Raw genomic sequence first — 144,179 nt, forward strand, 5'->3', positions numbered from 1 at the left:
CACAGGATCAAAGTAGACATACCCGACACAGAAGCATAACCACAGGATCAAACTAGCCATACCTGGCACTGAAGCATAATCCCTTAATTCTGCATTGCTCTTCTCGTTAAGTAATTTTGGAAATGTGTGGTGACCGTGACGTCGACATGACATACTTTGTCAGTGGTTCAGTAGAATCTGCATGAAGTTGCATCGATGTTAAGTGTTTTTAAAAGACAAAACCGTTGTTTACAGAGACTTCTCTGGATCATCAACCAGGCGTCGGCGGAGAAACCAAAAGAAGGAGCATATTATAGAAACAACATAAACAACTGCAGGGATAGTAGTGAATTTAAATGTTTTATAGCTTTATTTTTCCATTTGTTAAAACCATTCTCCCCAACCCCCGCAGTCTGAAGTCCAGTTATATATATTGCATCATTGCAAAGAACAGATACGAAGGCAAACATTTCCCACTTTTTCCCTTCGAGAAAACAAACAAACAGCATTGATAAAAACACGTTAAAAATGGCTGACAGAGCAAAGCACCGACAGAGAGCATGATGGGATAATAGAGGCTATGCTGCCAATGTCAAATAGTAGAACGATCTACACACATTTTCGGGGCCCCCCCCTCCACGAGATCACATAGGCACGTGCCTATGCATTAACACGGCCCTGGTACCTACAGTACGTGTGTGTATGCAGTATGTGTGTGTGTGCAGTACCTACAGTACGTGCGTGTGTGTATGTGTGTATGCAGTACCTACAGTACGTGTGTGTATGCAGTACCTACAGTACGTGCGTGTGTGTGTATGCAGTACCTACAGTACGTGTGTGTATGCAGTACCTACAGTACGTGTGTGTATGCAGTACCTACACCAGTGTGTTTGCACTGGTGTAAAGAAAATAACCTTTTTCGTTGGTAAATCTATTCCATCATTTCCGACCTACAATTTATAGTCCTATATTTTGTGTAGACTTACTTGTGTGTAGATTATTAAAGCACCTACGGGAGGCCGCAATTCGAAACTGGCCCAGGTAAATGTCCAACCCGTGTACCTGTGTCGTGTATGTCATAAATGTTATGAATTGAAAATGGGGGACCCTGATGTAAACAAGACAAACGTCTTTCTCTGGTCTGCATCCCCTTAACAATTGTGTGTGTATTGAGCCGTACTGTATTGTACCCATTCTGCAATCTGTTCAATCAATCAATCAATCAATCAATCAATCAATCAATCAATCAATCAATCAATCAATCAGTTCCTTGGTGGGGTTAGTCACCCGCTAGTGGCAAGTTACCAGCTGAGCCATGCCTCAAATCTAACAGATTTTGAATTGGTGGCAGGTGGTAATTAACAGCTTCACACGTCGTGTTTACAATGAGTGGTTGATTTGGCTTAAAGATGTCCATGACGTTTTAAATCATAAACATATTAAAAAAAAATAGCCAATGTTCATAGCCATCTGGCTAAAGTGGGTAATCATGCTTCCCAAGATCCCCCCCCCACCCTGTTTGACCTCTGACCCCTGTAAATAAAAACACCATCACCGCTACCCTATTCATAAATATATACATAATATCCAGGGTAAAAAGTAACAGGAGTTGGGTTGGTCGGTTCTTTTATTTAACCGATAAATGCATTCAAGTCATCGGCTAAACTGTTTACTGCAAATCAAGAGACTCTCCTCACCCTGTGTTTTTTTTATTCTGATATAGGACTCTGCTTTATGTACAAATGTAAACACAAACAAGGGTTCAGATATAGATGATCTCCCAATCAAACCAGATATACAAAACCATGAAGACACTTCCTCTTCGGTTCCTCCTCTCGCCACTAGGGGTCCCCATAACAGAACGATGATGCCGTCACAAGACCCTGGTGATGCCTACTGGCTTTTACTGCACTAGTATAATATATAGTGGGCATTTACAGTGTACTAGCTCAGATCATTTTGTAGTTCAATGACAGATAAGTTCACCGGGCCCAATACAATGTCCATGTGTCCGTGGACAAACGGTATTGTGGAGATATTGTGTGTTCATGGAGATATTGTGTTCATAGTTTTCGAGTTCATGGACATACGTATTGAGATATGTTGTGTGTTCATAGTTATCAAGTTCATGTGTTCGTGGACAAGCGGTGTTGTGGAGATACCGGTCTCAGAACATGAACCCTGGCAAAGCGTCAGACGCCGTTTTTAACTCTGATCCCAATGCTTTCCAAAACAAAAAAAGGTGATGAATCAAGGTAGATGATCGGTAACCACCCAGAGGAGAGGGAGAACTCTTTATGGGCTAAAGTGCTGATTTTAAAAAGGGGAGGAGGAGGGATAAAATGTTGGGACAAAGCACGAGGAGGAGACGATGACATCGCAGCAGAGCCAGAGTCGGGGAGGTTTCCGAACTGGGCGGTGCGACACATGCGCAGTGCTAGTCTGCGACACGGACCCACGCGGGACAATGGACTGTGCATCTGTCGCTTGCCCGGTTCTGACTGAGAGGCCGCGATGAGAAAGCCTCCTCCGCCTAGCGTTCCCCCCCCCCGGCGGGAGGGAGGGAGGGAGGAAAGGAGAGGAGTGTGGCTGAACGGAGTTGTGGAACAGGCAGGGGCATCATTCCTCATTCCTTGTCGTTAAATCAGTACTTAGCAACCAGGTTGCTCTTTGAATCCCCAAACAACAATTAAATGTACATGCGCTTATGGCAAGAGCAAGGCACACACACGCACACACACACACACACACAATGATTAAGCCCTCATAGGCAAGCTCACAGACATCACTACCCACCCCCCCTCCCCCCAACAGTCAGCAGGCCTAGGCCGCCGCCTCCTCCTCAGGGTCTCTGTTTCTCTTGTAGATTGGCATGTTGATGCTGTGGAAGGCCGGCACCCAGCGGTTGTCGTGGAGACCCACGTTGCAGCCGACCGTGTCCCTGCGCGCGCCGTGGCAGCACATCCAGAAGCCGGGGCCGTACGGCATGGCCTGGCAGTAGGGCTTGTGGTGCCAGCGGCAGAGGGACACGTCGCCGCGGCCGTAGCGCCGCTTGCACTGCTTGCACGGGTCGTCGCGGTAGCGCGAGTCGCACACCCAGAGGGAGTCGGCGGGCCGCACGCCGTAGTGCTCGATGACAAACTTGAAGTAGAGGCAGGTGCACTTGAGGGCCACCAGGCTCTGCGTGGGCAGCAGGGAGAAGATCTGGACCACGATGTGGTCGGGGAGGTAGGCCAGGTACTGCTGCGGCTCCAGGAGGAGCTGGATCTTGAAGCGCATCTCCAGGAACTCGTGAGACACCATGCGGCGCAGCGGGAAAGGCACGATGGAGGACTCCCGGCTGGCACCGCCTTCCTCCTCCTCCTCCTCTAGCTCCACGTCCTCCCCGCCGTGGTCTTTTATACTCGTTTCCTCCCTTTTGTTTTCAGAGTTCTCGACGCGTGAGGGAGACTGTGGAAGCAGGAGGATGGGAGGAGAGATGATGACAGCTTCCAGGTTAAAGGTTAAACAGAGTTCAGAGTCTGTGGCTGCGTGTGGGTGGGAGGAGGGCTGGGCAGGGTGGGACAGCGTGTGCGACTCGGACCCGGGGGGCTGGGAGAGCGGAGAGAAGAACAGCATGCCCGGAAGAGGCTCCTTGGACTCAGCCTGACTAGGAGAGTCTGTGCTTGGCTGGCGGGGTTGGAGCCGGAGCGTGGCTTCAGATGGGCTCTGGAGCTTTAAGTGTACACAGGACTGGGAGTGATACTGGGTATGTGGCTCCCCCACGGTGCTCCCCAGGCTCAGGCACCTTCCTCCGGCCTCGACGCTGCTCTCCATGGCCTCTCCGCCCAGGACCGGAGCTTCACAGCTCGCGGCGACATCAGGGGAGACCGGCGCACGGGAGGAGGGTGAAGCGAGGGCTGAATCGTGGGAAACGCACTTGTTTCTGGGTTCGACCACGGGGCTGGCTGGCCTCACACCGGAGCTGAAGGAGGGGGCCAGGCTCTGCACGTCCAGTGGTGATGGAGAGGGTGGCCGAGCGGACACTGAGCAGGCGTCCGCTCCGGCCAGTAGCACGCGGCCCACCGTCCTCCTCAGGCTGTTGTTCCGGGAGAGATCCCCTCCCACCACACACCGTCTCTTCAGGCACTCAGACTCCAGCTTGGCCACCATGTCGGACACCCTCACACACTCCTCCTCCTCCTCCTCCTCCTCGCCCCCTGCTGGGTCTGTGACTGGAGGAGCAGGAGCCTTGGATAAAGTGATGCTAGTGGAGCTCCGCTGGACAGAAACCACCACCGGCTTGGAGTCCAGCTGCTGCTGTTGCTCGTTGGCCCTCTGCTCCAGGAACGCTACCATCTCCACCACAGAGACGGTCTTCCCTCCCTCCTCTCCCTCTCCTCCCTCCTCCACCACCACCACCACCACCTCCTCCTCCTCCTCCTCCTCCCCCACCGCTGGACTCTCGCCTTCGGTCACCCCGCCCTCGGGCACGCGAGGTGGCTGGCCGAGGGCCACCTTGGCTGGGGTGACCTCTGCGGGTGCGTGGCCCTGTTGCGGGGGCTCCTTGGTTCTCTGGTCTTGGAGGAGGAGGAGGTGGTGATGGTGGTGGTGGTGATTGTGGTGATGGTGTCCGCCGCCCGACCTCCTCCGCCGCTTGGCCGTGGTGCCCTCCCCTTCCCAGCTGCCCTTCACCTTCATGGTCACCGAGCGCGACGGCGCCGACACAGGGGGCGGGGGGCCTGAACCCTCAGTGTCCGGCGCAGGGTCCCCGCCGCTGGAGCCGCAGCGGACGTTCAGATTCCCGCTCAAACTCCCGTCACTGCAGTCGGTCTCGCTGCCGCCGCCGTCGGTTCTCCCCGAGGCCGAGGCGAAGATGGCGATCTTCTCCTTGGTGTTCCCCGGTTTGATGACGGCCCAGATGTCCAGCGGGCCCCCCTCTCCGTCCTCCCCGCCGGACTGGTACAGACTCAGGGGGCCGTCGTTCTCGGAGCCCATGGGGGCGGAGGAGGAGAGGAAGAGCAGCGAGGTGGTGAAGGTAGATGTGGTGGTGGTGGTGGTGGAGGAGGAGGAGATCCTGGCCTTGCGCGCCCAGGTGGTGTAGAACTCCCCCTGGTGGCTGAGCCGGTGCGAGCCTGCGTTGTTGTTAAGGTTGTGTACATTACTGTTGTTGTTTACGGGGTTACTTCGCCTGAGCGTATTGGTCGAGATCACGCTGAAAGGGTACCGCCCGCCACTTCCGACCCCGCCCACGTTCCCCTGGTTATTGTTGCTGGGCGATCCGTTGACGGCGCGGGTGATGCATGCCTGCCGGACGCCCCGGTCCGCCCTGAGCAGAGCTCCCTGTTGCCCCACATGGTGACTCCCTCTCTGGGCAGGACCCTGGACACCCCCTGGCTCCAGCCGGAGCTCGCTCTTCACCAGCTTGGGGTATGGCTTGAGGTGCATGGTCGACCTAGAGGTAGAGAGAGAGAGAGAGAGAGAGAGACATTAAGATTAAGTCTGGCTGAATCTTAAATGTATATTTGATTTGCGATTGAGTTGCATCGAGATGATCAACAGAGACACCAATGGAGGCGAACAGACGTCCACTTGAAAATATTAGCTCTCCCTCTTCCTCAATCGCTTTCACTCTTTTTGCATTTGACAGAATAGCTATGGTTAACTCAAAACCAAATGCCAACGAAAACGCACAACATGGCCTCCTGGACTCCCTCCGTTGTGTTGTGGCGTCTCAGGTGACGCCAGCGAGTAGAGTAACTCCTTCCTCTACTCACGGTAACAATCCTCCTCCTAATCAATATAAACTAAGATGTGGCAGTAAAATAGAGTTTTACTGAGAGAGAGAGAGAGAGAGAGAGAGAGAGAGAGAGAGAGAGAGAGAGAGAGAGAGAGAGAGAGAGAGAGAGAGAGATGGTAATGAGTATGAGAGAGAGAGACGGGGAAGAAAGATATATTCAGAGAGAGACAAAGAAATAAGAATAATAAGCATTATGCTTCAGCCTGTATCATTTCAGTCACTGCAAAAATGAAAGACTGTTGACGGTCTGGAATGATTGTGCATTATTGTATTGTGTGTGATGACTGAATAAAATATTACCACTACTACCACCACCACCACCACAACCACTATTACTACCACCACCACTACCACCACCACTACATTTACATTTTAATTTAGTCATTTAGCTGACGCTTTTATCCGACAAGTCATCAGGTCAGGAAGGGCACAACTCTATCAGCTGAGTAACAATGTTCATCAAAGTGCTGAGTGCTACAATAAATACTTACTTACTTACAATGTACCGGTAGGTTAGTAAATTAGTGCATGACAGTAAGGTTAGTTAGGGTTAGTTCGTTTTTTTTTCATTTGGGGTATTGATAGAAGTGCCACTACTACTACTATTACTACCACCACCACCACCAACTACTATTACTACTACTGCTATTACTACCACCACCACCATTACTACCACCACCACCATTACTACCACCACCACCATTACTACCACCACCACCATTACTACTACTACCACCACTAACTACTATTACTACTACTGCTATTACTACCACCACCACTACCACTATTACCACCACCACCACTATTACTACTACTACCACCACCACCACTATTACTACCACCACCACTACCACTATTACTACTAGTACTACCACCACCACTATTACTACTACTGCTATTACTACTATTACTACCACCACCACTACCACTATTACTACTACTACCACCACCACCAACTATTACTACTACTACCACCACCACCACTATTACTACTACTGCTATTACTACCACCACCACCACCACCACTATTACTACTACTACCACCACCACCACTATTACTACTACTGCTATTACTACCACCACCACGATTACTACTACTACCACCACCACTACCACTATTACTACTACTACCACCACCAACTCTATTACTACTACTACCACCACCACCACCATTACTACTACCACCACCACTATTACTACTACCACCACCATTACTACTACTATTACTACTACCACCACTACTATTACTACTACCACCACTACTGCTATTACTACTACCACCACCACTACTATTACTACTACCACCACCACTACCACCACCACCACTATTACTACTACTACTACAAAAACAAAGCAAGAAGAGAGCAAAGAGGACAAGAGGAGAAAGAGGTTGTCATGTCAACATCTCCCGCAGGCCTGACCCTCCATGTTGAGGAGGATCTCATTTTGAATTTCCCTTCTGAGGCGTCTTCCCTTTTGTCCTATTAAGGTTTTGAGGGAGTCGTTTTTCACCCTTATCTTTATTAAGGGTTAAGGCTTGTGAAGCCTGTTGAGACATGTATTGTGATAGTTTTAAGTTTCAGGTTTTTTATGTTTATTTTGTCACACGATACATCCCTATCCTTTTAGAGTGCGATTATTTGGTTTCTTGGCTCCTCGCCCCTGGCAACAGCATCAACACAAAGCAGTGCAAACATCAATCAATAGGAACAGTGTTTAAGAGTTAAAACATTGCAGGCGCAGCGTATATAAAAAATGTGCCACAAACAACTAAAACCGAGACAGCAGCTCTCTGGCAGCTCTCCTACACAATGGAGGCCGGCTAATGGTTCATCTTTAAATACTTAACCTGCAAACACAAGATCATTCTGACAGCACAGTGTTGATGTAACTACGACCGTTCACTGTGACAATACACAGAGGGTTAACCCTTTCACCGCCACACGGCAGCCGGTGACCATCGGTTGTGTGATAGTAAAGGGTTAACCTTCTGTCGTGTGGCAGTGAAAGGGTTAAACAGATGCCAGACAGCTGGAGGACAGGAGATGAGCAGTTGGGGGGACCAGTGACCTAGCTGGGGGGCGTGGTCAAGGCATGCCGGCTGTCACTTTTACACATGTCGATTCGGCAATGTGACGACCTCTGCTGCTGGCTTAGTCAAGAGAGAGTCTGGCTTAATGCCAGAACAACGCCCCCCCCCCCCCCCACTCCGTTCTCCACCGGCGAGGCAGAATAACGGTGCAATGTTAAGTGGACTGCATTTATAATATAAAAGCTTTTATCCAAAGCACTTTACAATTTTGTTCCTCACATTTGACCCATTCACTCACACGTTCACACACCGACGGCGGCGGCGGCCGTGCGAGGTGCCGACCCTGTTCATCGGGAGCAGTTAGGGGGTTAAGTGTCTTGCTCGAGGACACTTCGACACGCTGCCGGGAGTAGCGGGAATAGAACAGGGAACCTTCCGATTACCGGATGACCGCTCTACCTCCTGAGTTGGAGATAATCCCATCTGCAACAGGCGGCTGTGTAAAAGTGTTTGTCGTGAAGCTAAAGAGCAGCTACTCAGTCCTGAGTCCTCACTGGTGTTTCTGGATAATTATATGTTATACTGGAGGATAATCTGGATACACCATGTTATACTGGAGGATAATCTGGATACACCATGTTATACTGGAGGATAATCTGGATACACCATCATGTTATACTGGAGGATAATCTGGATACACCATGTTATACTGGAGGATAATCTGGATACATCATGTTATACTGGAGGATAATCTGGATACACCATGTTATACTGGAGGATAATCTGGATACACCATCATGTTATACTGGAGGATAATCTGGATACACCATGTTATACTGGAGGATAATCTGGATACACCATGTTATACTGGAGGATAATCTGGATACACCATCATGTTATACTGGAGGATAATCTGGATACACCATGTTATACTGGAGGATAATCTGGATACATCATGTTATACTGGAGGATAATCTGGATACACCATCATGTTATACTGGAGGATAATCTGGATACACCATGTTATACTGGAGGATAATCTGGATACACCATGTTATACTGGAGGATAATCTGGATACACCATGTTATACTAGAGGATAATCTGGATACACCATGTTATACTGGAGGATAATCTGGATACACCATGTTATACTAGAGGATAATCTGGATACACCATGTTATACTAGAGGATAATCTGGATACACCATGTTATACTGGGGGATAATCTGGATACACCATGTTATACTGGAGGATAATCTGGATACATCATGTTATACTGGAGGATAATCTGGATACACCATCATGTTATACTGGAGGATAATCTGGATACACCATGTTATACTGGAGGATAATCTGGATACACCATGTTATACTGGAGGATAATCTGGATACACCATGTTATACTGGAGGATAATCTGGATACACCATGTTATACTAGAGGATAATCTGGATACACCATGTTATACTGGAGGATAATCTGGATACACCATGTTATACTAGAGGATAATCTGGATACACCATGTTATACTGGAGGATAATCTGGATACACCATGTTATACTAGAGGATAATCTGGATACACCATGTTATACTAGAGGATAATCTGGATACACCATGTTATACTGGAGGATAATCTGGATACACCACGTTATACTGGAGGATAACCTGGATACACCATGTTATACTGGAGGATAATCTGGATACACCACCACGTTATACTGGAGGATAATCTGGATACACCATGTTATACTGGAGGATAATCTGGATACACCACGTTATACTGGAGGATAATCTGGATACACCATCATGTTATACTGGAGGATAATCTGGATACACCACGTTATACTGGAGGATAATCTGGATACACCACGTTATACTGGAGGATAATCTGGATACACCATGTTATACTGGAGGATAATCTGGATACATCATGTTATACTGGAGGATAATCTGGATACACCATCATGTTATACTGGAGGATAATCTGGATACACCATCATGTTATACTGGAGGATAATCTGGATACACCATCATGTTATACTGGAGGATAATCTGGATACATCATGTTATACTGGAGGATAATCTGGATACACCATGTTATACTGGAGGATAATCTGGATACACCACGTTATACTGGAGGATAATCTGGATACACCACCATGTTATACTGGAGGATAATCTGGATACACCACGTTATACTGGAGGATAATCTGGATACATCATGTTATACTGGAGGATAATCTGGATACACCATGTTATACTGGAGGATAATCTGGATACACCATGTTATACTGGAGGATAATCTGGATACACCATGTTATACTTAAATATGCGTACCTACTGTACTATTCCCCTAAACCACTACAAAGCTGGGTAGTAAGTGCCATGGACAAGTGTACCAGTGCAAGTGGACCAGTGTACTCACTCACTCTTGGCTGAATCTTGTGGTGATGTAAAAACATCTGCATCATAGCAGGCTCAGGACGGGCAAAGTAGTCTATAGCCTGTTCATCCCTGTCTCTCTCCTCCACAACCTGGCTTGACTATAAGGAGAGAGAGATGATTACAATTAACTGGTACATTCAGGTCCAGAATTGTTGGAATTCCCTGACAAAGATGTGCAAAAAGCTGTACAATTTAAACAATACCATACTGGTAATGAGCAAATAGTTGTTTATTCAATGAATGCATGGAGCCGTTCCATCTTATTTCATTTGATACTAACTACTCAGTTCATACATATTTCAAGTATTCAAATATCAATGATGAATATTGCATAAGGTTTACACAGTTAATAGATCACCTTCTTGTTTTATATTCATGTTCAGAGAGGAGTAATAGTTAGATCTTTGTATGTGATTTATATGGCAATTAAATCAATGGTGTGCTTGTTTGTTTGGAGAGTTTGACCTAGTTAAGTGAAGGTGCATGATCAATAGACAGCACAAAAACAATTTGTGTAGGTGGAGACTAGAGCTACCACAGATAGTAATAAGTTATAAGAGTAAGTAATCCATACCATATAGCATATATATCCTAATAGTTACCGTATTACTAGGGCTGTCTTAAATACTTCGAAGCTTTGTTCGATGGGCATGGGATTCGAATATGAAAATAAAATGAGATTATAAAAAAAAAATATATATATATATATATATATGATTTTTTATTTATTTTTGCTAAATCAACTCTGCCTCCCTTTGTTAACTACAACAAGCAATGCTGTTTGTTATTTAAGATGAGGTCGGACTCGGCACTGACAGATTTGTGTTCATTGTGCTGCTTTTATAAAGCCTCAAATGACTGCTTACAAACTTTACAGCACTGACAAAGTTAAACAAAGTGCTGTACAAGTCCCACAACATTAAAAAAAAAATAATAAAAAAGAAATAACATTTATTTTATTTTTTATCTCGAAGCTTCGAATTAAAATCGAATCTCGGCCCTGAAGCTTCGAATTCCATTTTTTTTTTATTGAAGGTCAGCCCTACTTATTATCCATACTTTGCTGCCTGTTGTGAATGTGTTTTTCCCTGTAGGCTAATACATAAGTAGGCATACATTTTTGCAGTTGAGCAAAAATTTGCAGTAGAGAGTAGGCTATATGTGCTGTGTTTTTATGTCTTCCATCGAGGACCACCTTGGAAATAAGTGTTTTAGGATGCTCGATATTGGCTTTTTTACCGATACCGATATACCGATATTGTCCAACTCTTAATTTCCGATACCGATATCAACCGATATATGCAGGGTCCCCCCCCCCCCCAAAAAACTGAATAATTTCAGGTAATTAACATTACATATCTCTTGTCGTGTAATTAACACAACATTATGCATACTTTGACAATAAATAAAAAAAATTAAACATACCGATATTTTCCGATATCACATTTTTATGCCAATATCGGCCGATAATATCGGTAGGCCGATAATATCGGACATCCCTAGTTTTAATTAATGCTTTTAGGTGATATCCTCAGGAATACAAATTGGTCAAGATAATTTATGATGTGTTTTTAATTTCCAAATACAAATCTAATCAAATAAAAAAAGCAGTTTTTTTTGAGCTACAGGTGTTGTATACAGCCTTTTCATGCATCTTTATCAAGGGAACCCTTATCCTAATGATTTTTTAAATAATATTATGATGATACGATATGGACCTAGTAGTTGGGTCATCTGTGGCACTTCGTTTCTCAATGGATTTGTCATCTAGGAGGGTTAATAAACTAATTTAGCCGGGGTGTATTTTTTAAAAAGGCGGGGGAAATTTGTGAGAGACCAAAATCCAAAATGGCTGCCATGGAAATTAACTTTTTAATGGTTTGACCTACAATGATGCACAATACATGGTACCAGCCCCGTCTCAGTCATGTACCAGCCCCCTCTCAGTCATGTACCAGCCAGCCCCCTCTCAGTCATGTACCAGCCCCCTCTCAGTCATGTACCAGCCCCCTCTCAGTCATGTACCAGCCAGCCTCCTCTCAGTCATGTATACCAGCCTCCTCTCAGTCATGTATACCAGCCCCCTCTCAGTCCTGTATACCAGCCTCCTCTCAGTCATGTATACCAGCCCCCTCTCAGTCCTGTATACCAGCCCCCTCTCAGTCCTGTATACCAGCCCCCTCTCAGTCCTGTATACCAGCCTCCTCTCAGTCCTGTATACCAGCCCCCTCTCAGTCCTGTATACCAGCCCCCTCTCAGTCCTGTATACCAGCCCCCTCTCAGTCATGTATACCAGCCCCCTCTCAGTCAACTACCAGCCCCCTCTCAGTCATGTACCACAGCCCCATCTCAGCCATGTACCACAGCCCCCTCTCAGTCATGTACCACAGCCCCCTCTCAGTCATGTACCACAGCCCCATCTCAGTCATGTACCACAGCCCCATCTCAGTCATGTACCACAGCCCCATCTCAGTCATGTACCACAGCCCCATCTCAGTCATGTACCACAGCCCCATCTCAGTCATGTACCAGCCCCCCTCTCAGTCATGTACCACAGCCCCATCTTAGTCATGTACCAGCCCCCCTCTGTCATGTACCAGCCCCCTCTCAGTCCTGTACAGGGCTCTATGCTAACCTTTTCCCCAAGGAGCACATGTGCTCCAAAATGAAAAAATTTAGGAGCACACAAAGAAACAGAGCACAGTGAAAATATTTCAAGTAACAGTTTTTTTTTTTTGTTAAAAAATAAATGTATATTTGTACTGTGCGTGCATGTGCAAACGGGAACGGGAAACACATCTGTGCAATAGCACATACCACCAAAGTCACTGGCCCACTGTGTGCATGTATCTGCGTGTGCAAACGGGAATGGGACACAGACATGTGAACTATTAAGTGATTAATGCCTACTGTGGCAAAGTTGTAGCGAACAACTAGGCCTAATAAAAAAGGCAGCGACATTGAACTACTGCTACAAAAGTAACAGTCACTTAACTTTAATGATACATATCTACTGTCTCCTCCTACCGTCTCCTCCTACTGTCTCCTCCTACAGTCCTCTCCTACTGTCTCCTCCTACTGTCTCCTCCTACCGTCTCCTCCTACTGTCTCCTCCTACAGTCCTCTCCTACTGTCTCCTCCTACTGTCTCCTCCTAGAGCACCATCCCTGGGAACGGCCAGAGAAGCCGCGGACTCGACTTCATGAGAGGGACTTCAGGGGAGATGTTCCTCGTGGTCGATTCCCGTCCTAAATGGATGAATGTATATCCAGTAAGTACAGCGATCGGTCATGGAACCAGTGAGACACATCCCCAGATGTTGCAGAGTGATAATGCCACTCGCCGGTTTGAAGATTATGAGTAAAAAAAATGGAATTAAATGTGTGACTTCGGCCTCTTTTCATCATCCCATCAGACGGATCCTCTGAACCGACGGCTCAGACCTTCAAAGAGGGGATGAAGAGGAGGAGGACGAGATGAAGAGGAGGAGGAGGGGATGAAGATGAGGACGGGAGAGCTTGGGAACTAAAGTGAAGTGTGCAGATTCCCGTTTTGGTTATAATCACCCCACCCTCTACCATTATACAATATAATTTTATTATAATTTATAATTATATTTATATTATATATATTATATAAACCATTATATTAAACAGGAGGGAAGACTGTCGAGTTTTAAACTGTGGATACCAAACAGAGAAGGTAAAGACGACTTTGAACTGTTGAACAGTAATCCAGAACAATTTTATTGCACTGTAAAATATATATATTTTTTAATCTATTCTACAATTGTATTGCACTGCACTATTTTACTCTGTCTATTTTATTATTGTCTATTTAAAACTGAATCAAACGATAAACAAGGTGGCCTGTTGGGATGTTGGATCCTAATGTGAAAAACTGTGATTTTATGTCTGCACTTAATGTGCTCATTTTATGTCTTATTTTCTGTCGTGAAGCACTTTGAGCTGCAGTTTCTGTATGAAAGGTGCTATACAAATAAAGTTTATTATTATTATTATTATTATTATTATTATTATTATTATTATTATTATTATTATTATTATTATTATTATTATTATTTTTTTATCCACTTTTTCTCCCATTTTTCTATATTTTCTCCCATCCCAATTTCGTATCATCCAATTCAACCCTCCCCTGTCACGAACGCTGTTTCTTGCCTCCCACAAGCCGGCTGCAATGTGGACTAAGTCATACATAGCACAAGTCCCCTCCGGTACTTGAGGTAACAGCAGTCGCATCTTTTCACCTGCGCAGCTCGATCTCTCAGTGTCGAGGAGTAACGCGTGGGAGGCTCACGCTGCCCCCGACACTTCCTGATTCTACTGCGCAGGCGCACCAACCGACTTGTAGGAGTCGCTTGTTCACAACGCCCGATCCCCACCCTTCAGTTTCCCTCCCCGTAATACGGCCAATGTGTATTACTGCGGACGACCAGCTAAACTGAAAACAATGTGGAGAGCTGGATTCGAACACGCGAATCCTAGCGTCTCCACACTGGTGGCGAGTGCCTTGCCCACTACACCACCTAGCCGCCCCTTATTATTATTATTATTATTATTATTAATTATTACCACAGGCCTGTGTCCCCCCCCCCCCCCCCCCCCAGCAAGAGAGGCTGATGTCCTGGAGGCCTAGGTCCGTCTTTGACCCCTGTTACTCCCGGATTTGAAATCCAAGATGGGAAAGAAAACCGTAGACAAAAAGCTGAATCATGATGACACAAATATCAAACTCAGATGTTTTGCACCTGGTGATCAAGTTCTTACAAAAAAAAAAAAAAGATTATGGCTATAATGATCCCAAATGGATCCCCACAATCAGTGAGATACGCACAGGTCCACAGTCTGAGGTCATACACAGTTCTCACTGGAAATGGACATTTCTGAAATAGATCCCAGTACACCCAAGTTTTTTTTCTTCTTCTTTCAGTTAACCCTTTCACTGCCGCACTACCAAACGGTTAACCCTTTTCACTGAGACAATACACAGAAGGCGACCGTCGGCTGTGTGATAGTAAAGGGTTAACCTTCTGTCATGTGGCAGTGAAAGGGTTAAGTGTTGGCTGCAGATCTAAGAAGGGGGGGGGGGGGGGGGTTACCACCCTGAGACTAGGCTCCGTCTATGTGAAGAAGACCCATTGTCACGTATGTGATCTCTTGTCGTCTGTGGAAAGCTGATAAAGAGTCAGTAAAGCTGAATAAAAGCTACTTATGGAGTCCTGCGTCCTCGCTGATGTCTTTGGATAGATAGATACACTCCAACGTAGGGCTGGGCGATATGCCTAAATATTACATCACGATATTTTCTGACCTTTCGGCGATACATGATACACATCACAATGTTTTTCCTTTTTTCCCCCAAACAATTCATTATGAGGCTTACCAAGACAGTATTTGAGTTTGCAAGCTAACATTAAAGACAAGACCCATGCATTTAGCATTTTTATATTATATATTGCATATATTTATCATTTTAATGAAACTTTACCTTTACTACCAACGTTAAGTCGAGTTAATTGATTCATACTACACTAGTACACGTATGATCATCAATCCAATAATGAACACATATATATAGGCCTATCTTGTCATTTTAAACAAGTTACCATTCATTCATTATGCAATACCCACAGCAAAATTAACACGCTGTGTTGAGAGAGCGAGAGCGAGCGAGAGCGAGCGAGAGCGAGCGAGAGCGAGCGAGAGCGAGCGAGAGCGAGCGAGAGCGAGCGAGAGCGAGCGAGAGAGAGAGAGAGAGAGCGAGACAGAGAGACAGAGAGAGACCGCATTAACTCATTAACTCACTGTTTAGTTGAAACGTGGTCCAGCCGGAGGGCTTGATAAAGTGTATAATGTCCACTGTCCCACAGTCCCAGACTGTTGTTGTCGATGTATATCCACTGTCCAGAGTGACTGCATCACAACACAACAGCATCGAGTAACTAACTAACTAACTTCCTAACCAGAAACTGGCGTCGGCCAATCAGAGAGAGCGTCTCCGAGAAATGCGGTTACGGAAAATACTGGCGTCGGCCAATCAGAGAGCGTCTCCGAGAAATGCGGCTACGGAAAGTATCGCCGCTGCTTGCTTAGATGATAATAGATCGCTTGGAAAAGCGCCCGGCTTCCATCATAATACATCATATTTCAACGCACAGCGCGTTACGCACTGATTGGCTGCGACGGATACAGTGATGAAACCAGTGGACGCCCACTGTAAGCCCTATTGCGTCTAGCCCGAGAGAAATGCGGCTATGGAAAGAATAGAGGCCTATTGCGTCCAGCCCGAGAGAAATGCAGCTACGGAAAGAATAGAGGCCTATTGCGTCCAGCCCGAGAGAAATGCGGCTACGGAAAGGAGTCACTTCCTGTTAATGAAAACAATTATTTATATTTGATATATTAACGTTATATTGTGCATTGGAAACACAAACACTTAAAATGAGTAAATATTATTCATTTTAAACATATTTATTTTATTTATAGGCTACAAGCATAGATGCATAGCTGGCAGTTGGCTACAAGCATAGATGCATAGCTGGCAGTTGGCTACAAGCATAGATGGGGCGGGCGTTATTATGCAGATGTAAACCTCTGACGTCACAGATACGCAACATTTCAGATGACTCACTTGAGTGAGGGACAATATTGTGAGATGAGAATTGGAAGAAGTGCCAAATTGAGAATTAGAGACATAGATCCTATTAATATAAGTCCACATAGCTAGAAAATAATGCTAAACACTGGAAAAGGCCATTTATAAGATAGTTCCCCTTTAAGGTTTTGTGGTTTCCCCCCCCTTATCTTTATTGAGGGTTAAGGCTTGTGAAACCCGTTGAGACAAGTATTGTTTGTGATAATTTCAAGTTTCGAGAAAGAGATGTGAGGAGGAGGAGACTAATGTGTTTAGAAAGAATGGAACCTCCTTGTTGATTTTGAAGTGCTGTTATTTCTGCACGAGTGAGGAAACCTCAGGCTTCCTTTGTTTCCTACGGCGTTGGAATGGATTTAAAGGCTGCATGAGGTCTAAATAGATGTTTATGTTATTTTATGTCACTTATACGCCAGTATCTGTCCCAATAATGACAAACAATTTGTTTTGTAGGTATTCTTTAAATGGCATTTTAGAGTTTGTAATTTCCTGGAAAACAATAAAAAAAAAAATTGATGAGTCATCCAGCACACTGTGGCGTATACTAATTTAGCATCCAATGAAATGCTTTCTAGAATGACATTTACAGCATATATATTTATTAGTCTTATTGACAGGACATCAGGTGAAGAGATGGGGGAGGACAACACATGACCGGATTCCGACCCAGGACGTTGCGATTACACAGTATGTGTCTTAACGTGATGCTAACATTAGCTTGCTAGCTAAAGTTACTAATGTTGCATAACGTGACCTGAACAGCTGATGCTAAGACAGCTGGGCTCTTACACAAGCTCTGACCCAGCACTCTCTCACACACACAGTAAACACACAACCCAGTCAAGACACATGCTCCCCTCACTCTCTCCTTCATGTACACACAGTAAACACACAACCCAGTCAAGACACATGCTCCCCTCACTCTCTCTCCTTCATGTACACACAGTAAACACACAACCCAGTCAAGACACATGCTCCTCTCACTCTCTCTCCTTCATGTACACACAGTAAACACACAACCCAGTCAAGACACATGCTCCCCTCACTCTCTCTCCTTCATGTACACACAGTAAACACACAACCCAGTCAAGACACATGCTCCACTCACTCTCTCCTTCATGTACACACAGTAAACACACAACCCAGTCAAGACACATGCTCCCCTCACTCTCTCTCCTTCATGTACACACAGTAAACACACAACCCAGTCAAGACACATGCTCCCCTCCCCTCACTCTCTCTCCTTCATGTACACACAGTAAACACACAACCCAGTCAAGACACATGTTCCTCTCAGGCCATGTCCAGACAAAAAATCGTTTTAGGCAAAGTATTTGATCGTTTGCATCGTTCTGCCACACGGAACTGCGTTCTGGCAGCCTGAAGACAGTACTTTCTGATACCAGCTCCCAGAGTGCACAATTCTGAAGACGCCCCCCACTGCGTCACCATCTTTACAAGCGATACGCGTCTTCTCCTGAACCGATGACGCATATAGCCCACCTCTCCCTTACCCGCATGTGCAAACTCAGCCAAACATCACCAACCACCGTCGACAACAGATTGACATCTCCCTTAACACTTTCCGTGCCGGCCGTGCCAGTCCTATATACCCTGTTGAGTGCCAAAGCTCTATTCAATGACAGAGCGCTCACATTTGTGAATGCATAAACTATATCTTAAATTATGGCTATGTGTCTAATACGACCGTCGCTTATCAATGACTTGTTTGCGGTCAACATTGTCTAAACAGATTTTTTATTTTATTTTTTTAATTGGTTCATTTCAGTTTTATACCATTTTGAAAAACGCTCGTTTTTTTTAAACATGCAGAAAAAAAAGATTCTGCAGGAATCGTGCTTTACTGTAATACACAAAACACGTCGTCATTTTTCGGCCTATTTATGAATCGTTTTCAAATAAACGCTAGATTATCGATAGTATATGTGTACTTATGCACGTTATAGAAGCGGGCTGAAAATCGATTATCTTATTTCCTGATCAGCTACACACTCACAGCCACACACGCATATGGGACACGTTGATATATGAAAACAGCTCTGATTATCCCAATACTGGTAAAATAGATTCCTTACCTCAGATCAGATGTTCTCCAAAAAGATTATTCCAATTCCTGATCGCCATTCCAAATATCGATCGCGTTTATTGATCCAACTCTGGGTGGTCGAAAGACATATTCCACGCTGTTCTGATGGTGGGCGATGACTGGGATTGTCTCCGGTGACTTGCCTGACAAGTAAAATGTGGATCCAGACTCTTTTTTTCCCCATGCGTTTCATTCAGTGCAATCCAATGGGGTGCAGTACCATCCGGAGAGACGATAGGGGGCGGTATTTTCCCTGTTCGAGCTCAGGCAGATCGCCACTGGTAACGTGAGGCTAGATTGATGAAACATGAATGGAAATCGATAAAAAAAAACGATTAAAAACTAGATTTCTCGTCGGCTGGCATGAACTAACGAGAAATCTCGTCGCTGTGTTACAGAGCTTGATCGGGCTTTTACAGCTAAATGTAATTTTTCTGAGAACCCAAGTAGTAGCCAAGCATACTGTTCCATAGCATACCCCCTTCAGTTGATCATGAAAAATCCTCTCTTACCTTGACGATTAAAAAGCCTCCATCATTTAGTAAATAAAAGCTGTAGCCAGCCAGCTAGCATTGATGCTATTCAAAATGCTATCCACATTAGCTAAATAGCTAACCAACTAAATACAATAGACAGTGGTATTCTGAGGTAACGTTATAACAACGTTTGCTAGTCGAAATTACTGGACACACACAGGGACAAGTTAAACATCAATCAATTAATTTATTCCAACAGGTAGTTTGAGCTGCATGTGAGCCGCGGTCTTTCTCTCCTCTCCTTTGAAAACTAATGACGTTACGTTAGCTCGAAAAGCACAGAACCGGCCGACACAAGTTGCTAGCAACAGACACTATAACACTTCCGGTCGGGGGTTTTCAAAATAAAAAAAAACAGGAAAGACATTTATTCTGTAAATTTGTGGCATGCACTTATTATCTTGAGACGTTTTCGTTTTTACGGAAACCAACCTTCAAACAAAACGAAAACGAAACAGATCAAAATCGTTCAAAGTCTGGACAAGGCCTCACTCTCTCTCCTTCATGTACACAGTAAACACACAACCCAGTCAAGACACACACACACACACACACACACACACACACACACACACACACACACACACACACACACACACACACACACACACACACACACACACACACACACACACACACACACACACACACACACACACACACACACACACACACCAAGAAACATGCTCCCCTCACTCTCTCTCCTTCATGTACACAGTAAACACACACAACCCAGTCTCTCACACAAACAAACACACATCCCAGTCAGACAAAAGCTCCAATTTCTTCCCACACAACTCTCACAAATAAAATCGGTCTCAAAATCAATGCCTCTCTCTCCCTCACACATACACACACACACAGTACACACAAACACGTGGTTGTCTGCCTAACCATAATTCTAACTCCCAACTCTAAACTCAACCACTAAACAGTTCAAAACGTCTCCTATGCAGAACTCAAACGGATCCTCTCTCTCCCTCCAGCTGCTCCAGGCCTCTGTGTTCAGACACCGCAGAGCTGTCCATTCTTTTTTTTTTTTTATCCTCTCTTTCTCCGATTTTTCTCTGTTTTCTCCCCGTCCCAATTTAGTTGTTGTGCCAATACCCCCCCTCCCCTACCTGTTTGTTGTGCGCATGTTCTCCTACTGGTCGGTACAAGGGAATCCTGAAGTAATCCGCACGCTTGCGGTGACAGCCAGTGACTCTTCTTTCACCTGGCAGCGAGGACTCTCATTGGTGAAGTGTAACGCGTGGGAGGTCACGCTGCCTTCAAGTCCTGCCTCCGCTGAGCAAGCGCCCAGACCTGACCTGTGACCCGTCCACAATGCCAGATTCCCACCCGTGACTTCCCTCCCCCTAACCCAGCCAAACGGGTTAGTGTATAGCGATCAGCCCAAGTCAAGGCAATGCTGACTCCGGGAGTCGAGACCGCAGTCTCTTGCATTGGTGACGAGCGCAATCTCCGCTACGCCACCTGACCGCCCTAGATCTGTCCATTCTGAGGTCAGGGTTATACAAGACACACAGAAGGGTGAACTCCAGCTGTGAGATGTTTATTGGAGGGTGGCTGGTATTACTTCTGGTGCCCACCATCATTGCCTAAGGCAGTGCTTATCAAACTTTTTCTGTCAGGCCCCCCTTTGGCGGACCAAAATATCTTGGGCCCCCCCCCTCGCCCCAACAAAATAGTCATGAAATGGGCCATGTTTAAATTTATTGAAATAACACCAATATCGTGACCTTTCAAATTGACAACACCTTCCCTCGCGAGAGCCACCTTGCCTCACTGTGAAACAGCACTGCAGAATGGTCAGCTCCTATCTCCTCACACAGCGCAGAGAACAGGCACGCTTTCAGGGGTCAGGTTTTGATGAAATTGACCACGTTTATAACTTCTGTCAAAACCTCATTCAGCTCAGGGCTAAGCTGTCTTGACGCTGGCGCCTCTCTGTGCATTTACAGTGCGTCCATTGCGCGTTTGGCGAGACCCCCTTGATGAGCGCCTGTGTAGCCCCCTCCTTTTCCCTGCCATGGCCTGTGCACCGTCAGAGCAAAAGCCCACACAGTTCTCCCATTTCAGTCCATGTTCCGTCAGGTAACGGTCAATAATTTTGAAGAGCTCATCAGCTGTCGCTCTGTTTTTGACATATTTGCAAAACAGCAGATCTTCACTCAGTGACTGGGAATTTACAAAGCGAACATAGGAAATAAGCAAACAGTCTTTATTGCTGTCAGTCTTTGACAAGGCAACACGCATGTCATCCTCAAGGCTCAACTTGGCCCTATATTTTGTTTTCAGAGCTGTCATGTATGAAAAGCCAGCTTCACACAGATATGTGGTGCTGAATGGTATCAACACCAGGGTTTCCGTTAGAATTTTTTTTTGCAGGTCTGAGTGTCCGGTAGATTTCAATCTACCGGACAAATGGGATAAATTCCGGTCAGAGTTTATTGAGCTTAAAAACAATTGATAGGCCTATATAAAGAATGACATCATCAAGGCATTTATAATATTTTAACTTAAAACTAGGCTACTTTTGCGTATTCATTTTGCGTAGTCATTAATATATTCCAAATAAAATAAGTCCCTCGAGACTTCGTGCTGCTGCCGACTTGAGGTGTCGGTGGGCAGTCTGCCCGACATTAATAAACAGCAGTCTGTTATAATCACATTTTTATGAGCTAACGAATTCCGTTATATTGGACATTTGTATTAATTATATCAAGCGAAGAACTGAGAAATTTGGCAGAGAGAGACGGCAACATTATCGTGGGTTTGCGTGATGTATATCATCTCCACCTCCCAACGACTTGGTGCTGGTCATAATGTCCGGTGAAAATAATTCCCTCTAAGCACAATTTGATTATTTGAATTGTATTAAAATAGGCTAAAATTAAATAGCCTATGCGATGAACGAAACAATCATTACATTTGTTTCATCGTTGCTTCACCAAGCAGCCGGTCTAATAATGACATCGCTGTTGTCAGCGCGAGCTGGCTGCAGACCCGCAGAGCAGCAGTGTTTTTCAGGTCCGGTCTGGGGACCGCTCAACAGTGCCCCCCACCCAACAGCTGAATTGCCAATGGCTGAATTGGAGTACTGCACTATGCCTGCAAAACTGGCGGGTTCTGTGTGTCTGCAGCTGGATGCTTGTCGCAAATCTAGCAGCAGCCAGCTCGCGCTGACAACAGCGATGTCATTATTAGACCGGCTGCTTGGTGAAGCAACGATGAAACAAATGTAATGATTGTTTCGTTCATCGCATAGGCTATTTAATTTTAGCCTATTTTAATACAATTCAAATAATCAAATTGTGCTTAGAGGGAATTATTTTCACCGGACATTATGACCGGAGAGATTAAATATGTCGGACTTCAACAGATTTTGCCGGTCAAATACCGGTAATTACCGGCTAACGGAAACGCTGATCAACACCTTAACTGCTGCATCATGAGATACTTGGTACTCAGCACCACACTCTGAAATTAGCTCTCCAGGTGGTATCAGATGAGATTTCAATGAGTTCTTCCAAGAGTTTGGATGGAGATGTTTTTTTTTATCCAGAGTAATTTGGTGATCCTTTTCTGTGTTTTATTAAATAATGATTTTCAGATTGAGAAATGGTCAAACTTATCCAAATATGGTATTTTCATGGAGAACAGTGCAGCTGCAACAGATAGCACTTTAGTGATAATTTTCTGTAATAATAATAAAAATCTTTTTTTTTTTTTTTTAATCTCAAGGTCCCCCCTGTCATGCCTCTGCGCCCCCCCCCCCCCTGGGGGGCGCGCCCCCCACTTTGAGAAACACTGGCCTAAGGGCCCTTGAGCAAGGCACCAACCCCCCCCAAGCTGCTGCTCCAGCCAGGGGCGCTGCACAGCATGCCACCCTGCGTTCTCGCCTCCCTTGATTAAATAAACATGCAGCGCCGGACTGTGTGTGTATGTGTCACTAGGAGATATGTCCTTGTGTTTGTACACAGTAGGGCTGCAACTAATGACTTTTTTGGTAGTCGACTAATCTGTCGATTATTTTTTCGATTAGTCGACTTAATCGAAAAACAATTATATAAATAAAAAATATAAAATATATATAATTTTTTTTTTTTTTTTTTTGCACTACCTATCTTTGTGAAAGTGGCTTCTCAGCTCTGGTCCAGCTGAAGACAGAGCAGAGGAACAGATTGGACATTGAGCATGACCTCAGAGTTGCTTTGAGACTCTTGTCAGGACCAAACAACATCCCCAGTTATCCCATTAGTTCCCCCAAACTTACTGTCGGTCTGTTATGTTAAGCTAAGAAGTCTTCAGCTGGACCAGAGCTGAGAAGCCACTTTCACAAAGATAGGTAGTGCAAAAAAAAAAATATTAGAATTTTTTATTTTTTTAATGACTAATCGACGCAACAATTCCTCGTCGACGATTTTTTATAATCGACGTCGTCGATTATGTCGACTAATCGTTGCAGCCCTAGTACACAGAGTATAAAGTAGTAATCATCTCTCTCTCTCTCTCCTTCTGTCTGTCTGTCTGTCTGTCTGTCTGTCTGTCTGTCTGTCTGTCTGTCTGTCTGTCTGTCTGTCTGTCTGTCTGTCTGTCTGTCTGTCTGTCTGTCCTCTCTCTCTCTGTCTGTCCTCTTCTTTCCATCTCTCTCTGTATTATGTCCTCTTTCCATCTGTCTCTCACTTTCTCTACTGTCCCCTTTTTAATCTGGGCTGCCATGAAGAATACATTATATGCACTTGTGCCTGCCAGAGGTGTGTGTGTGTGTGTGTGTGTGTGTGTGTGTGTGTGTGTGTGTGTGTGTGTGTGTGTGTGTGTGTGTGTGTGTGTGTGTGTGTGTGTGTGTGTGTCCAGGTTGTGTGACGGGGCACCGTGAACGCTACAGTATCCAACAATCCTTAACCCTTTCATCCTCCGGCCACAGTAGCCGAGGACCTCATAACTTCATCATACTGTAGATGAGAACTATTTGACTTTTTCATGCTGATTTATGTATTTTTATTGCACTGCTCTTATTCTGTCTATTTAGGGACAGGCACTCGTGCACACTGTCACACAGAAAGGGAGAATGGCTTATTGCAGACTTAATGATTTTGAGAGAGAGAGAGAGAAGAGGACAGACAGAGAGAGAGAGAGAGAGGAGAGAGAGAGAGAGAGAGAAGAGGACAGACAGAGAGAGAAGAGGACAGACCGAGAGAGAGAGAGAGAGAGAGAGAGAGAGAGAGAGAGAGAGAGAGAGAGAGAGAGAGAGAGAGAGAGAGAGAGAGAGAGAGAGAGAAGGACAGACGCAGAGAGAAGAGAGAAGAGGACAGACAGAGAGAGAGAAGAGGACAGACAGACAGAGAGAAGAGGACAGACAGAGAGAGAGAAGAGGACAGACAGAGAGAGAGAAGAGGACAGACAGAGAGAGAAAGAAGAGGATAGACAGAGAGAGAAAGAAGAGGATAGACAGAGAGAGAAAGAAGAGGACATACAGAGAGAGAAAGAAGAGGACAGACAGATGGAAAGAAGAGGACAGGGAGAGAGGACAGAGACAGAACAAGGAGGACAGACATAGAGAGAGGACAGACGGAAAGAAGACAGAGAGAAAGAGGACAAAGAGAGAGAGAGAAGACAGACAGAGACGGAAAGAGGACAAAGAGAAAAGACAGACAGATGGAAAGAGGACAGAGAGAGAGAGAGAGAGGACAGAGAGAGATGGAAAGAGGACAGAGATGGAAAGAGGACAGAGATAGAGAGGACAGACAGAGACGGGAAGAGGACAGAGAGGACAGATAGTGAATTAGAGATGGAAAGAGGACAGAGAGAGAGAGGACAGATAGAGATGGAAAGAGGACAGAGAGAGAGAGGACAGATAGAGATGGAAAGAGGACAGAGAGAGAGAGAGGACAGAGAGATGGAAAGAGGACAGAGAGAGAGGACAGAGAGAGATGGAAAGAGGACAGAGAAAGAGAGAGGACAGAGAGAGATGGAAAGAGGACAGAGAGAGAGTGCCGTGTAGGTGAGAAATGGATACAATGTGAGAGACATTGTGTGTATCTATGTGCATGCGTGGTGCATGCGTGGTGCATGTGTGCATGGGTGTGGTGGTGGAATGGACAGTTGTATTCACTGGATGCCCGGCTTAGAGGGAGCTGCAGCCGATTTGCCCTTGAAAGGCCTGCAGCGTCTGTCTCTCGAGTGCTACTGCTACAGAACTACAACTCATCATATTACAGCATCAGTTCTACTGCTACAGAACTACAACTCATCATCATATTACAGCATCGGTTCTACTGCTACAGAACTACAACTCATCATCTTATTACAGCATCGGTTCTACTGCTACAGAACTACAACTCACCATCTTATTACAGCATCAGTTCTAGTGCTACAGAACTACAACTCACCATCATATTACAGCATCGGTTCTACTGCTACAGAACTACAACTCATCATCTTATTACAGCATCGGTTCTACTGCTACAGAACTACAACTCACCATCTTATTACAGCATCGGTTCTACTGCTACAGAACTACAACTCATCATCTTATTAACAGCATCAGTTCTACTGCAACAGAACTACAACTCATCATCATATTACAGCATCGGTTCTACTGCTACAGAACTACAACTCATCATCATATTACAGCATCGGTTCTACTGCTACAGAACTACAACTCATCATCATATTACAGCATTGGTTCTACTGCTACAGAACTACAACTCATCATATTACAGCATCAGTTCTACTGCTACAGAACTACAACTCATCATCATATTACAGCATCGGTTCTACTGCTACAGAACTACAACTCATCATCTTATTACAGCATCGGTTCTACTGCTACAGAACTACAACTCACCATCTTATTACAGCATCAGTTCTAGTGCTACAGAACTACAACTCACCATCATATTACAGCATCGGTTCTACTGCTACAGAACTACAACTCATCATCTTATTACAGCATCGGTTCTACTGCTACAGAACTACAACTCACCATCTTATTACAGCATCGGTTCTACTGCTACAGAACTACAACTCATCATCTTATTAACAGCATCAGTTCTACTGCAACAGAACTACAACTCATCATCATATTACAGCATCGGTTCTACTGCTACAGAACTACAACTCATCATCATATTACAGCATTGGTTCTACTGCTACAGAACTACAACTCATCATCATATTACAGCATCGGTTCTACTGCTACAGAACTACAACTCATCATCATATTACAGCATCGGTTCTACTGCTACAGAACTACAACTCATCATCATATTACAGCATCGGTTCTACTGCTACAGAACTACAACTCATCATCATATTACAGCATCGGTTCTACTGCTACAGAACTACAACTCATCATCTTATTACAGCATCGGTTCTACTGCTACAGAACTACAACTCATCATCTTATTACAGCATCGGTTCTACTGCTACAGAACTACAACTCATCATCTTATTACAGCAGGGCTATTCAACTGGCGGATTCAACTGGATGATTCTGACCGGCCCGCCAAAGATTACATGATAAAAAAAAAAAAAAAAAAAATTACCTTTTTCTTTTCATGTCAACGTTAACACGCACAATTGAGCCAAAAGTCACTCAATTAATGACAGATTTCATTGATAAATTGAGGGAAAACTTTGCAAGTCGATTTGATGAACTGCACCGGGACCAGCAGTCTAGACCAGGACCAGCAGTCTAGACCAGGACCAGCAGTCTGCACCGGGACCAGCAGTCTGCACCGGGACCAGCGGTCTGCACCGGGACCAGCAGTCTAGACCAGGACCAGCAGTCTGCACCGGGACCAGCAGTCTGCACCGGGACCAGCAGTCTGCACCGGGACCAGCAGTCTAGACCAGGACCAGCAGTCTGCACCGGGACCAGCAGTCTGCACCGGGACCAGCAGTCTAGACCAGGACCAGCAGTCTGCACCGGGACCAGCAGTCTAGACCAGGACCAGCAGTCTGCACCGGGACCAGCAGTCTAGACCGGGACCAGCAGTCTGCACCGGGACCAGCAGTCTAGACCAGGACCAGCAGTCTGCACCGGGACCAGCAGTCTAGACCAGGACCAGCAGTCTGCACCGGGACCAGCAGTCTGCACCGGGACCAGCATTCTGCACCGGGACCAGCATTCTGCACCGGGACCAGCATTCTGCACCGGGACCAGCAGTCTGCACCGGGACCAGCAGTCTGCACCAGGACCAGCAGTCTAGACCGGGACCAGCAGTCTGCACCGGGACCAGCAGTCTGCACCGGGACCAGCAGTCTAGACCAGGACCAGCAGTCTGCACCGGGACCAGCAGTCTGCACCGGGACCAGCAGTCTAGACCAGGACCAGCAGTCTGCACCGGGACCAGCAGTCTAGACCAGGACCAGCAGTCTGCACCGGGACCAGCAGTCTAGACCAGGACCAGCAGTCTGCACCGGGACCAGCAGTCTAGACCAGGACCAGCAGTCTGCACCGGGACCAGCAGTCTAGACCAGGACCAGCAGTCTGCACCGGGACCAGCAGTCTGCACCGGGACCAGCATTCTGCACCGGGACCAGCATTCTGCACCGGGACCAGCATTCTGCACCGGGACCAGCAGTCTGCACCGGGACCAGCAGTCTGCACCGGGACCAGCAGTCTGCACCGGGACCAGCACTCTAGACCAGGACCAGCAGTCTGCACCGGGACCAGCAGTCTGCACCAGGACCAGCAGTCTGCACCAGGACCAGCAGTCTAGACCAGGACCAGCAGTCTAGACCAGGACCAGCAGTCTGCACCGGGACCAGCAGTCTAGACCAGGACCAGCAGTCTAGACCAGGACCAGCAGTCTGCACCGGGACCAGCAGTCTGCACCGGGACCAGCAGTCTGCACCAGGACCAGCAGTCTGCACCGGGACCAGCAGTCTGCACCAGGACCAGCAGTCTAGACCGGGACCAGCAGTCTGCACCGGGACCAGCAGTCTAGACCAGGACCAGCAGTCTGCACCGGGACCAGCAGTCTGCACCGGGACCAGCAGTCTGCACCGGGACCAGCAGTCTAGACCAGGACCAGCAGTCTGCACCGGGACCAGCAGTCTGCACCAGGACCAGCAGTCTAGACCGGGACCAGCAGTCTGCACCGGGACCAGCAGTCTAGACCAGGACCAGCAGTCTGCACCAGGACCAGCAGTCTAGACCGGGACCAGCAGTCTGCACCGGGACCAGCAGTCTGCACCGGGACCAGCAGTCTGCACCGGGACCAGCAGTCTAGACCAGGACCAGCAGTCTGCACCAGGACCAGCAGTCTGCACCAGGACCAGCAGTCTAGACCAGGACCAGCAGTCTGCACCAGGACCAGCAGTCTAGACCAGGACCAGCAGTCTGCACCGGGACCAGCAGTATAGACCGGGACCAGCAGTCTGCACCGGGACCAGCAGTCTAGACCAGGACCAGCAGTCTAGACCAGGACCAGCAGTCTAGACCAGGACCAGCAGTCTGCACCGGGACCAGCAGTCTGCACCAGGTCCAGCAGTCTAGACCAGGACCAGCAGTCTAGACCAGGACCAGCAGTCTGCACCGGGACCAGCAGTCTGCACCGGGACCAGCAGTCTGCACCGGGACCAGCAGTCTGCACCGGGACCAGCAGTCTAGACCAGGACCAGCAGTCTGCACCGGGACCAGCAGTCTAGACCAGGACCAGCAGTCTGCACCGGGACCAGCAGTCTGCACCAGGACCAGCAGTCTGCACCGGGACCAGCAGTCTGCACCGGGACCAGCAGTCTGCACCAGGACCAGCAGTCTAGACCGGGACCAGCAGTCTGCACCGGGACCAGCAGTCTGCACCAGGACCAGCAGTCTGCACCGGGACCAGCAGTCTGCACCAGGACCAGCAGTCTGCACCGGGACCAGCAGTCTGCACCAGGACCAGCAGTCTAGACCAGGACCAGCAGTCTGCACCAGGACCAGCAGTCTGCACCGGGACCAGCAGTCTGCACCAGGACCAGCAGTCTAGACCGGGACCAGCAGTCTGCACCGGGACCAGCAGTCTGCACCGGGACCAGCAGTCTGCACCAGGACCAGCAGTCTAGACCGGGACCAGCAGTCTGCACCGGGACCAGCAGTCTGCACCAGGACCAGCAGTCTGCACCAGGACCAGCAGTCTAGACGAGGACCAGCAGTCTGCACCGGGACCAGCAGTCTAGACCAGGACCAGCAGTCTGCACCGGGACCAGCAGTCTGCACCAGGACCAGCAGTCTAGACCAGGACCAGCAGTCTGCACCAGGACCAGCAGTCTAGACCAGGACCAGCAGTCTGCACCGGGACCAGCAGTCTAGACCAGGACCAGCAGTCTAGACCAGGACCAGCAGTCTAGACCGGGACCAGCAGTCTGCACCGGGACCAGCAGTCTAGACCAGGACCAGCAGTCTAGACCGGGACCAGCAGTCTGCACCAGGACCAGCAGTCTAGACCGGGACCAGCAGTCTGCACCGGGACCAGCAGTCTAGACCAGGACCAGCAGTCTAGACCGGGACCAGCAGTCTAGACCAGGACCAGCAGTCTAGACCGGGACCAGCAGTGCCGATCGTGTGGTTGCCAAACTTCCATGCCGTTGTCAAGGAAACAAAGAGCGTTGCCATCGTTGTTCAGACCTGCTGATCCAGGACCTGTTGGCACAGAGCTCTGCTGATCCAGGACCTGTTGGCACAGAGCTCTGCTGATCCAGGACCTGTTGGCACAGAGCTCTACTGATCCAGGACCTGTTGGCACAGAGCTCTGCTGATCCAGGACCTGTTGGCACAGAGCTCTGCTGATCCAGGACCTGTTGGCACAGAGCTCTACTGATCCAGGACCTGTTGGCACAGAGCTCTACTGATCCCACTGTAGCGGCTGAAGATCCCGAGCACAAGATCCTGTCAATCAGATGAAAGCATTCCAGAGAAGATGACACAGGTTGTTATGGGCCAGTTACAAGTGAGTGTGTGTGTGTGTGTGTGTGTGCGTGCGTGCGTGCGTGTGTGTGTGCGTGCGTGTGTGTGTGTGTGTGTGACTGTGTGTGTACTGTACACACACAGTCACACACACCCTACCATAAACCTTTTCAAGAAGCTATCGGGAAACCGCAGCATTAGAAGGGCTTTAACTGTAACTGTTAGTCATTCATTATCTAAACCAAACGTCAACGGAGTCCGCTGTAGATGGTTTCACTGGAGTTCTGTTGCTAAGGGGAAACGGTCTGGAGTGGACTCGAGTGTATTTCCCGTCAACTAACTGCGTTAGCAAACATTGCGACGGGAAATAAACGTGTGTCCTTGTAGAATGTTATCGTTGTTGTTGTCACTTTGAAACGGTCTATAAAGCTGAGGTGGACTTGAGTTTTTTAAGTGGCGTCCGTGTTGGCGCCACACTCCGGCTCCAACGGTCACCGAGATAACCAGCTAGTGATTCTACGGCAACTAGGGGGGGGGGGGTAACGATCGCAGTACACAACTCAATGGAAATAAATGTAAGGGCTGGGACGATGCATAGCAGGATAAACCTCAACGCTTTTTTTCAGAGAATAAATATAGATTTTTTTTTAAGGATTTTTTATTTTATTTTTTTATAAATAATCAATTCTTTTTTTTTATGTATTTATTGATGGACGGCAGCATGACGACATCAGAATCATCCTGATACTTGGGTGATTGATGCCATTCTCCCCTACCCCTACACAATACAGTGATTGGAAATTATGTAAAAACTGCATCAACAATTCTCTAGGTCCGTTTTCTCTCAGGCTCATTTTCGTTAATCATAATTTTTACGAGTCAAATCAAGTTGTGTATAATCGAATTATTATAATATAATATATAATTAGAGCTCTGTAGTATGAATACATTTTAACGCATAAGGAATCGAAACCCCAGAAAAGAACATCTGAAAACGTGTGCATCGTTCCACTAATGGCAAGGCTTCTTTGTTTTTAGTTTATACTTTTTGTTTTTTTGAAAGTACATGTTTGGTAATGCTGGGAGTGCGTGAGCACAGTAAAGCACAGCACAGAGCTGACGTAACGCCATAGCCTTCAGTTTTACAGACGTTCACACCTGTTAAACACACAATAGGCTCGATTCCTCCATTACATAAACGTGTCTCTGTAACCCTGCACCCCCTCTCCTGCCCACAGCCTCTCCAGCTCTCCAGGTTTGTCTGTTACTCATTATGATTACACAATCTGGTAAAGTCCCCCCATACCCCCCCTCTCCCCGAACAGGCTCTCCAGTGCTGCGGTTTTTTAAAAAGTGGAAAAATACGAGTGAGAACATACAGCATACATGTGATATGTTTGGCAGCAGTGTTCGACTGTTGGTCTGTTGCTCATCATTACATAATGTTGCGGAGGACTAATCCTCTTCTAGCCTTCTGGACGCTTGTTGTGGTTTGACTGGAGATTTTACATCATGGCAGCTCTGCAGAGGAGTGGTGCGGCACGACAACGGTGGTTTGAGGCAACAAAGCTACTGCTACAGAAATACACTAATAGGCAACATACTGTTTACTGTACAGAAAAACATTTTATAACACTGACTGGACTAAACTACTGGACAACAGACCGTTTACTGCACTGACTGGACTAAACTACTGGATAACAGACTGTTTTCTGCACTGACTGGACTAAACTACTAGATAACAGACTGTTTAGTGCACGGACTGGACTTAACTACTGGACAACAGACAGACTGTAGGGTATTGTATCAGGCAGATACCAGGCTAAATAGTGTATTGGTATCAGGCATTTAGCTCCAAGTCCAATACCAAAGGTTGACCCTTTCTAAAACACATAATGCCAACACCCTGCTTCAGTGCTTCACACACAGTTCACTTCACACACATTCACACACCCAGTACAACCACGGCCGTCTACTGTGTCGACCAATGGGACAGTTGGGGGTCAAAATGGTAAATGGTGCAGTTATATAGCAGCTGGTTATTATGGATAACCAGAGGACCGCTCTACCTCCTGAGCCACTGTCGGGAAAGCGTTACTCGTTCACTCCGCCCGCCGTGATTTAGCTGCGGGGGTCTGGGAATGGAACCGGAGACCTTCCAGTCATAAAGCCAAGCTTCTCTAATCTTCAGGTGCTGTTTGACCGTTACTACTATTACACTCCGAGGGGGGAAAAATGGATTCCCTCCATCCACCCGTCTCCCCCCGTCGGTACGCTCTCCTACCCCGGCAGAGTCGAGTTTCCTGAAAGCCAGCGAAGGACGCCTGCCAAAACACACATCTCTCAGCTAATATAGCTAATTTGCCGGAAAAGTAGTGTTGTGTAAAGAGCAAACGGAGAACAGGAGGTCTAGGAGTTGAAGGCCCCGCAGAGGAGAGAGCAGCGTGAGTCATACAAATACATCACTCTCTCTCAGACAGAGGAGAGCAGCGTGAGTCATACAAATACATCACTCTCTCTCTCTCTCACTCAGATACAGACAGAGGAGAGAGCAGCGTGAGTCATACAAATTAGGGATGCACGATAATTATCGGGTCGATAATTATCGGGCCGATACCAGCAATTATGACGTCATCCAGATAAAATTATTGATAGCTCCGATAAAAAAAAGTTATATTTTTTATTTATTTTTACACTTTTTTTTTAAACTTTTTTTCTTTTCATGTCAACGTTCACACGCACAATATATGCTTACTTAGGATTTGACTTGATTCAACAACAAAGCAGTCAGGGCAATGGCAAGCCGACAACGGTCGATTTGAAGTTTGGATTTTATTAAAAAAATTTACGACTGAGGTAGGTAGATTACATTTTTAGAGACTAAAGTACAGAAAAAAGGTACCGTTGGGTACCGGTATCGATTCACAGGTACCGGTACCGTATCGGTTCAAATGTGAACGGTACCCATCCCTACTGACAAAGCACAATACCTGTTGGTTTTTAGTTCACTCATTGTTCAGGGAAACACATTGTTAATCACATTGACGGATTGTGAATTTTGTGATTGACTCAAATTATATTTATTTGGAAAAATAAATATAGTCACTTTATTTGAAGAGTCAAAACTGTTCCCTTGGCTTTGTTTTGTTCATAGTAGTAACGCTCATGTCATGATAAATCTGGTTAGGTCAACACTACAGGAATATACATAAAAAATAAAAAATTATAATACAATAAATATATATATATCGGTTATCGGTATCGGTATCGACCTTCAGGAGCAGAAAGTTATCGGTATCGATATCGGGGTCAAAAAATCAATATCGTGCACCCCTAATACAAATACATCACTCTCTCACACAGAGGAGAGCAGCGTGAGTCATACAAATACATCACTCACTCACTCTCACACAGGCCTGGGTGAGGTGAGCTCATACCCTACACACAGTGCTGCACACTACAGAGGGACTCGTCCCCCCGACCCCCCCCCCCCCCCCTCTACCCTTGAAGACCTTGGCCGAGTCTCAATAGATAGAAAATTAACTCACTTTCCTTGATTCCTCTCCACTCTCCTCGTCAGCACTTCAAAGTGAATCTCATCTTGAGAGCTGGCATTACATCCCCATTTCTAGATCCATCAAGGCCCTTAGCCTGTAGTCCCGTACCCTTACATTAATTAGCTTTAGACCTATCTTTGCAGTTATTTGATTCATGGTAATCTCATCCAATACTCGGGATGGATACGGATGGCGGGGGTAGACTAGACTACATACATTAGTGTTGATGAGATGAAGCTATTTAAGATATTGAGATCGATGCATATCGATGGCTGAAACACAAAACATCCCATCTAAAAATGTAACTTTGAGAAAACAAAAAGAAACGCGTTGTTTTCTTGCAGAATGTCATTTTCTGTTAACCAGTTTTGGCTTTTGGAAAATATCTTGCAGACAGACTGAATAGGTGCAGATAGGAGGTTTCTCATCATCCAAAGTGAATTATTACAAATCCTCCCCACTGACATGACCTTTCCATCACAGTTGAGAATGCAGCTGTGACCGCGTCCCCGACCGCCAAGAACCTTGGTGTTGTCCTCAACGACCAGTTGAACTTCTCCACTAACATCGCAGCGACAACCAGAACCTGCAGATTTCTCCTGAGCAACATCAGATGGATCCGCCCCTTCCTGACAAAATAAGCCACCCAACTCCTCGTCCAATCAACAGTCATCTCTCACCTCGACTACTGCAACGCACTGCTCGCTGGCCTCCCGGCCACTGCCACCAAGCCTCTTCAACTCATTCAGAACGCAGCGGCCCGCCTGATTTCAAACCTACCGAAGTGGGCCCATGTCACCCCACTTCTTGCACTGCACTGGCTCCCCATTGCTGCACGAATCCGCTTCAGCCGAAACCTGTCCAATCTTTCGCCGTCGACTAAAGACACAATTCTTCAACCATTATCTGAAATAAAAATGTTTATAAAAAAAGAATCTAACCCTAACTAACCTTACTGTCATGCACTTGTCCTAATAAACTAACCTACACTGTAGCACTCAATACTTTGATGAACATTGTTACTCAGCTGATAGAGTTGTGCCCTTCCTGATGACTTGTCGTACAGAACTTATAAGTCGCTTTGGATAAAATAATGTAAATTAAGAAAATCAGATGAGGTTTTTCATTTCAGCCATCAATATGCAATGTTTGTGGCGTGGACGTCGTGGCATTTAATAATAATATATTTGATTTGTAGAGGCGCTTTATAATTGTGGAACAAATGTCAAAGCGCTGTAGTGTAATAGAACATAAAATGAACAAGACTAAAACTAGTAAGGGAGTAAAAAGAGCATGGAATGTGAAGGGCTAAAACTAGTAAAAAGTGGAGCTAAAACTAGATAAAAATCAACAAAAGGCTCCATTAAAAAGGGCCTCTTTTTAAAAGCATCCACAGTCTGTGGTGCTCTCAGGTGGTCAGGGAGAGCATTCCACACACTGGGAGCGGTTGAGCAGAAAGCCCGATCTCCCGTGGTGCAGAGTTTGGTCCTCGGGCGCTGGAGGATGTTTGCCTGGCCGGAGCGGAGATGTCGTGAGGGGGATTTGCATTGTGCATTTACAGAACCCCCCGCAGAGGTTGAGGAAGGTTCCACACTCAACATACAGACCCACTGTGACACGGCGGTGCCACCAATGCCCAAAGAACCGGAATTTGGCTTCAATTCCCTTTACATTCAGTCATTTAGCGACCACCTTTATCCAAAAACACTTACAAGTTCTGTACAACAAGTCAGCAGGAAGGGTACAACTCTGGCAGTTAAGGGAAAGTGGCATTGTTAGTCAGTGTTGAACTTGAGTGCTACACTCTCGAGTGTATTGTAGTATAGACATATTAGCATAGCAGGTAGTAATATAGGCACAGTAGATTACTACTAGTAGTAGTAGTAGTAGTAGCAAAGTGCATAATGGTAAGAGACCGTACTTCAGTTATTGATTGAAAAAGTGTGTTTTTAGTTGACGGCATAAAATTGCAGGTGGGTTTCAGCTGTGACGACTGTGGTGGGATAATTCCACTATCGAGAGGAGCGAGGACAGAGAATAGCCCCCCCCCCTCCATTTGATAACCCCCAGGAGCTCAAATCTATATTTGTATGAATTCCCCCAGGGGAGATGGTGTGTGCAGCATGAAGGTAAAAAGGCAGCATGAAGGTAAAAAGGCAGCATGAAGGTAAAAAGACAGCATTGAGGTAAAAAGGCAGCATTGAGGTAAAAAGGCAGCATGAAGGTAAAAAGGCAGCATTGAGGTAAAAAGGCAGCATTGAGGTAAAAAGGCAGCATTGAGGTAAAAAGACAGCATTGAGGTAAAAAGTCAACATTGAGGTAAAAAGGCAGCACTGAGGTAAAAAGGCAGCATTGATGTAAAAAGGCAGCATTGAGGTAAAAAGTCAGCATTGAGGTAAAAAGTCAGCATTGAGGTAAAAAGACCGCATTGAGGTAAAAAGACCGCATTGATGTAAAAAGACAGCATTGAGGTAAAAAGGCCGCATTGAGGTAAAAAGACCGCATTGAGGTAAAAAGACTGCATTGATGTAAAAAGACAGCATTGAGGTAAAAAGGCCGAATTGAGGTAAAAAGGCTGCATTGATGTAAAAAAGGCAGCAGAGGTAAAAAGGCAGCATTGATGTAAAAAGGCAGCATTGACGTAAAAAGACAGCATTGAGGTAAAAAGACAGCATTGAGGTAAAAAGACAGCATTGAGGTAAAAAGACAGCATTGAGGTAAAAAGTCAGCATTGAGGTAAAAAGACAGCATTGAGGTAAAAAGACAGCATTGATGTAAAAAGTCAGCATTGAGGTAAAAAGACAGCATTGAGGTAAAAAGACAGCATTGATGTAAAAAGTCAGCATTGATGTAAAAAGTCAGCAAGTCAGCATTGATGTAAAAAGACAGCATTGAGGTAAAAAGTCAGCATTGATGTAAAAAGGCAGCATTGAGGTAAAAAGACAGCATTGATGTAAAAAGTCAGCATTAAGGTAAAAAGTCAGCATTGAGGTAAAAAGTCAGCATTGATGTAAAAAGGCAGCATTGAGGTAAAAAGTCAGCATTGAAGTAAAAAGGCAGCATTGGGGTAAAAAGGCAGCATTGATGTAAAAAGGCAGCATTGAGTCTCTCCCCATGGACTGCAGGGCTTGTAATTAACACCAGCTGAAGCTGTAGTACTAAATACTTTATCAACTCTCATTAGCCGCTTTGGAAGGTAGCTCATCCAAACAACCGTTCGGGCAGCTAAGTCCAGCCAACGCGGAGGCTGGTTGCAGAGAAGTTAGCTCCATGCCCTGGTGACGGGCCTTCTCCATAGGGGGTCTGAGTCTGGGAACGCTTCCAGCCTCTGAGCTAAGCCACGGTGAAGTCACACCGCACTGCAATCACTGTTCAAACCACTCACCCATGAGCTAACAGCTTGTTCCTCCTGAGCTAATAATGTACTCCTTGTGTGTGCGTGTACGTGCGTGTACATGCATGTGTGTGTGTGTGTGTGTGTGTGTGTGTGGTGGAGGGCTGGGTTCACACCGGCCTGCACATGTGGTTTTACATCTTGGCATAAACACATGGGTCGTCATGTCAAAGACATGAGGATAAAACGCAGAAGGAGGGAGAGGGAGAGAGAAAGAGAGGGAGGGAGGGAGAGAGATGTTCTGGCCACATATTTAGGCTAAATATGCCTAGTTTTATAAATGTGTATTGATAACAGTGCTGTAATAAAATGTTCTAATAAATATGCATGATCAAGTTCAACAATGTGTGCTTTTATTTTGATATTCCTTAATTCCACAGTGAAATTACGTGATACATTAAGTGTGGGGTCGCCAAAAGAAATCAGAAATAAAATGTAGGCGTGGTATAAAAAGGTTTGAAAACCCCTGCAGTAGAGGGTTGGACAAGTGGATGCAAGGATATGGACACTCAGAGTCAGTGTGCAGTGCGGCGTCTGGGTCTAGGGGCTGGGCGATAAAACGATAATTATCGCGATATATTTTAATAATCGATATCAATCGATAATAAAAATAAATCTATTTTATTTTTATTAATTCTTTAAAAAAGAATTATTGTGACCTGCAACAGGGCAGCTTTAAAAGACAGTGGACAGACTTGTCTTTCTTGTCTGCAACTTAAAGTAATGGCTTTGCTTGTCCAAATGACAATACTGACTAAAATTGAGATTTCTTTTTCTCTTTATTTTGTTTGCTTTCTAATTTAAAATACAGTTTTAAACCGTCTGTGCTAGCAGAGCTAGACTCCAGTCACGAGTCACGGTGCACATGTGCGGTGGTTTGTCCACCAAAAAAGCGCCAAAAGATAGAAAAGAAGACTTTGAGGGACTGTAACACTAAAGATGTCGGCAACGACAAAGAATTGCTGCAAAATAAACATACATTTGTTTAAAAAAAATTATTATAATTATGGATATCGAGTGATATGATAACATTATCATATCGTTATCATGATAAAATGTTTGGCCATATCGCCCAGCCCTACAGTCCTGAACCAGACAGAGCAGCATCTGGGTCTACAGTCCTGAACCAGATTAGGGCTGAGCCCAAACGTTCGAACCTTCGTTCGTTACGTTGGCATTCGAATTCTAAAATCAACATTCGAATTTTTTATAAATATTTTTTTTTTCTATTAATTCTGTTTAAACCAATGGGGTTTTTCTTCACAGTTGCAGATAAAGATTAGGCTACACTAATATTATAGTATTAAAAGAAACTGATGAGTTATATTCATTAAAGAAAGTTAATTTAATTGATTTAGTTGGGCTGGGGCTTCTCCCTGGGCTGGGTCTGAGTCTGGAAAGTTGATTTAATAAAAAAATAAATACTCATTTCAATCAGATTAATCACTTTATTCAAATTGAGGATTTAGTTTGAGGATATTTATAAAAAAAAGAAATATATATATATGAAAATAATTGTAATCTTTTTTGAATATTTTTTTTTTAATTAAAAACGCAGGTACGAATGTCCGTTCGAAAAACCCTGACGAAGTTCGAATCCCAAAAAGAGGCTTCGGGGACAGCCTTAAACCAGACAGAGCAGCGTCTGGGTCTACAGTCCTGAACCAGACAGTGTTTGCTGCAGTCAGTCAGCCACAGTGCAGCTGCAGAGGTAAATAAAAACACTCTACTGCTCACACATGCTGAGCTTCGGTGGCCAGTGTCCTTTCAGCCGAACAGGATAATGAAACAATGATCCCACTAAATGGCCAGACGCGTCTTATGGCGACATCTACAATTACCTCATTGAGTCTCCAGGTAGACTAATGTTTATATTTAAGTGCAGTGGTCTGTAGCCACTCACACTACCACCGAAGCTCCGCCCTCTGATGGAACAGTCCACATTCATTCATGTGCGTCGTCCAGACTCCATGGGCACTCTGCGCATGTGCATGCGGAATAGGTGCTTTAAAATGGGCTTTTTCTCTGCCGATTTAGTTCTGATCGATTAGGAATGGGTCGCGCCATGTTCAGGAGATTCAGGCGCATACAAGTCTATTCGATCATGTCTCCAGCACCCCCACAGCCGTAGCTGCAATCACTTACATCACGGCTCTCATCCACATTCATTCATTTGCTCCCCCCGCTATCTCCTTCCCGATTTCAGAATCCCGGAAGACTATTGTTGATGAGTTGTTATGAAGAACTGGCTACAATCCAGGAACAAAGAGATACAATGGTAAACCACTATCCATATCTTCCTCATTTCTGGTTGTGTCTGTGTGAAATCACTCCCCAAACAGGTTCAAATGTTCTCGAGGTCATGTCCTACAAAGTATCCTCTATACAGTCTGCCCCATTGTTCTGACCAGGATTATTACGTTCCTTTTGGTACGTAATGCAACACTGAACGGCACAGGAAGTCCTTAATTCCAACAACCATCAGAGTATACAACTCATCACTGTGCCACAATACAGAGTGACAGTACAAACTCTGGTAATCTTCCTGGACTTTTGACTTCTTATTTTTACATATACACTTAAACATTTTTATTTAAAAAATTCTACATTTATTACTGTACATTTTACTGTATATTTTTGGCTGTATATTTTAGAATGTATATATTTTAGAATGTATATCCCGGACTGTATTTGTATTGTTATTTGTGATGTTTGACTACCTAAACGTTACGCAACATATGGGAGGAGCAAACATAGCTTGCATAGCAGCCTTCTAAACTCTAATTTGAAAATTACCTTGAAGAAAAAGTTTTCTGCCAGTGAAGTTGTCACAGATATTTGACGGTGAAAGTGACATAGGAGAGAATGTGTCTGAGACCCTGATTATGAGGCGTCCTCCTCTGATGAGAATGAGACCCTTGGTGCAGATGCTCCTGTTGTCTCTCAACCACAAGCAGACCCGTTACTTTCCAAAAATGGAAAGTTATCATGGGCCCACTCCCCACTTGAACAACATAATATATATTATGTATGTATAATTGGGTGGGTGGGGGGGAGTAGGGGTAATGTTTTATTTAAATGGTTATTTAGGTAATCAACAAAGTAACATGAAGCACCTGAAACATATATTTGGGTAACACTTTTGATTATGATCATTTTCTGGAGGTTTAAACTGCTGGGGTCAAAATGTCCCCAAGGATAAAGAGTGTAAAGTCAATTTGAGGATAACAGGATGGTTAACAAAACCATTTCAAATAAGTTTAGCCCTGCTAGATAGAGGTAGCAAATAACTCTAAGGATGGCAATAATAATAATAATAAACGTTATTTGTACAAATTCCATACAAGAATTGCAGCCCAAAGTGCTTCACAGCAGAAAATACACTAGAATACATCAAATGAGAATAAAATAGACAGAATAAATGCAATGCAGAAAATAAAAATACAAGATGATAGAAGTAGATGATCGTAGTGTTCTTGGGGGCATGTAGTTGACAAGAAAATTGCCAATATAGCTTGGTCTGGTTCCATTTAGGGCTTTGTACATAAGGAGGAGGACCTTCAAATCAATTCTAAATGTTATAGCCTAGCTGAGAGTTAAATAAGCTGAAGTATTTTCTTCAGTCGGCTTGGAATAAAGGCATGGATCCGTTTTTCAGCATCCTTTTGATTTATAAATGGTTGTACTTTAGCTTTGTTTCTAAGGTGGAAGAATTATGTTTTTGTCACCTTGTTAATGTGGGAATTAAAGCTTACAGTAGACCTGAGTCTATGATAACCAAGACTTGTAAGCAAGGAGTACGTTTCCCCATAATATTATTCAGCAGAATTTCTCTTGAAATTGAAATTTGGTAAATTCCAGTAAATATTGCAATTCCGAAACTCTTGAGTATCATAAATGGATTCAGCATCCCGAATAACCCCCAAAACCGCTCCAACATTGTTGAAATTGATCAAGTAGTTTCCGAGATTTGCCCATTTAGGTGATTATGCAAATGTACTAATTATGCAAATAAAAAAAGTTGCCCAACATGTACAACTTAGCATCCGGCAGTTTCTAAGTGCTGGTGACCCTTACTATCCATATCTATCATAAAAGTTTGGTGGTTCCAAAATTTCCGGGTTCATTGTGTTGGCAAATAGACTACTGTGCTGACGCAACCCTGTAACCAGTGATGTAATGCCAGGTCCAGTCAACAGGTCCTGGCAGTTGAGTAGGTTTTTTTATTAGTTTTTTTTGCTCCATGCAGTTCACTTGTATGAGCGTGACAGAAATACACTGTAGGCAGGGACCGAAACTAAAGCCCGCCGCCCGCCAGGGGCGGTCTGTTTTTACCTTTGGCGCATGACACTTAGAGGGCTGCCCGCCGTGTGGCGTGTAGACGTGTAGTTCATAAGCAGGCCCCTAAAAATATGTGTATGCGAACGGTAAAAATCAATTACGCGCACGCTGTGCGAATACAGATTATAGCCTCTCGTCTTTTTTTTCCTCCGCTGCGAGATCGTTAAAAAACTACAAGTCCCACATTGCACTCAAGCCAACGGTCCAATCACAGTAGAGTGAAGTGACTGGTTTCATGGGAAATAAAGCAAATGACCAATCGGAAGCTCTCATTTTTCTTGTTTACTTCCTGAAACTCCGCGATCAGGGCTCTCGTTTTCCGAGACACCAACTTATTATAGTCTCTCTTACCAATAGCAATAGATTTTAGAACACCTAGATTTATCGATAGCAATAGTAATATAACGTTAATGCAACTAAACGAATGCCTTGCTTTGTTAATCATAACGTTGATGCAGTAGCGTATGTCGGTGTGTTGGCTGTAACGGACATGACAATAACATAACGTGTACACATTAAAATTGCGATAATCTATTCTAACATTTTCAAATCGATGCAGTTGAATTTCCCCCTTAGGATCGATGCATTGTTACACCCCTACACCAAAGTCACTGGCCCACTGTGTATCTGTGTGTATAATAACTTGGCTAGCGTTATCAACAGCAGAGGTGGGCAATGGGTCCAGCTGCAGCACCGGAGTGCAAGCGATGTGATGTAATTGGCAGACTCGACTGTCAATCAATGGTCTACCTGACACGCAAACTCAAACAATGTTTCTGTACTGGAGGTGTGATTGATTGATTGATTGAAAACTTTATTAACAAATTGCAGAATGGGTACAATACAGTACAGCTCAATACACACAATTGTTAAGGGGATGCAGACCAGAGAAAGACTTTCGTCTTGTTTACATCAGGGTCCCCCATTTCAATTAATCAGGAAAGTGTACAGTAGGAAAGTGTACAGTATTTCAATAGGCAACCCTGAAAGGATTATTTTTCTAGAAGAGCAACACAGCCAAAACAGACAGTGGAGCTGTTTGCAGATAGCAAGCATTTTGACTTATTGCGTGGTGGCGATGTCTCGCAGATAATACAACTACAAATGATTATATAATATATATTTTATTTAAAAAAAAATTGTATATATAAAATATATATTGGCAGGTAAGAAATATGCTTGGCGGGTAGACTCTTCCCATCTACCCGCCACTGGCCGGTGAGTCAAAAAGTTAATTTCGCTCCCTGACTGTAGGCATCGTTAAGTGATACACAAACCCTGTGATACACAACCCTACTCAAGAATATACCGCAGGGACAAACTTTGCCGGAGGGGCCTATTCCACCTCTATTAATAAAAGTATGATTTTATTGCTTGTGACTTTCATAAGTTTCATTTATGTGGGGGATGTGATTTTGACATGACGATCCAAAACGACTTTCTATTTTTTGTGTGATACATGTTTGGGAATCACAGTATGTCAACAACACATTTCTGACGATGTTTCATGATACTCCACATACAAAAGAAAGCACCGTTTACCATATCCACCACCACCACCATCACAAAAAACTGTTTTTTCCTGCATAGAGAACCTCAAGGCGGATGCCTCCTGTCAAAATCAGTATATATATTTTGCAATTCAAGTTCTAAAGAGGGGAGGCATTTCTTTATAGATATTGTTAACGTTTACAATTCAGTCTTCTAACTTGCGTAACACGTAAAAATAAAGACCTAAATGCAAGTTCATTGATGTGAAGTTACCCCAGAAAACGTCCCTATTCTGCAAAATGCAAGTATTTTTTCTATTTCAGCTGTCATGCTTTGAGATATTTCTGCTTACTAACTTGTTAAGATTATATTGACTGGAAAGACCTTCTTCCTCAGAACGAAACCTAAATGTGGCCAAATTGAAATTGCCTTCCTTTAAATGCCAGATTGAAGAGAAATCAACAAACACAAGCATAAACTACCAACCGTCGTTATTGGCAGATATTTTTCTTAAATATAGATATATAACACATACTGTGTATATATAGCATAAACAATCTGTTCAGGACTACAGCAACTGGGTTGAGCACGGGCCAGAAGAAGGTAGACGCACAAATGGTTTTAAAACCATTTAGAACTAGCCTGAGAAGTTCACCACTTTTTTATTATTATTATTATTATTATTATTATTATTATTATTATTATTATTATTATTATTATTATTATTATTATTATTATTATTATTATTATTATTATTATTATTATTATTATTATTATTATTATACTCCCGGCCCTTTTTTGAGTTTGAACTTTATTATTTAGGGATGCTCGATATTGGCTTTTTTACCGATACCGATATTGTCCAACTCTTAATTTCCGATACCGATATCAACCGATACTGATATATGCAGGGTTTCCCCCCCCCAAAAAACTGAATAATTTCAGGTAATTAACATTACATATGTCTTGTCGTGGAATTAACACAACATTATGCATACTTTTGACAATAAATAAAATCAGAATTTGTTCTTACTTGCTATATATCGGTAGGCCGATAATATCGGACATCCCTAATTTTAACTATTTACCATGCAAACTTTATTAAAAGTGTAGTAAAATAAGAAAAATAGTGACATTTCATTGCCCTCTCGGAGGGGGGGGGGGGACTCAGACTAGACATCGACAAACAAATGACAACTAAGGACAATGAAGGACAACAACGAATACACATGACAAGGGAAATAGGGGGGGGGGGGGGGGCAGAGAGGAGAGTATGTAAAGTAGGGGTGAGGAGGGGTATTTAGAGATGGGTATTTATCGTTATAAATACCCCTTGTATTTATAACAACTGTTGTTAAATCCATCGCCAGTCGTCCGGGTGCACCTTCCCTGGTGGTTAAACTGGGAAATCTACACGTTTACAACTTGATGAGGACCGTCTGAACACACCGCCTGCCGATTGGTTGATAATTGGGCCAAGCTTACCTCCAGACTGCCTGCTGGTTGGGCGGCGCTGTGATCCGGAGTGGAGTGGCGGCTCTTGTGTAACTCCCTGGTTCACATTTCTCAGGCATCCACTCCCCTCCTCCCTACTGTGCAAAGTGGTGCCTCGTCGGCCGGTCTCCCTCTCTCTCTCTCTCTCTGCTTCTCTCTCTTCTTGCTCTCGTCCCGTCCGTCCCTCTCCTCCAGGACAGGTTGGGCGGTGGTCAGATGACCTCAGCGCTCAGGGTCCCGGGACACAGCCAGACACTGTAGGGGAACACAGAACAGGCACATTATACACACCGTCTCTCTCTCTCTCTCACACACACACTGATTCATTGGAGATCATCTGTACACAGAATCAGGAGGGAAATATGCACCGTGATGCAAGACACCCCGGCGTCTCACCGGTGACGGTGACCTGCGCAAACTTAGCGTCTCGTAAAAGTAAACTCTTCAAACTGATTGATGTTCCCCCGTCGTCGACTCCCGTGACATTTCTGACATGAATCCGAAGAGATCGTCACCCTCTAAACCACGAACGACGTTCACAGCATGTCCACCGTGTATATTTGGAGACTGACTAAAACACGCATGAGCTTGTTCACATGCATGTTCAGAGTTTTTTTTACCTACCCCCGCCAACCGGCGTTCCAATGCCAGCGTGCAGGATTCACACAGTTGCACAAAACCACATACTGACTGAGACAGCCACCTTTCACAACCTGGCCAAACCTGACTGAGACAAGAAGACACCTTTCACAATCTGGCGGGACCCTGACTAAGGCAAGACACCTTTTACAACCTGGCCAAACCTGACTGAGACAAGAAGACACCTTTCACAACCTGGCCAAACCTGACTGAGACAAGAAGACACCTTTTACAACCTGGCCAAAGCCGGGCTGGAACTGTTGTATCATAATTAGGGCTGGGCGATATGACGATATTATATAAATATCGGGTACAGTTCATTAACAATACACTTTTTCAACGTATCGTGGATATCGTGATGTTTTGCCCAATAGGATTGTGTCGCGTCAATCTGGTCCACACGTTACTCGTTCATATCTCAGCCTGTGTTGAGATATGCCCATTCCGCGGTCTGTTAATAAAGTTTTCAATCAGACAGATGTATGGAAAGGCATTTATTATAACATTCGTTGAGGTAAAATCATTATGGCTCATTTAGTCATCCTGTGGTGCACTGGTCTCCTACTAGTCGGTTGCGGGGAGCTAATGTAAGTAGCTTTGTTGATGTCAGCACACCGGACATTCAGGAAGTCAAAAACTAATGGCGCTTGCCGATTGGTGCTAAGAACAGCAGGGCGGGTGCAAGCGGTGTGACGTAATTGGCAGACTCGACTGTCAATCAAAATTATTCTGTTGTCCGTCAGAATGAATGAATGAAAACTTTATTAACATATTGCAGAATGGGTACAATACAGTACAGGAGGATGAAGACCAGAAAAAGACTTTCGGCTTTTTTACATAAGGGTCCTCCATTTTCAATTCATCAAAACATTTAGAGACATACAAATATACAGTAGTTTCATAAAAATACTAAAATGCTATTGATTGATTGATTGATTGATTGATTGATTTAAAACTTTATTAACATATTGCAGAATGGGTACAGTACAGCTCAATACATACAATTGTTAAGGGGATGCAGACCAGAGAAAGACTGTTGTCTTGTTTACATCAGGGTCCCCCATTTTCAATTCATCATATTTCATATCTAAATCATATAATATCTCATTGCTAAATATATGCAATATATTATAATCTAATAATCCAATAATCTAAATCTAATATATAATATAAAAATGCTAAATGCATGGGTATTTTATTTTGTCTTTAATGTTAGCTTGCAAACTCAAATACTGTCTTGGTAAGCCTCATAATGAATCGTTTGGGGTAAAAAAGAAAAACATCGTGATGTGTATCGTGTATCGCCGAAAGGTCAGAAAATATCGTGATATCATATTTAGGCCATATCGCCCAGCCCTAATCATAATATGGTTTAGTAGTTTGTGTACCACAGTCTGTGGTGTGAATTTTGAAAGGTTGCCTAGCAACCAGAGAATTTGCAAAAAAAAACGTAATGGAGACACAAACGCAGCCGTACCGTGCTAGACCGTGGCTATCCCCCAGCCAGGCTGAACACAGCTCATGGAGATGAGGCACAATTGTATTGTGATGATATTTAAATCAGGAGCTCTGTGGTGATTCACACTCATCGTATATATAGTAGCCAAAAAAGAGGGGTTGGCAGGAAGGCCTAGAGGTAGAAAAGCTGACTGATGACAGAAAGGTTGCTGGTTAGATTCTTATTTCATCCAATATAGCTACCCTATAGGAGCTACAGGACTTCTAATCCAGAAACATTGGTTTAATCTAAACCACCCACAGGAGTAAGGTTAATCTGATCAGTTTTAGTTAGTTGGATTTTGTGTGAGCTTGCCTTGAATATGTACATTTGTGATATATATATATATATATATTTTTTTTTAAGTCCACACAGGTGTGTTTGATTCGTCTGTAAACAAGACCGAAAAATAAACTTCATTCATTCATTCATTCAGTTCAATCATAATAAAAGGTGATTCAGCAGGGACCAAATGCCCTCACAGGAAGCCAAAACAACCACAGCTAATCAACCGCTTGGTTCTGCAGCGAGATCCTATATAGGCTATAGATCACTTCTCCCCACATCTTTCTTCCTTTAGCGTTTCTCCAAATCTCAGAAGGGCAACGGGTCATTGTTGTTCTGCCGCCTGTTCGATCGTGGTGTCAATTACAGTATCGGTTACAATTACATTGTTGAAATGTAAAAGTTGCCCCCAAGGGGGATCAATAATGGAATATCTTATCTTAATCATTTGGATTCTTTATAAACATAATAAAAAACATTTGGATAAAAAATTATAAAAAAATGCATGTTCAGATTTGTTTTCCTACCCCGCCAACCGGCGTTCCAATGCCAGCGTGCAGGATTAACATAATACAAAATGTTAATAATTTTTTTAATGAAAAAGTACTAGAAATCTTTACATAGGTCCCATTGATCATGAAGAGAGAACATTCTCCTTTGACATTTTTGTTTTCCTCACAAAGTGATTCACTTTATTTTTCATGCCGTTGAGTTCAGTATGTCCAGTCCAGGCAATGTAGGCTAAACACCATGAATAGACAGTGAACCACAGAAAGCTTATGTAAGCTCAACCTAGTTCTCTCTCTCTCTCTCCCTCTCTCACAAACCTGGTACTTTCTCCCTTCACACACAGGAAACCTGGCTGTTTCGTGTCCACAAAAGCCCAGGCAGACGGAGCAGCCAGGGAACACTCTCCTCCATGTGGTTTGTGGATCTGTACTCCCTTCCCCCCCATTGGTTTGTTTGTTTGTTGGTTTGGTTGTTTGTGGTTCGCTGCCTTTCAGATTCAACCCGCTTCTTTCAATACTATGGTAACAAAGCCACATGCAACAGAACAGAACATCCACAAACCACAGGGTCCAGCTACTGTCCATGTATCTGGTATAGGCAAGCAAAACAACTGAAACACACACACACATACACCCCCCCCCCCCCACACACACACACACACACACACACACACACACGGAAGAGTACCACCACTAAGATGACACACCTTTCACAGAATATCGTTGTCCTCCATTTTGGAAGAAACAAGGGTTGCCGTGTGTTGATAATATATGAGGACTATATCAACAAAAGTTGAACAACTTAGTGTTTTATTACTGGATCTTGTAAACAGTCAGTCAAACAGAAAAGGTCACACATTTACACCGTTTTTACTGATGTTACCGGCGCTGCACAGAAATGAGGCAGGAAGTGGTTACAGGCAGCCATACTAGAAGATAAAGACCTCCATTATCATTAGCCTACAGATGGGAGGTATACCAGTTACAGAGGTATACCCTCATCATGGATCCATGCAAAGATATGGATTTTTAGTACAATACCGTCACCCACGATATATACATCTTGTAATATAAACTGTGTATATTTTACGTTTAGTCAAAAGAATAGAATGGTGAAAGAATAGACCATTTTGTATCATCTTTTCCCCCCTCCTTTTTCCGTTTTTCTCCCATCCCAATGTTAGTTATGCCAATTCCCAATCCCCTTCCTGGTCGTTGCGCACTCTACCGCGTGATTACCAAAGGTAGCCGCATTTCTGGCAGACGCTCACTGATTGGCCGACGGCAGTTTCTACACTGGTTAAGCTTAGGCAATCTTCGAAGTTGGTTAAGGTTAGGCAAGTTCTTTCGACGGTTAAGCTTAGGCACTCTTTCGAAGTTGGTTAAGGTTAGAGTTTGTCTTAGAGCATGGCGATAGAACGGCAGGTAGTTTGCAGGCTGTTTGACGTGGAAATGGGCAAAGACACAGCTCGTCACGCTATTGGGCGCACATGTCACATGACCAGAAACCTCTGCCAGAAATGCGGCTACCTTTGGTAGGAACGCCACTCTACCCCCTACCGTCGGTCTGGGAGGGCGGAGACTATCACATGCTTCCTCCGACACATGTGTAGTAGTGTTGTCAAAAATATCGAAAAATCCATACATATCGATTCTGAATATTTAAAACGGTTTCGATACTCATTTCCCGCAATATCGATACTTTCTGCAGTATCGATACCAGCTGGCTTGCTCGCAGTCTTCTACCGCAAGTTGTTGACAGACACACGCTGCTGCAGAGCACGCTTGCCCCTCCTCCTCCCCCTCAGACCCGTCTTCAGTGTCTTCTTGTCAACAAAGCATTAAACATTAAACCATTAACTTTAGTTTAATACATGAGACGTTGTCTACTGATGGCTCATAATATCAACAGCTGATTCGTTGTTAGTAACGTTATAGCTATTCGTTCTTCCGTTAGCTTATGCTAGCTAGCCACCTTATAATTCACAATATAATTACTTCATGGAAACGGTGTAACGTTAACGTTATGTCGAGTTCATACTACACTACACGTATTATGAACTCGACATAACGTTAACCCGTTTCCATGAAGTGTTTACTTACTGTACAATCCATTCAACCTACTGTACAATCCATTCAACCCCATACACAACAAAAAACCCATCCCTAACTTCGCCACCCTATCCAAACCTAATCTATGAGTCACTCATTGCCTCCTGTGGGCTGACTCTGGCCTTCTTGATCACTCACCACCCCCTTCCCTAACTCTCTTACTTGATCACTCACAACAACCCCCTTCTCTAACTCCCTTACTACTTCCCCCAATGTTAACCCCTTCATACCCATGTGTTGTACTGCTGCTTTAACTATTAACTTTATCCTATCTGTTCTACTGCTAACCATCATTGTTGTATTCACTACTCCTGCCACAAAGGCCACTATATTCAACTTCTCCCCCCACACCCTCTCTTTCTCCTCCTGTACAGTGTTAAAAAAACTGCATGACAAATAAAGACTTCTAGTCTAACAATTATATATACTTCCTCTACTGACAAATGCCCTTTTCTAAAACCCTGTTCCCTATCTTGCTTTCCCTGATCCTCCTGCACTACCCTTACTGCCAAATGCCCTTCTCTTCTAAATTGTTGTAGTCATATTGTAGTCTTTTAGTCTTATTAACTAAAAGATTTTAATCAAATAAAAAGCAGCAGCACTATTGCATAACTGAGTCTGTTTGCTATGTATTTCTTTTAGGGGAGTAGGACATTTGTTTCACAGTTTTAGCATGATGTTTTATAGATGGCTAGGTTAAACACAGGTTTTTGTTTTTAAGGGGGGGGGGGGGTTGATTTGATTTAGATTAGATAATTTAGTTATTTTTAAATGTCTGATCTAAAGAGAAACAAGGGTTTTAAAAGTGTTATATTTATCTTCTCTTATAGTACCAGAGAGAAGCTGAGGAGAATCAACCAGCAACAAAAGCAAAATTTGTTAAAAAAATAAATAAAAAAAAAATAAAAAAAAAAATTGCATTTCCGTAGTATCGAAAATGGTATCGAATATCGATACTTTTCAAGGTATCGTATCGAAGTCGAAATTCCAGTATCGTGACAACACTAATGTGTAGCCAGCCCACCTTCTTTTCACCTGGCAGCGCGGACTCTCACTGGGGGAGTGTAACGTGTGGAAGGGTCACACTACCTCCCCCAGATCCTTCCCTTGCTGTGCAGGCGCCCCGACCGAACTGTAGGAGTCGCTGTTTACAACGACCAGGACCCACCCCACCGGCTTTCCCACCCGCTGACACTGCCAATTGTGTCAGTATGGACGGCGGACCAAGCCGGAGGTACCGCAGCTGGATTCGATCCCACTGTCTCTGCGGTGGTAGACAGATGCTTAGTCCGCTGCGCTACCCGGCCAGCTGAATAGACCATTTTTTATGAAAACGGCGCCAAAACAATTACATTACATTAAGAGCCTACATCAAGAACCTACATTAGAGCCTACATCAAGAGCCTACAATACATCAAGAGCCTACGTTAGAGCCTACATTAAGAGCCTATGTTAAGAGCCTACATTAATAGCCTATGTTAGAGCCTACATTAGAGCCTACATTAAGAGCCTATGTTAAGAGCCTACATTAATAGCCTATGTTAGAGCCTACATTAGAGCCTACATTAAGAGCCTATGTTAAAAGCCTACATTAAGAGCCTACATTAGAGCCTATGTTAAGAGCCTACATTAATAGCCTACATTAGAGCCTACATTAAGAGCCTACATTAGAGCCTATGTTAAGAGCCTACATTAAGAGCCTATGTTAGAGCCTACATTAGAGCCTACATTAAGAGCCTATGTTAAGAGCCTACATTGGAGCCTACATTAGAGCCTACATTAGAGCCTACATTAAGAGCCTACATTAGAGCCTACATTAGAGCCTACATTGAGAGCCTACATTAGAGCCTACATTGAGAGCCTACATTAGAGCCTACATTAAGAGCCTACATTGAGAGCCTACATTGAGAGCCTACATTAATAGCCTATGTTAAAAGCCTACATTAAGAGCCTACATTAGAGCCTATGTTAAGAGCCTACATTAATAGCCTACATTAGAGCCTACATTAAGAGCCTACATTAAGAGCCTATGTTAGAGCCTACATTAGAGCCTACATTAAGAGCCTATGTTAAGAGCCTACATTGGAGCCTACATTAGAGCCTACATTAGAGCCTACATTAAGAGCCTACATTAGAGCCTACATTAGAGCCTACATTGAGAGCCTACATTAGAGCCTACATTAAGAGCCTACATTAGAGCCTACATTAGAGCCTACACTAGAGCCTACATTAAGAGCCTACATTAAGAGCCTACATTAAGAGCCCACATTAGAGCCTACATTAGAGCCTACATTAGAGCCTACACTAGAGCCTACATTAAGAGCCTACATTGAGAGCCTACATTAGAGCCTACATTAAGAGCCTACATTAAGAGCCTACATTAAGAGCCTACATTGAGAGCCTACATTAGAGCCTACATTGAGAGCCTACATTAATAGCCTATGTTAAAAGCCTACATTAAGAGCCTACATTAGAGCCTATGTTAAGAGCCTACATTAATAGCCTACATTAGAGCCTACATTAAGAGCCTACATTAGAGCCTATGTTAAGAGCCTACATTAAGAGCCTATGTTAGAGCCTACATTAGAGCCTACATTAAGAGCCTATGTTAAGAGCCTACATTGGAGCCTACATTAGAGCCTACATTAGAGCCTACATTGAGAGCCTACATTAGAGCCTACATTAAGAGCCTACATTAAGAGCCTACATTAGAGCCTACATTAGAGCCTACATTAGAGCCTACACTAGAGCCTACATTAAGAGCCTACATTAAGAGCCCACATTAGAGCCTACATTAGAGCCTACATTAGAGCCTACACTAGAGCCTACATTAAGAGCCTACATTGAGAGCCTACATTAAGAGCCTACATTAAGAGCCTACGTTAAGAGCCTACATTAGAGCCTACATTGAGAGCCTACACTAAGAGCCTACATTAGAGCCTACACTAAGAGCCTACATTGAGAGCCTACACTAAGAGCCTACATTAGAGCCTACATTGAGAGCCTACATCAAATAAGGCTCCTCCTTGAGGTCCAACGAACCTCAGAACAGTGAGCTCCACAGATGAGGATAATAATGCCAGCTCTAAATATAGCTTGGCCTTCATGTAAACTCGCTTGTCGCTTCATCCAATCAGAGAGAGAGGGGGGGGGGGGGGACAGGCCAGTGAACAAAACCAGGCCCGTGTCTAAAAAGGCCCTTTTCACCGCCGGCCTAAATGATTGAATGTCGTCCAAGTGCCCCCTCTCTCTTCTGTATGGAAGCATGGTGAGAGGGGCAGCAGACAGGGGTGCAGAGCAGAGGGGCAGCAGACAGGGGTGCAGAGCAGAGGGGCAGCAGACAGGGGGGCAGACAGGGCACGAAATTAATTTTGACTCACCGGCCAGTGGCGGGTAGATGGGAAGAATCTACCCGCCAAGCATATTTCTTACCTGCCAACTTTTTTTTAATTATTTTAAATACATTTTTTTTTAAATAAAATATATATATTATATAATCATACTTGTAGTTGTATTATCTGCAAGACATCGCCACCTCGCTGTCTGCAAACAGCTCCACTGTTTGTGTGTATACTCGAGTGGCCTCCAGCTCCAGCAAGGATTCTCCGACGCTGCAGCTGGTCCCTAAACTCTACATTCAGCATGAAAGGATTCTCCTGCGCTGCAGCTGGACCCTATTCAGCAGCCCTCATGCGATGTAAGCCAGGGGCTCGAATATGCATGTTGTAGGACATTGATGTCAGGAGCTATCTGTAGCTACTGCTGGATGGCGTTGGGACAACGCCTCTGAACTATTTAGTTTACTGGGACATTTCGTAGTGACTAGTGAGCTAACGTGGGCTAACATGAGCTACCTAGCCAACGGAGGTATTATGCACTGGACACTTGCTGGAGCAGTTGTTGATGTCGGGAGCTATCAGTAGCTAGCCGGCTGGATAACGTTACACAATGCCTCATGTATAAAAACTAAAAGTGAATAGTTGACTGGGTCATTTTGTAACAGTAGCAAAAATTTGCTCACGGAGGTCCCTCTGACTAAACTAACGTCAGTCACGGTGACTGTCCGAGGCAATAGCCTCCGTTTACATGCAGCAGCATACAGAAACAGGTGCGGGAGGGGTAGGAGCAGCAATGCGCTGCATGTCTGTGCTGAGACAGCGAGTGAGAACTCCGCTCAGAATTGGATCATGATTTTCGGTTTTCACATGATTATTTGATTGCCCGCCACACGGCACACGACACACACGGCACACGACAGGGGGTGCAGAGCAGAGGGGCAGCAGGTCCGGGGGTGCAGAGCAGAGGGGCAGCAGACAGGGGGGCAGAGCAGAGGGGCAGCAGACGGGAGTGCAGAGCAGAGGGGCAGCAGACGGGGGTGCAGAGCAGAGGGGCAGCAGACAGGGGGGCAGAGCAGAGGGGCAGCAGACGGGGGTGCAGAGCAGAGGGGCAGCAGACGGGGGTGCAGAGCAGAGGGGCAGCAGACGGGGGTGCAGAGCAGAGGGGCAGCAGACGGGGGTGCAGAGCAGAGGGGCAGCAGACAGGGGTGCAGAGCAGAGGGGCAGCAGACAGAGGGGTGCAGAGCAGGGGTGCAGGGCAGAGGGGCAGCAGACAGGGGTGCAGAGCAGAGGGGCAGCAGACAGGGGTGCAGAGCAGAGGGGCAGCAGACAGGGGTGCAGAGCAGAGGGGCAGCAGACAGGGGGGCAGAGCAGAGGGGCCTGTGCCTCTGTGGGATTCTGCCAATTCAGCAGCAGAGGAAGGAAACTCGGGCTGGAAACCAACTGAGATTTTTTTTTTTTTTATGTTTAAAGAAAAAAATAATCCCTGCCAAACAAAACAAAGTTTAAATAAATGTTGACGGAACAGCTTCTGTTATGATGATCAGGGTAGGAAACAGAACGCCGGGTTCAGTCCGTCCACCGCAGAGGGCGTTTCACAGGCACCACATCCCAGGCGCCACACACACCAGAGCGCTGGAAACCACCCGCTACCGTGGGTCTCTCCCCTTTTCCACACTAGGACGGAGCACCGTTTATCTCGTCGCTTGTTGATAAGCTAGATACGATTAGGTCCAGAGCTGTAGGCTAGATAAGATAACAGTGGAGGGGATGAAACTGGTTCAGAACACTATTATTCTTCTTCTTCTTCCGTCATTGGGAAAACGATTAAACTATTATCCCCTGGAATCCCTGAAAGGACCCCGATATTGTTCAGTGTTCAGGTATGATATCTGTTCAGTCACGTATAGGGATGGGTACCGATGTTCAGGTATGATACCTGTTCAGTCACGTATAGGGATGGGTACCGATGTTCAGGTATGATACCTGTTCAGTCACGTATAGGGATGGGTACCGATGTTCAGGTATGATACCTGTTCAGTCACGTATAGGGATGGGTACCGATGTTCAGGTATGATACCTGTTCAGTCACGTATAGGGACGGGTACCGAGTCGGTACTTTTAAGGGTACCGACCGAATCACGTCGGTACTAAGTCTGATGACGTCAACGTTTACTTTACCGCGAAACGAAACCTATGAAGTGTGCCGCACGTTCACACGCACAATACAGTCTTACCTATGATTTGACTTGATTCAATTACATTTTTAGAGAGTAGGGTGGACGGTATGGTCTAAAATTTATATCACGGTATAATTTGAAGCATAGACGGTAACGGTATATATCACGGTATCAGTGTTTCCGTTAGAATAATTTTTTTTGCCTGATAGGCAGGCTATATAAAGAATGACATCCTCAAGGCATGTAGATTTATAATATTTTAACTTAAAACTAGGCTACTTTTGCGTATAAAGTCATTATATTCCAAATAAAATAAGTCCCGAGTCGAGACTCCGTGCTGCTCCCATTGCAAACAGCGGGGCTGGATTTTGCTAGAAGCATATCGCTGCTGTCGGCCGGGACAAAACCTCATAACTCAATTTTTTTATTTATTTTTTTATTATATAAATCAACTCCGTAGATCATCCTCCATATGTTGTGTGGGTTTTACAAAGTTTAAACAATGGGAAAGCATTAAACCGATCATCTGTCTAAACCTCCTAACTCTATTCACCCTCAAATCTGTGTTAGTTTTTTTCATCTGCTGAAAAGTTGAGTTTTTGGAGTTATGAGGTTTTGTCCCGACAGCAGCGATATGTAGCTGCAGAGCCGCAGAGCCAGTGGCTCTTTCAGGTCGTTCAGCCGTTTGGTGGGGGGGCGCTGTTGAGCGGACCTGTGACCAGACCTGAAAGAGCCACTGGCTCTGCGGCTCTGCAGCTGCATGCTATTTCGCAAATCCACTGCTGCAGCCGTCCTCCCGTCGTTATCATAACACTACACACATATCATAATGTTTACAGCAAACTGTAGTTGATCACCAGGTATGTTTTATTAACGTAGAATAATTCATATAAGAAAAACGATAAGATCTCTTACCTTTCTCCACTGGTTAAAAATGCCAGGAACTGAAATTGAAACTTGCTGTGCGCTGCGGTGATATGTGTTTATTATGAAATGACAATTGCGTGTTGACACGCCCAGTGCGCCCACTGCGCGAAGCCTCCTAAATAACTTTTTCCAGTTTGCACATATCTATTATCTATGACTAATTCGATCTATTTTTAGGGGCAAATGCGATTGAAATAGTCGCGCTGTGGTTACATGACGTCATTGCTATTTTAGAGCTGCACTACCGGTTACACGGTATAGTCAAAATCCATACCGTAGAGCAAATTCATACCGTTTATACCATATACCGTTTATACCGTCCACCCCTCAGTAAAGTACCAAAAAAAAAAAAAAAAAAAAACATTGGGTACTGGTATCGATTCACAGGTACCGTTCAAATGTGAAAGGTACCCAACCATAGTCACGTATGATACCTATTCAGTGAAACCCTGGGGTAGAGTCAGTCTAGAGAGCATGGCTCAGGGGAAACCCTGGGATGGAGTGTCAGTCTGGACTGGAGCATGGCTCAGGGGAAACCCTGGGATGGAGTGTCAGTCTGGACTGGAGCATGGCTCAGGGGAAACCCTGGGATGGAGTATCAGTCTGGAGCATGGCTCAGGGGAAACCCTGGGATGGAGTCTCAGTCTGGACTGGAGCATGGCTCAGGGGAAACCCTGGGGTAGAGTCAGTCTAGAGAGCATGGCTCAGGGGAAACCCTGGGGTAGAGTCAGTCTAGAGAGCATGGCTCAGGGGAAACCCTGGGGTAGAGTCAGTCTAGAGAGCATGGCTCAGGGGAAACCCTGGGGTAGAGTCAGTCTAGAGAGCATGGCTCAGGGGAAACCCTGGGGTAGAGTCAGTCTAGAGAGCATGGCTCAGGGGAAACCCTGGGGTAGAGTCAGTCTAGAGAGCATGGCTCAGGGGAAACCCTGGGGTAGAGTCGGTCTAGAGAGCATGGCTCAGGGGAAACCCTGGGATGGAGTATCAGTCTGGAGCATGGCTCAGGGGAAACCCTGGGATGGAGTATCAGTCTGGACTGGAGCATGGCTCAGGGGAAACCCTGGGATGGAGTCAGTCTGGAGCACGGCTCAGGGGAAACCCTGGGATGGAGTGTCAGTCTGGAGCACGGCTCAGGGGAAACCCTGGGATGGAGTGTCAAGTCTGGAGCACGGCTCAGGGGAAACCCTGGGATGGAGTGTCAAGTCTGGAGCACGGCTCAGGGGAAACCCTGGGATGGAGTGTCAAGTCTGGAGCACGGCTCAGGGGAAACCCTGGGATGGAGTGTCAAGTCTGGAGCACGGCTCCGGCGGGAGCCGACAGTGGAATGGAAACATGGTCTTGGCTCGGCACAGCGTGCCTTGGCTTCCCCTCTAGGACCAGCCAGCGCTGGGCCGCCAGGGAAATAACAAGGGGCCGGTTTGTTTTCAAAGAGCGATGTCAGCCGTGACGAGCAGATAAGCCTGAACAAAAGCTGCTCGGGGAACAGTCGCCAAGAGGACTAAGAGGGGAGAGACACACACACACAAGTTTGTGTCTGTGTGAGTGAGCGTGCACACTCGTTTGATTGTGTGTGTAACTTAATACAGTGCAGTATAGTGCAATATAGTGTGTGTGCATGTTTGTGTGTATAGCCATGCATAGTGCAGCTACATAAGATTTGCGTCTGTGCGTGTGAGCGTGCACTGCATGCTTGTGTGATTGTATGTGTAACTTAATACAGTGCAATATAGTGTGTGTGTGTGTGTGTGTGTGTGTGTGTGTGTGTGTGTGTGTGTGTGTGTGTGTGCGTGTGCGTGTGCGACTTCCCACCCGTGGGCCAGTCAGAAACAGACACCCGCTGGTACAATAGTGACCACAGAGTCCAGACCAGAGACGGGGACGGAGTCACACTGAGGAAAGAGGATCTATTCAAGTGAAACGCTGAACGCTCTGCCTGGTAAAAAAAAAAAAAAAAAAACTTGATCCCCATGCGCCTTCCAGACTTCCACGAGGCACTTCCCAGGCGTACGTCCTGCGGCCCCACTGAAGATTCCGCAGGCAGGTCACTAGGGCCGTCTTCGACTGGGAGCAGGGACGTCCACCGGTATTCCAATACGACGAGACTATTCTAAATGGCATAGAGAGGTATTACGCTACGGCCGATGAGTTTAGTTTGCGTCAGCAGATTACAGAGAACTGATCCCATCCATCGCTTTTACTGAACGGTATCGAGAGACTTATATTTTGGAGTCATTACTAGACAAAAAACGAAAACACATTTGTAAATGGTGCATTTATATAATATAATGCCTTTATCCAAAGTGCTTTACAACTTTTGTTCCTCACATCCACCCGTTCACATTTTACATTACATTTTACATTTAGTCATTTAGCTGACGCTTTTATCCAAAGCGACTTACAAGTTCTGTACGACAAGCCATCAGGAAGGATACAACTCTATCAGCTGAGCAACAATGTTCATCAAAGTGTTGAGTGCTACAGTGTAGGTTAGTTTATTAGTTCACTCGCACATCAATGGCGGAGGCGACCAAGCAAGGTGCCGACCTGCACATCGGGAGCAGTGCTGCTCACCAAGGACACTTCGACACGCTGCCTGGGAGGAGCGGGAATCGAACTGGGAACCTCCGGATTACCAGACGACTGCTCTACCTCCTGAGCTGAGCCACTGTCGCCCCACAAGTTACCAGTGGTAACTGGAAGGTGTGCCATTGAGCAAGGCACTGAATCCCTAACTGCCCCAGGGGCTCATCACCGAGTAGACTAGAGTTAAATTGTTAGACTAATAAATAGTCATGGATTTTGTCGACTTATCGATCAGTTGATTTAAAATCAACAAATCTGTACAATTGTCTTTCTAGAAATGTAATCAAGCATAAGGAGCTCTTTAAATCTAGTGCTTACCAGAGATGTGCTCATCATCCAACACATTCCACACTGTGATTATTATATTGTAAATTAGTTATGTTATTGTTTATAAAGCTATTTTAATGCATTCTGGCACTTTTTCTTCACTTTAGCCTTCTAATACATTACATCCATACTGATATAATGATATATTATGAATGAGACTCATTACATCCACACTGTGATCATTATATTATGAATGAGACTCATTACATCCACACTGTGATCATCATTATATTGTAAGATCTATTTTATAGTTTTATTACCTGCATTATTTTTTTACCCTTTTTCTTCTCTGCGCTGCTTTTATTGTCTATTTTACTGCATTTCCTGTCTATTTTTTTTTACAGCTGTGAAGCACTTTGGGCTGCAATTCTTATATGAAAGGTGCTATATACAAATAAAGTGTATTGTTATCATCATCTTTCAGGAGATAACTCATCCAGCGTGGAAAAAACTAAAACAAAACTAAGACTTAATAGATGAATAAAGTCTTGGTTGAAGAAGATCAAACCAACAGATGAATGGGCTAAGAGGGGGGGGGGGGCAGCCCCAGCTAGAATGACGTGCAGAAAGGCTGGTCCCACTTCTCCGGTTGAGAACTGCCAACAAAGTGTAACACGTTGATAAACAAGGAAGCCGCGACCGCACCTCCTTCAGAAAACAAGCGCTCCTTGCAGCGAGCGCGACACCGTGTTGACAGACGGGGCTCCTGAGCAGTGAGCCGAGAACAGAGCGCAGGGCCCCCGGGGCCCCAAGCTTGTCTGGGCACAGCGGAGCTCCTCTGTTGCCACCTCCTCCACCGTGTCCGTGGGGCCCCGGCCGTGTCGACCGGGAAACAGGCTCCGCCGCAAAACACAACACATGTTAATATGACCTGGATTTTCCAGATCCACACGACGACAGGCGCCGGTCCCCCCCCTCTCTCGCCGGTCCCCCCTCTCTCCCGCCGGTGCCCCCCCTCTCCCGCCGGTGCCCCCCCTCTCTCGCCGGTCCCCCCCCTCTCTCGCCGGTCCCCCCCCTCTCTCGCCGGTCCCCCCTCTCTCTCGCCAGTCCCCCCCCTCTCCCTTCTCTCTCTCGCCAGTCCCCCCCCTCTCCCCCCTCTCTCCCGCCGGTCCCCCCCCTCTCCCGCCGGTCCCCCCCCTCTCCCGCCGGTCCCCCCTCTCTCCCGCCGGTCCCCCCTCTCTCCCGCCGGTCCCCCCTCTCTCTCTCCGGTCCCCCCTCTCTCCCGCCGGTCCCCCCTCTCTCCCGCCGGTCCCCCCTCTCTCTCTCCGGTCCCCCCTCTCTCTCGCCGGTCCCCCCTCTCTCCCGCCGGTCCCCCCTCTCTCTCGCCGGTCCCCCCTCTCTCTCCCGCCGGTCCCCCCTCTCTCTCGCCGGTCCCCCCTCTCTCTCCCGCCGGTCCCCCCCCTCTCTCCCGCCGGTCCCCCCTCTCTCTCCCGCCGGTCCCCCCTCTCTCTCTCGCCAGTCCCCCCTCTCTCTCTCGCCAGTCCCCCCTCTCCCGCCGGTCCCCTCTCTCTCTCGCCAGTCCCCCCTCTCCCGCCGGTCCCCCCTCTCTCCCGCCGGTCCCCCCTCTCTCTCGCCGCTCCCCCCTCTCTCCCGCCGGTCCCCCCTCTCTCTCGCCGGTCCCCCCTCTCTCTCGCCAGTCCCCCCCCTCTCCCCCCTCTCTCTCGCCAGTCCCCCCTCTCTCTCGCCAGTCCCCCCCCTCTCCCCCCTCTCTCCCGCCGGTCCCCCCTCTCTCTCGCCGGTCCCCCCTCTCTCCCGCCGGTCCCCCCTCTCTCTCGCCGGTCCCCCCTCTCTCCCGCCGGTCCCCCCTCTCTCCCGCCGGTCCCCCCTCTCTCTCGCCGGTCCCCCCTCTCTCTCCCGCCGGTCCCCCCTCTCTCTCGCCGGTCCCCCCTCTCTCTCGCCGGTCCCCCCTCTCTCTCACCGGTCCCCCCTCTCTCTCACCGGTCCCCCCTCTCTCTCGCCGGTCCCCCCTCTCTCTCACCGGTCCCCTCTCTCTCTCACCGGTCCCCCCTCTCTCTCACCGGTCCCCTCTCTCTCTCACCGGTCCCCCCTCTCTCTCACCGGTCCCCCCCTCTCTCCCGCCGGTCCCCCCCTCTCTCTCACCGGTCCCCCCTCTCTCTCACCGGTCCCCTCTCTCTCTCACCGGTCCCCCCTCTCTCTCGCCGGTCCCCCCCTCTCTCCCGCCGGTCCCCCCTCTCTCTCGCCGCTCCCCCCTCTCTCCCGCCGGTCCCCCCTCTCTCTCGCCGGTCCCCCCTCTCTCTCGCCAGTCCCCCCCCTCTCCCCCCTCTCTCTCGCCAGTCCCCCCCCTCTCCCCCCTCTCTCCCGCCTCTCTCGCCGGTCCCCCCTCTCTCGCCGGTCCCCCCTCTCTCTCGCCGGTCCCCCCTCTCTCTCGCCGGTCCCCCCTCTCTCTCGCCGGTCCCCCCTCTCTCTCGCCGGTCCCCCCTCTCTCTCGCCGGTCCCCCCTCTCTCTCACCGGTCCCCCCCTCTCTCCCGCCGGTCCCCCCCTCTCTCTCACCGGTCCCCCCTCTCTCTCACCGGTCCCCTCTCTCTCTCACCGGTCCCCCCTCTCTCTCACCGGTCCCCCCCTCTCTCCCGCCGGTCCCCCCCTCTCTCCCGCCGGTCCGCCCTCTCTCCCACCGGTCCCCCTCTCTCTCCCGCCGGTCCCCCCTCTCTCTCGCCGGTCCCCCCTCTCTCCCGCCGGTCCCCCCTCTCTCTCGCCCGTCCTTCCTCTCTCGCCCGTCCCCCCTCTCTCTCCCGCCGGTCCCCCCTCTCTCGCCCGTCCCCCCTCTCTCGCCCGTCCCCCCTCTCTCGCCCGTCCCCCCTCTCTCGCCCGTCCCCCCTCTCTCGCCCGTCCCCCCTCTCTCGCCCGTCCCCCCTCTCTCTCGCCGGTCCCCCCTCTCTCTCGCCCGTCCCCCCTCTCTCGCCCGTCCCCCCTCTCTCTCGCCGGTCCCCCCTCTCTCTCGCCGGTCCCCCCTCTCTCTCGCCGGTCCCCCCTCTCTCTCGCCTGTCCCCCCTCTCTCTCGCCTGTCCCCCCTCTCTCTCGCCTGTCCCCCCTCTCTCTCGCCCGTCCCCCCTCTCTCGCCCGTCCCCCCTCTCTCGCCCGTCCCCCCTCTCTCGCCCGTCCCCCCTCTCTCGCCCGTCCCCCCTCTCCCGATGGTCTCTCTCTCCCAATGAACGAGGACAAAAAGACGGGCGGGAGGCGCGGTGGTGCAGGAGGAGAACGGGACTATTGAAGTATTTCACCAGTGTCCTCATTTCACACAGTAAAAATTAGGGGTGGGACGATACATCGATCCAGATCGATACATCGATGTAATTATCAACAATCGAATCGGATCGATGCGATGTAATAAGATCGATTCATATCGATACTCTTATTTTGAAAATCCTGTGGCGAGTCTCATATCCGCCCAAGAACAACAGCAGTAGCTCCGTGTGTGTAGATGTTACAGCATAGCATTCTCCCTTTCTGTGTGTGTGTGTGCGCGCGTCTTTGGAAAGACCAGATGAGGTCAGAGGAGTTTGATGTTTAAATGTTATTTAAACATAAACAATATAATACATAATAAATGTAGGCCTATACATGATCATGCAACATCAACAAATTGTTGTAGGAACGGTTTTGGAGAGGGAGGTTGTGAGTTTTGAGTTCCAAAAAATTTAGCTTAAAGTTTAAAGCTCAATATATAAAAACGTGGCACTTTACAGTGAACAGGAGGTCTATTTGTATTAAAAACAATAGATTGATTTTCCTTTAAATGTCTGGAAGAGCTCAAAAATACAAATGTCAAATGATATTTTCATTACCTTTTTTTTGTTGATCTAAATGTTACTGATTGTGTTAAATGGGCATATGATATCATCTCATATCGATCGCAGGCACCTGAATCTAATCGTATCGTATTGTATCGTGAGAGACTTTGTGATATCGGCAAATATCGTATCGTTGTCCAAAGAATCGATATCGTATCGTATCATGATGAAACTGGTGATTCCCACCCCTAGTAAAAATAGACCCAGGATCTCCAGGCTACTGACGAGTAAGAGAAGGAGTGACTGTATCATGAGACATTAAAAAAATACTAAATCTTCAGCTGAACAGCTCGGTCTGAACAGCTCGGTCTGAACAGCTCAGTCTGAACAGCTCAGTCTGAACAGCTCAGTCTGAACAGCTCAGTCTGAACAGCTCAGTCTGAACAGCTCACAGCTCAGTCTGAACAGCTCGGTCTGAACAGCTCGGTCTGAACAGCTCGGTCTGAACAGCTCGGTCTGAACAGCTCGGTCTGAACAGCTCGGTCTGAACAGCTCGGTCTGAACAGATCGGTCTGAACAGCTCGGTCTGAACAGCTCGGTCTGAACAGCTCAGTCTGAACAGCTCGGTCTGAACAGCTCGGTCTGAACAGCTCGGTCTGAACAGCTCGGTCTGAACAGCTCGGCGTGACATTCTAACCCCCACAGAGCCATTTACCGCGTTCCACGGCGAGGGTTAACACCGCCGGCGTGCATGGATGCTCTCTGTAGGCCTGTAGATGTTGAATGCGTTACATTTAGAAATGGTTCCAAAACACTGCCGTTGAGACGAAACGCACAGTAAAGCCCGTCTTCGTTACGCGGCCGATGCTCCGACCACAGGTGTCGGTAAGTAAGCCAATAGCTTTGCATCCACTACACGACTGCCAAGTATCTCATGCAACTTAACCCTTTTCTTCGATTTATCATCATACTAGGCACTCGTATGGTGGCCAGGTGGCAGTATCGCCTACCTTATTAACATGCATGGGCCCCACGGCCCCCAAATAACTAGGGAATCTAGTAGTAGGCTGTGAGCAGCTGTGAGCCTAGAACGAACTATTGGATATTATGAAAAAGAAAACATTTATTATATGGATGATGATTATGGACAATAAGGTGCGTTTCCGTTGGACTATGTTGGACTCAGCACTACTGGTAAAACAAACAAAAAAACTAATCAAACCGACCGATGAGGAAACCTATTCGGCTATAGTCTATAGTCTGGCCCAAGCACATATAGTAGATGAAGACGACAACGGATGAGGGCTACCTAACGTTATATTGATCCTGTTCCGATTCAAGACACTTGGACTTGAAGTGAGAAATGGAGTACCTCTAAAACAAAGGTAACGTCTATTTTACGTCTACTTTACCGAAACCCCATCCTAAAACATGCGTTTGTATGATCGCAGCGTCGGATTCTCCTTTATATTCTTTCAAGACATGTCAATACCTACTCAGCTTTCTGTGTTGCTGGAGCTAAAAAGGTGTCAAGTTACCACATATTGGACTGCGATAGTTATTACTAGTGACTTCACACACTCAGATTTCAGGGGAGTACAGAGGAGACCTCTCTCTCCCTCTCCAAGGCACTCAGTCACGCCAAAAGTCAAGCCCCCTCTCGAGGAGTGAACCATAAAACATGTTTCTGAGTGGAGAGCATCTTTAAGATCATTAGTTACAGCTGTGATTACTCTGCTATGGCAGGTGAAGACGTCTGCGCTGCTGAAATGCAACAAACAAGGCCGTGCTGACATTTACAACGTTACCAAATCACTAACATGCCGACAGCGCGCACACACACACAAACACCTGCTCAGGCTGCCCACAGGGTTTTAATTATAAACATGAGCGTACAGTACACACACACCTGCCCACAGCTTTTACAATTATAAACATGTGCGTACACACACACACCTGCGAGTAGCCCGAAGCTTGCATTTTCATATAAAAACACACTATAAAAAGACTTTAGCCACAAAATTGTCTTCTAGAAACATGAAGAGAGAGAGAGAGAGAGAGAGAGAGAGAGAGAGAGAGAGAGAGAGAGAGAGAGAGAGAGAGAGACAGACGGACAGACAGAGAGACAGAGAGACTTACACAGCTGTTTAATATTCCCCCGCAGAGGAGTTGCAGCCGGCGGCTTGTTCCTCACGAGTCACGACTCGGTACAGAGACGGAGACGCTGCTAGTCCTCTGTGGTCGCCTCGGGGCTGAGGCCACGCTGAGCACCAGCAGAGAGTGTGAATGTGTTGCGAGTGTGTCTCTGAGTTATGCAGCAGCAGCAGCATGGACGTTGGCTGGTGTGGTATGCAGAGCAGTGTGAGATCAGTCAGTCAAACTCAAACTGTCTCTCTCCAGGATGTTGTAGTCTAGTGTTCTCTCTGGACTGGTTGGCTGACAAATGGACCTATTGACGAGCGCTTCTCAACCGTTTTGAATATACTTGACCCTGAAGATAGAGGAATGCCTTCTGGCGAGGCCCCCCCCGCCACAAGCTCAAGTCACAGGGGTGAATTTCACTTGATTGCTAATTGGATGAGGAGCTTTTAAAAGGCGCTATAGATAACATTTAGCAACTAGGTGCCATCCATCATGCACTAGAGCACCAGCATGTCAAAAATTAATAAATACATTTAATCAACTTTATCCAATCAGGTGCGTTCCATGTGGGGAAATGAGAAGTAGGGAGGATGTTTACATGTATGAAACATGTAAACAACAATGTTCATTTTGGACCTGCCAAAACGTACATATAAAAGCAATACTTTTATTCCACACCTTTCCAAAAGCTCCGTTGATGTGTATTATTCTTTAGAAATTCTTTAAAAAAGGTTTTACTCTATAAAACGTTTATCTATAACTTCAAATAGTTCAGCGCCAGCGATTACCCTCATCCCTGTAGTCAATGGGCCACGCTTTAAAAGATAGGCATTTTCACTGTGCGTCACAATGTTTGCAGAGCTATATCTATCTTAAATACTTCGAAGCTTCGTTCGATGGGCATGGGATTCGAATATGAAAATAAATTTTAATTATGTAAAAAAAGAAAATAATTTTTTTTGTTGTTGTGCAAAATCAACTGCCTGAATAAAATATTTGTTAATTACAACAATCAATGCGGTTTGTTATTTAACACTTTCTTCGCCAGGCTTATGTACATCATTATACCATCCTCTGCCAGCTCTATTTGTCTATGGAGAAGTTCCCCTTCTTTGCAGGGCTATAACTTTATAAATTGTATTGCTAAATTGACATTACTATGGCCCATTCAACATCAAGTCTATTGTTCAGGGTGTAGCAACGTTATACTTTTTCATTCACATATTCATACTAAAATACGGTCTAAAGTATAAGTATGTTTTTATCGTTTTCTGCAGCTTTCTGCAGAACGTGATTTATAGCCCTAAATGCATTATATTGATGATTGTATACAGTTTGATAGCGATCGGCGCGAGATAAAAAATTTCAAATGGACGTGCTTCTAGAAGTTACTACTTATCTGATGTTGACCGGATGGGGGGGGGGTCGTTTATAATTCCATGGCCAACGTTAGATGATTCATCTAGTGTAGGTGATATGATCATTAGAGCAGTTTGTATCGAACACGTTAAAAAAAAACGCTGAAACTCACCGTAGCTTCCTCGTAGCGTTGGCCGATGAGCGTGGAGCAAAAATATTCATATTATGGGATGTTGAAATATGCGATCCATCTCCAGGTTGTATAATAGTATATACGTCCAAATCATGTTGTTTATCGAGTTATTGGTAACGGATTGCTATCCATTGTGTCTAGCTCGAGTCCCGGGACTATTAGCGAGTGATCGGACCGAATTGGAATGAGCACCAGCTTCCGTTTCCGGTTTGGGCGATCCGCCGATCGGCCACCAGATGGCGCTCTTGAACCGTTGGAGAGTTGAGAGGGGATCAACAGTAGATCTCAAGTCTCCGGGGAAGAAATATGATTGCGATCACAGATTTTTGAAATATTGATCTCAATGACGTGTTACGGCGTCATTGGCAGAATTAGCATGGCGGGGAATGACGAGTTTAGGCGTCCTTGGCAGAGAAAGTGTTAAGATGAGGTCAGACTCTGCACTGACATATTTGTGTTCATTGTGCTGCTTTTATAAAGCCTCAAATGACGGCTTACAATATTTCATGGAAGCAAAGTGTTTAGTTTGTCTAAGATTTAAAAAGGTTTAAACTTTACAGCACTGACAAAGTTGAACAAAGTGCTGTACAAGTTCCACAACATAATGTTTTTATTTTTAAGTAAATAAAAAGAAAATGTAATAATTTTTTTTGAATTCTTTATTTTATTTCGAAGCTTAGAATTAAAATCGAATCTCGGGCCCGAAGCTTCGAATTCCAAAAAAAATTGAAGGTCAGCCCTAGAGACAATACCATCTCTCGTCCAACATGTAAATTTGTTCATGTATACGTTCGCTTCGCGTGTTATCTCGTGGTGGTGAATATTGTATAGTTTCAGAGTGATCCGGGCTAATTCCTGGAAGCTGAGTTATGGAGCGCTATGTGGATTTTGCGAAAGTCGTTCCTCGCCTGGACACGATATTATTTCCAAATCAAAAGGTATATAATAGGTATTATGTTTCATCATGAAGGCATCAAATGGGGGGGGGGTCGTTTGGTGATGCTCTGATCGTCAGCAACGGCATACGTTTTGAATACTACATACGTTGATCGTTGCAATCAATGTGAAATCATTGTGCGATCAAAGTAGGTTGATGTCATATAGTCCTTACCTTTGATAGGAGGTATTGCAAAAAGAATATTCCAATTGTCTGATCGCGATTTCCAGTATTGATGTCCATCGGGTCCCTGACATGAAATGGCACAAAATATGCATCACGTGTGTTCCACGCATTCCAAGTTGCTCGAATGAAGCGTTTCACTTGCCTGGGTCTAAATTCTCCACCCGGACCATATATAATGTAACAGTGTGAAATAAGGTTTCAAAGGGTAGGCGATACTGCCACCTAGCAGGATTCGGCCGGCATTGCACGGGTCTTGGGACACGGGTCTGGGAGGGGGAGGGGCAGTGCGCTGCAGCTCTGTGTGCCTGAGAGAGAAGTCAGCAAGTGAGAACTCCGCTAAGAATTGGATCATGTTTTTCGATCGGTTTTCACGATCGGCGAAAATAAAGCATTATCGGAATTCATATTTATAATGAATATCGGCCGATACCGATCGCTGGCCGATCACGTTTTTTGCCACCGATACCGATCACAGATCGTCGTGAGCCATATCGGCCGATACCGATACCGATCGTTTTTGATTTAAAAAGAAATTAAAAATTCTTTTATATGCATTTTTTTTTTTTTTTTTATAAAATATATATATTATATAATTAGACTTGTACTTGTATTATCTGCGAGACATCGCCACCACGCAACAAGCTCCACTGTCTGTGTGTACTCTAGTAGCCTCCAGCTACGGCCAGGATTCTCCGGAGCTGCACCTGGACCTATACTCGAGTAGCCTCGAGCAGAGCTACGGCCAGGATTCTCCGGCGCTGCACCTGGACCCCATTGGCATAACGTTACTTAACTGTGCTCAGCAAGCCCTCAGCTCGAAAATACGCATCGAATCAGTGTTATAAGACATTGATATCAGGAGCTATCTGTAGCTACTGCTAGCCGGATATAGAACGTTAATACAACGCCTCAGTGAATTATTTAGTTCAATGGGACATTTCGTTTTGAACGGTGAACTAACTTGCGCTAACGTGAGCTAACAGGTAGCATACACGTCTCTACTAGACTTTGTGGAGCGTTTGTTGATGTCAGGAGCCATCGGTAGCTGGCCGACTAGATGTTATAAGACATTGATAAGACATTGATATAAGACATTGATATCAGGAGCTATCTGTAGCTACTGCTAGCCGGCTAGATGACGTTAAGACAACTATTTAGTTCAATCGGACATTTCGTTTTGAACGGTGAACTAACGTCAGCTGACGCAAGCTAACGGAGATATCAACATGGACCACTAGACTTCTGGGGCATTTGTTGATATCCGGAGCTATCAGTAGCTAGCCGGCTAAATACCGTTAGACAATGCCTACTAAAAGTGAATAGTTGACTGGGTAATTTTGTTTAAACAGTAACGATAGCTAGGTAGCTAACGTTAGCTCAGGTCGAATGCACTATCTAGACTCAGCAGAGGAGGTCCGCCTCCTCTGTGTTTACAAACTCTACACGGGTACGGGCGGGGCTAGGGAGGAGGAGCAGTTTGCAGGTCCTGTGCGTCTGAGACAAGCGAGTGAGATATCCACTTGATCAGTTTCCGCGATCGGCGAATATGACTAATTATCGGAATTCCCCGATCGCATATTTATACTCATTATCGGCCGATAACGATCGGTGGCCGATCGATCGGGGCATCCCTAATCCCTAGTGTTTACTTGTGTCTCAGAAAATGTCTCAAAAACGAATATCTGATTTCTTTAATAATAATGAGCCCAAAGGCAAAAAAAAATATATATACAGGCGACTCAGAGTCCCTGCCGATGGACACACACGCCTCTAGCAACCCGGAGGAGAGAACACAGACAGGCTGTCACTCTAGCAACCCGGAGGAGAGAACGTCGGAAGCTCAGCACCAGCAGCTAGCTAACGAGGATTTAACAGCTGACGAAAGACGGGGAGATTTAGGGAGCATGAGAAGTCAACACACAGAGGCCGTCAACAAACTCGCAGCATTAAAACGAACACCGAATAATGCGCTGCTCTCACAACAAGTTGTTGCCAAAGACCAAAATACTGCACAGACGGTTGTTTTGGAGCTGGCCTTTCGGTCTGTGAAGTTCTGGACTCACTGGACATTCGTGTCATCATGAGGGAGTTTATTTCCACGACCCATGAGCACAACTGGCGCTGTTCTACCGTCTTCTTAATTAAGGTAGGCACATATGTTTTTATTATCTCTCCTGCGCCATGCATGCTCACTTGTTTGATCTTAGTCACAACAATAGTATGTGCGGCTGGCGGCCCGACGTCACTGAGAGAAAAGTCCAGTTACTCGTTATTAATATGGTTGCTGTGTGTTCAATTCATTCGGTCACAAAAATGTGTAAATTGTCACTAGTGCCGACTGTTAGATGCTTATGATTATTCATGTATATTCATCTGTTATACGATCCTGTGCGCAGTGCGCGAAGTTAAGTGCCTTGTTGCTACCCTGCTGCATCTAAATCCACAATAAATAGTCTTCCGATTAGGAAAATAACTGCTGCATTTCGTGTGTGAACTGTCCACATGTCGGTATTCAAGTTTGCTGTCTGTTGTAGTGTAAAATGTTGACCTTTCAAATGAATGGAAAATCACGAATGATGCGCAAGCATATGACGTTATATTATGAGTTATCTCAGCACCCCCAACTTTGACTGACTTCCCGCGTCCCTGAATGCCAGCAGAAATAAACACATGCAGGTTCCAGAAAACTGGACTAAGAACATCGATGTACAGCTGCAAAAGGTAGAATCGTCCCCATTATTACATGAATGATCCGGAATTAGGCAATTTCTCCTACTCCTGACTCTGATGCAAAGGCAACCGTTTTGAGGCAATAGTACAGATAGTCAATATTGCCTCCATCTATGTGGATTATTAGGTAGTCGATGAATTGAAATTAATAATTTAGCTGACACTTTTATCCAAAGTTCTGTACAACAAGTCAGCAGGAAGGGTACAACAGTGTTGAACTTGAGTGCTACATAAGGCCTAACAAAATAAATTGTTTGGTTCCTGTTGGTTGTCAGTTAAGGCCATGGGTAGGTAGGGAATTTTTTTTTTTCACGGCGACTATGGATAGGGAATTTTTTTATTTGATTAAAATGTTCATGACATTATGGATGCATGTACTCTGCCAGCATGTTTAATATCCATAATACTAAAAGGTTAAAATACAAAGACACTGTACTACAAAAGTACAATGTACAAAGGTAGTATTAAAAATGCCACCCCTAAATACTACCCCCTAAATACTACTCACTAAATATCCTGACGTCAGAGAGCTGTGCAAATATTGTGAAATACTTGCTTTTTTATATATTCTCATTATTGACATGGACTGCACTTTAGTAGTTTGTTTTTCTCCTATGATAGTCTTTGCATTGCCTAAACACGTTTCCCCAAGAATCACGACTCCAAGGTCTACGTCTATTTTCCCATCGTCAACACAGCCTACAGAGAACACCAACACCAACAACGCATGTCTTCTCTACTTTACTTTGGGATTCTGTAAGATGTGATGTTTCTTGTGTTGTGTGTTGTTGTTGTCTCTACCACTGCTGCAAAGCAAATTTCCGCTTGAGGGACAATAAAGTCTGAACTGAACTGAACTACTTGTGTGTTCTGGTCAGAATAAATTAAGTCTGTTTTTCCCGGAATTAACGTATAACCCAAACCGCAACTACTTCCGAGGTCAATCGCTTCACTTTCATTGCCGTTATGAATCATATCGACCAAAAAAACACAAACAAATGTACAGCTCTGCGACTTGTTTTAGTGGTTTTGGGAAAACAATAGAGTTCTCCGACTTCTGGATGCCAGCTATAATCTGCTGTTGGCTGGAGGGACTGCGCGTGAGAGTGGAAGAGAAGCATTGTTGGTTTTGGTCTTTTCATTAACACATTGTCTGCCATGCATTGTACCCATCCTTATGCCCAGTCTGCCAGTGCTGTAACCCTATGGAGATGTTTACCTTCTTTGCAGGGCTATAACTTTTTAAATATTATAGCTATATCGACATTACTATGGCCCATTCAACATCGGGTATCTATCGTTCCGGATGTGGGAACCTTATATTTATATATCGTGTTAGTACCGTCGAGAATATAAGTATGTTTTTAAGGTTTTCTGCAGTAATTCCTAAAACACGAGTTATAGGCCCTGACGCATATGATAGATTATCGATTGGCGTTTCTTTCCTATACATGCTATATTAAAAAAATTCAAATGTATATGATCGGTATACATTATGCTTCATCATGCATGAAGGAAAGGGGGGGGGGGGTCGTTTATAATTCCTTGATAGTCAGTAGCGGCTTTATTTAGTATGGGTTGATATGTTGATCAGATGGATTGCCGTGAAATGAATAAACAATCGGGCTGAAAATAACGTTATATTCCTCTTGCTGTTCGCCGATGAGACTGGAGGAAAAATATTCCAATTATTTGACATCGATCTGCTAGATCCATTTCCCGTTTGTATGACGCAATAAACGCCGAAATCATATTGATTATTGCGTTTCGAAAGCAATCCCATGCACTCGAGTGTGTATCTAGATCCACGTTACAATATATTACTGCCGGAGGAATTTCCTCGATGCACCAAGCGCCACTTCCGGTTTGGCTTGGAGTGTAACTCACCCGACATCCACCAGGCGGCGGTATTGAGGCGTTGCAATATCAGACAGGGTCCAGCTGCAGTCCCGGAGGGAGGCTGGATGAATTATGAATGCCATGGCAAAAAAATTTAATATTGATCCCAAAAACGTGTTTATTCGTTGTTGGCGCACAACGCATGGCGGGCAATAACGAATCATCACGTTTTTGGCGCACCATGCGTTAAGGTTTAAGAAAATAAATTAAATGACACCGGCCTCTTGACCTTCATACATACGCGGGACTCGCGGGAGGTCTGCCTCCGTGTGTGCGTGTCTCACTGTGTGCGACGCGTGCGTGCGCATCTCCTCCGGGTCTCACTGTGTACGTACGTGTGCGCGCGCGCGTGTGTGTGTATCCTCTGGTCTCACTGTGTACGTACGTGTGCGCGCGCGCGTGTGTGTGTGTATCCTCTGGTCTCACTGTGTACGTACGTGTGTGTGTATCCTCTGGTCTCACTGTGTACGTACGTGTGTGTGTATCCTCTGGACAACACCACGTGGTCCAACTGGTTCCTTAAAAACCGTGCCTCGAGTGTCACCCGAATAGCTGCCTGCAGCCCCTCTGAGCTTCTCCCCTTACACACACACACACACACACACACGTGGAACTGACAGAAGGGTGTGTGTGTGTGTGAGAGTCACCAGCCTCACGAACGAGCCAATGAGGAGTTGGAACACTCTCCTTATGTCTATATAAGGAAGGGAGTAATCAATAGGTTTGGAATGCCCACGCTGTGTGTGTGAGTGTGTGTGTGTATGTCATGTGTCTTTCCGTTAGGCTACGCTGCCCAGTAGTAGGGGTTATAGTAGGTGTCAGATTATGTTCTGGCCGCGCCCATCAAAACAAACTCTCGTGGTCTCTTATCTTGTTCACATAGCACGAATAACACAGACTCGAGAGATGAATACTCACTTACATAAAACACAAACATGCCGTGTGATTTGTACCGGGGTAAAATAAAATAAACTGTCAAATGCCATTTTTTGCTCAACGAATAGAAAACAACACGGACACTACTCAAGTCTCATTTTGTGGTGCAGGAAATGAACCCCCGTGAACATCTTGAGTTCTCTATATACCATTTAGACAAAAAAATTATTAATTGATTGAAATAAAGTGTCCAGCTCCTATATTATAATACTAAATATCACTTTATTGTCCCCAATGGGTAGATGACTTCTCTGAATTTAACCCATCCTAATTACTTAGGGGTAGGACACTTTGCCACGTGCGCCTGGGGGGAGCGGTTAGGGGTTCAGCGTCTTGCTCAAGGGCGCTTCGACACACTGCCGGGATCGAACTGGGAACCCCTCTCTCCTCCTGAGCCACGGCGGCGTGGTTCAGTCCCGTGACCGCGGGGGTCAGGAGGCAAACAGGACGCCCTGAATGACAGAGGAATCAAGAGGCCGAGAGATATCCAGTGTCTGCAACAAAGACACCGCCGGCCGGGGGAAACCGGGCCAGTGTCTCCCGAGAGCAGGAGCCCGGCCCCGGAGAGGACAGAGCGGAGCAGTGTTCCAGCATGCGGAATGGAGAACAGGAATTAGAACATGGGACTGTGTGCATTCTAGAATGCCCTGCGGCAGTGAACAGTCACCCCGGTCTGTGGACAACATGGCTGGTTCAGCAGTGAACAGTCACCTGGGTCTCTGGACAACATGGCTGGTTCTGTGGAGAGCGTGGCTGGTAGCAGTGAGAGTCACCTGGGTCTCTGTGGAGAGCGTGGCTGGTAGCAGTGAGAGTCACCTGGGTCTCTGTGGACAGCGTGGCTGGTAGCAGTGAGAGTCACCTGGTTCTCTGTGCACAGCGTGGCTGGTAGCAGTGAGAGTCACCTGGGTCTCTGTGGAGAGCGTGGCTGGTAGCAGTGAGAGTCACCTGGGTCTCTGTGGAGAGCGTGGCTGGTAGCAGTGAGAGTCACCTGGGTCTCTGTGGAGAGCGTGGCTGGTAGCAGTGAGAGTCACCTGGGTCTCTGTGGAGAACGTGGCTGGTAGCAGTGAGAGTCACCTGGGTCTCTGTGGAGAGCGTGGCTGGTAGCAGTGAGAGTCACCTGGGTCTCTGTGGAGAGCGTGGCTGGTAGCAGTGAGAGTCACCTGGGTCTCTGTGGAGAGCGTGGCTGGTAGCAGTGAGAGTCACCTGGGTCTCTGTGGAGAGCGTGGCTGGTAGCAGTGAGAGTCACCTGGGTCTCTGTGGAGAGCGTGGCTGGTAGCAGTGAGAGTCACCTGGGTCTCTGTGGAGAGTGTGGCTGGTAGCAGTGAGAGTCACCTGGGTCTCTGTGGAGAGCGTGGCTGGTAGCAGTGAGAGTCACCTGGGTCTCTGTGGAGAGCGTGGCTGGTAGCAGTGAGAGTCACCTGGGTCTCTGTGGAGAGCGTGGCTGGTAGCAGTGAGAGTCACCTGGGTCTCTGTGGACAGCGTGGCTGGGTCAGCTGCACCACACAGAACCAAGGTACAGCGTGGCAGAGATGTGATCTTGCAGTCGGTCTGCATTGTATTTTTAACTAAGGCTGCTCGATTATGGCAAAAAATCGAAAATTACGATACATTTTGGTCGATATTGAAATCACTATTATTAAACACAATTACTCATCGATTTGAGAACATCGTATGACAGCGGCTGAATTAGTTTTACCTTTCTTCTTGACCGAAGGCTGCCCTTCCGTCATCTTCTACAAGTTACCAAAAAAGACGTTTAAAAATAAGTGGAGAAATGCGCGGTGGCTCCATCCTCCCTCTCGACACCGGCTGAAACTACTGCTGGGGCCTGAGAGCAGCAACACGGCCTGCGGCACAATAATCATCTTATAATAATGAATAATGAATAATAGTTATCTTGTTTTTATGATCGTGGGAAGCCACAGTCATAATTGAAGTTGAAACTTGATTTATCGCCCAGCCCTATGCACCCATACCACTGTTCCACTGCCAGCCTGTGTGCCGGCTGATGGTGCGTCGATATACAGGCCAATTCTAGGGCTGTCCCCTCATAGCGATTAATGGGTTGGTTTGTAAAGCAGAGGAGGTTTTCATTTCGACCGTGGCGACCCACATTGAGTCAATGTGAACTTGTAGCTGTGGGACATGGGCTCATTAAAAACATTCTAGGTGCTCTTGCCAGGAGACCAAACAAGAGACAACGCAGAGACCGTTTGAGGCTCAACCCATAGGTAAGCCATTAGGTCCCCCTGCTGTTGCTCGTCATAAATAGATCAAGTCCGTATTAATTAATGTTGCGTTTCTTTTTCAAATGTAGCCAAGAGTGAAGACCCTAACCCCATCAAAATAGCAGTCGACGTGTATATTTTCAGCACTACGTTTGTTTATCAATGATTTTAAATGTTATTAGCTAATTATGAGTTTAAAGAATTCTCCGTGCATTGTATCGGAAACCGACAGATAGACGCAAGGAAGTGAAGCGTCATTTGTGTTTGTAGTCCTACAAGAGAAGAGATCCAGGGCTTTCGATGGGCTTTCGAATTTCATAAAACTACACTACCTAGCTCACGCCAGCCCCCGTCAAACTGGGAGCTGGCGTGAATTTCTTTTTACAGTTATTTTCATTATTATGTCTCACGGGTCGAACAAACCTGAACGTTATTGCCATAAAATAGAACGTATTTTGTTTCTTTACTTTTCTGTGAACGTCTAGAAAAAGAACTCGTCTCAATATGATGAAAAATGGCTTAGCATTTTTCATTATAAAAAGGTTAATGTACTTCCAGTAGATTTCAGTCACAGTCTTTGCTGCCCTGAAACGGGCGCCTGGTGGTACTAAATCCAGATTCAACTCTGCCATTGGAAAGAGGAGATTTGGCCCGACCCATAGATGTATGACTTGGCCACAATAAGCTAATTTATAGGCCTGATATATATTCATATTTCAAATAGCATGCGTCAGGATGGCAAAATTCAGTACTGCATCTACAAAAAACCCTGTAAATCATCTGCCCTTTATTATTTTTGCTTAGATTTTTTTTTTACACTCAAATCTCAAGACTGTGCTGAAAGAGCTCAGGGGCAATTTTTCACGTCTGGTCAATGTTAGCATGGTGTTATTCACAGTAAAAAAACTAAATAAATACAAATAATTGGCGGTTAGGTGGCCGAGCGGAGATTGCGTTCGTCACCAACCCCGGAGCTGTGAGCTGGATTCGCCTGTTCGAGTCCAGCTCACAGCTCCGGGGTTGTCACCAGCTTGGCTGGCCGTCTGCACTAATACAATTGGCTGTATTAGAGGGTGGGAGAAGCTGGCGGGGTGGGTCCGGGTCGTTGTAAACAGCGACTCCTACAGTTCGGTCGGGGCGCCTGCTAAGCGTGGATAGGACTTGAGGGGGATAGTGTGATCCTCCCACACGCTACGCCCTCTCGATGAGAATCCGCGCTGCCAGGTGAAAAGAAGCGGTGATTGGCTGGACGTGTGTCGGAGGAAGCACGTGGTAGCCTCCACTCTCCCAGATGATCTGACTGTGGGGGGTAAGTGTGCAGCGACCAGGAAGGGACTGGGAATTGGCATACGACTAACATTGGGATGGGAGAAAATCGGAGGAAAATGGAGGGGAAAAAAAAAAAAAAAAAAAAAAAAAAAAAAAAAAAATTGATATTCTCCTTTGGTTCATTACAATTTACTCAAACATAGTAACGGGCATAATATTTTTGCCACTGTGAATACATTCCCTGAGGTCCATAGATGTCCCTATAGATACCAAGAACATGCAAATGGACCTTGTAGATGTGGAGCAATCTTCCACTTACTTGGGTATGTACTTTTAGGCGGATGTTCTGAAAATATGGTTATGGCTTAACAGGTTAAGAAACGCTGTAAGAACTCCTTGTTTTCACAGTGAACTACCTCCCTTTTTACCTGGGCAGTTCTCATAGTTTCCATTCAAACACAACAGAGGGGGGGAGAGGAGAGCGAGAGAGAGAGAGAAAGATAAACTTATAGAGTAGTTTAATATTCCCCTGCAAGAGAGAGAGAGATGTGGGGGAAGAACAAATGCAGGAAGAGGAAGAGAAATTAGACAATGAAAGATGAGCAACAGTTATAGGGAGAGAGAAAGAGGGAGGGAGAGAGAGAGAGAGAGAGAGAGAGAGAGAGAGAGAGAGAGACAGACCAGCAGTTAGACAAAAGGGAGAAAGAGAGCAACAGTTATAGAGAGAGAGGGAGACAGAGCAGGAGTTAGAGACAAACGGGAGAGAAAGAGAGTAACATACAGTTATAGAGAGACACAGACAAAGGGGAGAGAAATGGAGAGAGACAGAGCAACAGTTATAGAGAGAGACAGAGAGCAACCAGGGGTGGAGTGGAGACAGACCCTCTCTGCAGCTTCTTCCACAGCAGACTGGCAGGCAGTCCAGAGTCCTAGTCTGTCCACAGTCAGTCAGTCAGTCAGTCAGTCAGTCAGTCAGTCAGTCAGTCAGTCAGTCAGTCAGTCAGTCAGTCAGTCAGTCAGTCAGTCAGGAACACCTCTAAAGAACCAGGCCAGCTACTTCACAACTAGGGTTGGGCACCGAGAACCGGTTCTAATGGGAACCGGTTCCTAACTTCCGGTTCCGGAACCGTTAAGAAGATGTTTGAATTTCGATTCTAAAGAACAAAAAAATATATATATCTTTTTATTTACTTTAATTAATACCCTAGTTACACTTACAGTACAGCAACCAAATTAAACTGTATCAAGTCAACTGACAATGTGAATAGTATGAATAAAATTAAGGATTTTTCAAATAAATTTTTTCTCCTGCGAAATAAGCTGTGACCTGTTTTGACCTGCACCTCAAAAGAATCGGAATGGAGAATCGTTTAGAACAGGAATCACTCACAGCCCAAACCACAGCGTGGTTAACCCTCCAGACTGTAAATCACACACTGGAACCACACTTCCCAACTTGCCACTTGGATGCATACATAGTGGAATGTATGTATGTATTTCTATATTGTGTAGTGTTATGTTTAACCTACGGTGTCTACACACAAGGGCCTATATGGGTGTCTAGCACTGCGTGTGTGTGTTGCACTATATGTAACAGCAGAAAGGTAGGATCATTTAACTGAGTAATTTTGTCTTCATCATTTTGAAGTGTGTAGCTTTAGGAAATCAGTTTTTTCTTATATCGTCATGTAGGGGTGTAACGATTATCGATTAATCAAAATGCATCGATTCTAATGTGACGATTCAACTGCATCGATTTAAAAATGTTAGAATCGATTATAATAGAAATTAATAGAAATTAAAAAAAAAAATCTTTTTTTGTGTATTGTTTTTATTGACCTATAGTCCATTCATGCTGAGTGAATCAGTTCCCCCAGCCACATTTGTGTATTCAAAATGTTTTGGGCAATTAACTGATAACTGATTAACTGATGATCGAATCGTGGTCAAATGAAGAGATTTCATGATGCATTGAATCATTGCCTGAATAATCGTAATCGAAATTAATCGTTGTGAGGTCGCATCGGTACACCCCTACCGTCATGCACTCTTCCTATTATACTAACATGTATTTACTACTATGCACTCAACACATCGTTAAACAGCTGAAAGAGTTGTACCCTTCCTTCTGACTTGTTGTACAGAACTTGTAAGTCGCTTTGGATAAAAGCGTCAGCTAAACGCCTAATGTATAATATGGTGGTCTGCTGCAGTCTTGAGAGATCACTGGACGGCCCCATGAAGACACCAGGACCACCGTCGATGCATCTCCAGCTGCCACAAGTCTAATAAAATACAGCAGAGACCCGTCCGTCTGTAATGAATATGTTGCCTGGGTTATTGTTGCAACTTGCAATACTGTTTCAGAGCATGATGTCATTCCAATGAAAACAACAGTGTATCTTGCCAAGTAGCCAACAGACACTGGGGCAGCACAACACGAGAGACAAGACGAGACAACGCGACTATGGCTGGGAGGCACATCGAATATGAAGGTATGCTGTCATGGATCCACGCAAAGGTATGTATTTTATGTACAATACAGTCATCCACAGTATATACAATACAAAATTACTATGCCGAATATTTCAGACCTGCAGACCTACATTTTATTTTAAATCTGCTAAATGACGCATTCAGACGTGAGAAGTCGAGAGGAAGACAGCCGGGAGTCTGAGTATGGATGAAATGGGTGCTCTAGACCCTGGAGTTTGGGTGAGAGAGTATGGATGAAATGGGTGCTCTAGACCCTGGAGTTTGGGTGAGAGAGTATGGATGAAATGGGTGCTCTAGACCCTGGAGTTTGGGTGAGAGAGTATGGATGAAATGGGTGCTCTAGACCTGGAGTTTGGGTGAGAGAGTATGGATGAAAATGGGTGCTCTAGACCTGGAGTTTGGGTGAGAGAGTATGGATGAAATGGGTGCTCCAGAACATGAATGAATGAATGAAAACTGTATTAACAGATTGCAGAATGGGTACAATACAGTACGGCTCAATACACACTATTGTTAAGGGGATGCAGACCAGAGAAAGACGTTTGTCTTGTTTACATCAGGGTCCCCCATTTTCAATTCATATTGACATACTCAACATACATGGCATTTATGGGATAGGGTAGGGACATACAGGTATTTAGTACTGATACATTTGTGACATATACGGTATTCAAATATACAGTACTGTTACCCATAGATCCTGACAGAGTATATACATATGATGGGGAGGGGACTGTACATTAGGAGGGGGTGGGTGGGAGAGGAATATACATACGGCGGGGAGAGAATATATACATGCGGTGGGGAGGAGACTAATAGAGTCTATTAGGAGGGGGTGGGGGGGTTTGGACATTTACAGTGGCCAGTTTCGAATTGCAGCCTCCGTCCCGTAGGTGCTCTTTAAGAGCGGTTTTGAATGTGGGTAGGGATTCACATTCCTTTACAGCTTTGGGTAGGGCGTACCACATTGATGTGGCATAATTGCAAAACGCGTTTAGTCCCTTGTTTGAGCCGATGGAGTTTGGGTGAGAGAGTATGGATGAAATGGATGCTACAGAACATGGAGATTGTGTGAGAGAGTATTGATGAAATGGATGCTACGGAGACCCTGGAGTTTAGGTGAGAGAGTATGGATGAAATGGATGCTACAGAACATGGAGTTTGCTGCCGGTGGTCTCTCCGGTTATATCCGCTCCTGTAACCCACGCATCACGCCTGGGTTGTTTTTGGAACAAGGACACACAAGTGTCAAGAGATGGTGATACGTACCGTATCGCCAGACAGGGCTTTATCAGCGGTGCATCACATCCCACTCGCTCTAGTGTCGGATTATATAAGAATCCATCCAGGGAAAAAACATCACGTCTCTACATAGCAGGGAGCCAATCCCCTTCAGGGGTCAGCCAGAAGCCTCCAGAATTCAACACTCCCGCTAGAAAGTTGACACTATGGCAGTAATTACTTTCAGGGGAGGGGGGGGGGGGCTCCCCTGTGAAGAGCCGGCAGCAGAAAGAAGAGTAGCCACTTGTGGTCGTCTCCCGACAGCTCAGTTGAATAGGGCCATAGACTCAAAAGCAGCTACTGCCCGACACCAGAGAGGGAACACAAACAAACTGTTTAGAGGTGTTCAAGTGCGTTAGACAGACAAAATGAGCCACTTGTCTGTCCATTATGTCGTGTTGTTGTGCTATTGACTATAGAATTAGCTACGACTCTGGACACACGTACACAGGTTAGCTTAGAGAGAGGAGGAGCTGCCCAATGCCCATCATCTTCACTGCCCACTCTGCTGTCTAGTACCACAGTGCAGTGGTTCTCAAAGCGCGGTCCATCCATATAGCATAGAATAGAATAGAAATCCTTTAATAATCCTGAGGGAAATACGGCACTACAGATTGCCCACATTGAACAATAAACATTTAGGTAGTCAATAGGACTCAAATAAGAATAGGAATATAATAATATTAAAAAATAAGCCAAAAATACAGAAATACACAGTAAAATGTACAGTAATAATAAGTAAAAATGTTAAGTGTAATGTGTCCAGGAAGATTGTGAGAAGTGTAAGAGCAACACAATGACAGTGTATGACTATTTTAGTCATGGGTTTCATACACTGTGTAATAAAAGATAAAAAAAAAAAAAGGTAAATAAGGGGGGGGGGGGGGGCCTGGGTCAGTTAGTGTGTCGGTGGTCTAGTTTGGGGGGTGCTTGACGCAGAGAAGGTTCGAGGTTGACCATGGCTCTAGCGGACTAAGACTGGCCAGTGGCCACCGCTCCGTCCCGACGCAAACAACTACAGGCCAAGCTCAGGATTTTGTCACCTAGTAGATTCTAAACGAGAGTGTGCACGCGCAGACAAACACACACATCCACAAATAGCGACAGGACAAGACCCTCCCAGTCCACTACTTCCCCCGCCATCCTACTACCAATCACGGTGGAGAGAGAGAGACTAGTAGACACAGTCAAAGCACATGACACAGCAGGGGGTGGAGATTTAAGAACACGTAGAAATCTCTTGTTGGGAACTAAAAGGGCGTTGCATACACACACATGTTAAGACAATCGTTTCATTAGTCGGTTGATTATTTAGCATTGAAGCAGAATCACAGGAAGTCATTACTTTGCCAATGGTGTGTGCGTGTGTCCAGATTTATCTCAACATGTAAGAGTCACCATGGTTGCCGTGTGTGCGGTGTGGGACACAGGTCAACCTGTTGGGTTCTGTGAAGTCTCTCTCTCCCTCTATGCAGTAGGCCTGTGAGAGGCTCAGTGTGTGTGTGCTGAGTGTAGGACACAGGTCAACCTGTTGGGTTCTGTGAAGTCTCTCTCTCTCTATGCAGTAGGCCTGTGAGAGGCTCAGTGTGTGTGTGCTGAGTGTAGGACACAGGTCAACCTGTTGGGTTCTGTGAAGTCTCTCTCTCTGTCTCTCTATGCAGTAGGCCTTCAAACTCGAAATGGTAACAACAGATGAGGTGCTCAAAAAACTGAGCGCCCTCCAACCTAACAAGGCCACTGGCCATGAGAACATCCCCTCCAAATTCCTCTGAGACTCAGCAGCCGCCATCACCCCAGTCATCACACACACATTTATCTTGAAAACTAGAAACGCCAAGGAAATTATTCAAATAAACTTTGTTTTTATTTGACAAAAAAAATTATCAAACCAAGATGAATGGTTGGGATTAATAAGCAATAACTAGCTTTTTCACCAAACTTCACTTATAACAAATAAAAGGTGCCTCTTGATCATCAAACAAGAATGAATTTCCCTATTGGGATTAATAAAGTGCAAATCTAACTTTCACCAAACATCACTTTTTGTAAAATAAAAGGTGACTATTAACACATTCCCTGCCACGGTTATATCCATCAATGTAGCCTCACTGCCACCACTCTAAGCCTATGGAGATGTTCACCTTCTTTGCAGGGCTATAACTTTTAAAATTGTATTGCTAAATTGACATTACTATGGCCCATTCAACATCGATTATCTATTGTTCAGGATGTAGGAACGTTATACTTTTTTCATAGATTCTTCCAAAAATACCTTCTAGAATATACGTGTTTTTATCGTTTTCTGCAGTAATTCATAGAACGTGAGTTATAGGCATAAACGCATATAAACGCATATATCAACTGCCGTTTATTCCCGATACACGCTATATTAAAAAATGCAACTGTATATGATCCTATACGTTATGCTAGGGCTGGGCGATATGGCCAAAAACGTTATCGCGATAAAATTATAAAAAAAAAATTATATAACTCGATATCGATAATTATCGTCGATATAATTTCTGTCAAGTTTAATTAACTTCTTATGCCCGGCGCCGATGGACGGGCTATTAATAGACTCACTTGTTTTGCTGCTGCGAATGTCTCGAGTTGATGTCATCAGTCCGCGCACGTTCTACGCACCAGTGCATAGATTATTATATTCCACCAGGGGGCAACCTACCGCCACTGGATCATAATGCATTATAAGAATGGAACTAACAGTTAGCCAGAGCAAGCGGTGTATCCCATGACATTATGACAATGTACTAACTATCACCCTAAAATACTCCGTTCCGCCCCAATACATTGCAACGACGTCCACCGCATACCCCACACTACTCTAACCGTGGCCTCAGAATTCACGCCACACACCCACTCCGCACGTAAACTATAAAATAGCGGCGTGCAAGCTAATGATCCTAGCCAGCCTTGTTTACTACCCAGAGGTGCACCGCGGGTCTCCTTCGCTGTCGCCATCTCCTTCACTGATTGATTGTTAGTGCGTGTGCTCATATCCAAGCTTGGAAAATCAATATATCGAAACTTTGCGACCACGTTTCATGTTTATTTCGAGGAAATAATTTATCGCGATAGTTATCGTTATATCGCCCAGCCCTACGTTATGCGTCATCATGCGCGGATGAAAGGGGGGGGGGGGGGTGTTTATAATTCTGTGATCGTCAGTAAATGCTTTATGTAGTATGGGTGATATATTGATCAGATCGGTTTGCAGTGAAAAGAATAAACAATTGGGCTGAACATAGCGTCATCGTCCTCTTACCGTGCGTCAATGAGACTGGCGGTGAAAGATCCCAGGTATAGGACGTCGATCGCCTAGGTCCATTTCCGGTTTGTATGTCGCAATAAACGCCGAAATCATATCGATTATTAAGTTTATAAAGCGATCGATATGTACTATAGTATCTGTCGGGAGCCTTGCAACAATGTCTGACGGCCGGATGAATTTAATCGACGGACACCTCCCACTTCCTGTTGTTCGAGTGTAACTCGCCCGACCATCCACCAGGCGGCGGTATTGAGCCGTAGTTTATTTTTTTAGCCGTAGGGTCCAGCTACAGCGCCGGAGGTGTATATATGAATTCTGAATGCCATGGTTGAAAAAATGAAATATTGATCTCAATATCGCTGTACAGCGTGGTCTGGCGGTATAAGCATGGCGGGCAATAACGTTTTAAAGCGTTTCCGGCGGTGGATGTGTTAAAAGAAATAATTATTATTATTATTTTATTTTTTTATCGATTTCTTTTTTCAAAATCGTCCTAAATCATTCATTCGAATTAATCGATACAATCGATTAATCGCCCAGCCCTACTAGGACCGTTACTGTTCCTAATTTATGCACATGACATGTCATCAGCTTGTGACTGCAAATTGTTCCTGTTCGTGGACGACTCAGCCTTGCTGGTCTCTGACAGGGAGGGACAAGTTGCAGGTTGAAAAAGCCCTCAGCTCTGAACTCCGCAGAATCTGCACCTGGCTCGCTGATAAACTATCATTACACCTGGGTAAAACAGAGTCCATTCTCTTTGGATCAAATAACAAACTCAGCAAGGCCAACGTCTTCTGTTACAGTGGGTGACAATATTGTCACAAGGAAAGATGAAATTACCTACCTGGGTTCCATCCTAGAGGCAAATCTTTCCTGTGACAAAATGGCAACCAATGTAATAAAAAAAAAAGTCAACCAACGAACAAGATTCATGTAGGGCTGGGCGATTAATTGATATTATCGATAATTCGAATGAATGATTTGGGACGATTTCAAACATTTAAAAAATTTAAAAATATATATATATATATATTTTTTTTTTTTCAAGAGTCACCTTTTATTTTACAAAAAGTGATGTTTGGTGAAAGTTAGATTTGCACTTTATTAATCCCAATAGGAAAATCATTCTTGTTTGATGATCAAGAGGCACCTTTTATTTGTTTTAAGTGAAGTTTGGTAAAAAAGCAGGTTATTGCACTATTAATCCCAATAGGGACATTCATCTTTGTTTGATCAAGAGTAACCTTTTATATTATATATATATATTATTATTATTATTATTATTATAAAAATATTTTTAAGTGAAGATTGGTGAAAGTTAGGTTTGCACTTCAATCCCAATAGGGACATTCATCTTGATTTGATGTTTTTTTTTTGTCAAATAAAAACTACTATTTTTTTTAGCTCCCAAGAGAAGAAAATCGATTAAAATCGTAAATCGGATTAAAAAAAATAATAATCTGGGATTTTATTTTTAGGCCATATCGCCCAGCCCTAGATTCTTGTACCGGATCTCCTCTCTGGTAAACAGGAATACCCTGAAGACTCTGGCAGGAGCACTCATTCAAGGGTACTACGACTATGCTTGCACCTCATGGTAACAAAGCACTTCAAAGGCCCTAAAAACAAGACTACAAAGTACAAACATCACAAAACAAACTGGTCAGACTACTGCTTACTCCTCCTTACTCCTAAAACCCACCTCACCCCTGCCCATTTTGACAGCCTAGGATGGCTTAGAGTAGACAACAGAGTACAGCAACTTGCAATGGGCCTGGTCTACAAGATACACTACACCACTAAGATACCCATGTACATGTCGAAATATTTCCCAAAGGTCAGTGAATTCCACGACCACAACACCAGAGGGAGTTCCACAAATCATGTTCAACCTAGATTCAAACAAGGGACTAAACACGTTTCGCAATTATGCCACAACAATGTGGAACGCCGTACCCAAAGCCGTAAAATAATGTGAATCCCTACCTCCTTCAAAACTGCACCTACGGGAGGCTGCCATTCGAAACTGGCCCCGGTAAATGTCCAAAAAGGCGAAAAGATGTGACAGGCTGCCTCCTCGTGTGCCGAAGGGAACACGTGATGCAAGGCTTCTATCCTCTACATCTACAACCGACCAGTGGGGGGCATAGTCGAGCAATGTTCAAGACAGGGGAGGGGAGAATTGGATACACGAAATTGGGATGGGAGAAAGAAATAGAAAAGGAGAAAAAGTGGATCAAAAAAACAACAACGAGGTATTCTAAATGTAAACATTATCTGTGCATCTCATCTCGCCTTTTCTTCCCCCTCTCCCTCTGGTTCCCACTTTCCCTTATTTATTGTAATTTTCCTTGTATACTATTGCTACTGTAATTTTCGTTTTTATTTATTTGTATGCATTGTTTTTGTATGCACGTACATTATCGGTAGGACGACAATATCGGACATCTCTAGTTCTGTGGTCTCTCTCCCTCTCTCTCTATGCAGTAGCCTGTGAGAGGCGCAGTGTGCAGGACAGGCTGTAAAAACACACCTTTGGTAAACAGAAAAACCGGCTCTTTTAACTGGCCACAAATTCCTTTCTAGCTGCTGTAAAGTCAGCATATATACATGCTGCACGTATGCTCACTCAAGTGGGTGTGGGTGTGGGGGGGTGGATCCGCAGACATTAGTGCACATGGCATGCACACAAAGACACTCTCCCTCTTCCACCACCTTCCTTCATTAAAAAATACATGTAATGAGTGTAATGTGTCAGGGCTACTTAGACCTTCTCTTTCAAACCCATTCAATAGGGATACACTGGTACTGGTATGGAATATTGGGCCAACCAATACCAGGCTAAAACTGATACGGGTATGGAATATTGGGCCAACCAACACCAGGCTAAAACTGATACTGGTATGGAATATTGGGCCAACCAATACCAGGCTAAAACGGTTCCCAGGCTAAAACAGGGTATCAGAGAAATTCCACTCATAAGAAAGAAGACTTTCCATCCTTTTAGGTCTCTCTCTAACCGTTAGGTAGGTCTCTCTCACATGGAGAAAACGCATCAGGCCTACATCTCATCATGTTGGTCTAATGTCTAAATGTGGTGCTAAAGCAATGTCCAAACATGAGACAATTCAAACTGATGTATAAGGAAATGATGTTCACAAGGTACAGGGATGATGAAGGGACTTGATATTCATGGGTGTTTACATTTTTATTTTATTTCTTTCATGTTTTACATATATAGTTTTTGTTTTGCATATATATATATTTTTTTTTCTTTTTTATGTTTTAAAATAGTACACTCATTTGAGTAGTGGAAAAGGGGTAGGATTAAATGAGTGTATACTTCTTCCTACTCCTTTTCGAACATGTAGATTGAGTTGTGTTTTGCTTTTGTTATTGTTTGTTTGTATTCATTGCATGTTCGAAATAAAGATTTCAAATCAAATCAAATAAAAAAATCAAATGTCCCGTGGCGTAGAACACACTGATCGGGTGTTTCTGCGATACAGATTTCTGTGAACGCACAGTGACGTTAGCCATGTTTTAATTTGAAAACAAAAAGGACAGCGATACCCTCCCATCGGTTTCTCTCCCGCTTTGCGACGGGTCGGCTCACCGAGTCGACGCCGCTCAGTAGAAGCATGCGGACCAGAGCTCAGGATCAGTTGATCATTAAAAGCTCAGGAGCTTTTTTATGAGTGAACCCTGGGAGCAGACAGTAGCGTGCATACCTGCTGTGTCCTGCTGCAGAAGACCCTTATCTCCAAAGATGGGTTCTGCCGTCTTGGATACAAAACAGAGGGATTTCCCCATTGATGTTGCTTATTTATATAAAGGAAACTTCAAAACAAACACACAGTCTTCTAATAATTAATCTGGTTTGCAAGATAATATTAATGGCATGTGATGTCAGGAGGATGGAACACAGGAGGGAGGGTTCTTTATGATCAGATCTCATGAGTCACACTGAATTGATGAGTGTACGTGTATCCATCAGAAGACTGTGTAAGAGATTACCTCAGACGAAGAACCGTATAAATCCGCTTTAAGTTTCAAAGGAACAATGTTTCATTCGTAGTTAAAGACAGTAGAGGTTGAGCACTTTATTATCTAAAGATGGTAAGTTACAGTGTTGTGTTCATTCATAGTTAAAGTCAAAGACAGTAGAGGTTGAGTACTTTATTATCTAAAGATGGTGAGTTAGAGTGTTGTGTTCATTCATAATTAAAGACAGTAAAGGTTGAATACTTTGTCGTATATCACGTTCAAAACCAAGTGATATGGATTGACATCACAACTGCAAAGACATGGGCTATCCAGGAAGAAAAGAAAGATAGATTCAAAACTTAAATGGGTTAAATGGTACTTCGGTGTAAAAAGGGTTCATTGGAGAGACGTCTACAGGACATTGATGAATACACATCATAAACAACGCACTGCCGTCTGGCAAGAACAGGCCACGCCGTAAAAGAGATTTCAAAGTAGCCGTAGACAGTGATGTATTATGTAATTTGAGGCAATATATCACACAAGCCCATCGTTCTACCTGTGCAACGGCATCTCGGGAGTGGGATGCACTTACTAATCAAGGCTGACTTGCATAAAATACACAACATGATGTTAAATGAATTACACGGGCACGCCGCCACAGCCAGTCAGCAGCCACACATCACACAACGCTCATCCCTCGTAAAGCCGAGTCATAGCAAACATGTTTATGTGAAAAGCGCAAACACTTTCCTCTACTTCATGCTTCGTAGAAGCGTTTTCAAAAGAAAGAAAAAAGGTTTAAAACGTCCGTTGAAAGGCTGAATAACAGGACCGCCCTCGACAATTCTTTGTCTACCAATAGTCATAGGATTTGTCGACTTATCAATTTGTTGATTTCATTGATCGTAGAATGTTTGCTTTCCACGTCGTGCAACAATACAGAAGGTCCTCTGGTGCTGACCACAGATATGCTTATGAGTCGGTGGTGGCGGGCACCTTCTTGTACGCGGTGACCTGCTGGGGCAGCGGACTGAGAGCGGGGGACACAAACAGGCTGGATAAGCTGGTCAGGAAGGCCAGTAACGTGGTGGGGGTGGAGCTGGACTCTCTAGCGGTGGTGGTGGAGAGGAGGAGCCTTGCTAAGCTCCATGCCATCATGGACAACCCGCCACTATGCACGGACTTGGCTGAAAGAAGGAGCATGTTCAGTGTTAGACTCCCTAGATGCAACACTGAACGGCACAGGAAGTCCTTCATTCCGACAGCCATCACTGTGCCTCACTGCATCACTGAACACAGGGTGACAGTACAGCCAGGAGAAATCTTACTGGACACTTTAAAAATGTTACACTTCTCACAATCTTCCTGGACACTTTACACTTGATTTTTACACTTATTATTGTACATTTATGTATTATTTTGGGCTGTATAGTTTATATTTAAGATTTTAGAATGTATATGGCCGGACCATATTTTATTCTGTATTCTATTTTATTCTTATTTTCTTTTATATTATTATATTCTTATTAGAGTCCTATCGACTACCTAAATGTTTATTGATCAATGTGAGCGATCTGTAGTGCCGAATTTCCCTCTGGATTATTAAAGGATTTCTATTCTGTAATTTCCCAGGAGGCGCCTCGTTCACAAATCCACTAACAAAGGGGGCGTGGCCAGTCCTGGTGTAGCCAGGGAGCCTACGGTTGGCTAAAAGGTTGCATGGAACTAGGGCTGGGCGATATATCGCGTATACTCAATGTATCGCGGCTTGTTCTACATGAGATGTAGTAAATTACTAGGGGTGGGAATCGCCAGAGACCTCACGATACGATACTATCGCAATACTTGCGTCACGATACGATAGTATCACGATACTAAATATATCGCGATACGCTGAGTATTGCGAATCTCTTAATTTTTTTGATCAAAATTTATTATTACCTCTTTTCAACGGCAAAGTAAAACTTTGTCAACATGTTTTATCTAATAAAATAAAGTTCAGTCTGTTCATCTCACTTCAATAATTTTTATTGCAGAACATGGTATTTTCTCAAGCAGACGGATGTAAACACTAATCTGTGTTACATGTACCTGACAAACTGAACTGTTTGTATTACAGTCATATTTCAACTTAACTGAATGCACATGTGTGTGTGTGTGGACTACTGTACTATTACAGGTATTGAAATGAACAATGCAACTTCCTTGTAAAAAAAATTGGGGGTGGGTTATATTGACAAGGCTTGACAACAGAGGTTCAAAGATAACTTCATATTTATTAGTTATTCGTTTCTTTATATCAGGCATCCAGTTTCCATCTCCATCTGTTCAACTGTTCATGTGTTGACGTTGGAGTGTGACATACATGATCGCCTACAGCAGCCTAGACGCTCAAAACGCAAATCTCTCTCGAGTTTTTATATAAATTGTCTTTATATATATATTTAAAAAAAATTATTAGTGTCAGTAGACTACTCTTAGTACATTTTTTAAAGCATCTTCATGGTTTAATAATGCAAACATATGTTGCAGGGACTATTATAATCATCATATTGGCGTGACTATATGCATCAAAGGGTTAAATCAAGCATTTTTAAGTGCTTTAGAGGAAATGTCAAAATATTGCGATATATATCTTGTATCGTGATATGGCCAAAAAATATCGCAATATCATTGGGCCTCATGCATGAAGTGATATAAGAACAAATTTTGTTCTTAACTAGCATTTCCTCTTACTTTGTTCTTACCTGGGATTCAGCAAAGTTTTCTTATCGTTGCTTTTTTCTCAGGCAAGAACAAATTATAAGAGTGGTCGAGAGCACTCTTACCGAAATAAGAAATTCTTACCCAGATGAGAAACATTTAAAAAAGCCTACCATTCATAATAATAATACATAAGATTTATATAGCGCTTTTCCTAATTCTCAAAGACACTTTACAAAACAAACAATATAATACAATGCAGTTTTATATATAAAAATATATAAAATGGTGAGAGGGGAAAGATGGTTTGAAAGCAAACCATTGGTCAATTGCCCCCAAATACAGTACCCCCAAATACGACTTTATAAACCCATGCAGAACTTTTCAATAATAATAATTATTATTATAACTTATTGCGTGCGTTCTGCTTCTGAAATGGATTATATATTGCTGTTAGAACAGTTAGATGCTGGCTGCCCAGGCCATACGCATATAACGCATATTTACAACCTCTCCTCTCTTCTCTGTATAGATGTAGCAGTACTGTCTATCTGTATGTCATGTATGCCATATATGTTATGATGAATTGAAAATGGGGGACCCTGATGTAAACAAGACGAAAGTCTTTCTCTGGTCTGCATCCCCTTAACAATTGTGTGTATTGAGCTGTACTGTATTGTACCCATTCTGCAATCTGTTAATACAATTTTCAATCAATCAAAACTCTGCTCCACACCTAAAGTTCTGAGCGCACTCTGAGATTTAGCCACAGACATTTTAGAGAGAGATGACAGGTGACAGATCCGGTATTTCCGAACCTATAGCTTCGGAAATACCGGATCTGTCACCACCTGTCATCTCTCTCTGAAAGGAGAGAGCATAATGGATCAGCGGCATTATATATATCAGTATACTGCGTGCCGCGTTTGGTTCTTGACAAGCGCGCAGCCAGTCGTTCAGTATAAAGCCTACTTTGCTGGAACAATTTATTTCACACTATACAGTACGTATAAGTACAAGTATAAGTCTTTATTTGTCATCAGATTAACACACACACATGCGATGAGCGACCCACAGGAACACACACACATGCACTGAGTCGCAAGTCGTGAGACGTGTGTGTATGCGTGTCATTTTGAGATCGCAAAGCGCTTCCTGTTGAATATATCAGACAGGGATCAGATGGCGAAACTCTGCTGTTTTACACCCGCCTCATTCGCCTTATAAGGAGATAGTGGGCATGTCTATATGCAAATGATTTTAGCATGAACGCGCTTTTAAGTTTAAGAATGAGTGGGATTCATCATGCAAATCTCCTGGGTACGCACAGATTTCGACGTTAAGAACGGCTTGATGAATGTGGCGGTGGCTTTTCTTATTGTTCTCTTAACAGACAGGTAAGCAAGAATATAAGAAAAATAATAAGAGTATTGTTGAATGAGGCCCATTTAGAGGCCATATCGCCCAGCCCTACATGGAACCATAAACGCCCCTGAATCACACTCGAGGTGCATTTTGGCCAACATCCTGTTGCAAATCCAAATCCTGTGAAAAGTGTTAAATATTAATATATTACATATTTTAGGTGTAAAAGGAGAATGTTTATGAGCAAGCCATCGTGTTTTTCCTGCTCCCCACTCCCTACTTTGTGGAGTTCTCTCTCCTGATTGGATACAGTGGGAACGGGATACCAGAATATGTATTTTGTGTTTACTGCAGAGCAGAGGGCCTGGGAGACCCATGTTACTGACCAAACACTATATCAGTGATGGCTGTTTACTGTAGAGCGGAGGGACTGGGAGACCCATGTTACTGACCAAACACTATATCAGTGATGGCTGTTTACTGTAGAGCGAAGGGACTGGGAGACCCATGTTACTGACCAAACACTCTATATCAGTGATGGCTGTCAGAATGTAGGATCATGATAATTGTGATACAAGATAAAGACAATTGATGCGATACAAAAATCACACAAGTCATATTGCATTGTCATTTATACTGAAAAACTATACAGTCAAGTACCGTCATAAGAGATATATATATATAGTAGGGCTGTCACATTATTTTCGAATTTACATAAAAACACGAGATTCGAACTTGTGAGGGAGAAATTCGAATTTGAAAAAAACAAAATATATATAATTATATATATAATTTTTTTTATAAATCTTTTTTATTTTCCTTTTTTTCAAAACAAACAAAACAATACAATAACCAAACATACCATGGTAAAATAAAAGTAGCCAAAACGTTGAAAATAGCTTAGACTTTTTTATTTAATTTTTTTTACAGAAATTCTAATTCGAACTAGTCTACAATTCTGCAACGAATATCGAATTTGATTTTTTTGTTAAAGTGACAGCCCTAATATATAGTGATATGATATTTGGGGAACATAATCCCGGGGTCACAGAGAGGCCTGGCAGGTGGAGCTGCAGTGGTGAGGATGGTGAGGAAGATTTCTAAAGAGACACTTGTCCTATAAGAAAGACACGGGCTTGTCACGGCCTGTTGCCCTGAGCCTCGCCCACTTCCTGCTTCCTTTCAGAGGCCAATCCACAGCTCTCTCTGCCAGGTGGGAAGGAAACACCTCTTGGCTTCAACACTCACCGCATGTACAGGAATGGTAAATGGTGCATTTATATAGCAGCTTTTATCCAAAGCGCTTTACAATCTTTTGTTCCTCACATTCACCCATTCACTCACACACCGATGCCGGTGTGTGATGCCATTCCAACCTGCTCATCGGGAGCAGTTAGGGGGTTAAGTGACTTGCTCAAGGACACTTCCGACATGCTGCCCGGGAGGAGTGGGAATCGAACCAGGCGACTACTCTACCTCCTGAGCCACTGTTGCCCCCATGTGCGTGTGACTGTGAGATAAAGTTGTGCACGGGAGAGGGAGACTGTGTGTGTGTGTGTGAGAGAGAGAGAGAGAGAGATAGAGTTGTGCATGGGAGACTGTGTGTGAGAGTGTGTGTGTGTGGGGGGGGGGCTCTGTGCATTTAGCATGGCTTCTTTTACAATGTGGCCCGACAGGTTTTTCATTTTGATGCAGACCCGGGTTGTCCAATTGTCAAGCTGACTGACTGACTGTGTGTCACACCCACACACACTTAGGGATCATGCACTCCAGCAGGTGGTAAACAACTGCAAGACGCAGGGCAACAAACGCTGAAGCAAAAGTCCACCGAGGGGACACGAGGCCTCACTCTATACACGGCGGACCGTTCCTATATCTATTCTGGAGAGATATCCGAGGGGAGGCGTACGAGAGAAGGTTCACAAACATACCTTCACGTGTCTCTACACGACAGCTGTTGCACAACGCTGAACTGAAAACCCCCCAGAAGAGTCGATATTCCCCCATCAATCAGCGAGAGGGTGAGGAGTGACAGCAGCACTTTCCATGACACAAGAGGGGGGATGGGGGCGGGGCCAGAGACGTCTCTGCTCTCGGGTTAACCCCGTACGTCGGGGCGGAGCCTGAACAAATCCATACAGCGATATATCGATACAGTGACACCAAGTATCGTTTTTTTTTTTTACTGACTGAAAACGTTTTTGTTAAAGTAATAAATCACAATATTGTGATAGCATCATGGGGCCTCTGGTGATTCCCATCTCTAAATGGTGCATTTATATAACAGCTTTTATCCAATGCGCTTTACAATTTGTTACTCACATCTTACCGGTTCACTCACACACCGACGGCAGAGTCGACCATGCAAGGTGCAAACCTTTTTTTTTTTGACAGATTTTTATTGTTTTCTTTTTTTTACTACCGGGCACTAGTCCGGTAGAGAAAGAGAGAGGAAGAATGGGAGATGGACGGGGGAAGACATTCGGCAAAGGTCGCCGGGTCCGGGAGTCGAACCCGGGACGGCCGTGTTGCGACGCAGCGCATTACGTGGCTCGCCACTCGGGCGCCCCACAAGGTACAAACCTGCTCATCGGGAGCAGTTAGGGGTTAAACGTCTCGCTCAAGGACACTTCGACACGCTGCCCGGGAAATTCGGGAATCGAACCGGGAACCTACGGATTACCAGACGACCACTCTACCTCCCGAGCCGCCGTCGCCCCTCTTGACTGTATGATTTACTTTCGTGAAAACAGGGGAGATGATCCTCCAATAGCCGTCACTGGCTCTTTGAATGTAGCATCAGAGATGTGCTTAGTAGGGGTGGGAATCACCAGAGGCCTCACGATACGATACTATCGCGATACTTGAGTCACGGTACGATAGTATTGCGATACTAAATATATTGCGATATGCTGAGTATTGCGATATTAATATTGCGATATATTGCGATTTATTACCTTTTTTCAACTGCAACGTAAAACTTTGTCAACATGTTTTTTCTAATAAAATAAAGTTCAGTCTGTTCATCTCACTTCAATCATTTTTATTGCAGAACATGGTATTTTCTCAAGCAGACAGATGTAAACACTGTAATCTGTGTTGCATGTACCTGACAAACTGAACAGTTTGTATTACAGTCATATTCCAACTTAACTGAATGCACACGTGCAACTTCCTTATTCAAAAGAAATTAATAAATAGAAAAATAAAAAGATTTTTATTTTAGTTTATGAATAATTAAATATCGACCCTGTATAGATACAATATCGCCACGCAAAGTATCGCGATACTACTACGTATCGATATTTTCCCCCACCCCTAGTGCTTAGTGCTCACCCCCCCCCCCCCAGGATTAAACTCATTCAGCACATAAAAAAACACTAATCGAATGGCAAAATATTAGTCAAGTGAGACCAAACCGAGCCACTAATCAACGACAGGGGACCTAATGACCCCAATAACTTGCGCAGAAACTCAAGGCGACTTGAAACACAATAAGCTGCCAAAGTATTTTGAGCCACGCTGTACTTAGTGCTCTTTGTTGTCGACTCATCTGCAGCGTAAATACGGATTTAACATCAAAAGATTACAATTAAGAAAAATAACAGTAGGCTTGCCGCGGTGCTCTGTGGTACCGGCGCTCGGCCGACCGCCGAGTACATTGCTTGCCAACCACCGGTGTATGTATAGAAATAAAACCCATTTATTGGTTTATTTAGGCATTTCAGTGCTCACATTAATAAAAAAAAATATATATATATATATATATATTAAGCGTGTTCTCAATACTTAGGCACAGAGTAGCAGAGTAGATTTCACTTCACGAGACGGAGAGAAATAAGACGGAGAGAAATAAGATGACGGAGAGAAATAAGATGGAGAAATAAGATGACGGAGAGAAAGAAGACAAGAGAAAGAAGACTCCAGGCGACGATGGCGGGTGATTTGGCAATATTTGTGTTACCCAATGTTAATAGGGAACCTGCTAACGTTAATGAGGCCATCTGTAAACTTTGTACGATGAAGGAAGAGCACCAGGAGGAGTGAGGCTGCAGGGGCCTGAGGCTGCAGGGGCCTGAGGCTGCTGGGGCCTGACCTGAGGCTGCAGGGACCTGAGGCTGCTGGGCCCTGAGGCTGCTGGGCCCTGAGGCTGCTGGGGCCTGAGGCTGCTGGGACCTGAGGCTGCTGGGGCCTGAGGCTGCTGGGCCCTGAGGCTGCTGGGGCCTGAGGCTGCTGGGGCCTGAGGCTGCAGGGCCCTGAGGCTGCTGGGGTCTGAGGCTGCTGGGGCCTGAGGCTGCAGGGCCCTGAGGCTGCTGGGGCCTGACCTGAGGCTGCTGGGGCCTGAGGCTGCTGGGACCCGAGGCTGCAGGGCATCCCCCATGTCATTCCCCTTCTCTCTCTACCCCTGGTTTCCCATCACAAACTGCCCTAGCCAATAAAGAAAAGAAAGCAGAAATGCCATAAAGAAATATCTATATATTTATTAAAAAAAATAAAGAATTATGTAAAAGGACCATTTGCTTTAACTCTTTTAATACTACTGCAAAAAAACGATTGATTAATGATGTGTATATCTATCGTGGACAACTGTATTGTAAACATCCATACCTTTGCATGGATCCATGGTGGTGCACTTCACAGTCCTACTCTGAGCTCACCGACCAGTCACTCACTTCAGACCAAGATCCCTCTGTGGATAATCTGGCACACCGGCAGCGGCCGTCATGTAGAGAGACGTGCACTTGCCGACTGCGTAATACTTCCTGGTTGGGTTTAATGTCTTGCAGTGGTTTGGAAGTGTCCGTCAGCCCTGATGAAATGCTGTGAGCTACTCTGCCGAGGGACACACCGCACCCACCCTGAAACATCTGGTCGAATTGAATCAGCTCTGCTGGGAACATGGAAATTACATCACCACCACCACCACCAGCCCCCATTGAGTAATACACCACACCACCCAAACACACATGGAACAAGCCTTTTATACCATTACCTACATGTCTTCATCACAAGCCTTTATACCTACATGTCTTCATCACAAGCCTTTATACCTACATGTCTTCATTACATGGAGAGACCCTTTATACCTACATGTCTTCATCACAAGCCTTTATACCTACATGTCTTCATTACATGGAGAGACCCTTTATACCTACATGTCTTCATCACAAGCCTTTATACCAACATGTCTTCATCACAAGCCTTTATACCTACATGTCTTCATTACATGGAGAGACCCTTTATACCTACATGTCTTCATTACATGGAGAGACCCTTTATACCTACATGTCTTCATCACAAGCCTTTATACCTACATGTCTTCATTACATGGAGACCCTTTATACCTACATGTCTTCATCACAAGCCTTTATACCTACCTGTCTTCATTGAAGCCCTACATGTCTTCATTACATGGAAAGAGCCTTTATACCTACCTACATGTCTTCATTGAAGCCTTTATACCTACATGTCTTGACTTCATTATAAGCCTATATACCTACATGTCTTCATTATAAGCCTATATACCCATCTTCATTATAAGCCTTTATACCTACATATCTTCATTACAAGCCTTTATATTATACCCGCCTTCATTACAAGCCTTTATAGCTACATATCTTCATTACAAGCCTTTATATTATACCCGCCTTCATTACAAGCCTTTATAGCTACATATCTTCATTACAAGCCTTTATACCTACATGTCTTCATTACAAGCCTTTATACATATCTTCATTACAAGCCTTTATACCTTGTACTTTTTACAGCGAATGGTCAAAGTCTATACCGTTGAATAAAATGAATGGAGTCTGTGAGTCTGTAGCTGCAGTGATAAAGTGGTATTGGTCCTCATCTGCTTTGTATTCAAAGATAAGGACATCCATGGCTGCTAAGCACTAGATTTAAAGAGGTCCTTCTGCATGGGGGAAAACATAATTGTAGAGATTTGTTGATTAACTCAGTGGTTCCCAAAGTCGGGGTCGCGACCCAAAGGTGGGCCGCGAGCAGCCACGGGTGGGCCGCGAGATGATTTAAAAAAAATAAAAATAAAATAGTTGTATTCTAAAATTCTATTATATTGTATTCTAAAATGTGACTATATGGTTTTATATTAACTTAATAAATAAACAAAAACGAAAAATCTACTTATTTCAACGAACATTTCAAACTAAATAACAGATTATGCACATAAAACGCTGAAAACAACCGAAGCAACAATAGTATTTTAATGAGGCTATTATTATTATTATCATTATTATTTTGCAACAAGTTAGCCCTCTCATAAATAGCACATATAAATGAATAACTAACTTGAACTAACTTAATAGGATTGAAGTGATATTTGGCTTAAAAAATCGGTCGCCTGGCAAAAAAAAAAAAAAATAAAGCCAGACGATGTGCATTGGGCCGCGGCTCTCTGACGCCTTATTTTCTGGGCCCTGGCCTGAAAAGTTTGGGAACCCCTGGATTAACTCAACTAATCAATTGATCAACAAATTCCTATGACTATTAGTCACCTAAAAATGTCTTCGGTGAAGTACAGCCCTATTAATCACCTCACGGAGACAATCGACCTCTTAATGACAGGTCAGGCCTTAGTTCAAAGTTTGGCTAACACGCCTATTTGCAACACAAACAAGCCTAATCCTGCAATGCATATATTCAATACAACCTTTGGCACTCCACTAGAACACAACAACAAGCCTGAACCTGGTGGATCTCACCCTTTACTGAACACTTGTCACTTTTAAAGCAGGGATATGATCGTTATTCCTCCAGGATGAGGTGAAAAGGGCAGGAACACAGGAACGATCATTATAAATTAATTACAGCTGCGTGTCCGAAATAGAAACAAATACTGAAAGATCCTATCCTCCCCCCCTCGTCTCATTTTAAAGTACCCGGTTGTAGAGGAAATGAAAGCTCAACTCAACATCAGCAGACAGACAAGGTGCTCCACCTTACCTTCCAGGTTATATGATAAGTAAGGGATAATGTGTAGCTACGAGGTCATTGTCGCAAAATAATTGACCGACACGGAGTTTAGAACACAGAGGCGCCGCGCCGAGGTGTTCTAAACGCAGTGAAGGTCAATTATTTTGCGACAATGACCTCGTAGCTATACATTATCCCGCTTATTACATGGCTAACTTACTAACAATATACCTAATTCATTTTACACCATCGACAAAACGAGATCAAATACAGACGCGGTTGTTCTGTGGCTCCTCTGTCATCATCGCCGGCAGCCGGTCTGATTGCACTGATGAGTGCAGCTGTGTGCATATGCTGAGCAGCTTTCGTGACTGCGACCAAAATGCTTGATTGTGATTGGTCAATAGCGCTCTGTTACCCGTATCAGCGGTCATTATTGCGCGTTGCCCATGGCAGCGGTCAGTTATCAAGAAATAATTCACCGCTGTCAGGGGCAACCGAGCGCTATTGACCAATCACAATCAAGCATTGTGGCGAATGTTAAAACGCCATGTAATAAGCCAAGATAATACAGGTGTGGCATACCAAGATGCTGATAAAGACAACATGATTATTGCACAGGTGTGACTGGTCACAATAAAAGGCCACTCTAAAATATGCAGTTTTATCAGATTTAAACAAGTTTGTGAACAAATTCTGAGAGAAATAGGCCTTTTGTGCACATAGAAAAAGTCTTAGATCTTTAAAAATAGAGCAAAAACTAAAGTGTTGCGTTTATTCAGTATAATAGGCCATAAATAAGGCCATGGACCCCAAACTGAAGTAATGTGCCGTTTTGCTAGGGACCCCCTGGGCTGGAAACCCCTCAAGGACACCTACCTAGGGACCCCCTGGAACCCCCTCAAGGACACCTACCTAGGGACCCCCTGGAACCCCCTCAAGGACACCTACCTAGGGACCCCCTGGAACCCCCTCAAGGACACCTACCTAGGGATCCCCTGGAACCCCCTCAAGGACACCTACCTAGGGACCCCCTGGAAGGAATCCACTTATAGAACCACTGGCTTATGTCATCAGGAGTATAGTGTTTCCCACAGGATTTTCAGAGACTATGGGGAGTGAACCTCCGACCCTCTAGGACTTTTTTTGTTGTTGTACATTTTAAAGTTAAATGCATCAATCTGGTGCACTTTGAGAGCAAAATAAAGAGGCTTAGATCTATGATGAAATTTGTGCTCAAAACACAAAATCGACTAGACTAGTGCTTCCCAATCCTCTCCTCGAAGTGGATTACTATTACGACTACTACCACTGCCAATACTACTGATACATCCCTATTGGCAAACTTTATATTTAAAAAAAAAAAAGATATAAAATAAAAATAAATGTTTCCATTATACAACTGTGGCCGCGGGACTAATTAGACTGTGGCAGGCCGCCACAGTCTAGGTAATTAATGGGAAACCCTGTTCCACCCGTATAGGGCTTTATCATTGGGAAAATGGATTATCGGCTATTGTAACAATTCTGCCGCATGGAAATTGAAAAGCTTTCAATTTTTGCACAAAATGAGTTCCCTTCCATCACTAACATTATTATTTAAACATTTTTGGTTGAAATAAGTGATTATTTTTTATGATTAATTGCGAATATTTTCATGTTGAGCTATAGATTGTGGATGAATAAGCACAGAAAGGTACACCATGCAAATGTTAATGATTTATTTGTTTTAAACGAGGCGATTTAGAAATGGGCAATGGGGAAATACATTGCGTTGGACAGAGGGTGGAACACGAAAAATGGCAATGACGTAACCACTACACCTCCCCATTGATTGTAACTAAGCCAATCTCGTTAACTAGCCTTGGAGCAAGGTTCTTCTAAAGCCGAGTAGTACAGTCGGAGATGTGATATAACTTGAATCACATGAATTTCCTTAGTCTAATATCTTCATGGTGAAGATATTTGAAAGATGCTAAATATTTTAGCCAAACCAGAACACTGGTATCGATAATGAAATTGCTGTTCAATTGGACCATATTGGCGTGCATTGGAAATGGGAAGCAGGATATAGTAATAAACAAGACACTGCCATTTTCAATCCGACTCATATTTGGACAACAAATTGTGTGCATCATGATTCACAAAAAGAAAAACGATAAAATGGATGATAAACGATAAACAACAACAACATATTGCTGAGACCGTGGACAAAGAGTTGTTGAAGCAGTTTTCCTGTCTGTGTTGGACTCCGGAGATGTAATTTATAGACATGTGATGGCTTCCACTTCCACTCTCAACCCTTTCACTGCCACACTGTCGGTAGTGTGATAGTAAAGGGTTAACCTTCTGTTGTGTGGCAGTGAAATGGTTAACCTGCTGTCGTGTGGCAGTGAAAGGGTTAAGCCCTTAGACTCTGTAGGAGTCTGTATACCATTCAGCCATTCGATTTATCACTGGCGATAGTTATGGTACTCACCATTTTGGCCTGTATAATAGGGTTAGAGAGGCGAGAGCTGCATTGGGGCATAAAAAAAAATATTGTTTGTTTCCTGTTGGTTGTCAGTTAAGGCCATGGGTAGGTACTAGGTAGGGAATTTATTTAATTTAATTTTTTATTTTATTCTTTCCCACGGCGACTATGGATAGGGAATTTCTTTATTTAATAAAAAATTTCACAACAACATGGATGCATGTACTCTTTTTCTTTTTTTTTTTTTGCTTTTTTTTTTAGCGTTTATCGCTTTTCTGGTCAAGCATGACCGACAGATACAGGGTGAAACGGGATATAGATCATATATGACGCAGCACGGTTTTCCCCGACGCATAAAATAGCGCCGAGATATGCGGTGAGCTACTGGAGCCCCCCCAGGATGCATGTACTCTTACCAGCCCAGCATGTTTAATATCCATAATACTAAAGGTTTGACTAAGATTTCTATGAAACTTTATAATTTTTTTTTCTTTTTTTTTAATATAATTTTTTTTAGCTCATAAAATATATTGGGTCGCACCTAAATCGGCAGGGTCGGTCGGCAACCGGAAACAAACCATCATTATTTTTTTTAGGCCTTGGCATCCATTTCTATATGAAGCCATAATTGGAGATTGCCCAATTTATATTACTCCTCTGTTGGAGTGGACGTCTGGACCCTTATATAGAGTCTGCTTTTAGCTTCTGTGCTCCCTGCACGTGGAACGTCAACAAATTCTAAAACTCAATCAATACTCATCCTTTAATCCTTGATCAACAACCATTCCACCATGATGTGTACTTGTTTTAATTAATGGTACACATTTTAATTATGATTGCACATATTGTATTACTGTTTATTGTATTTGTCCAGTATTTGTTATGGAAATGAGGGCGTGACGTCACGGGCCCTCAATGCTTTTTCAAGTTGAAATAAAGATTGAATTAATTAATTAACTAACTAAAGATTTGGGCAGGGAGCATGGCAGCAACGCTCGATTACCATCCCCATCATACTAGATTCTGGGCCCTATTCAAAATGCTGGCTACTAGGGAAGAAGGCAATACTGCTCTCACCCAAACATAATAAATACCAGGCATGGGTAGGCTATCACTTCCATCCCCGACTTAAATCTGTGTGGCTTAGCAGAGAACACATGACTCAGGGAGACTGACTGGACTGATAACCTAACTGTGACTGTTGTTTTAGGCTACAGTACTCACTCGTGAGTATGTACTGTATGCTGGCTTTGCAAACTGAACGTCCTTCAGCTAATAATGCATATTTTGTGCTGCAACACTACTATAGTACAGCCAGAATAGAGAGAGGCTGAAGGTCCTCTCTCTGCTTCATCGACATGACCTGAACACTGCATCTAAACGCTAGCCAGATTGGTTAGCAGCACGCAGCACTGTCTGCCACTACTGCAGGGGACAAGAACAGCTGGAATCAAACAAACCGCTACGTTAACTCACTCTTTGTGTTAAAAAAAATAAATACATGAACTGGCTCAAGAATACCTCGTTAACCCTTTCACTGCCGCACTACCAAAACTGTTAACCCTTTCACGGCGACAATAATAGTACACAGAAGGTTAACCCTTTCACTGCCACACGACAGCCGGTTAACCCTTTTCACTGCCACACGACAGAAGGTTAACCCGTTCACTGCCCAACAACAACAGCCGGTTAACCCTTTCACTGCCACACGACAGAAGGTTAACCCTTTCACTGCCACACGACAGCCGGTTAACCCTTTCACTGCCACACGACAGAAGGTTAACCCTTTCACTGCCACATCACAGAAGGTTAACCCTTTCACTGCCCAACAACAACAGCCGGTTAACCCATTCACTGCCACACGACAGAAGGTTAACCCTTTACTATCACACAACCTTCTGTCGTGTGGCAGCGAAAGGGTTTTAATAAGTTCATACGAGCAGACTTGAAAACATTAGGTTAGTATGTTGTTAGAAGTTTACTTTCGAGACTAATAAGTCTGTCCATGCCAAACTTCTTGTCCTCTGCAACATAAGTTAGTAACCAACACAACTACCCAACCTCCTCCAATGTACAGTTTCTACGTCAAATGTATATCTTTTTTAGACTATTTTTGTATCACAAACAGTACTGTATTTGTAAATCTGGTATGTCATAAGTGTATAGATGTAGCAGTACTGTCTATATGTATGTCATTATGTTATGATGAATTGAAAATGGGGGACCCTGATGTACACAAGACGAAAGTATTTCTCTGGTCTGCATCCCCTTAACAATTGTGTGTATTGAGCTGTACTGTACTCATTCTGCAATCTGTTAATAAGGTTTTCAATCAATCAAACGCTCACTAGGTAGTTAGCATGCTACATGCTACGTCCATTCATATCCGTGTTAAGGTGCGCTAAGTACAGCTAGAGAGTGTCTGACTGGAAACCTTACATAGGTAACGTTAGCTTCTTCTGTTGACTTGTGAAAAAACAAACAACTCTTTAGCGTGATAACACAATTGTGTCTCTCATTAGTGTTGTTACTAAATATAACCCAGAAGAACACAGACAGACAGACAGAAACCATGGATCAAAAACCAACCTGAACGACGGTGAGAACTCGGGCTCTTCCTCCAGTAATACTATCGCTGGGGGAATTAAAACAGCGTCGTCTCACTGTTCTCCTCCAGAGTCTTTCATTGAGACACACACACGGCTATCGATTTATTTAGCGATAGCCGTGTGATATTATTGTTAAAGAATAATAATAACGTTAAACTAGTGTCCACCTTCGGTCGTGACAGAGCTGCCTAGCAGCAATAGGACACTGACTCTACTGGTAGAGAAACTCTGAGTGACGCGGCGCTCTGACGTGTTTATACGCGCTGCGGTGCGCGCGCACACAGAGCCGGGGACAAACTGTACTTCATCATCATGCAGCATAATCATAAACAAGCCCAATTTTTATTTGATCAACTGCCTCAAATCCTGCATCATGCGTGTCAATTTCACTATGAATTGAAAATGGGGGACCCTGATGTAAACAAGACGAAAGTCTTTCTCTGGTCTGCATCCCCTTAAAAATTGTGTGTATTGAGCCGTACTGTATTGTACCCATTCTGCAATCTGTTAAATAAAGTTTTCATTCATTCATTCATTCATTCATTCATTCATTCATTCATTCATTCATTCCAACGAATGTCTCGAGAACTATTAGGAGTGTCTGAGTCTGACCACTAAGACTTAAGTGTGGTCACCAAAACCTGCACCACCCCACCCCACCTATAACTTCCTCCAATGTACAGTTTATTCCCCCTCAAATGTATATATACTCTCTTTTTTAGACCCTTTTTGTATCACAAAATGGTATGTCATAAATGTATAGATGTAGCAGTACTGTCTATCTGTATGTTATATTATGTTATGATGAATTGAAAATGGGGGACCCTGATGTAAACAAGACGAAAGTCTTTCTCTGGTCTGCATCCCCTTAACAATTGTGTGTATTGAGCTGTACTGTATTGTACCCATTCTGCAATCTGTTAATACAATGTTCAATCAATCAATCAGAACTGGGACTAAACACGTTTCGCAATTATGCCACAACAATGTGGAACGCCCTACCCAAAGCTGTAAAGGAATGTGAATCACTACCCACCTTCAAAAACACTCTCAAAGAACACCTACGGGAGACTGCAATTCAAAACTGGCCCCTACAAATGTCCTAACCCAGTTGTAAAATAAAGACCAAGCATGGCTTTGTCAGTATTCCAATGTACCCAACCCCCCCCCACCTCCAATGTACAGCCCCACCCAACCCCACCCCACCTACCCAACCTCCTCCAATGAACAGTTTCTATGTCAATTGTAGGTCAGTATTCCAATGTACAGTGTCCCCCCCCCCCTCCAATGTACAGCCCCACCCCACCTACCCAACCTCCCCCAATGCACAGTTTCTATGTCAAATGTATATACACTCTTTTTCTGGATTTTTTTTTAGTATCACAAACAGTACTGTATTTGAAAATCTGGTATGTCATAAATGTATAGATGTAGCAGTACTGTCTATCTGTATGTCGTGTGTGTCATATGATGAATTGAAAATGGAGGACCCTGATGGAAACAAGACGAAAGTCTTTCTCAGGTCTGCATCCTCTTAACAATTGTATGTATTGAGCTGTACTGTACTGTACCCATTCTGCAATCTGTTAATAAACTTTTCAATCAATCAATTCAATCAATCAACTACAACGTACGTTTCGCAATTATGCCACATCAATGTGGAACGCCCTACCCAAAGCTGTAAAGGAATGTGAATCCCTACCCACATTCAAAACCGCTCTTAAAGAGCACCTACGGGAGGCTGCAATTCGAAACTGGCCACCGTAAATGCCCAAAACCCCCACCACCTCCTAATAGACAGTCTCCTCCCCACTGCATGTATATATTCCCTCCCCGCCGTATGTATATTTCTCTCCCTCCCACCCACCCCCTCCTAATGTACAGTCCCCTCCCCATCATATGTATATACTCTGTCAGGATCTAGGGGTAACAGTACTGTATATTTGAATACCGTTTATGTCACAAATGTATCAGTACTAAATACCTATATGTCCCTATGCCATAAATGTCATGTATGTATGTCATAAATGTCTATATGAATTGAAAATGGGGGACCCTGATGTAAACAAGACAAACGTCTTTCTCAGGTCTGCATCCCCTTAACAATTGTGTGTATTGAGCTGTACTGTATTGTACCCATTCTGCAATCTGTTAAATAAAGTTTTCATTCATTCATTCATTCATTCATTCATTCATTCATGACGTATCATGCCAGTTAGTTAGGGCACCTATACTATTACTTCCGCCCTTACATAGTATATATTTCAGATTCAAATTTTGTATTGCCTATATTTATTGTAACGTATTATATAACCGATAGGGCATACAGACCCTCATCTGCAATGTTTTGCTTTGTTTACACAGTTTATTTATTTTTTATTTTGCAGTTTATATTCAGAGTTAATTATATTGCCTATTATTGTATGTTACTAATTTACCCTGCTCGTACCTGTACCTCCCCTCCCCCCATGCTGCTATGACGTCCGAATTTCCGCCAAGAGGATCAATAAAGGAATATCTTATCTAGGTGTAGCAGGGTGGATTATCCCTGCTTTATGGGAGTGGTTGTACACAGCCACCTGGTAGCGAGAATGCAGCAGAGCTGAGTCCAGCTGGATCCCCGACTGTAAGGAATGTTGAAGTGGAGGTCGAGCAGCAGGAGTGGATGGGGCCTAGGATTCACTGACCTAGGGATGGTACTCTGGTCCTTCTTGCTTCCAGGGCGATCAGCAGTAGCTCCCCACACACCCACACTTCCCCCAATACTTCCTGAGCCCTCCCACACCTGATGGCAGTAAGATGGATGATATATTCGCTCCCCAAAGCATGCAGTACTCTTCCTTAATGATGAGTGGAGACCTTTCACAACAAACTATAGGCAGGGGGTGGGGAAAGGGTTAAACAATAATGAGCATTACCCGGAGAGAAAAGGGTTGTTTTTAATTAACAATTTACTGTGGAACAAGTATTAACTACAAGGCAAAGAAGCATTTTCTGAGTGTTGCTGCCATCAGCCCATTGTTGTTCCAGGAAACCATCTCATGTGTAGTGCACCTAGCTGTCTAAAATCCATGTAGCAGGTGTAACAAATATGGGTCTTGTTTTTCAAAGTTTGACAATTAATGATGTGGGTAATTACTGTATTTCACAAATAAAAAGGTGGGGGGAATGTGATGAGGTGTGTTTGCCCTTCACTACCAACGATTCAAAAGGTTTACCCTCCACAACATCACTGTTGACAATGATTCAAAAGGTTTGCTCTCCACAACATCACCGCTGACAATGATTCAAAAGGTTTGCTCTCCACGACATCACTGTTGACAACGATTCAAAAGGTTTGCCCTCCACTATATCACTGTTGACAATGATTCAAAAGGTTTGATTGATTGATTGAAAACTTTATTAACAGATTGCAGAAAGGGTACAATACAGTACGGCTCAATACACACAATTGTTAAGGGGATGCAGACCAGAGAAAGACTTTCGTCTTGTTTACATCAGGCTATGTTTGTAAAGAATATGTTTAGGTATTTGGCCACATCCAGCTTCTCTGTGATGAGTGTTTTCTGTCTTTATGTTTATGTTTGTAAATCTGGTTTTTATTTTTTTGCTGCAGCCTAGTCGGTTGTTGAGTAATTTCCAAAGTTCACAGGGTTTGTTTTTGTTTTCCTCAGTTTTGTCATTGATGAAATTTCTTTATTGCAGATTTGATCATGGTGTTTACATCGTTTCTTAGTCTGTTTCTTTGTATTTTGAGTTCAACCACGTGGGCTTGGAGTTCACTGTTTGAGCTTTTGGCAAGCTTTGTCTGACTTTTATGAAGTTCATGACGTTTATGAAGTTTGCCCTTCACTACATCAGCGCTGCCAACGATTCAAAAGGTATGCCGTGGTTTTCTTCATGGCCGGCTCAGTGTGTAGCCTTCTTTTTAAATAATGAATTTCTGCTGTCTTCAGTTTCGTCACCAAGGCTACCCCGATGGTTTCCATCATAAAATATTTATTGTTGACCTATCGGCACTTCGGGATAAAGATGTCTTAAAATATGTGCATTGTGCAGTATGCATGCATGCACGCACACACACCCACACACAGAGCACACTTTCTCAATGCCTGGACAGCCCTACTGTAGATAAGAGTGTGTAATGATGGTCGGTATATTGCAGAGCAGAGGAGTGAACCATAACCTCAACACAGGTGCACTTACTCCCACTTAGATACAAATTTGACTGAACAGAACTGAAATATATTTCAGCACCTTTTCCACCTCTGCAAACCACCTCCACCATGGAGGAGATGAGCCCCATGTCTGAACTCGTGGAGGAGGAATGTAATCTCTCTCTCTGTGTGTGCCATTTGTTTGGCTTCACTTCTCACTTCTTTGATGGGCTTCTTCTTCTATAGGTAATCTCTGAATCAAACGCCCAGAGAAGCAGAGTAGCCGTTATCAGTGATGTGCATTATCTTATATAACCCTTTGAGTTTCACTTCCTGCGGGATACTGCAACCAGGGCAAGACATACACTTTGTCTGGGGGCTTATACCTCCCACTACCACACTGTAAAATACTGTGACGAACCTGGTAGTGTTCAGGCTCGCCACGGTTCAAATACAAACAAATTCGAATGTCCACACAAGAGCAATATCAATCAATACAAGTATTTATTGAATTCAGGGCAGAATCCAGAGGGGAAAAGCAAAAGAATGGTCGTGATTCAGTCCGAGGTCAAAAACACAAAACAGGCTCGCAGACAGAAAAAGGGATTGTTCTCAATTCAGGGTAGTCGGCCAGTCCAGGGTCCAGTACACAAAGAACACCTACTCGCCTTCTCCTCACCTTTCACTACCTCTCACCGTCACAACTCTGAACAAACAATCTCTCTCTCAATACAACAACTCCAACCTCACCTCCGCTCAACTTACTCCTGACTAACCAAGTGGCTTTGTAGTGTGTGTGTCTGGGGTGTGTGTACGTGAGATGTGTGTGAACTAATGCAGCGCAGGTGTATTCTATCAGTACTAATCAGCTAGTGTGTGTGTCGGGAGTGCGTGCACGTGAGGCGTGATTACGAAACCTAGCCGCATTTCTCGGAGACGCTCTCTGATTGGCCGACGCCTGTTTCTACACTGGTTAAGCTTAGGCACTCTTCGAAGTTGGTTAAGGTTAGAGTTTGTCTTAGAGCGTGACGGCAAGTTCTTTCGACGGTTAAGCTTAGGCACTCTTTCGAAGTTGGTTAAGGTTAGAGTTTGTCTTAGAGCATGGCGATAGAACGCCAGGTAGTTTGCAGGCTGTTTGACGTGGAAATGGGCAAAGACACAGCTCGTCGCGCATTGGGCAAACGCGTCAGTGGCCAATCAGAGAGCGTCAGTCAATGCCAATCAGAGAGCGTCTCCGAGAAATGCGGCTAGGTTTCGTAATCACGCGCACGTGAGATGTGTGTGAACTAATGATACACAGGTGTATTCTATCAGTACTAATCAGCTACCTAATTGACTCTACTCCTCCTGTGGCAGAAGTATCTCCCATCCATTGTGGGGCGGCTTTGGCTCAGGGGTAGAGCGGGTCGTCCAATGATCGAAGGGTTGGTGGTTCGAATCCCACTCAAGCCCATGTCCATCCCATCGCCGTTGTGTCCTTGGGCAAGACACTTAACCTACTTGCCTCGTATGCATGTGAATGAATGTTGGTGGTGGTCGGAGATTATTCGTCGTGATTATTCGCCACGCTTCCGTGAGTCTGCCTCAGGGCAGCTCTGGCTGCAATTGTAGCTTACCACCACCGGTATGACTGTGTATGAACGAATAATGGACTCTGTGAAGCGCTCTGGGTGTCATGAAGAGCGCTATATAAATCCAAGTCATTATTATTATTATTATTATTATTATTATTATTATTATTATTATTATTATTATTATTATTATTATTATTATTATTATTATTATTATTATTATTATTATTATTATTATTATTATTATTATCATCCCTCACATATCCATGGGAGGGGGGAGGAGATCTGTCACAATACATACATGCAAGGTACATACTCCTGCCATTGCCCTTGACCAAGACACTGGCATTAGAGCATAGAGCTGGAGTTGGTCCCGGGCACCAGACTATGGACGGCCACTGCTCCTATAGGATGGGTTCAATGCAGAGGACACATTCCTGGTACATGAAAGAGAAAACAAATCTTGGCAAATAAAGAGATTCTTATTCTAATTTAGTAAGTAGTATGTAACCCACCTGAACCAAGTTCACTACCACACTACCAAAGGGTTAACCCTTTCACTGCAACAATACAGAAGGTTAACCCTTTCACTGCCACACGGCAGACGGTTAACCTTTCACTACCACACTACAGACGTTTAACCTTCTGTAGTGTGGTAGTGAAAGGTTAACCTTCTGTAGTGTGGTAGTGAAACGGATAACAACATTTTGCTTAGTGAAATTGTGATGACCTGCTTTTTAAATGTTTATGATTAAAATGTACAGATTAAAGTTAGGAGAATCTGATTGGGATCATCCCTATGTTCCCCGGGTCCTATGTTCCCCGGGTTCTATGTTCCCCGCTTTGATTGATTCATAGATTGAATTTTTTTTATTTTTTTTATTTTTTTAATCTTTTCCCGCTCCTTTTTCCTCCGATTTTCTCCCATCCCAATGTTAGTCGTTATGCCAATTCCCAATCCCCTTCCTGGTCGCTGCGCACTTACCCCCCACAGTCGGTCTGGGAGAGTGGAGGCTATCACGTGCTTCCTCCGACACACGTCCAGCCAATCAACCGCTTCTTTTCACCTGGCAGCACGGACTCTCACTGAGAGGGTGTAACGTGTGGAAGGATCACACTACCCCCCTTAGATCCTATCCGCGCTGAGCAGGCGCCCCGACCGAACTGTAGGAGTCGCTGTTTACAACGACCCGGACCCACCCCGCCAGCTTTCCCACCCTCTAATACTGCCAATTGTATTAGTGTGAACGGCCAGCCAAGCTGGTGACAACGCCGGAGCTGTGAGCTGGATTCGAACAGGCGAATCCAGCGTCTCCGGTGTTGGTGACGAACGCAATCTCCGCTACGCCACCTGACCGCGATTGAGCATTTTATTAATTTTTATTATTTTATTAATTATTAATGTCCGCCTTGTTTCGAACGGTTAAGCTTAGGCCCTCTTTCGAACTGGTTAAGGTTAGAGTTTGGAATCAGGGCTGGTGGTCTAAAATTTTCAATCAATCAATCAATCAAAGCGGGGAACATAGAACCCGGGGAACATAGACATGCTCTCATCTGATTGATGCAGATTACGTACAAATGGGGTATCTGAGTGCATTTACATTTTGTCATTTAGCTGACGCTTTTATCCAAAGCGCCTTACAAGTTCTGTACGACAAGTAAACAGGAAGGGTGCAACTCTTTCAGCTGAGTAACAATGACCATCAAACAGTGCTGAAACTTGGGTGTTGCAGTATTGAGTGCATAGATATAAGACATATTAGTATAGTAGGAGGAGTGCATGGTAGTATAGGACAGTAAGAAGGTTAGTGTTTTATTGTTGTTGTTTTTTTTCATTTCAGATATTGATTGAAGAAGTGTGTTTTTAGTTGACAGCGAAAGATTGGTCAGGATTCGGCTGTCCTAACTGTGGTGGGAAGTTCATTCCACCATTGTGGAGCAAGGACCGAGAATAGGTGGCTTCTCTCTCTGCACTCATGACTGTACTGCTTCCTATGATAACAATCTGATAGTAAAGTATGCTGATGATACCACGGTCATTGGGCGTATAAACTCAAACGACAAGTCATTTTATAGATCAGAGGTACAGAACCTAGTTAGGTGGAGTGAGACCAATAACCTCACCCTGAATGCTTCCAAAACGAAGGAGCTAGTCATCGATTTTAGACATAGCAAGGTATCCCATCTCCCAGTACCATAAATGGCTCAGAGGTGGAGATGGTGAGCAGTTTTAAATTTCTCAGGGTCACTATTTCAAATTACCTGAGCTGGCACTCCAATACCAGAACCATTGTTAAAAAGTCCCAGCAACGTCTTTTCTTTCTCAGGAAACTGAAAGAGTTCACAAATAACAGGGTGATTCTACACAACTTCTATCGCTGTGTGATCGAGAGCGTCCTTACTTCCTCCTGTACAATATGGTTTGGTAACATCACAGACCAGGAGAAGAAATCTCTGAATAGAATTGTGCGTCTTGCACGCAAGACAATCGGGTCTAGCCTGCCAGCTCTAGAAGAGATCTATGGTGCCAGGCTGCTTTCCCGTGCCTCTGGCATTATCAACGACCCCTCTGGTCACCCAGCCGCAGGCCTCTTTGTCCCCCTCCCCTCGGGCAGACGTTACCGCTCTATCACATGCTCTACCTCTCGGTTTACAAAGAGCTTTTTCCCCAGTGCTGTGCGGAGCCTGAATGACTCCAAAGGCTAGTTTTGTATTTTATCCTATTTTGTTTCTGTGTTTTTATTAGTTTTATTAGTCAGGTTTGTGGAAGCGCTGTTTTAACTATGATATGCACTTTTAGGGCATGTTCGATATAAATTTTAGCATTTGTCCTTTTTATACTGTCTGTGTTTTTTACATATTTTTCCTGTACTGTTTACACAGTGTTTGCTCATGTACCCGTATTCCAATGTGGATTCGTCCATACATGGCAATACAAATCTTTGACTTTGACTTGACCCTCCCGGAGCTCGGAGAGGAGTGGGTCTGAGGCGGCCAGAGGATGTAGAGCGGAGGGGTCTTAAGGGTGTGTAGTTAGTTAGAGACCATTGACCGGAGGTAGGCGGGAGCCCTTCCCTTCGCCGCGCGATATGCCAGGTCGAGGACGTTGAAGCAGATTCGTGCGGTGATGGGGAGCCAGTGCAGGTCCCTGAGAAGTGGGGTAACATGGGCTGATTTTGGTAGGTTGGAGATCAAACGGGCAGCTGCGTTCTGTATGAGTTGAAGAGGCTTGGTGGCGGTTAACCTTGTTCCTAGTTTTATCTCCTCCGTGAGATAAAGCCTGGTAAATAACTACTGCCGAAAGTGTATGGGGTAGAATTTCCGGTGTATGTACTTCCCCTGGAAGCTGCCTCCGAATGGACCAAACTTTTCCCGAATCCTGTCGGCAAACAAGCTAGAACGTCCCGGTCATGTAGTAAATTCTTCAGGCTTAGCCGCTGCAGTGGCTTAAACAAGGAAATATTGTGCACAGTGCACTTCAAACGTTTCTATACATTTTCTGTCGAAACAGGAAAGCCTGTAGCCTGTACTTCCTGTACTTCCGTTTACACACTTTAGGAGGCATATCTTTACCAGCCTAGGTGGCGGTGGTCGTCGAGGTGAAACATGACAGTTGATTGGACAAGGAGTTGAGTGGCTTCTTTTGTCAGGAAGGGGCAGATCCTTCTGACATTGCTCAGGAGGAATCTGCAGGTCTTGGTCGTTGCGGCGATGTGAGGAGAGAAGTTCAGCCGATCATCAAGGACTACACCAAGGTAGATGGTTGGTCGTCATCCAGGTGGAGATGTCGGACAGACAGGCCGAGATCCGCTCAGAGACATCTGAGTGCATGAAACAAAAACATATTTTGAAAAGATATACAGTATAAAATCTTATTTTTTTTGTATATTGGTGATTGTTGGCATCACTGTGGTCACTTAGTTTACCCACATTTTATTTCCGCCTCTACCTCACTAGTAGTACAAGGTAGTAGCCACTGTGCTACTACACAAACTACACAAGTACAAGCTAACAGTCAAATGCATTAACAATATACAGTGTTATATCTGATGCATGTACAGTATTAGTATGCATAAGAGTAGGTATGGGATATATAGAGATAGATATAGTATATACAGTGTGTATATAAGCATGGATATGTAGGAATATAAACAGGAATATAGGCAGATATAGATAAATATATATATGGTATATAGAGTATTATTGTACATGGCTATCATACAGTGTTATGTGGGTAGACTATAGGTTGAGGTAGGTAGTTAGGATTACAGTGTAGGGCAGTTGTAGGCAGTGAAGGCACTAGAGAGGTATAAAGTGAGTAGAGGCAACCTCACCCTTTCACTGCCATTACAGCACTAGTCAACATGTCCATGCTTGTCCCCTTGAAGTGTTCTAAATTCTGTTAACCCTTTCACTGCCGCACTACCAAAACGGTTAACCCTTTCCCTGCGACAATTCCCATAAGGTTAACCCTTTCACTGCCACACAACAGCCGGTTAACCCTTTACTATCGCCGTCGGTTGTGTGATAGTAAAGGGTTAACCTTCTGTCGTGTGGCAGTGAAAGGGTTAATAAGCGATATCCATGCTTCCCGACTGACTTGATTTGATTTGAAATCTTTATTTCGAACATGTAAATAAATCAAAATAAAACAAAAACAAATCATTAATAAAAAAAAGTTATACTCAATTTACGTGTTCGAAAAAGAGTAGGAAGAAGTATACACTCATTTAATCCTACCCCTTTTCCACTACTCAACATGAATGTAATCCTTACAAAACAATATATATATATATATATATATATATATATATATATACAAATATATTTAAAAACGTAAAAAAAATATATTATGCAAAACATGAATAAAATAAAATAAAAATGTAAACAACCGCGAATGTCAAATCCCTTCCTCATCCCTGTACCTCATGAAAATAATTTCTTTATAACTCTGTTCTCACTGTGTGTCCTATATGCTTACGGTAAGGTTGGGTGGTCCTGTGACTCCCTTTGGCATCTGTTTCTGTATGAAGCCATTATTGACGATCTCTCACCCTACATCATCTCATTAATGGATTGGAGCTCTGGACCTTATCACACTCACTCTGGTGATTGGCTTTTACACTGAAGGTAGTTTGTACTGAATCATGAAAATCTGCTTTTAGCTTCTGTGTCCCAGAAACATTGAATGTTTTGCAATGCACTTTAAAAAACTCAATTCATTAGTATCTAATGGTCCGTTTAAATCATTAATAGTAAACCACTTCACCGCCGTCTGCAGTTGTTTTTAATGATTCTAAATGTGTCATTGATTGACTTTCTGTCTCTATATTGTTTTCCTTCTTTGTGTTTATTATTACATTTTGTATTCCTCAACGTCATTGTAAATGAGAGCTTGCTCTTGACGATCCTTCAAGATTAATTTGATAGATAGAGCTTCTATCTCAAAAACCTCTGGGGGGCAAGTGTATTTTGGATAGGCCGAAAGGACTCATGTTTGCCACAAATGAGACGAGGCTTCTTAAAACGGCGGACTATCCCTTTAATGCCCGGTGTGCAGTATATAGGGACACCTGTGGTGACCGGTCTGCCCACATCGCCTCACTCTGCTGACCGTGCCAGTGTTATTTTCACTGGTTAATTAAAAACCCAGGCTGGAATGGTGTGTCTGAACCTTCGCTACCACGACAGACAGTGAAGGAAGAGCTAGACACCTTTTAACATCTGTTTTGTAACGCATAGCGAAAAGGGCCTGTGCCTTTAGCGAAGAGTCAACTGGATCTGAAAGTTGCAGACGTTATTTTCCATCAGCAAGTCCAACCCTTCAATAGGGATCCAAAAGCCCAGTGGGTGATTGGCGGCTGGAGGAGCCTACCACCTGTCACTGCTGTTGCAGTTGACCAGGAGGAGTCTGCTTGTGTCAAATATACATGTAGAAGTAGTATTCCTATGTTAACCCTTTCACTACCACACTACCCTCCGGGAGGAGAATGAGGAGCCTCCGAGCCAGGACCAGCAGTCAGTCAGACAGCTTCATACACCAGGCTGTCAGGAAGCTGAACTCTCTCCCAGCTCTCCCCCCTCTCTTACCCTGCCACCACAGAACCTGGACTAAGAACACGTACCCCCCCCCCCCCCCCCACTGACACACACACACACACACACACATACACACACCCAGCCCCCCCCCCCCTCTCTTACCTGCCCCCACAGAATCTGGACTAAACCCCCCCCCCCACTGACACACACACACACACAGACACAGACACATACTGCCACTTTACAAACTCACTGCCACTTTACTTACTGCCATTATTTAGTTTTATTTATTTAATTTACATCATATTAGTTTACTGCCATATCCATCATCTCACTGCCACTTTACTGCCATTATTGCATTATTGTATTTTACTGCCATTATTTATTATTCATACTTACTATGTACCACTGCTGCTAGAAGTTTTGCACTAAGTTCTCGTTTACCTCTACATTTCACTCATACATTAACTTTTTTAGCTACCGTCTACACATTGTATATGGTCCTGTATACTGTCCATATGTTACTTTATGTTTGAGAGTTACAACCTCCCTTCTCTTTACTGTACCTTTCTAGAATCACTCTATGTATTAATGAGTTACAACCTCCCTTCTCTTTACTGTACCTTTCTAGAATCACTCTTTTGTATTAATGAGTTACAACCTCCCTCCTCTTTACTGTACCTTTCTAGAATCACTCTATGTATTAATGAGAGTTACAACCTCCCTCCTCTAGAATCACTCTATGTATTAATGAGTTACAACCCCCCTCCTCTTTACTGTACCTTTCTAGAATCACTCTATGTATTAATGAGAGTTACAACCTCCCTCCTCTAGAATCACTCTATGTATTAATGAGTTACAACCTCCCTCCTCTTTACTGTACCTTTCTAGAATCACTCTATGTATTAATGAGAGTTACAACCTCCCTCCTCTAGAATCACTCTATGTATTAATGAGTTACAACCTCCCGTCCTCTTTACTGTACCTTTCTAGAATCACTCTATGTATTAATGAGTTACAACCTCCCTCCTCTTTACTGTACCTTTCTAGAATAGCTCTTTTGTTATTCTTTTTGACCTGTATGATGTTTTTGCACTGTTTAATTTCATCATCCAATCCATGATTCCAGAGAGTTACCCACACTGACAGAGATACACATGCTTATCTGACCTCCTCCACCCCTCCACCCCCACTGGAGCTGCTCCACCCCCCCTGGAAGCTGCTATCCTCATCAGACACGGATGTGGTCTCCATCCCCCACACCCACTTATAAACTTTTGGGGACAGAGCCCTTAGCGTGCCCCCCCCCCCCCCCCCCCCTGGAACTATCTCTTCTGGCCTCTAGTCATCTCCTTGTCCTTTATTGTTATTATTATTTATTCTGCTTATGTTTTATTTATCTTTTTGATGCTTTGTTCATGAAAGACACTGTATAAATCCAAGCTATTATTATTATTATTGCCCTTTTGTCCTCATTTGTGGTGCTGAATTTCCCTCTGGATCAATAAAGTACTTCTATTCTATTCATGTTGGAAGCAACTGTGGTTGCTAAACAACATTTCATATATCAACAAAACATTTATAAACTGTTGTTTGATAACTGGATCTTGTAAACAAGTCGCAGTGTAATAGTAATATCATGCTTTTCCAGTGTTTTACCTACTCTACCACTGCACAGAAATGAGTCATTCTCTTTTGAGAGTGATTGCAGGCAGCCATGTCGGAAGATAGAGAACTACATAAACACCATTCCATTTCCTCCGGGTTTTGGAACAGGGAAGAACAGCAATAATACATTCTACAGTAGTGTGCCAGACATTTCTGACATGTTTGGTTGGGAAATTGCTAGGTGCATTTCAGCAAGATAAAAAAAAACATAGTAGGCTATGTTTGTGACTGTTATTACACCAAGATAAACCTGGGTGTTTTAGTGAGGACTGAGGAGTCAAGGTCAGATACTCGTTGGTTTTCTAGTCTGGCAATGTTGATCAGAATAGGCCTGTTACATTTCAATTCAATCTTTCTTTCTGTATTTTACATAGCAAGATGAGTATGGCTATAAATAAACAGCCAGGCGTTTTGGCTCTGCTGCCGTCTTCATTGTCTGTGGAATATACAGCCTCAAAGCAGTAGAGCCGAAACGTTTAGCTCTTTATTTGAGATGCTTCCAGCTGCAGCCGTTCAGACCAGCGCTTACAAGCCCCGCACATACAAGCACCGCACATAGCAACCCCTCGCTTCCATTGGCTGATTTTGGTGACGTGATTTGGGTCCCACCCAATGGCTGAGGTTCTGCAGACGCCTCTCTGATTGGTTGGGCTCCATTTCTGCAGCCCCCTCTTTGATTGGTTGAGCGAAGCCCCTCTCTGATTGGTTTAGCTCGCCATGCGGTAAAATGCGGATGTAATGTTATCATCTCAAGAAGATACAAATAAATATACTACCAGATTCGCGTTTATAACGTTATTTCGCGTGACTTCGCGGTTTATTCATAACGTTATGCACATTTCACAACACAGCCAGCTGTCAGAAACTGTACATTGTAACGTTATATGTTTATTCACGTAACGTTATTTCGCGTGACGCGTTCAACTTGTTTACACTCCCCACTTACTGAAACTGTACCATGACGCACTCCCCACTTAACCCAGTTAATGCCTTAACTAGACAGTTAACAATATAACATTTAGATTAATTAACCCAGTTAATGCCTTAACTAGACAGTTAACAATATAACATTTAGATTAACACAGTTAATGCCTAACTAGACAGTTAACAATATAACGTTAGGTTATGACTATAACCAAGTTCTGTTAGTTAGGGGCGATGCTTGGCATCGCTACTGCACTATCTCGCGTACGTGCACGCGTACTGAATAAACCACAAATGTACCTCTAATACCAGTATTAGTCTGACCACACCCCTCATCAGCTTACCTTCATAAGCAGGTGTGTGGTCACCTGCTCTCCTCCTTCCCAAGCTTTCACCACAAGGTGAGGACAAGGGCTGCAGCGGCCGTCCGATGCCAAGCATCGCCCCTAACTAACAGAACTTGGTTATAGTCATAACCTAACGTTCTGTATCGTTAGTGGCTTAGCTTGGCATCGCTACTGCACAAGGGAGGCCAAGCGGAGCCACTTGGCTGACAAATACACCCCGCTGACAGCCCCCCAAAACCATCAGAACAGGGAGGGCCGAGCCCCCCCGACCCCCCCTAATGGAGGGTAGCCCCCCTATTAGGGACGTCACGGGAGGGCGACGGACCCGACCGTGCGAAGAGGCACTCAAGCAACTCAACGCACAGGGTGAGCAGACCGTGGCTCGACCCCACGACTACACACACGCACAACCCGCATGCCACCCGGGAACGAACGGAGGAACAACCTCGTTACTGCCCCCAGAATCACGGGGTCAAGGGCAAACCCAACCCCGTGGCAAGGCCGTAGCAGCGGAGCACGAAGGAAGACCCAGACCCACCAAAAGGACTGGACTCCCTAGAATGGGGGCCCGGAGAAGTCCATGATGCCAGCATCAAGACCCCACCAGGTGGGCACGTAGTGCCCCGCCCCCCACATCGCCAGCGTATTCGGACAAAGGCCCCTCAGTTACTGCACCTGGTATTCCCAGGCGGAACCAACCAGGCCAGAACCTGCCCAGCTTCCGAGATCGGACGAGATCGGGCGTGTTCAGGTCGGTATGGCCGTAAGCCGAGCGGGTCCCGTCCCCCCAATAGCACACCGCCTGGCACACTGACCCTGCAGAATAGGCAGTCAGCATGGCCGTAAGCACACAAAAAGGTTAACCAACGGAAGCAGGCAGCGCACCGGGGAAAAACCAGGCAACAGGCTGTTAACCCTAGCCTGGAGACTGCGGACGAGACAGGCGCCAGAGGGGACAGCTGAACACAGCCGCCCCGGCGGAAGGAGCGTAAGCTGGCGGTGTTGCATGACCAAGCCTCCATTTAACAACCCCCACCCAGAGGGGTCGAGGCAGAGAAGGCTGACACGATTGGCAGACGTCATGAACGTGCAGGGGCACCCTCAAACGGTGAACCCGGGAGTTGACACTGCTCCAACACACCAGGGAATCAACCACCTCGGTGTTACCCAATGCGGTGGTTGTTCCTATAACCCCTCAAGAAAAAACTCCAAAACACACCTGCGGGTATACACCGGCTATACCGCAGTACAAGTGTTTCAGTTTCCAAAAAGGGTTAACCCAGGCCTACGGGTCGCAAACATCACTTCGGACCGGGCCTGGCGGTACGGGAAGCACAGGGTCACCAGAGGAGGTCAAAAAACCACCCCCACAGGCCCCTCTTCGCCATGCGTGAGAGAGGAGCGAAAAATAATGGAGAACCAGCCCCTAAGCACACCGTACCTGGTATTCCCCGGCGGTCTCCCAACCAAGTACTAACCAGGACCAACCTGTGTAGCGGCCGAGATCCGACGAGATCGAGCGCGTACAGAATGGCATGGCTGTAAGCCATGACGACAGTGCTGAGTAAAAACATACCCAACCAGGGTCTCCATAGCGCTTAACCCTGTGACACCCAGACCGACCTGGCATTTTTCCCCCTGAAAAAAGCCCAAGTCCCTCAGGGTACCAGAACAGCAGATCTGCATCCCCGGCGGACAACGGGTTCAACTGATCTGGACCAGCGTGACCAGAACCAGTCCCGTGCCCTAACCACGCCGACATGCCTACTCCAGGAGAAGGGCAGATATGCGTGTTGATCTTAACATGAAAAGAAGGCGCCACCCAGACGTTCGGACGAACCGCGCCTGGTGGCCCACCCCAAGGGCGTGAGACCCCACTACATATGTTCAGATCCATCCCGTCATCATCCCCCAGACATGAACGAGAATCCGTCGACAACCCACCCAGGTCATGGGATGTGGTCGCCGGAAGAGGAAAAACCCCCATCTCAGTTGCTTTATAAAAACGCTGTTTCAACCACAAGCAACCAAGGCGTGCCAGTCAATCGCCTGTTTACAGCGAGCTAGCACTATACGTGCGTCGGGACACACCCCCATCAATGAACAGGCTATTTAGACCCGTCATTGAATCCCCAAGGCGCCCAGGGGAACGACAAGAGGGGTGTGACACTCCCTAACTCCAACACTTCTGGAATAGAAAGAAGGAAGCATCAACAGTATGTATCCCAGTCTACACAGCCGGGGTAAAAAATGTTCACATTTTTACATCCCACCACCCTCCCATAGGAAAGAGACGGGGATCCCCAGAGAGACTTCCCACGCGAGCTGTACAGATTGAAAAGAATATATTGCACCTTGAGCCATGTAAAAAAACTGGTTTTAGGGCCTCCGGGGAAGAGGCACCGAACCCATACACACTCAATAAACGAATTGAATCGAATATACATACAATAGAAAAGGACCCTTCTAGAGGGTCCACTCACTTTGACAATCTGAGGAGGAAGGCTCTGTACTCTGATGGAGGCTTCCTCACATGGAAGAAGGAGTCCGAACTCACAGAAGGCCTGAGTAGGCGCTTGGTGAGGAGGAGCCCTGACCACCCCCCCTGAAAACAGATCCATCACATGGACCTGAACAGCACACGGAAGTCCTACCAACAGAGACGCGCACGGTGACGTACTCTATGGCGGGGGAATTCCTGCGGTGCACACGCCCAATATACCAGGCCGTGGGACCAGGAACTCCCTCCCCCCCCCCCCCCCCCCCCCCGTAACGTGCCGAACCGCCACGTGACGGGAACCTTGAAGGACAGGGGGTGTACCCCTGACCGACAGAACAATGGGGAGAGGAAAGGTTACCAGTTCACCCCTTTACGACCCCACACCCATGATACGACGTAACGACAAAAAGAGAATATGACACAGTCATAGTCAGCTCTATGAAGCGTTTCACAGCTCCACACAGCGCACGAGCTAACCTGCCATCTGATTTTTACTAAGGAAAAACACAGAATAGAGAGGGCTCTAAGAACCCCGGTCCAACATACACATGTGCTTCTGTGGCCAGTACAACCCAGTTGTAGGTCACATGACACACACAACCCATCATCACCTACAAAAAATGGCAAAAACACTCAACAGAGGAACGCCGTTTTTTTCACAATGAGAGAATACATCATTCTTGATTAGTATCGACCACAGGCCTTGCTAAGCACACATGACAGCAACCAAACCAATTTCCCTTTAGGAAATAAGTTTCTCCAGCAGATTTAGCACAACCTCAGCAATCAAGCTGAGAGTTACATCGTATCCCTACCACACAAAAGACACAATCAATGCACAACATGTCTGATAGGAGGTGATAAAGTCCCCAGGGAACCGGGGGGGGAAACACAATCCTCCTATTTTACCCTCAATACGGCCAGTTAAAACAGGAAAACCTGTTAATGTGTGAACTCACTGTTCATTGTCATTACAGTCTGAGAAAGAACATTCTTTTACTCACTCGTCACCAAGCATAGCTTCATAGGTTAGTTGCCTTAGTAGTGAGTACACGGTACACATAAACACCATGATGTTTCTCACACAACAACCAGATCAATACATCACGATCTGCACGGAGAAGCTAACTGCCAGTGACAAAAACAGCTCACACACAACCCGCAACGTAACCCAAATGCATTGCAACAACACACGTTTTGGGAAAAAACACCGTTATTCACAATACATTTAGCAAGGTAAAACCAGAAGACGTGTTATGAGGTCTGGCCAACCCCGTACCTACCTGGAACGCAGATCAGCGAAGTGCAGTCACAAGACACCGTAGAACACAGCCGTCCTGTGTTGTTCGATCCGGGCAGCGTCGCCGCTCCACCAGTCGCTACAGTCCTCTTTGTTGACGCAATCCCCGTCTAGGCTCAGGCAGGGTCGACGAACATCCCCTGTCAAGGATGACGTCGTGGTCAAGAGTGTAAAACATGTTAAAATCAAAGCACGTTCAACAGAATAGCATCAAGCTAACGGCTGCTCCAACCGTTCGGGTGCTATTGCTTCCGCTCGCGAGACGCCGATCTAACGACGCACGCGATCAGGAGCGAGCTCCCGGCGGCGCGCGAGAAGCCAAGCTACCCCGCGCCAGGCCACCGACCGGCTAACCGTAAGCTATGAACATGTAAACAATGACATAACACTCACCCAGACAGGCCGCCGTTCTGAACCCTCCTCACTTTTTAAGAGAAAAGAGAAAACAAGACGTCAACACCGCTTCACAACGGTGACATTACCACGTCCGGCGGAATCAGCACAGTACCAACTGGCCTGTATAGCTGACTTTGAACATGAATCTGCCGCTATCGCACATTACATGCACATATCCCCTCGTGAAGGAATACTCTCATTTGGATATGAAAGATGGGGTCTTAACACGGTGACAGAGAGAATCCACTCGTCCAGAACACACAGGGATCACCAGTGTCAATGGTCGCGGCCCACTAGTTAAAACTATAATGGTCGCCAGACCAAGGCCTTCTGTCGCCTAGACGGCTAAACAAAGGACCCTAGCCTGGGGCCGGTTTCCATAAACTTTGTCAAGTAGCCCCCATAGCACTAACAGACAAGTGGAGCCCGCCAGCAAACACTACTCACCCAACCTGGAACGCACCGCTCCTCACAACAGCGGCATGTCCGACAGTTCAGCTGTGGCCTGACAGGTTTCACCCCAACAAACACAGCAAGGAACTGCAGTTGAGAAGCATGCAGCGGCGTGCTCCCAATACGAAAACCGGTGGAGGGTTTGTAGAATGATCATCATCTTCTAGACACTCCAGTACGAAGACAATATCGCCGTATTTTCTCGAAAATAGTGAGAGAGAAAATAAAGATATGATGTCAACGTATCCTTGTTTCCCAAGCTGTTCCTAATCCAATTTCTTCCATCATGGTGTCAAGTGTGGGGATCTACCGAGGCACCTCTTCCTTGTGGTGAAAGCGAGAAGGAGGAGAGCAGGTGACCACACACCTGCTTATGAAGGTAAGCTGATGAGGGGTGTGGTCAGACTAATACTGGTATTAGAGGTACATTTGTGGTTTATTCAGTACGCGTGCACGTACGCGAGATAGTGCAGTAGCGATGCCAAGCTAAGCCACTAACGATACAGAACATTTAGATAGAGAGGCTGGTGGTCAAGTCAAGAGTTTTATTTGTCACAAGTTGTTTATTTGCATACACGTTTATGGGACAGTTTTCTACACCTGACTGAACGGTCTGGGGACAAATGATTAAGGTGGGGTTACAATGATATCAAGGATGAATATGAAAAAGGGGATCTGATCTGATGGTACTTGTACTTTATAATGTGTTATATATGTATGTACATGGATTTTATGTCCGGATGGTATATCTATGGAATGGTCACTGTCTCTATCACACTCTCATATGCGCATGTTTAGCCGCATACAAGTATCTAGGATACACATATTCGTATGTGTACATAATAGGTTTACACACACTCATATGCACAAGGCTAAGTTATACATGTCAGGGGCACACATACATGCACATACTCACTTATAGGAAATAGGCATACACACACCTACATATACACATAGTTGAGGTATAGGCTCTCACTGACACATATGGGGGATATACATGTACATAGGAGACACACACATACGTAGCTGAGACGCACATATATATGCACACCTGAGATATACACTCACATAGGGGGCGGAGGCACACATGGATACGAGACACACACAAGAGATAGGAGTACAGTCGCATACCTGGAAGATGCACACACACACACATGTGAGGCATGTACACATGCTTACGTGATACACGTACCCACATACATATGTTGGAGACACACATGCATGCATGCTATCATGCACACCTACATGTGTCTGGGACGCTTTCTCTCACATGCAATATGGAGAAGGGTGGCATCCCGATAGAGGTTTACATGCAAAGTATATATATCAGGGATGTATACGCACAATGTATAGTATAGTATTTTTCTTTTTTTCGTAAGTCTTTTTTATTTTCCATGTCAGTTGTTAATGTATTTGTATGAGTCCTTTACATGTTTTGTATGTTCTTACAAAAAAGAAAAAGGCAAATCTTGGAAGTTGCATATGGTGATGTGGAAAGAGATGTTTTGAATATTGGAGAGATTTGTGCAAAAAATATCAAAAAAAAAAAAAAAAATGAAATGCGGGTGGTCGTGCCCGCAAAGATGTGCATAATACAATAGTAATAACATATAATAGAATCCAATAGAACGACATTGTGCAATAAAACAAGTAAACAGAGTAGGGCATATCGGTATATGTACATAAGTTATTTACAGAGCATGGTAGGACATGCTAGGTCCTGTGGTAGTGCAATATTAGCTACGGATGAGGCACTGGGTCTTTATGTACATGCTATATTGGTGGTCAATGTCACTTCGGATTGCTACGACACATCTCTACTGCTTGTGACAGGCTGTGGTGCGTTCCAGACTTTACTCCTGTTGGGAAACTATAGCGATGGTCTGTGCTCACCACACTTTTCTTCGGCCTCCCCGCAGCGAGCCGTCGTCGACCCCCGAGCTTCATTTTACGACGGGCAACAGAGGTGGGTTGAGCCGCTATACTTGGCCCAGCACGGTTAGCGACTCGCCTGAGTGCGTGTGCACGTTTTGATGCATGGCTGATACCAGAGCGGCCGAAGGTGTGTAGCGCTGACAGCAGCTTGGAGGGATTCCCCTTCAGCTGATTGAAGGTCTTTATCATGGCTTTATCATCACCACCCTCTGTAGAGCCTCTTGCTCTGCCTTTGTGCAGCTGGATAACCACACAGACTTCACACAGACTGTCTGTACAATACTGCTGTAGGCCTATAATACTTATGTAAATAAGTAAGGCAATTGAAATATATCTGCAGTACAGCTCAATACACACAATTGTTAAGGGGATGCAGACCAGAGAAAGACTTCCGTCTTGTTTACATCAGGGTCCCCCATTTTCAATTCATCATAAATGTACAGTTCCCTCCCCCTTGTATATATTTACTGTATGTCACAAATGTAACAGTACTGCATGGTCTGCATCCCCTTAACAATTGTGTGTATTGAGCTGTACTGCATTCTGCAATCTGTTAATAAAGTTTTCAATCAATCAATCAATAAATCAATCAATCAATCAATCGGTCACTGTACCCATTCTGCAATCTGTTAATAAAGTTTTCAATCAATCAATCAATCAATCAATCGGTCAGGTCACGTGTACCCATTCTACAATCTGTTAATAAAGTTTTCAATCAATCAATCAGGGCCTGTGGTCACGTGTACCCATTCGGCAATCTGTTAATAAAGTTTTCAATCAATCAATCAATCTGTTAATAAAGTTTTCAATCAATCAATCAATGAATCAATCAATCAATCAATCAATGAATCAATCAATCAATCCCGCAGTGCAACGTGACCCAAATCATACGGCAATCTGTTAATAAAGTTTTCAATCAATCAATCAATCAATCCCGCAGTGCAACGTGCAACGTGACCCAAAATCACGTGACCAAAATCAGCCAATGGAAGCGAGGGGTTGCTATGTGCGGGCTTGTATGTGCGGGGCTTGTAAGCGCTGGTCTGAACGGCTGCAGCTGGGTACTATTGCTTTATTTAGACTAAACAGAAACTTTAGCAAAGGGGTTTTACTCTGCGACCAGTTCTCAGCGCCTTTTACTCAATATTCCCCGAATCTCGCGGGAACACAAGCAAGTCGCGTAGACAGGAAGAAAAGCGAGTCCCGGGGAACACGTGACGAAACCAGTCAAAGGTAAACAAACATGCAGATGGACCTCAGAAAATGACAACTCGGTGCCCTTGTTTGTGCATTCATTTGCACCGATAATCCCATAATAACTCAAGAGGCCAAAACGCAGTCGCAGCGTGTGGACGAAGACGTGGCTGGAGAGACGAAAGCCACCGCGGGGACGTGATGTAAACAAGACAAAAGTCTTTCTCTGGTCTGCATCCCCTTAACAATTGTGTGTATTGAGCCGTACTGTATTGTACCCATTCTGCAATCTGTTAAATAAAGTTTTCATTCATTCATTCATTCATTCATTCATTCATTCATTCATTCATTCATTCATTCATTCACGTTGTAATGTCACTCCTCTAAGAGAGTTGGAGGTGAGTTTGAAATTGCTTGAATTTGATTGATTGTTTGAAAACTTTATTTGACAGATTGCAGAATGGGTACAGTACAGTACAGCTAAATACACACAATTGTTAAGGGGATGCAGACCAGAGAAAGACTTTCGTCTTGTTTACATCAGGGTCCCCCATTTTCAATTCATCCGGACATATATGACATATGTAGCCGGTGTGATCTTGTCTGCGTTGTGTTTAGTCGATTCGACCCCTGTTAAGGGATCGCCCTGAGTGGGAGTTGAACCCCGGACGCCCGCATCGCGGGCGGCATCACAGACCACTAAGCAAGAGCTTCCGGGTCTGGATGCCTCTGGGGAGTGAGTTTACTTGCAGTACCGCTTACCATCCACAGCCACGTCACTACTTGTACCCGTGACTGTGGATATACTGCGGTACCTCCGTTACACTCACCCCCCTAAACTCACTCCACCCAGGGCATCCGGGTCACGGCACCACATGTAGCCGGTGTGATCTTGTCTGCGTTGTGTTTAGTCGATTCGACCCCTGTTAAGGGATCGCCCTGAGTGGGAGTTGAACCCCGGACGCCCGCATCGCGGGCGGCATCACAGACCACTAAGCAAGAAGTGAATTCACTTCTTGCTTCCGGGTCTGGATGCCTCTGGGGAGTGAGTTTACTTGCAGTACCGCTTACCATCCACAGCCACGTCACTACTTGTACCCGTGACTGTGGATATACTGCGGTACCTCCGTTACACATACATAACATACAGATATACAGTACTGCTACATCTATACATTTATGACATACCAGATTTACAAATACAGTACTGTTTGTGATACAAAAAGTGTCTAAAAAAGAGAGTATATACATACTGTACATTGGAGGAGGTGGGGTGGGGGGCTAGGTTGGGTAGGTGGGCTAACTACATTGGAGGGGGTTGGGTTAGGACATTTACAGGGGCCAGTTTCGAATTGCAGTCTCCCGTAGGTGCTCTTTGAGAGTGGTTTTGAAAGTGTGTGATGCGTGCATGCTAATACTGTAGCAAGTTTTCATACTTTTTGTCCCAGGGATCCCCCCCACCTGAGAAGATCTTTTTAAAGATGTGATATAGCACATCGATAATTCCATAACTGGGGTGGAGGGGTGAACAGTGATCTTATACGTTCTCTCGTTGTACTAACTTCTAATAAAGTAAATACAAACCATTCCCCCGTTTGCTGGGCACGCTTTGGGAATGAGAACCACTGGAATAGGCTATACTGTGGGCTGAGCACACTCACCTGCTTTATTTCCTAGCTACATGACTACTGTCTCTTGTTTAATATTCCATTCTTGTTTGTTTTCTTATTGGAGTGGGCATGTCTCAGATTCAGATTCAATTATTGTCAGTTTTTTAACGTTCAGAAAAACACGAGATGCTTGTTTTTCCCGGCTCCTCAACCGTAGTAGATTTGTAAACATAATACACAACGTATACTCTACATATACAAACTATAACTATAAACGAAATAAGCTTGTAAATAAACTATAAATGAAACTATAAACTAGACATAATACACAATGTATATTCTATCTACAAACTGTACAATACAAGGTATCTGTTAGCAGCAGTGTGTGTAATACCGGTAAGTGTGATTTGCGTGGTGTGAAGTCTCTAAGGTGCTTTTGTGTGTATGCTTGTGTGGTAATTCAGAGTCGATCCATCAGTAGTCTGTTTGCCCGGTGGAAGTAGCTGTTCACACACTGGCTGGGGGCGATATGGCCAAAAATGATATCACGGTAACGATATCGATAACGATATATCACTCGATATCGCTAAGTATTAAAAAATATATATATTTGCAGCAATTCTTTGTCGTTGCCGCCATCTTTAGTGTTACATCCCCTCACACTCCAGTTCTCAGGCTGCAGCTGGTTTGAAAGCGAAAGTAAACAAGCTTCTCTGCTGGCTGTGGCTCCAGGGGAGTTGAACAGTTCTGGCTCTGCTAGTTTCTTTTCTATCTTTTGGCGCTTTTTTGGTGGACCGTGACTCATGACTGGAGACTAGCTCTGCTAGCTAGGGCTGTACCGAATGACATTTTTTAACATTCGAAGCTTCGATTGAAGTATTTTTTAACTGAATCCTCAATTTGAATAAAGTGATTAATCTGATTGAATTAGTATTTTTCTTTTATTAAATCAACTTTCTTTAAGTCAAAGTCAAAGATTTGTATTGCCATGTATGGACGAATCCACATTGGAATACAGGTACATGAGCAAAACACTGTGTAAACAGTACAGGAAAAATATGTAAAAACACAAACAGTATAAAAGGACAAATGCTAAAATTGATATCGAACATCCCCTAAAAGTGCATATCATAGTTAAAACAGCACTTTCACAAACCAGACTAATAAAAATAAGACTAATAAAAACACAAAAACAAAATAGGATAACAAACAAAAACTAGCCTTTGGAGTCATTCAGGCTCTGCACAGCACTGGGGGAAAAGCTCTTTGTAAACCGAGAGGTAGAGCATGTGATAGAGCGGTAACGTCTGCCCGAGGGGAGGGGGACAAAGAGGCCTGCGGCTGGGTGACCAGAGGGGTCGTTGATAATGCCAGAGGCACGGGAAAGCAGCCTGGCACCATAGATCTCTTCTAGAGCTGGCAGGCTAGACCCGATTGTCTTGCGTGCAAGACGCACAATTCTATTCAGAGATTTCTTCTCCTGGTCTGTGATGTTACCAAACCATATTGTACAGGAGGAAGTAAGAACGCTCTCGATCACACAGCGATAGAAGTTGTGTAGAATCACCCTGTTATAACTTATTTGTGAACTTATTTCAGTTTCCTGAGAAAGAAAAGACGTTGCTGGGACTTTTTAACAATGGTTCTGGTATTGGAGTGCCAGCTCAGGTCATTTGAAATAGTGACCCCAAGAAATGTAAAACTGCTCACCATCTCCACCTCTGAGCCATTTATGGTAATGGGGAGATGGGATACCTTGCTATGTCTAAAATCGATGACTAGCTCCTTCGTTTTGGAAGCATTCAGGGTGAGGTTATTGGTCTCACTCCACCTAACTAGGTTCTGTACCTCTGACCTGTAAAATGACTCGTCGTTTGAGTTTATACGCCCAATGACCGTGGTATCATCAGCATACTTTACTATCAGATTGTTATCATAGGAAGCAGTACAATCATGAGTGCAGAGAGAACAGTAAAGGGCTGAAAATGCAGCCTTGTGGAGAACCAGTACTTAAAACAAGTTCATCAGACATATTGTTTCCAATCCTGACTCTTTGAGGTCTCGAGATTAAAAAGCTAAGAATCCATTCACAGATAGCGTTGCATAGACCCAGACACTGACGTTTGTGGATCAGATTAGATGGAATAAGCGTATTAAAAGCAGAGCTATAATCGATGAGTTTTTCTTATCTAAGTGTTCATACACAGGATTAAGAGCTAAGGAAATAGCATCATCTACTGATCTATTTTTCTTGTAGGCGAACTGCCAGGGATCAAGACAGGTAGGAATCTGACCTTTTATATAATTCAGCACTAGCCACTCTAAACATTTCATTAAAACTGAGGTTAGGGCAATAGGTCTGTAATCATTAAGACAAGTCAACATAAATAATCCAATAATGGCACGGTTGGTATGAAAGTGATGGTGACGTCTTATAGTATAATATTATAATATTAGTGTAGCCTAATCTTTAACTGCAACTGTGAAGAAAACCCCCATTGGTTTAAACAGATTGAATAGACAAAAAATATATATATATTTATTTTTATTAAAAATAAAAAATTCGAATGGTGATTTAGAATTCGAATGTCAACATTATGATCTAAGCTTCGAAGCATTCGGTACAGCCCTACTGCTAGCACACATAGCCTACTGTGTACAGACGGTATCTCAATTTGGTCAGTATTGTCACTTGGACAAGCAAAGCCATTACTTTAAGTTGCAGGCAAGAAAGACAAGTCTGTCCACTGTCTCTGGTTTTAAAACTGCCCTGTTGCAGGTCACAAAAAAAAAAAAAAAAAAAAATTCCCCCGATATTGATTAAAATATATCACGATAATTATCGTTATCGTTTTATCGCCTAGCCCACTCCCATGCAATTTTATCTTGCCCCTTCCCCCTTGTATCTGTTCTTGTGTTCTTCTGTCCCCTGTGCCACATTGTCCTTTGTGCTCCATTATCCTGTAGGTTGCTTCATTGTACTTTAGTAACCCCATGTCTAGTGTCCCGCTATTGTCCTATGTCCTATCATGTGCTATATTGTATTGTGCTACTCTATCCGTGTGTTGGCTTACTGTTGTCTTATTGTCTGATTGTACTGTCTTGTCCTGCTGTGCCTTTTTGTATTATGCATTTTTTTTTATGCTTTTGACTGTACAGCACTTTGGTTGGCTCTTGAGTGTTTAAACGTGCTTTATATAAATAAATGACTTGACTTGACCTGACTTCAGGCCAATGGCTACAGCTTACTGTTGGTCACCTAATGAGAGACAAGGAATATTCCTTCATTTTTGTCACAATGTGTTGTTGTGTTGACACTGTAGATCGGTTCAGCGCCATGCAGTTCGTGATGACCTCCGGAGAGTTTGAGATCTCCTCCTCGGGAGAGTCAGACCCCTGATCACTAACCCTTTCACTGCCACACTACCAAAACGGTTAACCCTTTCACTGTGACAATACACAGAAGGTTAACCCTGTTCACTGCCACACAACAGCCGGTTAACCCTTTCACTGCCACACGACAGAAGGTTAACCCTTTACTATCACACAACCGTCGGTCGCCGTCTCGCACCTTGCACCTTCTCGCACCTTGTTGCCCATATGCACATGTCCAGAGTTAATTATATTGTTATATTGTTTACACTGCCTTTTTATTCTATTTTTTATTTTTACTTCTCCACTGTACTATAATTCTGTGACCTGTACCATGTATTCTACTACATGTACCTCCCCTCCCCCATGCTGCTATGATGCCTGAATTTCCCCAAGGGGATCAATAAAGGAATATCTTATCGTATCTTATTACAGCATGGTAGACACTAGGCGAGCTCGGTTCAGCAACATCATTGGGATGAGACAGACACAAGACATAACAACTAGCAAGTGCTTGAGTGCAGTTACATTATGTAGGGGTTGGTGAGAAATTCTTATGGAGAGTCCTTATTGTAGTCTGTGGGGAAGACACTTTAAACCAGATGGACAGTGTCCTCTGGCGCCCCCCAGAGGGCATCAGCTGTAAAAGGCAGTAAACAGGGTGGGAGGAGTGAATGAATGGATGAATGAAAACTTTATTTAACAGATTGCAGAATGGGTACAATACAGTACGGCTCAACACACACAATTGTTAAGGGGATGCAGACCAGAGAAAGACGTTTGTCTTGTTTACATCAGGGTCCCCCATTTTCAATTCATAGTGAGTCAGAAGTTGCAACCTGTAATTCTTTTCTCATTCATCTTCAATCTTTATTAATCATGTTTCCCATCTTCTACAGGTGAACCATACAAGTGCCTGAGTTTCCAGTACAGGATTGGAGCGAACACTGTGTCCACCGTCGTCGTAGAGACGTGTGAAGCCCTGCACCAAGTCCTAAAGGATGAGTTTCTGCGGGTGAGTCTGTCGTTGTCTAACACAGGGTCCCTAGGGGGCTTAAAAAGTCTTAAATTTAAAGGGGCTATAGATGACATTCAGCCACTAGATGTCCCACTAGATGTCGCACTAGACCACCAGCCTGTCATTTATCCAATCGGACGCATTCCACATGGAGAAATGTAGGAACATGTAAACAGCAACATTCATTTTGGACCCGCCAACGTTTTCTTTATGAAATATTCATTAATATTTCATATATATCATATTTCATATATATATTAATATTGCAAGGGTGGCGCACCACGTAACTGCGCTGCAGTGCAACGCGGCCGTCCAGGGTTTGACTCCCGGACCCGGCGACCTTTGCCGAATGTCTTCCTCCGTCTATCTCCCATTCTTCCTCTCTCTCTCTCTCTCTACCGGACTGCCCGGTAGCAAAAAAAACAATAAAAATCTACAAAAACATATATATATATATATACATATATATTTTTTTGATTAATGATTTTATAATTAAAAAAAACTCTTGGCGGGAGCAATCACCTATCAGACAATTATACAAAAAGCTTTCACTGCAAAGAAACCTCTATACCACTCTCCATGCTGCACTGCACTTATCTGACGCCCACTCGTCCTTTATTTATTTATTTTAATCGTTCCATCTTCAGACGCCGCAGACGGAGCCGGAGTGGCGCGCCGTGGCCGAGGAGCACTGGGAGCGCTGGACGGCAGGAACATACTCACCCAGCCGCCGGGGTACGGGACGACGTCACGGAAAGGAGCGTCTTCCTTCCGGATGATGGCCGCCGTAGATGCCAACTACCGGTTCCTGTACGTCAGCATGGACGCCGAGGACGGGGCTTCCGGCGATTTGGACGCCGATTTCTTTGCCCAGTCGGACCTCAGGCGGCCGCTCAAGCGCGGCCTCTTGCGCCTCCCTCCCCCTGAGCCGCTGCCCGGCTCGGACGCGCCGGTGCCGTACACGCTGGTGGGAGCCGAGGGGTATCCCCTCCGCGGCGACCTCGTGCCGTACCCCTCCTCCGGGTGCCAGATGGGCCGCGTGTAGCCTTTTTACAACGCATCCGTGTTTCCGGCGCTCTGATTGGCCAGGTCATGTGACATGTGCGCCCAATAGCGTGTTTGCCCATTTCCACGTCGAACAGCCTGCAAACTACCTGGCGTTCTATCGCCATGCTCTAAGACAAACTCTAACCTTAACCAACTTCGAAAGAGTGCCTAAGCTTAACCGGCGAAATAACTTGCCGTCACACGATTGGTGCGACCAGAAACATCAGTGGCCAATCAGAGCGCAAAACACGAACGCGGAAGCATAAATGCGTTAGGAAACGAATAGACGCCGCCAGGACCCCCGAAAACCTGTGTATAGTCGGGTTTTCATTGTTATTTCTTATTCGATATTTCCATTCATTACAGGCACACGGACTCGGGTTAACATGGGGAATCATCCTGAGAATACTTGAGAAGTGCAATACCGGCCGCATCCACCCAGGTGGCAGTATCGAGCACCCTTTGAAACATTATATCTTGGCCTGTGCGTCGATCAAAAGTCTCCGGTGGGACTTTTATTTGTCGCGCAAGTGGACCGGTTGTCCCGATCGGATTGAGAAGCGTGAAATGCTCCCGGTGCATGATGTGTGGCGGATTATGTTGGCGACACGATCGACACCAATACTGGCACTCGTGATCAGATAATTGGAATATTCTTTTTGGGGTACATCCTAGTGAAGGTAAGGCCCATCAATCCTGCTGTGATCCAACCATGACTTCGATCACAACATACGTGTGCCGTTGGTGACGATCAAAGCATCAAAAAACGACCCCCCCCACCCTTTCATGCATTCATGATGAAACATAGATTTGATTTCGAAATACTAGCGTGTACAGGCGAGAAACGGCATGGTTTTTAGTGAAACGCACGTATTGCTGCATAGCGCCGTTTTCTAGGATTAGACGGGATTACTCATATTCACCACGGTATAAAACGGGAATGTATGGATGAAAAAATTATTTCTTTACCACATATTGAATGAGTCGATGTCAAATGGGCCATAGTATTGTATCCATAGCTATAATATAGAATATAGTCATAGCCCTGCAAACACCGCCACTTATTCCTATCTCTTAGACCTTGGCGTGGTAAGTACAGATGATGCTCAACTGCGTGGCGCCGATTGAGTTAAGGGGATGCAGACCAGAGAAAGACTTGTCGTTTACATCAGGGTCCCCCATTTGTGTCTCACGTCAGTGTTTTTTCTTCTAACCAATAGACAAGTTAGTTTGAAAATAATTTCTGAAGTAGTTAAAGTGCAGCAAAATAGACCAAATAGAATAGATCTTAATACATCTCTGGAAGGTTTGGAGGGCCTATTTTGGGCAGCCCTGATCTAGATGAAAAGGTGACACGAGAAAAGCAATTTCTTTGGAAATGATCAAATGATTGTTTGAGAATTAGGTAACATCTTACAAGACTGGTTACATTAAGTTCTATAGAGGGAAGTAGATGGGGGACCCTGATGGAAACAAGACAAACGTCTTTCTCAGGTCTGCATCCCCTTAACAATTGTATGTATTAAGCCGTACTGTATTGTACCCATTCTGCAATCTGTTAAATAAAGTTCTCATTCATTCGAGCAAAAAGGACAGTACCCATATTTTCAACCCAATATAAAATATTTTATTTATCTTTTAAGATGCATTGTAAATATATCATGTCAATGAAGAGTCAGTAGTACAAAATGGCTAACAAATGTTTCAACAACTGAATAATATGTCTACAGTATTAATTCATATCCAGGCAAGATAGAAAATTGATTGAGAGCCACGTGATAAATCACTTATGAACATGAGATGTCGTCAACGATTTAAATTGTCCAGAACCTCCTTTAGATAGACGTTGTACAGTCATAAGCAGGGCTGGGTACAATCAAAATATTACTGCATATAACCCGCCATTCAATAAAACACTTTCCCCCCCAATCTCCTCATACGACTAATTAATGAATGCATAATGCAGTATGCCAATAGTGTAGTTAGTAACCCAACGGGAGTAAAATGCTCGGTGCCAGGATGCACGTGAACAGGCTTCAGTGTAGCGTGTCGAGGTTCACGGCGCTCAGGACGACGTCGTTGTAGATGGAGAGCTTGCCGATGGACTTCAGGTCACGGACGCGATGTTTGAACGCCAGCAGGTGAGACCCGTTGGCCGCCACCTTGAACTCGTCGTTGGTGCACAGGATCTTCAGCTGAGGGGATGGCACACACACACGACGGGAGAGATGAAGACACCGAGGCGGCTATGTTCTTTACAAACACACACTTCATGGATAGTACCGTGTCCCATAGAGTTCACCTTTTTGTTTTATTGGTCGCATAAAAAAGGTACATGTGTAACGGATGGTATCGCGAAGCGCAGTCAAGAAGGGCTGGGGTGAGTAGCGGTGCTATGGGTTAAACTCTCACATCCTCAAAAGACGCATTGACCCAGCACTTAGAAGTGAATTCACCTCTTGGTATAGCGGTCTGTGTTGCTGCCCGCGGTGTGGGAGACCGGGGTTCAACTCCCACTCGGGGCATCGAAGTTTGAGGTGACGTTGTCACAACCGTTACACATGTACATTATACTGAAATGCTTGGTTCTGTATGACCCTCCTGAAATTGTGCTTCATACAGTAAAAAGAATAATAAAGACCAAACGATATACAATATAATGTACAAAATGCTAAAATGAGGTAGGAATAAAGATAAAATATGGCGTAATGTTTAAAACATGTTAAAGTGAGTATGTTGTGTTCAATGGGTTAATAACATTTTAGTAATGTGTAAATCACAACTTGGTGAGCCACTCGGGCGCTCCTCAAATGTGAATTTTATTTTTGTTTTGGATGGAAGCTTAATTACATAAGAACATAGGACAGGTATTATGCTTCAGCCGGTACCTTTTCAGTCACTGCCCGACAGTCTGGAATGATCGTTATCGTGTGCGATGACTGAATTAAACCACTACCACCTTATAACCAGGGTGGAGTTTGAACCGACACACAGCATGGTGCAAACACCACATTTTACATCTGCTTCTTATGATCCGCTTGAAGCGCTGACACCATCCTTCACAGTCATTATTTTCAACAGTCATTCAGAACTACCTTATTGCACTATTGCATAATTTTACTGTCCATTCTATATTACAGGTTCTAAACTGTCGGGTATTAAACTGTGCGAGTATCAAGCAAGAAAGGCTTTAAAACTGTAGTAGGACCCAGACCTAGAACTGCGCCCTGAGAGGGAGGTTTGCCCCGAGTGGGAGGTTCGAAGGGTCAAAGTGGGCATCAAACAGGAGAGAAGACAGTCAGGTTTTAAACTGTGGATACCAAACGGAGAAGGTAAAGACTACTTTAAACTGTTACAGTAATCCAGAACTATTTTATTGCACTGTAAAAAACGTTATGTCTGCACTTTGTGCTCATTTTAGGTCTATTATATTCTACCATTTGATTGCACTGCACTATTGCACTCCCGTCTATTCTATCCTATTCTTTTTATTATTGTCTATTTTTAAAACTGAAATCAAACCATAAACAAGGTGGCCTGTTGGGATGTTAGATCCTAATGTGAAAAACTGATTTTATATGTCTGCACTTTTATGTGCTCATTTTATGCCCGTCTTTTTCTGTTGTAAAGCACTTTGATTTTTTTTTAAATTTTCGTATGAAGGTGCTATACCAATACAGTTTATTATTATCCACATGAGTGCTTCTCACTCCGCCGACTCACCTCAAACTTCTGTCCCGGCGTGAAGGGGAAGCGGCCGAGCTCCCTCTCCTCCGTGCCCCACCGCTTGCCGATCTCACTGTTCCTCACGACCACCTGCTTCCCGCTCTCGTTGAAGCGAGGGTTGAGGTGAAAAGCCACGTCATGACTTGTGCTAAGATTAATCGCGAACCTGGGAAGGATACAGCGTAGAGAGTTAGGAGACTGGGTACAGGGTTAGGAGACTGGGCACAGGGTTAGGAGACTGGGCACAGGGTTAGGAGACTGGGCACAGGGTTAGGAGACTGGGTACAGGGTTAGGAGACTGGGCACAGGGTTAGGAGACAGTGCACAGGGTTAGGAGACAGCGCACAGGGTTAGGAGACAGCGCACAGGGTTAGGAGACAGTGCACAGGGTTAGGAGACAGCGTACAGGGTTAGGAGACAGTGTGGGTTTATTTCGCTTGTTAAGAGGATGCCAATTGGCCTCTGATGGGGCGCTGTGGCATCACATGAAACCGAATGAATTCAATATTTCATCTTCCATCCATACATCTTATCATCCATCCTATCCATATTCATTCTCTCCCACCCACCCCCTCCTAATGTACAGTCCCCTCCCCATCATATGTATATACTCTGTCAGGATCTATAGTAACAGTACTGTATATTTGAATACCGTTTAAGTCACAAATGTATCAGTACTAAATACCTGCATGTCCCTATGCCATAAATGTCATGTATGTCGTGTATGTCAATATGAATTGAAAATGGGGACCCTGATGTAAACAAGACAAACGTCTTTCTCTGGTCTGCATCCCCTTAACACAGTGGTCACCAACCCGTCGATCTTGATCGACTGGTCGATCTTTGAGACCTTCCCTGTAGATCTTTCCCTGAATCTTTTTTTTTTTTTTTTATCTTCCCCCGAGAGTCCACATTAGAGTTCTACTTTTGTTTTGATGTGAAAAGTGATGCTGCATAAGATTACTGCACTTAGCACTGACTGAGAAAGTACATATTACAGTTCTACTTTGACAAACATATTACAATTAGCATTTTCTAATGTTAATAATATGAGTCCACATTACAGTTCTACTTTTGTTTTGATGAGAGAAGTGATGCTGCATAAGAGGACTGCACTTAGCACTGACTGAGAAAGTACATATTACAGTTCTACTTTATAAAATGCTAATTGTAAATATGTTTGGCAATGTTAATTAATAGGAGAAGGTCCACATTACAGTTCTACTTTTGTTTTGATGTGAAAAGTGATGCTGCATAAGAGGACTGCACTTAGCACTGACTGAGAAAGTACATATTACAGTTCTACTTTATAAAATGCTAATTGGAAATATGTTTGGCAATGTTAATTAATAGGAGAAGGTCCACATTACAGTTCTACTTTTGTTTTGATGTGAAAAGTGATGCTGCATAAGATGACTGCACTTAGCACTGATTGAGAAAGGATATTACAGTTCTACTTTGACGTTTTAATGTTGGACCAAAGCATTGCATGTAATTAGAATATAGGCAAATAAGTCATTTAGTTTAAAGTACAATTTTGGATGTCTTTTTCTCTCAACGCTTCAATAGGTAGATCTTGCCTTCACCACAAAAAAAGTGATCTTGGGCTTAAAAAGGTTGGAATAAAACAACAACAACTCGCCACGAGTTAACTCGTGGCTCTGGTCCTCAACGGGTGGAATCGAAACACGAGTTAACTTGTGGACGGTCCACATAGTGTTAAGACTATGACCGTCCACGAGTCAACTCGTGTTTAGATTCCACCCGTTGAGGACCAGAGCCACGAGTTAACTCGTGGCGAGTTATTGTTTTATTCCATATTAATAATGCTATTAACATCCGCGATCGACTTGCAGGACCTACCCACATATTTGATTTTCGAAACATGCAATACCGGCCAGATCCGCTTAGGGGCGCCATCGCTCCACTGCAGTATCATTGAGGGCGATTGAAAAAAAATTTTTTACTGTCGGTGGGCGTTTCATATGAGCCTCGGTTCCAAACGAACACCCTCCATCTTTGATCCCGTTACCGAACGCATATTTCAGCCTGGAATAATGGGATTTATGATTAGCCAATGGACATATCGATCTACCAGATTCCGATGACCAATGACGAAATGCTGCCGGCGATCACATGGCCTGACGGTAGGATACTATTCACCCAAATTACAGCTGGATTGGACATTGTTTTAAAACGTAACGTGATCGATCAGTGAAAATGGTATATTGAACGCACACTGTATTGCTAATCAATAATAGTAATCGGCGTTCCCTGCCGCCCCCATTTCATCCATAGATGCTCTGTAATAGTCTGGATGCTACGCAGTTTGTTTTATTTCATTCGTATATATACAGCAGAAATGGCGTTTGATATAACGTGACTAGCCTTTAGCCTATTATCTAGCTCCCCAGAAAAAAAACCGAGGCGAAAAAAATGCGATAAACCTTATATTCACGGCGCTATAAAATGACAACCAACCGATGGATTTTTATTTTCTTTAAGCCATTATGAAGGCACGGTTTATGCACTCAAGTGACAATGAGAATGGACAGATAGCAATACTATAAAGTATATATATAGTTGTTAGAAAGTACATCGGTTTGTTGACAAACCCTGGTCGTCCAGAACCATATTACACTGCAAACCCGTGGTCGCCAATGTGTTAACACTTTAAGGACCAGCCACGTATATATACGTGTTTCGGTGCCATGCGTTGTGGACCAGAGGCACGTATATAGCTGTGGCAAGTTGTTATCGTTTTATTCCATATTAATAACCGGATCAAGATCCCCGATCGACTCTGCAGATCTACCCGCCTCTGTGGAATCTGCAACATGCAATACCGGCCAGATCCTCTTAGGGGCGCCATCGCTCCACTGCAGTATCATTGTGGGCGAATGGATATATTTTTTTTTACCTTCCAATGCAGTATCATATTACCCTGATCCCGAAGCAACAGCATGCACTGTTGATTACGTTTCGAATCGCAGATCTCACCATGGAATAAGGGGATTTATCATCAACCAATGGACATATCGATCTACCAGATGCCGATCGATAACGGGGAAATGCTGTAGGGTATCCCACGGGCTGACGGTAAGACCTTATTCACCTAAATTACAGCCGGATCAGACATTGTTGTGAGACGCAAGCATTCGATCAGTGAATGTGGCTACTTACACGGACACTGTATTGGTAATCAATAATACTAATCAACGTTCCCCGCCGCCCCCCTTTCATCCATAGATGCTCTGGGATATGGATGAAATATGCTCTGGAGCGAAACAGTAAGAAGCATTTTGTATAAAAGTATTCTGTACTTCTGTATGACAACTATTAAAGAAACTTGAAACTTGATAGTCGGATCATAAGCAGTTTGTGTTATTTCATTAGCATATACCACGGAAATGCCGTTGAATATAACGTTAGTAGCCTTTAGCTCTATAATTAGCTTTCCAGAAAATATATGAGACGAAATCTGCGATAAAGCTTATATTCACGGCGCTATAAAATGACAACCTATTGATGGATTTTTTTTCTTCTTTAAGCCATTTTGAAGGGACGGTTTATGAACTCAAGTGACAATGAGAATGGACAGATAGCAATACTATAAAGTATAGATATAGCTCTACAAAAAGACATCAGTGTGTTGACAAACTAGACAGGTCCCAGCGGTCGTCAAAGTGTTAACAATTGTGTGTATTGAGCCGTACTGTATTGTACCCATTCTGAAATCCGTTAAATAAAGTTCTCATTCATTCATGGGCGACAACATTGACATTCATTCATGCATCTACCCACTCAATCATTCAGTCATCCATCCATCCTCCATCCACTCAGTGAGTGAACACTTACGCTTTGGCTCCAGGTTTGACGGTCCCAGCGATGGTGATGAGCAGGTTGTTATAGACTCCATTTGGCAGCGTCTGGTCGTACGGCACGTTCTGTTAGGAGGGGGGGCAGCCAATCATTAAAGGTATAATCTGTAATGCCATCAAACAGCGACCTCTAGGCAAAAGAGCCCCACTTGCTACTACTGCTACTAGATTTTCTTTATTTAGTTTGGTCTGATGTGTGGATTGGAGTTGAGGGGGAGGGGGGGGGGGGTGCTGTTGCTGGCCACAGCTCAGCCTCTGCCAGAGTATTTCTGGGGAAATAACTTACTAAACTCCAGCCAACACAGCAGATCAAAACCAGAAATGTAAACAAAGTGTACTAAGCGAGAGGTCGGCACTTTTTTTTTATTCTTTTACTTGTTCTCAAGAGGGTCGTACAGAACCAAGCATTTCACTATAATGTACATGTACCTTACGTGACAGATTAAACAACTTGAAAGGAATCTACAGGTACAGTAGCTCAATAAAACATTTTCCCATGAACCTTTGCTTTGGTATTTGCCATTTCTGCATTAAGTTTTCACTCAGCCAACAGAGTGAGTATTTGGACAGTTAGCTAAAGGTTGCGATTCCTCTAAAGATTAAGATTAAACTGGACTTTTAAGAAGCCTTTATTTATTGCACACATTGACAATGTCATCATGCAGCGATAAACGCATGTGATGGGCGGCACACAGGAACACACTCATGCAATTTTTGGATCACAGATACAAATGTTGTCTCTGCGCTTGACCCCGTCGTCAGCAGGACAAGACAGTAGGCTACTAGGCCTACATTCAGAGATTAGGACAACAGTAGACCAAGTTACATCCACCAAAAATGCTGAAATCCCAGGAGGTGAGAGTTGTTGTAGGAAGCTGGGGCGCATGGATAAAACAAACTTCTGTATTTAAGGAACATGCCAACATTTTGGGAAATTAGCTTATAGTCTTCTCCAGAGAGAGACAAGAAGATAGATACCAGTTTCCTCTCTGTGCATTCAGTAGAAAGCTATCTGGCTGCACGTTAGCTTAGCTTAGCACAATGAATGTGGAAGCGGACAGTGCCAGTTAGCCTTCGGGAGAGGTGCTAGTTGGACAATGCCTAGGCTAACCGGCACCGTCCGCTTCCATTCTTTGTGCTGCCAGATAGCTTACTACTGAACACTGAACACAGAGGAAACTGGTATCTATCTTCTTGTCTCTCTGGAGAAGACTGTAAGCTAATTTCCCAAAATGTTGGCGTGTTCCTTTAAAGTGGAGATGAAGCAGTGCGATAAATACATATTCATAGCATCACATTAGTATTTAGATAAGCCACAGAAGAAATCACGTTATAAAAATAAGCAGTTTTTGTTGTGTGCATTTCTGAAGCATTTATCATTATGGGCGCGGCCATTTTGTTGCTGACGTCATGGGGCTTGTTTGGTGTATACACTGCTGGTTAGCTGCCTATAGTGAATGGGTCAGTCAGTAAATAAAATCTTGCCTACAAAACAACGGGACCGCGGTGGTTCTGTTTGTATTGCTCCTGGCTGTTCAAACTAATTTTACCATGTGAGAGAGAGGAAAGTTGGTTAATTTCCACAAACTACCAGTGTAGTGTTGTTGGCACGTTGGCTCAGGCTGGCTGCACTCAGGCGGCGCGACCAGCCTGTTGGACAGGGAAGGAGGATCTGCAGCGAACACTTCATTGCCTCGGATTATGTTGTTGGGGTGGGATGTTTGTCCAGAAGACCACTAATCAGCTGAAGCCGGACGCGGTTCCCTCAGTCTTCGACAGAGACCGGCCCAGGCAGTTCAGCGTCGCGGAGCATTCAGCCTGCTGGCTACCTAGATCCACTTCAACCAGCGTCGCGGAGCATTCAGCCTGCTGGCTACACAGCTTGTCGGTGTGCCAATAGCCTCGGCAAGCTAACGGTAGCTGGCTACACAGCTTGTCGGTGTGCTAATAGCCTCGGCAAGCTAACGGTAGCTGGCTACACAGCTTGTCGGTGTGCTAATAGCCTCGGCAAGCTAACGGTAGCTGGCTACACAGCTTGTCGGTGTGCTGGAGCCTCGGCAAGCTAACGGTAGCTGGCTACACAGCTTGTCGGTGTGCTGGAGCCTCGGCAAGCTAACGGTAGCTGGCTCCAGGCTATTAGCACATCGACAAGCTGCTGGAGCTCCCGACGCTCGGCTGGTTGAAGTGGATCTAGGTAGCCAGCAGGCTGAATGCTCCGCGACGCTGAACTGCCTGGGCCGGTCTGTCTGTCGAAGACTGAGGGAACCGCGTCCGGCTTCAGCTGCAGATCCTCCTTCCCTGTCAAACAGGCTGGTCGCGCCGCCTGAGTGCAGCCAGCCTGAGCCAACACTGTTTTTTTCACTGGTAGTTTGTGGAAATTAACCAACTTTTCTCTCTCTCACATGGTAAAATTAGTTTGAACAGCCAGGAGCAATACAAACAGAACCACCGCGGTCCCGTTGTTTTGTAGGCAACATTTTATTTACTGACTGACCCATTCACTATAGGCAGCTAACCAGCAGTGTATACACCAAACAAGCCCCATGACGTCAGCAACAAAATGGCGGCGCCCATGTTGAAAACAGGGATATTATATTTGATTTTTCAGACAAATAAGATAGATTTCACATTTGATTATAGAACCCTGTCTTACACAAGGTACACAACAAACAAACTAGGATCACATTGTTCACTGCTTCATCTCCACTTTAACGTTACCGCAAAAAGTTTGTTGGACAGTTGTATCTAAAAGATACAGATTCCAAATTGTTCCAACAACATGTCGCCCACTTGGCAAGGCGTTCATATACTGTTGATACAGACATGCCGTTCCATGAGCGGAGAGACCTGCTGCAGACTGAGTGGAGGTCATTATTACAAACGGTAACAGACTTGTTTTGACTGACAATACGCATCAACACTTTCAGTGCCAGCAGGGGGCGCACAATTTAGTGCTTAAAATGAGGGCGAGCACATTTGCGAACGCATAAACTACATCTTAAATTATGTGGCTGTGTCTAATACGCCTGTCGCTTATCAATGACTTGTTTGCAGTCAACATTGTCTAAACGGATTTTTTTTATACCATTTTGAAAAATGCTCGTTTTTGGAAACTTCCAGGAAAAAAAGGAGATTCTGCAGGAA

At 44.6% G+C, this 144,179-nt stretch overlaps 2 protein-coding genes across 5 annotated transcripts in view; both read right to left on the minus strand.

Moving 5' to 3' along the window:
* Positions 1–2,800: 2,800 nt before the first annotated feature.
* Positions 2,801–104,048, minus strand: fbxo34 (F-box protein 34). Its single transcript, XM_084308526.1, has 4 exons — positions 103,878–104,048; positions 44,723–44,986; positions 4,398–5,413; positions 2,801–4,355 (listed from the first exon to the last, which is right to left on the minus strand). The coding sequence occupies exons 2-4, from the start codon at positions 44,809–44,811 to the stop codon at positions 2,803–2,805; spliced, it is 2,658 nt and encodes an 885-aa protein (XP_084164652.1). The 5' UTR covers positions 44,812–44,986; positions 103,878–104,048; the 3' UTR covers positions 2,801–2,802.
* A 30,984-nt stretch (positions 104,049–135,032) lies between these two features.
* Positions 135,033–144,179, minus strand: part of lgals3b (lectin, galactoside binding soluble 3b) — a 13,325-nt gene continuing 4,178 nt past the window's right edge. For all 4 annotated transcript variants that reach the window (XM_084307759.1, XM_084307762.1, XM_084307760.1 and 1 more), the window contains 3 exons: positions 141,013–141,101; positions 137,152–137,320; positions 135,033–135,623 (listed from right to left, as the gene is read on the minus strand). In XM_084307759.1, coding sequence (XP_084163885.1) covers positions 135,465–135,623; positions 137,152–137,320; positions 141,013–141,101 — 417 coding nt within the window. In that variant the 3' untranslated portion in view covers positions 135,033–135,464. The remainder of the gene's footprint in view (positions 135,624–137,151; positions 137,321–141,012; positions 141,102–144,179) is intronic.

This window comes from Notolepis coatsorum, assembly GCF_963971535.1.
Source record: "Notolepis coatsorum genome assembly, chromosome: 2".
Taxonomy (NCBI): Eukaryota; Metazoa; Chordata; class Actinopteri; order Aulopiformes; family Paralepididae; genus Notolepis; species Notolepis coatsorum.

Coding starts and splice junctions, on each gene's coding strand:
- fbxo34 (XM_084308526.1), bottom strand. CDS start 44,811: ATGCCTGAGAAATGTGAACCAGGGAGTTACACAAGAGCCGCCACTCCA. Junction 5,414..44,722: donor AACCAGCAGGCAGTCTGGAG/GTAAGCTTGGCC, acceptor CTCTACCTCTAG/GTCGACCATGCACCTCAAGC. Junction 4,356..4,397: donor AGCGGTGGGGGAGGAGGAGG/AGGAGGAGGAGG, acceptor AGGAGGGAGGAG/AGGGAGAGGAGGGAGGGAAG.